General features: G+C 47.1%; 1 long non-coding RNA gene across 1 annotated transcript; it reads right to left on the bottom strand.

Moving 5' to 3' along the window:
• Positions 1–43,951: 43,951 nt before the first annotated feature.
• LOC144824932 (uncharacterized) lies at positions 43,952–110,793 on the bottom strand. The gene is made up of 3 exons (XR_013609187.1): positions 110,204–110,793; positions 58,555–58,627; positions 43,952–44,065 (listed from the first exon to the last, which is right to left on the bottom strand). It is a non-coding gene; the product is annotated as an uncharacterized LOC144824932 (long non-coding RNA).
• Between the last annotated feature and the right edge of the window lie 33,386 nt (positions 110,794–144,179).

Here is a 144,179-nt window from a genome sequence, read left to right as displayed (position 1 = left end):
TCTACAGACTTCCTTTGGAGAAGGTAACGCCTTTCCCCAAGCTTCACAAGCATGTCTTTGGGCTAAGAAGGTCACTTTACATCAGTTGAAAGTCCTGGTTGGCAGTGGCGGCAGGAACGGTACAGGGGTGGTGAGGGAGGGAGAATATGTTACTTAGCTGATCGCGACACCCCTCCTCCATCTCTCCCATGTTGTCTCTCCTCTGCTCTTCAGTCAGCACCCAGTCTCCCCTAATCAGGTCTGAGCGCCGCGGTTCGGCACTCAGACGGGGAATTGGAGCCTGGGCATTTTCAGTAAACAACAATAAGGGAGTTACACCTAGAGGATATACCCAATACTCAGTGGAGGCGGGTCTGTGTGTTAACCACAATCCAAATGAAGGACTTCCTTTGTCCTTTAGAAGACCCCTCACTCACCAACCTAGTTAGTGACATGCTTCATCATCGGGGTCCCACCCGGATAGCCGAATGCCATCCAGGTGTGCTGCGACACCTGATTACAGTGGAGCGGGATTTAATTTTTATGTGTGAAAAAGGAGGGAACTAAGTGTTATTAAAAATATTCGGTACTGCCCACTTACGTGATTTATTCTGGGGTGTAACGAATAATATTAAAAATTAAAAACAATAAGGCACCTGTTGCCCAATTAGGAAGGCTGACGGTGAAAAAACTATAATACAGGGTGTGTGATTAAAAAGGTCTACATGTTTCTACCTATGTGTAAAGTTAACAGGTTTTCGTCAGGACCATGGAGTACATAAGGGACGGTGTACGCACGCTAAGGCGCACCCTATCCTCGTATGTAACAAAAGGAGAGACTAAAAATGAATCTCCAAAGAGCTGTTTTCTTCTTTGATTTGTAGAAAAAGCCTGTGGAAAAAATGAGGGAAAAAGGGTTGTGGATAACGAACTAACATATATATAACACACATATAATACACGATAAATGATTTGTGATGTACATCATCGTTCATCAAAAATTTGATGTGAGGGACGTGTGAGGTAAGTCCCAGTACCGCGTCAACCAGCGAATTATATACCACGTGGTAGCGCACCCAATGTATCATGGATACAGAGATCGCTTAGTGTCGTAAAACACTTGTGGGCGTTAAACAATGCCACATATGCATTGTCTTGTATCAAGATGCATGCTTTCAGGTTCTATCACCCAGGAACAGAGGACTCACCTAGGTCTACCCAGACCATCTGTGGCAGCTTGGTGCCCATGCTTACCGGGCCTTGTGGCAGCCAGCTTAGCTCTCAGGGTCAGGCGTGCTTCTGATGGTGTGTTTATTGCATATTGTGACTTCTTTGAGTATGTAGGGACTTCGGACTGGTGGACATCAGTCATGGCATTCCTGGGACCACTCCTAGTGAGGAGAGGTCAGTGGCTTGCGCTAGGTGCAACACACCAGCATTATTCATTTTTGCAAAAATGTTAGAACACACTGAGGGGACAAAGTCTTTCTTGGTTCAGAGGGCCTTGAGGGGCTGGCAGCGCTTAGAGGGGGCAAAGTTGTATGCCGGATGCCCCATTGAATGGGCAACTTGGTTGCATTTCTGGGGTTCCGGGAAGCCATCTGTGGGTCACTGGGCGAGGTCTGCCTCTTTAGGGAAGCATTTACTCTCGCTTTTCATGGGGGCCTGAGGCTGAGGGTGAGTGAGTTGGTAGCCAAAAACAAGAAAGGTAGAGGAGGAGGATTACAACTAACAGACATTCAGTGATTGGAAGGGACTAGGGCTTTGGTGCTGAATTTTCCCTGCTCCAAGAAAGACCAGGTTTTTATACTTGACCACATATTGTTGCATAGCGCCCCAGGTAACAGATGCTGCCCAGCGGATAACCTGGACGCATTCCTAGCTTATAGGACTCAGGATGTTGGGGGTCTCTTACTTATCCACTCTGACGTGACTCCTCTGACAAGGTACCAGTTCTGCAGAATTCTTAACAGGGCCCTGAGGGCAGTTGGGTAAAACCCATCAGAGTTTGGGTCTCACCACTTTAGGATTGGTGCTGTCACTGCGGTGGCAGCAATGGGACTCTCTTGCTTGTCGGTGTGAAGGATTGGCAGGTGGTCTTCGGACTGCTACAAGCGCTATGTGATATTGCATATGTTGTAAAGACTGTGCCAGATCCCTGCCTCTCTTTCCTTTTCTCATGCTTATGCAGGTTGTGGGTGAAGAGTTGAGTGAGCGGCTGGTGCTTTCAGCGCCCCAGTCCATGCGGAGCTGATCGGAATTACAGATGTGTGGGTCTTAGGCCATTCTTATGTGAAGCACCCGAAGGAATCTTATTTTGTAGGTGGTTTTCCATCTAGGGCGTGGCAAGTTGGTTACCGCCTGTTCTTTTATGGTCTAGAGGGCTTGCAGCTGGCGCACTTGAGGTCCTCACCGGGCATAATGTTAACCAAAGGATGCACGCCCCCTGGCATCATCATACTACATCTGCGTGAGAACAATATGGTGCACATTGGCCGGAGGGAGCTGTTTGAACTATTTATCACTGAGATTGGTTGACTTGCTAAAAAATGTCCTCATGCTGTGTTGGCATGGTCTAACATCATCCCGAGATTGCATTGAAGAGATGGCAAATTGGTCAGGGCTTTGAATGACTCAGTGAAGCGAATAAACAAGAAGGTTAGTAAGTTGATCAGATTGCATAAGCTGTCATCCATACCCCATGGTTACATAAATGGTAAGCATCTTTTCTTGCAGGAAGGAGTTCACCTCTCAAGGATTGGTAATGAAATGTTTCTAGAGAACTTATTGGCCTGGCTAGTTCACCGTCCTTGGTATAGGTGCCTGAGTGGGGTGGGGGCCAGATAGTAGGGGAACTATGCTGGCCTGTAGCGGGTGAGGTCATGATTGGTGGGACAATTTGTCATACCCTTCCTTATGTAAGCATGACAGTGGGGTCATGGGGCCCTCCAAGGGGTGATGGCAGGGAGTTAAATCGAGGATCCAAGGGCATGGGGGTTGAGAGCAATAGCTGGCATCGGGTCCTTCTGGCCAGCCACCCATGCATGTGCAATGGGTGCGAAGCTGGCACTGGCCCTTGGGAGGGAGTAGTGATGGGTGTAGGGGGCGCTTGAGGTAGGTATCCTGGCAGGCAGGGTAGCTAACTGCACAGGTGCACTCTGGGAGGGGATACATGTGGGTGCTGTCCAGCCCTAAGGAGGGTCCCATCACAGGTCTGATGAACGAAAAGGTTGGGCGTGGACCCGGGGACACCATGGAGACCTGTCATGATCTCTCTTGAGTGCGTAAATTGTGTTACACAGAAACATATCTAGACAGTGGTAGAAAAATCTGATGTATTAGCGTCTCTGTTAAGACTAGGGATCAGCATATGTAAATAAAGCGGTGAATATTAAGGGTTACTGCGTATAAGTAATTTCAATGATGTTTTGTATGTTTTAATAATATACGGCCAGGGTTTACGAAAAGGTTGTGCATCTTTTTCTTTGAAAATCGGGCGAGTGATGGAAGGGGTTGGGTAATAGGATTTGTGGTTAGGGGAGGGAGGCCTTGGCGATACCAGGCCATATGACAAAGGCAAAGGACATATCAGGGGAGCAGCACGTATGGCGGTTCTTCCTGGGCTGGCATTGGCGGTCGGTGGTGCAATGCCTGCCGCACCTCAGTTAGGTGGGCAGTGATTGGAGGGTCACTAAGCTGTGACCCCCGGATGCACTTGGACTGCTTCCAGGTCACAAGCTTATTTTGCAAATTGGGCCCTGCCCATAAAAAGGGCCGAGAGGTGGCAAGCAGGTCTTTTCACTCCCGCTGGCTGCCTCACAAGGACTTTCCAATAGGATAAACTCTCTTTTGACTGGCCCCAATATCTCGGAATACCTCCTTCAGCCACACAAACATACAGTATACTGGGGATCTGTTTTGACACAGAAATCTAATTTGCCTATCAAGTCTATTCAGTGTTTAAATGTAAGAACTTACAGATGTCCGCGGATGATATTTTATTTTATTGTTCCGACCCTCAAACAACTTTACCTTCCTTCCTTAATCAAGTATCTGCTTTCTCTACCGTATCTGGATATAAACTTAATACGGACAAATGTGAAATACTCCCCCTGAACCCATTGTGCCACAAACATCTATTTGACACATCAGGCTTCTCCTGGCAACCCTCTAAGATTAAATATTTGGGTGTCTGGTTCGCCCCTCGCCTTTCTGATACCCTCAAATTTAATTTTGAATCTCTCTCTACTAAGATCACTACTTCTACCACACGTTGGAATCCTCTCTTTCTTTCCTGGTGGGGACGATTGGACTCCATAAAAATGATGTTAGCGCCTTTAGTTCTCTACACCATTTCTATGACTCCTATTCGCATTCCAAATCACTATTTTAAGTTAATAGATTCTCTTTTGCTAAAATTTTTATGGAAGGGGAAAAGATCTCGAATAGCTCTTTCTGTTTTGAAGAGGGATAAATCTATAGGAGGGGTCAAATTCCCCAATTTTAAAGCATATCATACTGCCTTTTCTTTAAAACAAGCCCTACGCTGGCTCTCTTCAGATCTTCCGTATTATCCTCCGCTTTGGCTCACGCTAGAAACATCCTTCCTTCATCCCTATGACTTCAACGAAGTTCTTTCCTTTTCCTCTAATGTCTCCTCTCTTCGATCTCCTATAATTTCTCGCACTCGCTCCCTTCTTCAGCCTTACTTATTATCCTCTTATCCTTCTACTTCTTCTATTCACATTCAACCTATATGGCATAATAAACATCTTCAAATTCGCAATCGTTCTCTCTATTGGAAATCTTGGCACTCTCGTGGTTTAAAATGGATTTCTCAACTTCTCTCTGATGCTGTTCCTCTCCCCTTTCACCTTCTTCAAGAACAATTTTCACTACCTTCCTCTTCTCGTAAACAATATTTATCGCTAATCCCATCCCTTCTCCAATATATCTCCGATCTTCCCAACACCAATTCTATTCCAATACCTCATCTTCCTATCTCCAATGCCCTTGACCACTCCCCTTCTGCTTCTTTTCTATATAAAACTCTACAATCATCGTCTGAACGTTCTAAATCTAAAGTTGAGTTGGCTTGGGAAGAAGACTTGTCCCAAAACTGGCTCCCTATTTTTTTGGATAAAATTTGGTCTAAAATTCACAAAACATCACGAGCTGCCAATACTACCCAAACTTTATTTTTTATTTATAATCGTACATTATATACTCCCTTTATTTTATCATCTTTCTCATCAGACACTCCTTCCACCTGTTGGTCCTGTTCTTGTCCTATAGCTGATTTGAAACACATGCTCTTTGAATGCCCTCCCATTCTACACTTCTGGCATTTAGTTTGGTCCCAAATCCAAAAACTTTTCAACATCACTCATCCCTTTTCCATCCTTCATATTTTTCTAGGTTCCCTTTCCCCTGATCTTCCTGGATCCCACCTTAATCTCAAGCTGATGGACCTCCTGATTGCCATAGCCTTTCATCATATTACATCACATTGGAAACAGGCTAATGATGTTTCCTTCACTGCATGGTGGAACGCAGTGTGTTTTAACCATCGCCTAGACACAAATTTTGTATCCCCTATTTCCCTAGCAATTCAACGTGACCTATTATGGATCCCCCTTACCGAATATCTATCCCAGATCTCCAGACCACCTCCCATTTCTCCATTACGCAATGTCGAAGTTCAAAAACCACCATGAATGTTTTGTCTTTTATATCTATAAGTTTATTGATACACGCTATGTTTTCTTATTGTTATTTCTCAGATTTATATTTTTACTGATTTTCCTCCTCCTCAATACTCTAGCATTTCTTTACTACATATTGTTCTTTTCATTTTTTATGCATAATTCCACTGTAATGTAAGAGAAAAGTTATGTTTTTATAACTTATGATTGTTTCTTCCTGTACTACTGCTTTTCTATTTTCATTCCTTAATAAAATTCAAACTTAAAAAAAAAAAAAAAAAAAAGAACTTACAGATGTCCATACTTTTCTAAATTCTACCAGTTCCCCAAAGTGACTGCCAGGTGTAGCTAACCAGGCTCCTGGCCATGGTGGGCGCTTGGGCTTCTGTAACATCATCTGAACTGGTCTTCCCAAGAAACTAATTACAAGATTACAAAGACTCCAAAACCAGGATGCAACATTGTGCAGATTTATCTTCGAATTTTCTATTTCACGCCCACCCTATAAGCTCTGCCCTGGCTTCCTGTAGAGGCCGAGATCCAATCCAAGGACCTCTGCACCATCCGAAACGTCTTCTGGGGAAAAGGCCCATAATATCCGCAGGAAATGTCTCAGCACTGCTCTCCAGCCAGGAACATCAGATCGCCTTCTGATCCATCAGGGTTCATTCAAGATATAAATGCAGAAGCATGCAATGGAGAGGGCAAGGCCCCCTTCTGTGGTATACCTTTACCACAGGTGTGTGAGGGCATTTGATTCTTGCAGGGTCATGCCCACTGTGTACACAACAGAATAGTCGTTGTCTCACAGACACTCATTCTTCTTCAGGAACTGCATACCCCACACACATATATACCGTTAACCCATTCTGAGGACCTCACTCGCCCACCTTTGATTCAGGAAACTCCTGGAGGCTCAAGTCTCAAATCATGGGTCATTATTGCATAATATCAGAATAGGTCTCTGTCCTTCATGTTGCCGAATCGGGACCTGGGAATTCGGGTTTGAGTCTCCTTATCCGCACAACATCCTGTGATTATTGGCAAATCTCTTAATCTCCCCATACCCATGGACAGCGCCTGGATACCCTCACGGGTGATAAGCTGCGCTATATAAATCTACAAACTTAAACTTATTAGACTCTAACTCTTCCTTGATTTCACAAATCTGTATATTAGCTCATTCCTCATCGAATTCTCTGAAATAATAAAAAAGGTAATGCTCAGCACTTTCTAAAACTCATACATAAATATAGAAATGAGACTCGCACTCACTACATACACACGAGCACGCACACACTATTTTCCATTGCCCCTTATGGTCGGTTGCACCAATTTCGCCCGTAGCCCCGTGTGTGCCGCTTGGGTGCCCTGCTCCCCTAAAAATCATTTCTTTGCCACCCACGTCGCAGCGCCGGTCCCTTTCACTGCTGGGGACCGGCTGCTGGGCCTTGCCCGGGACACTGAAGATGCGGTGAGTGGGGACAGAGGGGGTCAGCGCTGAGGAGCGCCTTGTTCCTGAAGTGGGGGGGCCACCACAGAAGCCTTTGTGCTGTGCCAGACACACATGGTTCACATTATAGCAGCCTTTCAATGCACGTCTGAAGGATTGGGGGGCTCATTCTGTCTGACTATCAAAGCATGTGTGCGATGCGAGGAGCAGACACCAATTAGCGCTGCCTTGAGGGGAGGCGGAGGGAGGGGGAGGGGGAAGAAAGAGTGTAACTGGCCAGAAAACACGGAGCTATTTAACCTTAATTAGGAGCGAGGTGAGGGCCTTTCCCCCCTCGCCTCCTGAAAAGGCCACGCTGCTCGGAATGCGCTCCCCGGGCAGGAGGGGGACAGTGGCCGCTTGTTAGAGTTTTAAAGACTGCGCAGGAGGCCGAGGCGCTGAGAGGCGTCGGATGCCACTTAAATGTGAGGACTGCTTATTGCAGCCTGCCATCCTGTCGGGGTGGCTGCTGGGCAGGCGGCCCTGCCAACTGGCAGTAAATTCCGTGAACGTATAAATGTAAGTGCTTTCTGGAGAGCGGTACAGCTTGTACATAAACCTATCCTTCTGTCCCTGCAAACTGACAAGGGGACTTTTTTTTGTAGTTGGCAAAATGAAACATTTTAGAAGGGCCTTAGACGGAAACTCGAAGCGCATTACAAAATGTATATCTGCAAAACAAATAATGACGGGGAGAGGGGGGTGGGACTCCTAGGTGTCTAGGGCGGGGGCAATTCTCAACTTTTTTGCCTAGGCCACCTGCTCTGTCATAGAGACACTCATGGACCTTATTTATGAGGCCCTTACGCCGCTGTTGCGTCTTTTTTTGTGACGGTGCGTTGGCGTAAAAAATGCCACGCAGCTCAATACTCATAAAGTGACGAATCTATGCAGATACGTAACTTCGTAAACCCCTGCGCTACATTATACCTGCGTCAGGTATAATGTATGCAGGGTGGGCGTTCCAATGCAGGAAAGCCAAGTAGAATTGATGCTGTGAAATCTATGAGATTTCACGGTGGCCACTTCTAGGGCGTTGAAGCAGGTGTAAGGAGTGACGCAGGGCTTTTCACACGCGGCTTGCCCCATGCGAAAAGACACATTGCTGGGGTTGTGTCTGTTTTCAGACACACTCCTGCAATGTGCCAATTTTACGCCTACAGATACGTCAGAAACACTGACGTATCTGTAAATCCTGCAACATGGAGCGCCGTCAGTGGTAGAAGTGGGAGGGATCGGAAGGGCACGGCGTGCCCCTACTTTTTAAATTTAACACAGTCCGTTCCCCTACTTCTGTATTTTAAAAATGCGTCCCAGGACGGCAGGAATGGTCCAAATTAAAAAAATATTGCATGATCGTGCAGCCCTGTGTGTTGCACATTAAGGAAGGCGTCTGCAGTTGGCACGACCTCCTCCCTCTTCCCCTCTGTGTCTTGGGGCATGGGCTTGCAAAGCAACACTGTGGGAGCAATCAATCATCACGCGAAAACGACAACCTTTACTGGCCCTGCTCTTAGAGTGTGATTTACACCTCACAGCGTCGGATTGGGCGATCAGTTGGGCATGGGGCGACGGGCCGGTGCTTCAGGGGCACCTATGGGCCGTTTTTTTAGCCTCTGTAAACTGGTACACTATACCTACTCTCTTCGCCAGGCCACTGTAAGGAGGCTTTCTCCCGACCCCCTGTAATTTGAGGCTGGGAGCTCGGTGTTGCTCTGCCCTTTGGGTCAGTCTGGTCTCAACCCCTGCTTCGTGGGGCCTGCCTGGCCAGAAGCAGTGTCATCCCCTGCCGGGCCATCACCTTCAGGTTATGGGGATAATGGGAAAGTGTGAATAGCCAGGGGCCTACATGGGGGAGGCTGAAAGAAGAGGTGATTTTATGGCCATTGTGCATTCTCACTTCAATTCATGGTGAGAATGCTGTAGTGTCTTTTAGGCCTTTGTTTAGGCCTTGTTGCTGAGTGCAGGGCTTAAATGACTGGATTAATCCTGAATCGCTGCACAAAATGTGTGCCTTGAAAAGTACACAAAGCCCACAGTGGAAAGGTGTCAGTGATGTAAACTAGCATTTACAACAATAGTTAAGTGAACACTGCAGTACATGCAGATGTCAGCGAGACGTAAAGCAAGTGCACAAGTGGTAAACCAGATGGGCTCCTGATTATAGGAGTAACTGACTAAAGCAGAATTAGATTATTATATCATGAACTGAGCGTCACCTGCAAATCGTAGATCTAATTATCAGAAGCTCCTATGCTGTCAGACAGGAAGGATGTTATGTAGCTACAGAAAGGGGTTCCTGAATCAGTGTGTTTTACAAGATATTTGATGCACACAAAAGAGGGGTGTTCCTTTCTTTATGGGTGTTGCCTGTGAAATGTCTGTGCAATTTGCACTTTGTGAAAAGTGGGCTACATTTTATTTTTAGTTGATTGTTATTTTTTTAGGATTGCGGGTCTCAGGAACGTGCAGGCATCTCTGCTTCATGCACAAGCACTTTTAACATGTGACATGTGCTGCCTGCTTTGGGGCCACTGCAATTATGCAGCAATGGAGGACAAAATGATGCTGCAGTGTTGGCTAAATTAAGCAGCAAAGAAAGGCTGCAGCGTAATGTGAGGTACATTTTCTGATACCTTTTTAGGTCGAGCGTAGCGAAGGGACCTCTAGTATACTTTAGTATACTTTGTAAATGGGACAGGGGAGGTGCACGCGCTTTCCGTCTCGGATCTCGGATTTGACCTCGTGAGCGCGCATGTGTGCGAGCGCGACTCTGCCATGCGCTTTGGAAAACGGAACCTAAGAGCCGCGCGACGTGAGCTGTCTACCGTAGAAGCTCACGCGCGCGGCTCTTAGGTTTCGTTTTGACTTTTTATCTGACCACTTAAAGCCCTGCTGTCTGTGCTTCTGTTCAGCGCCTTGTTTTAAGAATGTCCCCACTTACTTCCTATAATGCCCTTCAGAGCTCTGACAACCTGCCTCTCCTGCTCTCCTTGTTCCCTTGTGCCAGACGGCTTCTCACGGGGATACCGGTCCTGTCCCCAGGCCCAGAGCTTGGAATGCCCCCTTTCTTGCTGGGCCTGGCATCTGAAGGCAAGGAGCTCTTCATTGACGCATTTGTTTGTGTGCATTTCTTTTATCAGAACCTCTCTCAATCGCCGCCAGTAGGAAACCCCTGCGGGCTACCGACGTGCAGTAAAAAGCGCAGCCTTCGTGCTTCAGTGACACTTTGCAGAGCGTGCTAGTAAAAAGCTGTTAAAGTGGGTTAATATTTCGAATAAAGCGAAGGAAGGACAGGTGAAAAATTAGTCCTGCACATCCTTCTGAACTGCTGGAGACCTCAGGATTATTCCTAGAAGGGGCCCCTTTCTTATCTAAAAGGAGCCTTCCCAGCAGCACTGAATGACGAGGCACGCTGGCATGGACCAGAAGAAGTTCGGGAATTCCTGTCAGCCGAGTGCGGCATGGAGGCATGCGGCCTTTACAAAGCAGGCCTTATCTCACTCCTGTGTTAGCGAAAGTATAATGTAGCTGCAGTACTCCTACTCTGTCTCTGAGACCCTAGAGAAGGAGGAGGAGGCAGAGAGACTCCGTGTTTGGGTCCTGCCTACCAGACAGCACAAGCTGTCTGCTTGTAAAAGACCTATTGTGAACTGACAGTGGACTTACGACCTGACCATTGCTTTCAATTCGTTGTTCCATGTGTTGCTTCTTATTTGATATTTTTCCTTCGACTTCTTCTGTTTGTGCCTTCCATGGAGGTTTGTTCTTTACGATCCTTTTGATCGGCAGACTTTTATCCTTCCACTGCTCGCGTTTAGCAAACTACCATTTTCTTTTTCATTCAGCGCTTCATAATAGTATATGGGTTCTAGTTCTCTCCCTCACATGCTGCTTCCTTCCTCAAACACCGCCCCCTGCCCTGTATTACTTTCAAAATTCCCAGCTTGTCTGTAAAATCTGAAGAGTAGATTTTAGGGCTGTTTTTGTTTTATCACCTGCATTCCACAAATTGCATGAAAGCTCAAGCTTTGGCACACAAATTCTTGTATGGCACTGGGTAAACGGCTCCCACTCAGCTGTTGTATGAGGCCGAGAGTATACTTAGCGTGACTATTCTACGAGAGACCCATAAACCTGCTTCATGAGCTGCTGCAGAGAACTAAATGGTAGAATGTTGTGGAAAGTAAATTGGGGATTGGCGTAATTATTCTTTTTCATTCTGACACTGCCTTACTCTTTTTATATTCTGTTCAGCGTTTACTGAGTGAAAAGTATTGGGACGAAAATGCCCTTTATAAAGATTGCAAACCTTGAATTCAATGTACAGCTATGTGATACTGTAAGATATGTGTTTTATTTTCCTAAATTATTCATACGTGTTTTCTTTTTTTCTTTTTTTAACAATACTTTGCAGACAAACAATGGCAAAGCCAACAGCTCGGCACTTGCATTATAAATGTGAAACCTCTTGGCTTTGCAAATGTAGGTTTGGGTCTAGTGTTAGCCTAGACCTTTTGATTTAGTACAATTTATTATATAATATCCTTACTTAAATGTGGGTTCAGAAATCCCTTTTCATTCTTTAGTCTATTATTGTGTCAATCACATTTTTTTCCACCCACTAATGCATACAGCATGGGAGAAGGGTCAGTTCATTTCAGCCATTTGCTAACTGCGCTGTGAGTGACAACATTCTTCTCTTTCACAAAAGCACACCCGCTCGCAGACCATTTCCTACCTGTTCCAAGGACTACAGCTATGTGTGTTTTTTCAGCTCAAAAATACTTTTGCTTTTAGCCATTTATTTTTATTTTTGAGTGCTCATCCTATCCTAAAGCAATACATTTTACAAGAAACATGACAGCTAACTCCAGACCTATTGGTTTTGGCAGTGATCCTTTAGGTCTGATCTTTGACAGTACAGCTGTTAAACAGACCTTTTGGTAGCAATATTCACAGAGTGGGCTCTCGTTCCACCTCTGTCAACTAGTGGATTTTTGGGAGATCAGTCAATTGCTGTGAGACTTTCTCACTTATATCTTGTCTCAGTCCTGTAGAATATTCATCTCTTCGGCATTTCCTTGTGCCTATACCTAGGTGTTTACATTGAACTGCACGAGTGACTACTTTTCAACTGTCACCCTCTCTGACTGTGAACTGTGTGTTCTAATGTGTTAATTCTGCATGCCTTAGCACATTAGCCCAAGACCTTTTGCCAAAGCTTGCTGTCACTGCTGCGGATCACTGACATAATATCGATGTCACAAATATCGAGATACACAAATATCGAGTGAAAAATATCGAGTGACAAAATATCGACTCCCTATCTACAAACAGGTAAGTACCAAAATATCGACTCCAAAATATCGACTTACAAAAATATAGACTGTCAAAATATCGATTTTTTTAAATGTCTTAAAATTAAGTTAAAACTAATATAGTAATAAATATATTTAATATAAACTTAGAAATAATTATTTTAAAATTTTAATTTTAATAAATAATTTCTATAATTAAAAAAATTATATCACCAAAAATAATACATATATATATATATATATATATATATTTATATATATATATATATAAAAACATATTATTAAATAAACATATTATTAAATAAACATATATAACATTTTTAGCGTAGCATAGAAAATGGTTAAAATGTATTGTAACAACTATAGTGAGTTCAACATTAGCAAAAGTGTTGGATAGCGTAGAGGTAAAATTTACTATTCCCACTCCAGTGGGTGCAACAGTAGGGAAAGCGCTGGATAGCGTAGGGGTTAAAATTACTATTCCCACTCCAGGGATGTATGACGTTACAACGCATACTTTTACAACACCTACCATTACATCAAAACTTTTACAACACAAAAACGTTTACAACTCATACATTTACAACGCAAGATTTTACAACGCATATACCTTTACAACGCATACCATTACAACGTAAGTATTGGTAAGCATATAATATTTTTTTTAATATAAATTAATTTAAAATATTATAATATAATTTAATTTTAGTTAATTGTATTTAATTAATGTAATTTAAATGTAATTTTACTTTATTTTTACAAAGTACCCCTGTACCCCAAAAACCCTAAACTGACCCTGAACCCTAAAAATACCCCTTTACCCAAAAACTGAAAACTGACCCTGAACCCTACAAATACCCCTTTACCCAAAAAGTGAAAACTGACCCTGAACCCTAAAAATACCCCTTTACCCCAAAAACTGAAAACTGACCCTGAACCCTAAAAATACCCCTTTACCCAAAAACTGAAAACTGACCCTGAACCCTAAAAATACCCCTTTACCCCAGAAACTGAAAAATGACCCTGAACCCTAAAAATACCCCTTTACCCAAAAACTGAAAACTGACCCTGAACCCTAAATATACCCCTTTACCCCAAAAACTGAAAACAGACCCTGAACCCTAAAAATACCCCTTTACCCAAAAACTGAAAACTGACCCTGAACCCTACAAATACCCCTTTACCCAAAAACTGAAAACTGACCATGAACCCTAAAAATACCCCTTTACCCCAGAAACTGAAAACTGACCCTGAACCCTAAAAATACCCCTTAACCCAAAAACTGAAAACTGACCCTGAACCCTAAAAATACCCCTTTACCCAAATACTGAAAACTGACCCTGAACCCTAAAAATACCCCTTTACCCAAAAACCCAAACATATAACATTTTAAAAATAATTATATACTTAGCAATACTTACGTTGTAATGGTATGCGTTGTAAAGGTATCTGCGTTGTAAAAACATGCTTTGTAAATGTATGCGTTGTAAAAGTTTTTGCGTTGTAAAAGTTTCATTGTAATGGTAGTGCATAGTAAAAGTTGCGTTGTAAACGTTGCATACCCACTCCAGTGGGTGCAACATTAGGGAAAGTGTTGAATAGCGTAGGGGTTAAAATTACTATTCCAACTTCAGAGAGTGCAATAATAGGGAAAGTAAATACTTCACAAATAGATATAAATAACATAAATAGTAATACCAATTACAAATAAATAAAATATTGTACTTGTGTATAAAAAATATTACATATTTATTTATAAATACAAAATAAAATTATTTAATTATAAAAATTGCCTACTCATACTAATTAATTACCTATTAACAATAAATTAATTTACAATTTCAAAATTAATAAATTAATTTTAATTACCAATTATATTTTAATTAATTACCTATTAAAAATTAATTAACAATTAATTCAAAATAAATACCAATAATTTAAATGACATATTTAATTAATGAGAATTAAATTATTTCCCACCCTATTCCCCTATAAACCCACAACCCGCTACAGAAAATAAATGAATGAAATTAACATATTTATCAATTAATCAATTAAAATTATTTACCAATCATATTTTTATTAATTACCAATTATTATTTAATTAACAATGTATTACAAATAATTAAGAATAAATAAATTAACATATTTAATTAATTATAATTAAATTACTTCCCACCCTATTCCCCTATAAACCCACAACCCGCTACAGAAAATAATTTAATAAAATTAACATATTTATCAATTAATCAATTATAATTAATTACCAATTATATTTTAATTAATTACCAATTAATACATAATTAACAATTAATTATAAATAAATATCAATAAATAATTTAAAAAATGTAATTAATTATAATTAAATTACTTCCCACCCTATTCCCCTATAAACCCACAACCCGCTACACAAAAGAAATTACTAAAATTAAAATATTTATCAATTAATCAATTATAATTAATTACCAATTATATTTTAATTAATTACCAATTAATAATTAATTAACAATTAATTCTAAATAAATATCAATAAATAAATTAACATATTTAATTAATTATAATTAAATTACTTCCCACCCTATTCCCCTATAAACCCACAACCCGCTACAGAAAATAAATTACTAAAATTAAAATATTTATCAATTAATCAATTATAATTAATTACCAATTATATTTTAATTAATTACCAATTAATAATTAATTAACAATTAATTCTAAATAAATATCAATAAATAAATTAACATATTTAATTAAATATAATTAAATTACTTCCCACCCTATTCCCCTATAAACCCACAACCCGCTACAGACTTATATTACACAAAAAATAAAAATTAATATTAAATTACCTTAAATTCGATATTTTTGTTGGCTATATTATGTCTAGTGGATATTATGTCCATTCTATATTTTTGATTCGATATTATGTCCATTCTATTCGATATTAATTTTCTCTAGTCGATATTTTTGTTGTCTATATTATGTCTAGTCGATATTATGTCCATTCTATATTTTTTACTCGATATTCTGTCCAGTCGAAATAAAAGACTCGATATTATGACTGCCCACCCACTGCTGCATCCCAAAAACACCTGTAGCAAAGCACTTCAGTCAAGATTTGTACCCCGTACTTTAAGTGACCTGGGCACAACAGCACTAAAAGTGCTAGGAGCAGTCACTGCTACACAGAATGGTGGCATTGTGCCATCTCTGTGATTTTTCACTGTTTGTGGACGGTGCAAACTGTGTCCCTGACTTGGGCTCATGGGCGGTTTGGTAGTTCACAGAGGCATCTGTTCTATGCGGACTGTGACCTCTTAAGCAGGTGCTATAAACATGAATCAACCCCATACCTTCATGACTTCCATCTGACATTTGTGGGCTTGTATGGACAGTTCGTGTGTTGTGGGTGATTGTACTTGAGGGGGCCTAAAAAGGCAGGTCCTTACAACCTTCTACCGAATAGGTGCACATGGAAGGTGTGGAACAGGTTAGTGAGTTATGTGTTTTACTTTTTAGGTCGAGTGTAGCGAAGGGACCTCTAGTATACTTTAGTATACTTTGTAAATGGGACAGGGGAGGTGCACGCGCTTTCCCTCGCCGATTTGACCTCGTGGGCGCGCAAGCCCAGGCCGGCGCCATGCACATCCCCTGTTCCACTTTCACTGCAAGTCAGCCTCTCGCGTGCGCATGCATGCACACAGACACACACACGGCGCACACGCACTTACACAGACACGCAGGCACCCAGACAGGCAACCCCCTTCCCCCCCACAGTCACACACGCATACACACAGACTCCAAGACACATACACACACACACGCACGCACGCTCACACACAGCCCGCCGCCGCACGCGCGCGCACACACACATGCTGACAAAAATAATGTCCAAAACTCTGTCTGTCACTGGACGCACCTTGGAAGCAATGGTTGTTGGTGCTGCTTTGGGGCGGTTTGTAAAACCCACACGATTTTGGGCTCTTTAAAAACTTTAGGAATTTGTGCACTCGAATCCATTCAGGATCTAAAATCTGCCTAGTCTTACAGGTCGTTAATTCACCATGATTCTGGAGGTTTAAATTCTGCCCTGATGTCAGGTGCCTTTCTCAAGCTGCAGCCGGGGTGGGAAGGGGGCGTCATAGCCCAGGCCCCCCCACCCCCGCACAGTTAATGATATAGGTATTTGCGCAGCGGCGGAAGGTAAACACACAGCGCCATCCTTGAGACGGGCTTTATTCTGCTTTTACTGGGGCTCCGAGATGTGAACACAAATAAATGAGCCGCCCGGGGGCTCTCATTGTGTCCGGGTGGGGTGGAGAGCTGGGGGAGGCAGCGTTCCTCGTCGTCACTTCCTTTATAATCCTAATACGATCACCTCTGTGTTTACATGTGTGCTCCCAAACAGAAAACGCAGGGCCAAGAACTGGGGGTGTCCGGGATCCCACGGGGAGACAGGCTGGTCCTTTGACCGGAAGTGATGGACTGAAGAAACCATCTGCACACTTCGACCCCCCCCCCCCCTGCCAGAGGCGTGCGCCTCCATGGAAATTCGAGTTATACGGCATACAGGCTCAGCCTAAGAGAAAAGAGCTATCCATATAGGAGGTTATAGTGATTTTACTGACTCAGTCCTCCTGCATAACACCTATTCAGGTTTCACACATCTTGCAGGCGCAGGCCTGAGAGAGCTGAGTTATATGTAAAGATAAACTGGTGTTATTGACTAAGGAAGGCATCATATATTATTGTGACATAGCTACACTGGCCTTACACTGCGGAGCACCCCTTCAGGCTGCACGGGTCTCACAGGCTCAGACCCAGAGAATAGAGATATCGTTATGTTTACACCGGCCTTACACGGCCCTTACAGGCTTAGAACCAGAGAATAGAACTGTCTTTATGTTTACACAGGCCTTACACTGCAGAGCATCCCTTCAGACAGCACGGATCTCACAGGCTCAGACCCAGAGAATAGAGATATCGAGCGTAGCGAAGGGACCTCTAGTATACTTTAGTATACTTTGTAAATGGGACAGGGGAGGTGCACGCGCTTTCCCTCGCCGATTTCACCTCGTGGGCGCGCACGCCCAGGCCGGCGCCGTGCACATCCCCTGTCCCACTTTCACTGCAAGTCAGCCTCTCGCGCGCGCATGTAACTATTTTACAACTATAGCCCTCTCTGTCAGCACCTGCTAACTCACTGTGGCATTCAGATACGCCAAAACAGAGTTGTATTCAGACAGTTGCACTAAAGTAAATGAGCAACAAATATGTGCTGGCAGGTGATTCTCTCACCTCAGTGGCCCTTAAAACACACATGGTGACTATACATTGTCCTTAATGACCACACGCGGTACATAGGGGAGCTGCATGGGCTAGAGATACATTCAAAAGAGCTTGAGCTTCGATCTTGGGGTCCTAAGAGTGTAAATGTCCTGATCTCCTTTTTGGCAGTGTGTATTCCTGCATGCAGCTGTGGACATAGTAGGAGAGGTAAAGTGTGAATGGGTTTACATCTAGACCTCACATAGGGATACTCCATTCACTGTGTAGATTAGATTTTATAGGTCCCGAAGACTGGCCACTAGATCATTCCTTGACTGACAAAGGCTTGAAACATGTGGACTTAGATGATTATTTCTAGTGGACAGCGTCGTTATTTTTAATATAAGCAAGTGGACTCTGTCATTAAAATTATTTTTTGAGAGGACACCTTGTGCTATTGGCATTGTAAATGACAAAGCTATTAATTTAGCTATTTAAAAAAAAAAAAATTAATAAAAACTTTGCCATTTACAATACCAATAGCTCAAACTTTCCTAATGCGAGACCTATTGCATTGCAAATGCTTGTTTACACATCCAACAGTCTCTGTAAAGCTTTTGCCTCAATAATACCAGTTTAACATACAAGTGCAGCAGTGAGAACGGTGACCAGTTAACCTTTGTAAAGGGCTTTCTACTTGACAGCAACACAAGTCATGTGTTTTGATCCATTTGAGCTACATACAATTCGTTAGAACCATCAGATTATTCGGCCGATGATGTATTATGTGGATAATATGGCAGAGCTATAATTATGTGGAAAACATTTGCAAATTAGGATATTTTGCCATTCATGTTTGACTTTCCTCATGCAGGCTCTGTTGGGTAGTATTTCTAGACACCTAAAGTGCTTTTGGAGAGACAAAGGATGAAGGTGTCTAATATTGATTGCAGAGGATAGTAGTAACAAGGGGAGAAAATAACTGATTGAGACAATCTGAGGAATACTACCTATTTCAGACTCTACCACTGTTTGAGTCTCATCATTTCAGAATTGATGCATTTGCAATTCTCATTGCTAACTAACTTGAGTAGTAATTACACAAACTACTAATATAATAATTGTATCTCATTCATCTGATAATGCTAAAAGCATCTGCAAAACCAACAGGTTTGGTTTGTTTTAGGTGTATATATTCATTTTTGAGTATGATTTCTAGGTACAATAACAGGTAACCAGAAGGCATCTAATGTTGGCTTCATTACATGTTGCGTGAAGCACATAAAAAATGTAGGACTACAAGACCGAGGGGCACTGAATGATGTTCTCAACAGTGCTCCCCAACATGTGGGCCCTCCTGTCATAGAATTTACTCCCAAATTTTATGTTTACAAATGGTTAGGAAAAGGGAGAAGTGCTGATGAACGAACCCGCATGGCTCGGAGACAAACGGCACCTGGTTCCTCTTATAAGCGTATTTGGGGCATTCCGTGATTGAAAATGTATCCCACGTTGTAAATGTATTTTAATGTCATTAACTAATGTAGTAAACCTCAAATAAACGTGTATGCATTGGTTGTGGATGCCAAATATACTAAAAATCTGTATGTTTTGCTCTTTTTAGCCTCACCTCTGACTCCTCCCACTGACCCAATCCTCTGGTTATTACCGCCTCCTGATGCTCCACACACAGTTCCCTTACTTTTTTCCCCCCACTTCGACCACTGAGCGCCGTACAGTAAATACGGTGCATGCATGGTGTTGGAAGGATGCTGCACTAAAAAGTGTTCATCGCTGTTTCCCCACAGTGAAGCGACACTTCATAAATGAGGCCCATATGTGTTTAGGAAGTGTGGGGGAGGAGGACAAGGAGCTGCTTACTAAATGCCAGTGTGCACATCCTCTTCTAAATACCCTCACCTGGTGAGAAAAGTCAAAGAAGGACTAAATCTAAAATACTGTTCACATATAGCAGGTTGACTGACCTCTAAACACCAGCAATGTGCACACCAATGTCCCCTGGATTTGCAGATCCAAAAAGTAGGCTTTGTTTTTTCGTCTATTATCATAAGTCCTTAAGTTTCTCCGGTGCAGATTGTTATACCTCAGCCACTTCTTTTTAGGTGCGCCTTGGGAGCACAGATGTCCGCATGACCAATTGTAACGTATTATTTAAAACATACAAAGATTTGGCGTTAGATCCACCCAGAGACGTATTTCTCAGCCACATCATGACATTGGCTATGTGGCAAATTCTGCCTCCAATGTAGAGTTTATATTCCAATGTACACAGAAATATTTTACAATTGGATAGTGTACTGAATTATGACACATTACATTGTTTATCTCATAGACGTATTCAGTAAGCAACGTTTTTGTTTTGTCACTTCAGCAGACCTGTTGAATAAAATATCTTAGCCGCGACTCAAAATGCCTATTGGCTTTGCCAATGTTTGTCTTACCGATAGGAAAAGTAGGCACAAGCCTGACCCGAGCTGACAGTCTAGCCACAGATGAGCTAGAGAACTTCCCCATAGATCCCCAATCCCCAAAATGCAGTTTGGTGTACGCCAAAAACACAGCAAGAAGCATCTTTCCAATGAAAGCAAGCTACTCTAACACAGTACAAACATTTTTAAAACAATCCAAAAATGTTTGTTTATTCCTTTTAGTGAGTTTGCAGTCTAAATTACATGAAGAAGAACATGTAACAAGCATTGGCAAAGCTAAAGGGTCTTGCATTGGGGACCCATTGGTTTTGCCAATGCCTTTTGCCTGTGCTTTTTCCTGACACTGTGCAGCAGGATCGAAAATAAACAAATGAAAGATGAGATGACATAGCCACTCCTAGCAGTGATAGCATTCCACTGGTCATGCATGTGTGATACCATATGTGTGTGCCAGTGAACTAAGGCAGGCACCGTTTGCTTTAATTTTTTATTGACCAATGGCATACTCCACTTGGTAATAAAGTCAACCAATGGTAAGCAATCACTAGGCTGTAAACCCCTACAAATTCCTGGGGGCAGATTTATGAGGCCCTTGCGCCTCTTTGCGCCGCAATTGCGTCACTTAATGTGACGCAACGGCGGCGCAAACAATGCGCCCTATTTACAATGTGACGCATCTAGGAGATGCGTCACATTGGAAAGCCCTGCGCCATAAGGAGGCGTTCCTGCGCAGGGGGGGGGCGTTCCTGCGCAGGAATGCCTCCTAAAAGTGGCTGAGTGAAATCTATGAGATTTCACTCAGTCACTTTCTACGTCAATTCCTTACGCCTGCTTGAAGCAGGGGTAAGGGTGACGCACCATGCATTGAAGAGGTTGCCCCTGTGCAATGCAGGAGTCATGTCGCACTTGCGACATGACTCCTGCAATGCGCCGCCCGTACGCCGAGAGATGCGTCACGCATCTTCACTGCCTTGCACCATGGTGCGCCGCATTGTAAATGCGGCGCACCATGGGTGGCGGAGCAGTGGCGCACTGTGGCACACATTAATTGGCGCATCCCTGGGGATGCGCCAGTTAACATAAATCTGCCCCCTCGTAAGCCTACTGTAGGTTTTTTCAACCAGACAGTGTGTGCTGTCTGGTAGGCTCGACCTAAAAATGTTTATATCAGACTATAACATGTTCAGCTTTGCATAGAGAAAGAGGAGGCCCCTGTCACTCATTTCCAGGGGTGGCTAGCAACTGTTAAAATCAGTGGGGCTCGGCGCACCATAAACTCAGCAATATATTGCCTCCCTAGACGACGATGAGCAGGAAGGAAGGTGGTTTACTTCCTGCTTATGAATTCAACCAATCCGGGAACTCCAAGATTGGTTGGAGCAGGTTAACCCAGCGCTCATTTTGAGGTTGGGGGCATGTGCCTGCAATCCCTTGGTGTTTTACAGCACTGGGATTGTAGGCTTTAAAGTGCGCATGACAGATTGGCAGGCCAGCCAATATGTCATGCGCACTGGGCAGTCATTCTGCAGTACCCAAGTATCTTACTGCCCGCCCCATCATCACAATTGCCCTAGCAATGCAGGCAGCAAACAGAATAATAAATTGGTAATTACCATTTTATTATTCGTGTGTACCTGCTGCACTCAAAGCAGGGGGGGGCGATGCTCCTCCGCCTTAACGTAGGAGCCACCGCTGCGTCATTCTATAAACTTACATGAACATGTAGCCAGCGTGCTCTGATTTCCTTATACACAACATTTTTTTTTTCTTTTCAAAACCGTATTTATTAAGAGTTCACGCATGATTCAATACAGCCCTCCACAGTCAGGAGGAGACTGCCAACGACAGACACTGAAAAGGCATAACAGTGAACCCAGAGTTATAGAAACATACCCCAATCCCCTCCCAGACCACCCAACCCCAACAACGCCCTGCAACACCCCCCCTACTACCCACCCCTTATCCCACCCGAGCCCAGTGCACGTGTTCACAGCGTAGCAACATAAGATGAAAAACAAAGGTGGGGTCAGCCAACAGTCTAAGGTACGGGGTCCACATCCAGGGCCAGCACATCATCAATATCAGCGGGGGGGTCGAGGTGCAGACCCCTGTAGTCCGCCCATCTTTTCCAAATTTTGTAATGTTTCCGGGGACACCCTCTGGCTTCAAAAACAGGTAATTCCAGGCCCATAAGGAAGTCCAGTCCCGCTTTCCATGCACCAAGTGGGGGGGCACGAACGCTTTTCCAGGCCTGGGCCAGATCTCGCTTGGCCACCACTAGTCCCAACAGCAGCAAGTGACGTTTGTAAGCGTTACCCCCTACATTTTCCAGGATATGAAGGAGACCCAGCCTAGGGGTACGGGGCAGGTCCCACCCCAGCACCTCCGAAAGACAGTCCCAAACCCCCGCCCAGAATCTGGTCAGCCTCCCACAGGACCACACAGTATGGAGAAGCGTCCCTCTCTCATCTCCGCACCTCAGACACTCCGGGGCGGCTATAAGGCCCGCCCGCCACAGCCGTTCCCTAGTATAATAGGCCCTGTGGAGGTATTTGAACTGAATAAATCTAAGACGGACAGCTATAGCAGCTCCCCGGGGGGATTCAAGGGCCTCGCGCCAGTCATCATCATCCAAGGGGCCAATATCATTCTCCCAGGAGGCCTTCAACGACGAGAGAGAGGGGGAGCAGTGTGTAACCAAGGAGCGATAGATCTGAGAGACCTTTTTGTCGCCTAGGTCACCCATAAATAGTTTAGCCTCGATGGGACTGAAATCGGGGAGTTGCTCCAAGCCCACCAGACTCGGGCCAAGGGCATGGCGGAACTGGAGGTACCGGAAGAATTGGGACTTAGGCATATTGCATTCAGAACTAAGGTCCTGAAAGGACTTAAGCGTAGTACCAGAGAGAACGTGACCAAGGGACGAAATCCCGATCGCGTCCCAACCGCCAAACCTGGATAGGGAAGCCAGCGCCGGGAGCAGGCCATTACGCCACAACGGCGTCTCAGCCGTCAGTCTGCCCCACCACCCCACACGATGCAAAGCTTGCCGCCAGACCGCAAAGACCACCTGAGTGACCCTCGGCAATACCCTCCTCCGTCTGGCCGAGTACAGCAACGTGTGGAGCGTGGCACCGCCCATCAACGAGTGCTCCAGAGCATAAGCCGGATCACTACGGTCCCCATACCACCACTCATTGAGCACGAGGAGGTGGGAGGCCTGGTAATAAGACAGGAGGTCCGTGGACGGCAAGGCGCCACAGTATGTAGAAAGAAAGCAGGTACGTAGCGCGACCCGAGAGGCGCCCCCGGCCCACAAAAACCTACCCAGCACCGAGTTGACACTACGGAACCATTGTGGGTCGATTCTATAGGGATGATTCTGCAGTTGGTAGAGGAGCCGAGGCAGGGCGACCATCTTAAAAATTGCCGACCGACCATAGATGTTAAGGGGCATACGTGTCCAGGCCTTAACGTCCATCTGGACCCTATCCCACACCGGCCGAATGTTCCGATCCCACGCCACCGCGGCCGAGGCCGAGAGGAAGACGCCCAAGTATTTCATGCCCTCAACCACCACCCGTAGGGACGCAGCCCACGGGCATTGCACCGTGTCACTCCCCAACACCCACAGGGTCGACTTGCGTGGGTTAAGAAAAAGCCCCGACGCCAGACCAAACTCATGCATGATCTCAAGAACGCGAGGGCCCGTACGATGCAAATCAGTCATAAAGAAGAGCACATCATCCGCATATAAGGCAATGCGGTCCGAGTGGTCCGCCCCCCACACAAAGCCCCGATAAAGCGCGTCTTGGCGCACCCGGGCGGCCATAGGTTCCATAGCCAGCGCGAAGAGGTACGGGGAGAGGGGACATCCCTGTCGGGTGCCCCTGGCCACAGGAAACCGCGTGGAGACCGCCCCAGAAACACGTACCGATGCGGTGACATCCGTATAGAGCAGTTTTACATAGGAGACAAAAACCGGTCCCAAGTTCAGTAGTGGTAGGAGGGCAAAGAGATAGGTCCAGCTGACCGAGTCAAAGGCGCTATCGATGTCTGCCAACAACAGCGCCGCTTGATCCCCGGTGGTCCCGATCGCGTCCAGCGCGGCCTGAGCCCGCCGAATGTTGTGCCGCGTCGCCCGGTGTGGCATAAAGCCCGCCTGATCCGGGTGGACAAGGGTTGAGATATGCGGGAGTAGGCGGTTTGCAAGCGCCTTGGCCAGGAGTTTGGCTTCAAAATTAATAAGGGATATGGGACGGTACGACTCATGGCGCTCGGGAGGTCTGCCCGGCTTTTGAAAGACCACAATTTCGGCATGTCGCCAGTCCGGGGGGATGGTGCCACGCTCCGGCGCCTGTTCCAACGCCCGCCTGTAATGTGGCCCGAGCTGCAGGTGGAATGTCCGATAGAATTCGCTGGGGAACCCGCTCGGCCCCGGTGCTTTACCCGCGTTTAGTTGGCCCAGTGCGTCGCCTAATTCCTCCGCCGTCAGGGGGAGCTCCAGAGCGTCACGCACATCATCGGAGACCGCCTGCGGATGGACCGCTGCGAGGTATTCCTCAATGCCATCAGAGGAAAGGCTCTCCCGGGGGGCATACTGATGTTCATAATGGCGCGCAAAGCTCGCCGCAAGGATCACGGGGTCCGTAATCGCCACCCCTGCGTCGTCAACAAGCCCCGGCAAGGTGATTGGCTGCAGAGTCTGCTGACAAAGCCTATGGAGCATGGTGCAAGACTTGTCACCCCACTGATACACCCTACTACGCGTAGCCAGCCACGCCTGGCGTGCCTCATCTAATAAGACCGAGGAGTAAGACTGTTGCGCCTGTAAAAGCAGCCGCAGTGTCACATCATCGGCCGCCGCCCTGTGCCGCGCCTCCAGCGCCTCCACCTGCACCGCGGCAGCAGTAATACTGTTCTGGCGAGTCCGACGAGCCGTTGCGCACCAGGCTATATCCACACCCCTCAAGGCGGGCTTCATGGCCTCCCATACTGTGATTGCATCCATCCCCACCGTAAGGTTGTCCCGCCAGTAGTGGGCGATTGCACCGCGCAGATGCTGGGAGTAATCTGGTCGCTGCAGGTGCCACGTAGACATCCGCCACCGGAACGGCTGGCGCGCCTTACAGAGATCTATCTGCACCGCCACAGGGGAGTGGTCCGAGAGCCCGCGAGGCCGGATCGCCGCCCCCTGCACCCTGTCAAGGAAGGCCCCCGGTACAAACACACAATCGAGGCGCGAGAGAGAGCCATGCACAGCAGAGACATACGTGTATTCCCGCCTCCCCGCATGCAAATGTCTCCACACATCCACCCATCCAAGACCATCAATCATGGCACTCAGCCGAGTAGGGGAGGCTACAGTCTCGGCCCCTCGTCCCCTCTGTCTGTCTAAGGTCATGTCCACTACATCATTCCAGTCGCCTCCAATCACAGCCAGGGAACGGGGAAGCTCGGCCCATAAGGCAAACAGTCGCTCCGCAAGGGCCCACTGCAGCGGGGGAGGGGCATACACACAACCGAACACCACAGGCTCCACACCAACCCTACCCTGCACAAACACAAACCGGCCCTGAGGATCAAGCCACTGACGCTCATGAGTATAAGCCAGCTGTCTGTGAACAAGAATGGCCACGCCCCTCGATCCCCTAGTGAAGCCAGCATGAAACACCTGGTGGAAGCCAAACCTCTGCAGACTCAGTGCCTTAGTGCCCAACATGTGTGTTTCCTGAAGAAAGAGCACATCTGCCAAGTCCCTTTTCGCCCAGCGAAGCACAGCCCCCCGTTTGATCTTGTCTAGGAGCCCCCGGATATTCCAGCTCAGTACACGCATGGAAGTGCCAGGAGACACGAGCCGTGGAGCTTCAGCCATTGTCACGATGAGCCAGTTCCCGCCAACCCCAGTACCCGACCCAGGCCCACAACACCCCAGTTGCCAACATCATAAGAAACACGTGCACCCCCCAGAACACAGCCCTAAACCCCACTACCCCACTAACCCCGGCCCAACCCACAGGCAACCAAACACCCCAATACCCCCCACCCCCACCCCCATACCTCAATGAACGATGAAGTATCTGTCGCGGTATACGGTACTTCAGGCCCAAAACACAGCGCCCAAAGCCAGCCATACCAAGGGATCCCAACTAGTCCCCCCCCAAACTAACCAGACACACTCCCTGAACCACCCCCCAGTCCCAACAGGAGGAGGCAGCCCATAGTACAGGCCCCGAACCCCAACTAACATACAGTCAAGTCATAAACAAAGCACCATAGAAAAGTTCCAGACCAGGATGGCCCCGGTATTCGCCAAAAAAAGGAAGTCAATACTGCACCAGCCAATGTCCGTCCCACCGACCACAGCTCAGCATCCGCAACATAGATTGACATATGAAAGGCAACCAGCAGATAGTCTCTGTGAATGGTGATCAGGAGCCTCCTTCAGATTGATCCGTATCGGGCTGTGTGTCCCCCAAAAGAGGGTCCCGGGACAGGGACCTCCGCCGGGAGCGGGACTTGCGGTGACGTTTCCCTTGGCCTGATGGGTTGCTCCGGTCCTGAGACGAGCCACGCGAAGACCCAGAGTGCAGCCCTGGTTGGACATGAGGTCGAATTCTGACCGTCTCATCGGTCCAGTTGAAGACGGCCTCCGGCGTATCGAAAAAGAGGGTCTTGGAGTTGAAGATCACCCGGAGGCGGGCCGGGTAGAGCAGCGAGTATTGGATTTTCAAGCCACGCAGCTTGGCCTTGGCTTCCAGGAAGGAGTGCCTCTGCTGGTGGACTAGTTTGGTATAGTCCGGGAATATCATAATTTTATTATTGTCATAGAGCAGGGTGTCCTTAAGCCGAGCCTCCCGGAGAATGACGTCCCTGTCGTGGAAGTTAAGGAGCCTGGCGATGATCGGGCGAGGCCGCTCCCCGGCCGGCGGCTTCTGTGTCAAGGCGCGGTGAGCACGCTCCACCACGAAGCATCGCGACAGGGAGTCCGGGGGTAGCCAGCTCTCCAGCCACCGGGACAGAAAAATGTCCATGGGCCCATTCTCGCAGTCCTCCGGAAAGCCAACAAAGCGCAGGTTGTTCCGCCTCGCCCGCCCTTCGGCATCTTCCACACGAAGCACCAGGCCCCGTTGAGTCTGTTCCATGTCGGCAATCTTCTTCTTAAGGGCACCAACATCTCCCTCCACTGCTGTGACCCTGGTCTCGGTTTCAGTAATGCGGGCGACCGCATTACGAAGATCTTGCCGCAGCAGCATCACGTCGGCACCCACCGCGCCAATCTTCGCATCCAGCATGTCGCGGGACTGTGTAATGGCTGTCAGCAACGCCGCGTTGTCTGGTCCAGCAGTCTGGCCCCCTCCAGCCGCTCCAGCTCCTCCACCAGGGCCGGTGAACTTATCAATGGGTCCAGTCTTAGTGGCGGCCGAGCCCCGAGTCATGGCGGCCGCAGAGATGGCAGATCAGCAACACGCACCTGTAGCGAGGCCGCACCTCACGAGAGTCCACCAACCAGGCCTCGGCCGGGGCGTCCAGAGCACACCAGGCCACACAGGATCCTCACGCCACCGGCCCACAGATCGGGTAGGCCCCCAGGTAACGCCGCCTCACCAGGGCGTAGTAGGTCGTCCCCGCGCCCACTGGCACGGCGCAGATACGGGCCACTCTATCCCAGTCCACGAGTCTTCCGGCCGCCGCCCCGGCGACCACAGGGGCAGGGAAGGGCAAGTATCCGGGCCAGGCGCCCGACTGACACCTCAGCCCCCGGGGGCTCCACCCCGGTCGAAGGATCTGGGCCGGCGACTCCGGGCGGGGACCACCAAACTCGAGGTCCCGGCTCCACCAAGGCCAGGCAGGCCGCAGGTCTTCCGAGGCCCCTCCAGGCACTGGCCCCCACCGCAGATATGGCGAGGAAAGGCAGGGGACTCCGCAGCTGGTCGCCGGCAGCAGGCAGCCCCAGATCACGGCCAAAGAGCAGCGCCTCAGGCCCCGGATCAAGTCCACCGGTCCGGGCCCACCAAAAGTGAGGCCCCGGCCCGGTCAACCGGCCCCAGGCCGTCCACCGCTCCAAACTGCCTCACCGCAAGAAAGAGCACTGCGCGTCTGTCCTGGCACCGGTCAATGGATCTGGGCCGGTGACTCCGGGTGGGGACCACCAGACTCGAGGTCCCGGCTCCACCAAGGCTAGGTAGGCCGCAGGAGCAGGGAAGGGCATGCATCCGGGCCAGGTGCCCGACCGACACCCCAGCCCCCGGGGGCTCCCACCCGGTCGAAGGATCTGGGCCGACGACTCCGGGTGGGGACCACCAAACTCGAGGTCCCGGCCCCACCAAGGCCAGGTAGGCCGCAGGTCTTCCGAGGCCCCTCCAGGCACCGGCCCCACCGCTGATGTGGCGAGGAGAGGCAGGGGGTCCCGCAGCAGGTCGCCGGCAGCCAGCAGCCCAGGATTGTGGCCAAAGGGTAGCGCCGCAGGCCCCGGATCGAGACCTCCAGTCCGGGTGTGCCAAAATTGAGGCCCGGCTCGCTCAACCGGCACCAGGCCGCCCACTGCTCCGAGCCGCCCCACCGCCGAGAGAGGTCTCAGCGCGTCCTTTCCGGCACCGGATGACTCCCTGCGTCGTCCGCCACCGTTGCCCCAGATGTGGTGCACAATTCGGGTCCGGGGGCCAGGAGAAATTACAGGATAATTATCGGGCCGGCGGGAGCTCTAGCAAGCCACGTCCGCCATGATCGCCCGCTAAGCCACGCCCCCTATACACAACATTTTAATATGGAGAACAAGCACAGGTGTATTTTTAAAACCAAATATTTTTTGAGCACTTAATTTGTGCAGGTGGTGGGCACTGGCAATCATATTTGGGGTCCTGGATTTATTTTTCACCATCCGAATTTGGTCCAGAGCAAGAGAGGGAAAGGCTGAAAAACAGCAATAAGTAGAAAGATAGGTAAACACTGACAAAGGGTGAAAGGGAAGATGAAAAAGAACACTCAGGAGATAGATAAACAGGACGTGTAGGGAGGTGGAAAAATCAGACAGGAGGAAGATTCAAGACTTGGGGGGGATATATTGCATAAGATGTTATACTGTGTTTGCATCACAAAAGTGACACAAATCGACACAAAGTAATTTTTTACCTATTTACTTTCCATCGCTAAATCTGTGAACCGCTGGAAAATCGCTTGAAAGTGATGCTAAGCAGTGCGCTGCTGCTTTGCATTTCTTAGCGCCAAGAGGGCGCTCCTTGGGTGGTGCTCGGGCGTTCTCAATCAACCACCCAGAGTTTTTGATGCAAAACCCTCTTTAATTAAAAATGTTTATAGCGTTTTGCGGCTAAAAGCTTTTCCCTTTGCAAATTGGTGCAATGAAGGAGAAATGCTTTAATTTCTCCTTTCTTTTCCGGCTTTGTATGTGTGCTGCACTGTACAGCACACAACAAAGTGGGAAAAGGTTTAAAGTTAGTCTAAGCATAGTATTTTGTACTGGAAAGGTATCCTTCCAGTACACAACCTATGCTAGACTCATTGCATTATGCATGGTGCAAAAGTGTGTCTGTGGCAGCACATTTCTGCACAGGTGCTAGGAAGAGGGGAGGAGAGTGCCATATATTTGCAAATGTGGCGCTCTCTTGCTCTCTCCTTCTCAAGCAGAGCAGCACAGCATTTGCAGCTGCTGCACTGTACTGCATGATGAGTCAGTAAATGTGGGCCTTGGTATCCTTGGTATATGCCAACACTGTTTTTCACTAGTACTGTCAGAGGGCTCCTAAAAGAAATTTGGGCCAATGCACTTTTTCCCCAAATGGAGCACTGAGTTTTCTGGAGTGCTTTATTTTAATTTAACTAGAAATCTTTTGCGATTGAATCATATTCAGATTATCTAAGAAGAATTATTTTTCAGTCCTGGGTATATATTTAATGTGATTTGTACATTGTGCAATAGTCTAACATAATATTTTTTAAGCGCACTATCACCCAGGGTCTCCTGGTAAGGATTAGTCTGCAAAATCATGGTACACGGGTTAAAAGATTGCTGAATAGAGAATTTCAACACTTGGTGGCAAGGAATGAGAAACACTGGCATCCGGCATGGCAGAGTTTGTTCTTGTGGAAAGACAGAAGGTGGAATGAGGAGGATTTAAGAGAATGCAAGGACATGCTGTGGCTTAATTTCTGTTAAAGATACTGGGGTGAAATTGGTGAACGGCCCAATGGACAAGGCATAGTCCTTTGAACCTGATTTGGCTGAGAATAGAGAGCCAATATAAACAAGCACTAAAAACCAATAGGTCTCTCCTTTACAAGAGTTATTGGCTTTGCCAATGTATTTTTAGTCACGTAGTACAACTGTGTGGCAGCTGATCAGCGTGGCTTAAAGTTAGGGGTGTGGCTTAGAGTAGAGTGGTGTAGAGAAGATTACTGTACAGGAGATCGCCGTAGAGTGGCATGGAGTAGAGTGAAGCAGAATGGAGCACCATAGTGTAGTGTGGCTTAGAGTAGAGTGGCTTAGATTAGAGTAGTGTAGAATGAATTGGTTCAGTGGAGTTCAGGGGCGTAGAGTGGAGTGGCGTAGAGTGGCATAGACCGCAATAGAGTAGAGTGGAGTAGAGTATATTGGCATAAACTAGAGGGGTGTAGAGAAGAGTGGAGTGGTGTGGAGTGGCGTAGAGTATAGTGGCGTAAAGTGGAGTGGCATGTAGTGGTGTAGAGTAGCATAGAGCGGAGTGGAGTGGCATAGATTAGAGTGGCATAGAGTAGAGTGGAGTAGCATGGAGTGGAGTAGAGTATCATGGAATGCCGTGGTATTGAGTTGAGTAGCAAAGTGTGGAGGCACATACAATGGGGTAGCATAGTTTGGAGTGGCTTAGAGTAGCATGCCATGGAGTAGAGTGGCCTAAAGTGTAGTGGCATAGAGTGGGGTGGCGTAGTGGCTAGGACTTGTGTAGAATGGTGTTAGGTGCCATAGAGTGGTGTAGAGTGGCAAAGAGTAGAGTGATGTGGAGTGGAGTAGAGTGGCAGGGATTGGCGTTGAGTGGTTTAGAATGGTGCGCAGTGGCTTAGAGTGCCATAGAATGGACTGGCATAGAGTACGCTGAAGTGGCCTAGAGTGTCATAGAGTGGAGTGGTGTAGGGCAGATTTCTGTTGAGTGGAGTTGCGTAGAGTGAAATGGAGTGGCACAGAGTGGAGTGCCATAGGGTACATTGGTGTAGAGTGGAGTGGCACAGAGTGGAATGGAGTGGCATAGAGTAGAGTGGTGTAGAGTGAAGTGGTGTAGAGTGGAGTGGCATAGAGTAGAGTAGAGTGGCATAGAGTAGGAAGGCATAGCGTGGAGTGGTGTACAGTAGATAACTGTAGAATAGAGCAGTGTAGAGTGGAGCTCCTTAGAATGGTGTGCGTAAAGTGGTGTAGAGCGTTGTAGAGTGGAGTGGCCTAGAGAGCAGTGGCATATAGTGGAGAGGACTGGCACGACTCAAGTGTGGCATTGTGTGGAGTGGCGTAGAGTGGCATTGCTTGGAGTGGAGTTACGTGGAGTGATGTAAAGTAAGGTGGGGTGGAGGAGCATAGAGTAGAGTGGTATAGAGTAAAGTGGCGTGGAGTAGCATAGAATGGAGTGGCACAAAGTGGAGTAGAGAGGTGTATAGGAGAGTGGAGTGGAGTGGAGAATAGTAGAGTGGCAGAGATAAAGTGGCGTGGAATGTCATAGAGTGGCATGGATTAGAGTGGTGTGTCGTAGAATGGCCTGGATTGGAGTGGTGTAGAGGAGGGTGGCGTAGAATGGAGTGTCTTGGAGTGGTATAGAGTGGAGTGGCTTAAAGGGAATAGCGCAGAGTAGAGTGCTGTAGAGTAGAGCAGTTGTGGGTGTAAGTAACTTAAACAAAGAACCAAACCCTGTGCCATAGCTTTGGCTGTCATATGTGATCTGCTCTGAAGGCAGTTCGAATTCAGTGACCCTAAAATCTACCAAGCTCCAGTTGCTATGAATTACTGCAGCACATGTGTGACCTCCTCTCATTTCTCTGGCCCACTGTGTTATGTTGTATTACATATTTATTTAGCCCTGGCTCTATATGTGGTATTATTTCACCCAAGTGAAAAAAGGATGGCAGTGTTTGCACTACACAGACTTTCCTCCAGGCTCCGTCAATGTCACATGAGTAACTGTTTGATGTTCCCGGTGTAGAGTGCTTCAAGGCCAATTCCAGGCCCATCTCTAACTGTCTGAATGCAAGAAGAAAGAAGCTGACTGAGACAAAGAAGGCTTCAAGCTTACATTTTGTACATTCACAGAAAAATCAGAATAATAAAAACCCATTTGTTAGAACACTAACATTGAAAAGCTGTTTAGTGTGGAAGCAAATGAATGAAACCGGATTCACAATAATAGAAAAAAGAACAGTTCCAAAACACGTATTTTGATTTTGTTGAAGAAACTTTATGTTCTTAATGGGAGACTAAAAGTGTAGACCTCATAGGATGATCTGGTTAGACAATATAGTTCTAATGTTTTGATGGAAAGAAAATGTAAGGAGGAAAAGATGAAAATAGGCATGGTGAAAATAGCATCGAGTGGAGAATTTGGATACACAAGAGGGCTCTCACAAAAAATAGTGGAACACAGGAGCTACACGTTGAAATGAAGATGAGGAGAAACGGAATGTGAAAGGGGAAAAGGAGTGGAAAGAAGGACCAATAGCTCGATAGGGCCAGACTGGTCATTCTGACAGGCTGGCTTTTTCCCAGTGGACTGCAGCCTAGGGTCTCCTGAGTCCTTTCAGAGTTGGATGGGCTACCGTGAAATAACCACGAAAGCCTCATTCCAGTCACATTGTGGAGCTGGCTTGACAGAACTCATTTTGGTTTCTATTCCGGCGCTTGGGCTTGAGCATAGTCCCGCAACAGCAATTTAAAAATGTGAAATGTCCTCCTGGTTTAGACCTTGTGATGGGAAAGAATGTGAAAAAAAGTGTCTGAAAAAGTATAGTGTTTATCTGTGCAAACCATGTTGAAAAACCAGAGGGGGGAACTGAGTTTAACGATTAAAAGCATTCCTGGCATTTAACCTGTATTAAAAACCACTGAAAATTCAATTTGGACAAAAAAAAGATTAATTAAATGGCTTCTACCAAATGCTAAATGCCACATAGTTACTATGGAACAGTTAATGGCAGCCTTTCAGAAAATGTTGATAATGCCGTTTAGGTGAAATGATTTCTCAAAAATTATATTAAACAATTATTTTTCTTTGATCAAGTTCAGCCACACAGGTGGGCAAAAAGTACCACATCTCTAACCCCCATTGCATTCTTGAGCCACCACTGCCTGACAAGTGTTAGATAAGTAGGCCCAGACAAGAAATATGCTAAACTCCAGTTGTTCTTCCTATCACTGGGATACGGATAAAAAGACATCTGCCCCCTGATATGATGTCAATTTCAAGGTGATTTTAAAAAGAGCCTTGAGTATAAAGAAAACACGGAGAATTGCATTGTGGGTCACTCTAGGAAACATCACTGTACAAAAAAGTCTTCAGCTGGAGAGGAATCAGATGGAGTGAAGCTGAATAGTGGTGTTTCTCGGACTAGATCGGATTACTCCCTAAGGGTCGGCATGAGTCATTAGAGAAACTTGGAAGTTTAGAGGGGAAAATATGAAAGACTAAACCTCTAAATGCTCGTGATATATTTCCTCTTCAAAATGATAACATCAAACTTGGCCACTTATCTCGTGCAGTATTAACCCTGATGTTCCTACAGCTCTTACCACGTTTGTATATCTTTCCTCTACGTGTTCTTCTGATAATCCAGTTCGACCATCACTTTCTGTTTTTGATGTGTCCCATGATCCTGGTGCCCACAAAAAAAAAATTCTGGGGCTTATTTATGAGCCCTTTGTGACACCTTTGCGCTGTCGTTGCGTCACTTTTTACATAGTGTCGCATCTAGGAAGATGTGTCACCTTGTAAACCCTTGCACCACATTATACCTGTGTCAGATAAAATCTATGCAGGGTGGGCGTTTCCCACCAAGAAAGCCTGGTAGAAGTGGCACAGTAAAATCTATCAGATTTCGCTACTCCACTTCTTGGACGCCACTGCGTCAAAACCTTACGCCTGCCTCATAGCTGGCATAAGGGTGATGTAGTGCAATGTTTATAGAACTCCTCCATGCATTGCTGGAGTTGCGTCATGCTTACAACAGAACTCCAGTAATGCGTGAGTTTTGCGTCATCAGATTTGTCAGGATTTCTGACGCATCTGGCACTCCTTGAGACATGGAGAGCCGTGCAGTAAATACGGCGCATCCATGGCGTCGCAAGCAGGGCGCAGTGAAAAGTGTTGCAGCGCTGTTTTATTGCAGAGATGCAACCCTTTTCATAAATGAGGCCCTCTATTAACAGTAGGATAAGAAATGTTTTTCTATATTTTTTCTTTACTTTAATTCTAGTTATCTACATTTTTCTGCTCCTGGTTTGATTATCTGTATACAGACAAACGTTTAGAAATCAAATATGCCATCTCCTGGCACATAATACAGTCTGAGAGTTCTAGTCCTGATTTCCCTCAGTTGAAGCCAATGAGCTGAAGTGCCAAGTAGCAGTGGCGGTAAATGGAAAGAAAAAGTTTGGAGAACGTTTTTTTCTTGTTCCTTCTGTTAGTTGGTAGGCCTACAAGTCCCACATTACAAAAATGCAAAAAAGAAACCAGACACTGGTAACTGCATTACACCAGGCATATTAAAAATTGTTTGAACCATCATTGATTCGTCACTATTATCTGGGAAAATCAATATGGAGGAAACCTTTTGAGATACTTCTCACCCAGCTGGAAGAATGTACCACAGTTTGGGCCATTTATATTGGATTGGGACTTTTTAATAACACTTCCTGACTGGTGTGCTCACCCCTTCTAGCGCTACCTCCCCTTGAGGGTCCGGACGATTTTGGGGCTGTTTAGACCGGGGGCTCGGGCAGAGCTAGTGCAGCCGCCATCTTGGGCAGGGTTTCCTCCCTTGAAGCGAGAGGAGAAAAGTATAAAAACAGCAGAAGGACCACTTTCGTGAGAACACTGCATTGGATGCCTGAGGCTTGAGCCGGGCAGACACTTTTATTGCACTCTTAGCCTGTTATTTTAAATTACGTTTTCTGTGTTGCACTGCCCTTTGTGTCCTCTCCCCCCTGCACTAAGCGCGCTGATTTTCGCGACGCTGGCGTCTTTGCCGATTTTCGGGTAAAGACCCAATTTTTAATAACACTTCCTGACTGGTGTGCTCACCCCTTCTAGCGCTACCTCCCCTTGAGGGTCCGGCCGATTTTGGGGCTGTTTAAACCGGGGGCTCAGGCAGAGCTGGTGCGGCCGCCATCTTGGGCAGGGTTTCCTCCCTTGAAGCGAGAGGAGAAAAGTATAAAAACAGCAGAAGGACCACTTTCGTGAGAACACTGCATTGGATGCCTGAGGCTTGAGCCGGGCAGACACTTTTATTGCACTCTTAGCCTGTTATTTTAAATGACGTTTTCTGTGTTGCACTGCCCTTTGTGTCCTCTCCCCCCTGCATTAAGCGCGCTGATTTTTGCGACGCTGGCGTCTTTGCCGATTTTCGGGTAAAGACCTAATTTTTAATAACACTTCCTGACTGGTGTGCTCACCCCTTCTAGCGCTACCTCCCCTTGAGGGTCCGGCCGATTTTGGGGCTGTTTAGACCAGGGGCTCGGGCAGAGCTAGTGCGGCCGCCATCTTGGGCAGGGTTTCCTCCCTTGAAGCGAGAGGAGAAAAGTATAAAAATAAACGGCTATGACTCCGCGCAGCGGACGCGTTCAGCGGATGCGCCGTATTCGCGCCGGAGTCAAGCCAGAGTCAAGCCAGAGTCAAGCCAGAGTCCAGCCCGTCTGCGCCCGTCTGCGCCCGTCTGCGCCCGTCCGCGACAGACCGGGGCGCGGGGCGACTCCTCTAAGTCCTCTGATTCCACTTGATGTCCCGGAACCGGTAAGGCACCTTGCTCAATACACGAAACAGGAGCTTCTTGTGATACGGTCCAAATCTGCCACTGGCTGTGATCATAACTACCCAGCCGATAGTCTCCCTATCAAATGTGGCTTTTGTAACCACACTTTTTCATCACCTAAAAGCGAGGGGCTTCCCTTAGCAAAATCCAACATGCTATTACTCAACTGTAGGTCGATGAAAAAACATAAATTAGAAATTTACGATCTAATTACTAGCAGTAAGCCCGAAGTGCTATTTCTAACTGAGACGTGGTTGGATGAGGAGTCTGCCCCAGAAGCATTGGAAGCTACCCCCCCTGGCTACAGTCTACTACGTCTAGACAGACACAAACAAAGAGGGGGAGGGATCGCCCTCATTCATAAAACAGAGTTAGAATGCACTCTAATAAAAGCCGATATTTTACATAGCGAAAGCGGCTTATTTTCCATCAAATTTGGACCGAGAAATATAATTTTCGGCCTGTTGATATATCGTCCTCCTGGAGTAGCTGGACAATTCGAAAGTCATCTTCTTGATTACATCACGCAACCAGCCCTCCGTTATAAAAAGTTTATAATTTTAGGTGATTTAAACCTCCATTTTGAGGATAGGGAGTGCAAAGAGGCACAGGAGGTAGCCACGGCATTGGCGTCGCTGGGACTGAATCTTCAATCTACTGCCCCATCACACCAACATGGCCATCTCTTGGACCCCATCTTTGCCAATTGGGAAGGCATTACTACCTTCCCTTCGGTAAAAATAATCTGGTCTGACCACTTTATCATTCCGTTCCTGGTAGTTAATACACTCACAGAAAATATAATTTTTAAGCCCTCATCCCATAAACGTAGAAATTGGAAGAAGTTCGATCAAGTAGCTTTTAGACTTGCTCTCCAAAAAAATCCTCCGTTGCATTGTAACTCTCTTCAAGAAACTTACGAAAGTTATGAAGAGTGGCTCTCTAATGCCCTGGATGAGATAGCCCCATGGACATCTAAGCCCCCCGCTAGGCAGTCTAAAACCGCTCCATGGTTTTCTGAAAAATTAAAACTAGCCAAAGCCAGATGTAAAACTCTAGAGCGTAACTGGAGAAAACATTACAACCTCGAGGATAAAATGTTATATAAGACTGAACTCCATAAATATCATAAATTAGTGAGATCGGAAAAAAGATGCCATCTCAAAAATAGAATAGACTCAGCTGATAATCCTACCAAAGAACTGTTTTCAATCTATAGGGAACTCACCATTCCTACGAGATTAGAAGCCCAGGACACGTATTCGAAAGAACTATGTGACTCCATTGCTGACTTTTTTGTTAATAAAATTGACAAAATCCATGACACCTTCACAAAAGATGAGTCCAGTTCTAGCGAATCGGCTGAAGCCAATAACAGCAACACGGGGACCCCTGATCTCACGTGTTTCATCACTCCTGAGAAACAAGAGCTTCTCAGCATTGTGAACAGCATACAATCCGGCTCTTCGAGTGATGTATGCCCACTGACTCGCTGCAGAGGCGTCATGGAATCCACTGTTATTGACTACATCAGTCGTATCGTATCACTGTCCTTCGAGGAATGTAAGGTACTAGATGCCTGGAAAACAGCCCAAGTAATCCCCCTTAAAAAAAGGCTAACATCCACATCTCCCAATTCCAGAATCTTCGCCCCATATCCCTCCTCCCTTTTTGTGCCAAGATTGTGGAAAAAGTAGTGAATAAGCAGCTCATGAGTCATCTAAAAGATCATTTGCTCCTACACCCCACTCAATCAGGGTTTAGAGCCGGATACTCTACTGAGTCAGCCCTACTTTTTTCCACTGAGAGTCTTAGGCGCATAGTGGATGGAGGAGAGACAGCAGCGTTGGTACTATTAGATCTTAGTGCAGCCTTTGACACCGTGCTGCACTCAACGCTGCTGTCTCGGCTATCTGGAATGGGAGTCAAGGGGTCGGCCCTTGCGTGGCTGGAGTCTTTCTTGGCCAACAGAAACTTTCAGTTGCACTGCCCCCCCTTTAAGTCTTCTCCCAGAAAAGCAAGCCATGGGGTTCCTCAGGGCTCCAGTCTGAGCCCCACCTTGTTTAATATCTATATGGAACCCCTGGCTCGCATAGTGGAGACTTATGGGGTGGGCATTGTCAGCTACGCTGACGACACCCAATTGGTGTTCAAACTTACGCCCGACCACAGAGAAGAGGCCACCAATTTCTCCAACTGCCTCTCCTCCGTGGCAGCTTGGATGAATAACAACTGTCGTCGCCTTAATGGCGACAAAACTGAGTTATTGGTGGTAGGCAAATCTTCTTCCGCTTGGTCCCACATGTGGTGGCCTGCGGAATTGGGCAGCCTGCCCTGCCCTGTGGCATCGGTGAGGAACCTGGGCATTACATTGGATTCTAAATTGTCTTATAATCCTCATGTGAACAAGGTTGCAGCAAGATGCTTCAGCATATTGAGAGTCCTTCGAAAGGTATTAGACCTTCTCCCCTTGGACTCAAGAAAGACCATAGTCCATGCCCTAGTCACCCCCCATCTGGACTATGGGAACGCCTTGCTACTGGGGTTGAGTAAAAAGGGCACTTACCAACTCCAGTCCGCTCAAAATGCCGCAGCGCGCCTTGTGCTTAAGCTCCCTCGAAGAGCCTCAGGGAGACTGGCCTTGTCCAGACTCCATTGGCTCCCCATCAAGGAGCGAAATAAATTCAAGGCCCTATGCTTTGCCCATCGCATAGCCCACGGCACCGGCCCAGGATATCTGCAAGGTTTACTCACCATACATCGCCCTACCAGGAACCTTAGATCTGCTGGTACGATGGTGTTTAACATCCCTAAGATAACTAGAGCGAAAATGGGTGGCTCCTCTTTCAGATACTTGGCTGCCAAGGGCTGGAATGAACTCCCTCTTGAGATGCGGATGGAACCCTCTGAAATGAGATTTCGAGGAAAATTAAAAACCCTCCTCTTTCCTCGCATCTGATTTTTCCATTTCCCCTTCCTTTTCCGTTTCTCCTGTGTTCATTCCTCTTAGCTTCTTTGCGGTTTTCAGCGCGGGGACACTCTGTTCCTGAGTAACCAGGCGCTTTATAAATGGCTTCTATTCTATTCTATTCTATTCTATACTTCTATGGTGTAATTTCACACCTGGATTTAACTCCAGGATGAAAAAGCTCCTCAGGATTACCTGCAGCTTCCTATGGAATGGAAAATAGCCCTGGAATTCGAAGTTTCTGCATTAATGCCTGCATGGCATTCCTGCATTCCAGGCTCTTTTCAAAGGACTAATTCCAGTGCTTAATTGGTAAAAAAACAAAGTGCCAGGGCTCTCGTTAGGAGGCCTCTGCTGCTTGCACCGCATCTTGCCTCTAGTATGCTGCAGATGATAGTAAGAACACAGCTACTAACCACCACACTGCTGCAAGTGAGATAATGTTGACTTTTTCAAGCCCACAAAGCTATAAGAATGGCATGGGCGGCAGGCAGTGGTGGCTCCTCCGCTAAGGCGGAGGAGTGTCGCCTCACTGCTCTTTAAGCAGTGCAAAATAAAAACTAAAATGATAATAACAAGAAGTTATTATCATTTTATTTTTCTTTGCTTCAGCCAGGTCGGGCAGGGCAAGGCTGTCTCCCTGCAGAGTGAGCAGGAGTGGTTTGTACTCCCTCCCTATGTGCGCATGACGGCCCTCTTGGGCTGGCGAATCCATCATGCGCACTTGGCATGCTCTCCATTAGTTTGTGTTGCACAGCCCTGAGGAGAACATGCCCAGCCTCCCGAGGCATTGCCTGAGGAGACAGACAGCCCACTCAGATCAAGCATGACACTGCCCAGTCAGCATCGTTATTGGCTTGGAGAGTCCGGAAGCCTGGGTGCTTCCGGTGCTGCCATCAGACAGAGGAGAGGCATGCAGCAGCAGGAGAGGCGTGCGGCGGCAGAGTAGGTATGTTTTTTTGGGGGGTTTTTCACCCGCGACCCCCAGCACCCCCGTTCAGAGGCAGCTTCCACTGGCGGCAGATAATGGTAATTTTTTGTGTATATAGAATTCTTAATTGAATTAAAAATTAACTGTTGTTGTGGTCATCTCTGAATTAGCTATTATTATTATTATTATTTTGAGTCTTATAGGGCGCAACTTAGCCCAAGGGCATCAAGGCGCCAAGCATGAGAATGTGGGGAAGACAAACATACAGCGGAAGTCTTTAAACACAAGGAACAAGCATACAACAGAAATCTTTAAGCACCAAGAGGAGAATCTACGGATATGAGTCCCGAAAGAGCCAGGTTTTCAGTTGTTTACGGAACAAACCCGGCAGAGGTTGGGAAGCCAGTTCAGGAGGAAGGGAGTTCCAAAGTCGGGGCGCCAGGGTGGAAAAGGCTCTACCTCCCCATCTGGCCTTTTTGAATCTCGGAGTCATAAAAAGGTTTTTAGAAGAGGATCAAAGCACTCTACTTGGGTGATAAGGCTGAAGAAGGGAACTGATACCTTCAGAACCATAGCCATGGAAGGCCCCGTGAGCAAGACAGAGAAGTTTAAAGGAAATTCTGGCCTGAACAGGAAGCCAGTGAAGGGTCTTTCCGGGCCTGAGAAATCGAAGCAAGCCGGGGAAGGTCCAAGACCATCCTAGCTGCCGCGTTCTGGACCATTTGAAGGCGGTGAACCGCCGATTTATTGATACCTCCATATAAAGCATTGCAGTAGTCTAGTCTCGAAGAGACCAGAGCCACTGTTGCTTGTTTCTGGGCCGCCAGAGAGAGATAGGGTGCAATTTTTCTGAGGATCCTGATGATACCACAACAGGTAGACACAGTCCTACTGACTTGAAGGTCAAAGGAGAGAGTGGTATCAAATAGGACCCCCAGATTTCTGGCCCAGTTGGAGGGGACCGGACAGTCTCCAAGAGACGACGGCCACCATTCGTTAGACCATAGGTCCTGCCTCCTTTCAAAGATCAGAACCTCCGTTTTGTCTCCGTTCAGTTTGAGGAACATTCGAATCATCCACTGGGAGACTGCTTCCATACATGATCTAAACTTGGAGGCAGACTCAGCCACTGACTGGGAAAGGGAGACCAGGATTTGGGTGTCGTCAGCGTATGACAACACCTCGAAGCCAAAAGATCTTACAACAGAGGCCAAAGGGGTCACATAGATGTTGAACAACAGGGGACTCAAGGCAGATCCCTGTGGGACCCCACATTGCAGAGGCCTCGAGGCTGACAGAAATTCACCCAACATAACTTGTTGCTCCCTTTGGTGAAGGAAGGAAGACAGGAGTTTGAGTGCCTGACCACCCACCCCTATCTCCACCAGCCTGGAAACCAGGACCGAGGGAGACTGGGTATCAAAAGCCGCTGTGAGATCGAGAAGGACCAAAAGAGTGGTATGGCCTCTGTCAACTTCCGACCGGATGTTGTTAGCCACGACAGTGAGGGCGGATTCTGTGCTATGAGCACTACGAAATCCATGTTGGGAGATATCTAGGAGGTTGGAGTCTTTCACAAAGGTGGTAAGATGGCAGTTTAAATGGGCCTCCAGTATCTTGGCGGAGCCCGGCAGAAAGGAGATAGGACGGAAATTATTTAGGACTCCAGGGTCCAAGGAGGCCTTTTTCAAAAGCGGTTTAACCACCGCCAGTTTCCATACGGCGGGAAAAATTCCCTCAGTAATAGCCTGGTTCATCACTTCAAGGAGGGGGGGACCAATCACCTTCCTACATGATTTCAAGATTTTTAGGGGACATGGGTCGAGAGGGGTGCCTTACTTGATGTTATCTAGTAGCTGATTTAAGCCTTCATAGGTGAGAAGAGGGAAATCCAAAAGACTAGATGCTGGATTCACCGCCGGGGTGACAGGCTTAAAAGCGGAGGACAGAGGGGCACTGATGTCCAATTCAACATTGAGGATTTCGAGGGATGCATAGATATCGGTGATTTTAGTATGAAAAAAAGATGAAATGTTATCGCAAAGCTCCTGAGATTCTATGCTAGACAGCACCTCCTTGTGGCAGACTATCACAAGCTCCGGTGTTGATAAGTAAGTGCTGGTGCTGAGTACCGGACACCACAGGATCAAATTAAGCACTGACTAATGCCTTCAGTTAAAAAAAAATGTTAATGAAAACATTACATTCCCTGTTGAGAATGTTTCTAGTTTCCTTATTTTAATGCTGAAATGCCAACTATCTTAGCCTCCATGATGATGTGTGTTAAAGAAACAAATTTAGATGTGTGTATGAATTTAAATATATATATGTATATCATAAGCGATGTTATCAATTGGGTCATTTAGCATATTCTATCATTTGCAAGCTCATTAGCAATGCATGACAAGAGCATGCATTAATTTACTTAAACATAAGTGTTGAATGTCAATGTTTTTTAGACTTTGTTTTTTTACCATAACGCCACTTTAAGTGCTTTTTATCACTGAATTCCCTAGGTTAAAAAAAGAAAATGGATGTTAAGGTCTGATAATAAAAGGAAACCATAACTTCACTTTGACCTTTTTGTTTTCAGAGTATTTCCTTTTTTTAATCATATACCACATCAAACTGTCTTTACCTCCAATCTTCTATTTACAGGCAACTGCCACTGTGCACGGCCTTCAACCTATGACCTGACACTGTGCTCAACCTGCTGCATGCAGCCTTTGGCTATGACCAGTTGGGGTGGCAGCAAGGCCCATATTTCTTAGCCTCAGCATGGATTGGCCTAGGGCCAGGCCCTTCGCCGGTCGCCTTTCCCACTGCACGGTGTCTGCCGCTTTGCTGCAGGATCTGGCTTATTGTCACGTTCTGCACCCATTTCGTTGTGGGCATCCAACCATCGTAGGCTTTTTTTCCAATTTTTTAGGTTTTTTGTGTCATTCATGGGATTCGCAAACATTTACTGGCTCATGGACCCATGTCTGTGGGGGAGCAATAGCCTTGTTTATGATTTTACAAGCCACAAATAGGTCAACATGGGCCTATGAATCTTGCTGTGGCTTTGTGGTCCCTTGCCCACAAAGCTTGTGCCAGGTTTGTAGATTCCTGCCATGATTTACAGATCACAGTGACTGCATGGGGGTCATGAACCCACAAACACTGTGGCATAATCAGCATTTTTTTTAAACACAGGGGCCTTTGTGCTTATCATTCCCCCTAATATGCACTCTTTCTTTTTTTCTCACTAATTTTGAGGATATGTGAACTAACTGTCCGTGATTAGTAATGACAGTTGCAGCATTTGTCATCAAAGTTGCAGCCAGCCAATCATATTGTTTCAGGTCCACAAATATTTGTTGATTAGGGAACCTCAAATGAACAACAATCAGATTTTAAAATTTTTCAAATTGTCACATTTTTGCTACATGGAGGTCCCCGAATCCAGGCCTTGGAACTCCGTGAATTAATAGTCCTGATATCGCTAAAATGTAACTTTTTCATGCTCAGACCCGGATTCTTTTTAAACATTCATTTCTGGAAAACCACAGAAGGGGTTTACACGTATAGTTCTACTTTCATGCCAAGTTTGTTTTAATTCCACTTGGACGTTTTTTTCTGCATTGAGAAGCAAATAATACTTTGAAAAAAAACGGGAAACATCACTTTTTAACCCAACTTTTTGGCTCACACTTGAGGGATCACCACAAAACAGAACACAAGGTGGATTAACTTGTTTCTTGTAAAGTTTTGTGCAAATTAATACATAGCACAATGCCAAATGTATTAGCAAAACCAAAAAATGCATTTTCAATGAAAAACTAACCATAACTAAAGAGGTGTTTTTGCTATCACTTTAGTACATACATTCTGCATCATCATTCACATCTCTTCCATGGAATCTCTTCCTCAGGGTTTTCACTCAGAGTCCAAATTGCATGTTACCGAGGAGCCGCTGCTGCAAATAGATGATCAAAACATTTGAGTATATTGTTTTAAAGAGTACTATACTTATTGTACGACCAAGAATAAAATATGCAATGAACATCAAATGCCCATCTATCTATTCACTTACATGCTTACAATTAACATTGTTGTATTGCTTATTGTATTGCAGTTGCATGTATATAGTGCTTACCTCTGAGGTGATGAAGCGGTTTCACAAAGAGGACCATGCTACTTTGGGACCTATGGTTAGTTTATATTCTATCAATGTTTTCTATTTTTTTGTTTTGAAGAGTACTAAATTATAAACTTTATGTGCATTACAAAAACTTGTTTATTATTATGCAGCTCTAAAAATAAACACATGCAACAAAATATACATTTTAGCATAACATATCAAGAGCCATAGAGGCTGAGTCCCCAAAATGGAAGGGGCAGGTGACTGGCATCAGGCAAAGCTTGCCCACCAAGGACCCAACAAGGTTGTCCCCTTCTCCAGCCTTAGAAATTCAGCAGCCTCCCCTGTGTTGTGTGGGAACTGGAAACAGTAACAAACAAAAATGGTTCTTGGAGACCAATTACTTTGTGTTTCTTCCTCTCCCTTATTAGCAGGTCACAGTAATTGTAACGCATTTGAAATATTTCACAGGGTCACAGCTGGTAGGTGTTCAGAGCCCCCTAAGGAAGCCAATGGAGTAATTTAGAGCTTGGAGGACAAGGCACTCATTCGTAAACATGATGCAGTACCCTACTGGCCAAACCCTTGGTCCATCTGCCTCATTTAGATATAAGTAGGCCGTAACTATTATGTCAACGAAGTCCCAGTTGGCTCTGTGTTAATTTTCAAATGTCCAAGCAAAGTAGTTGAGTTAACAAAGTTTATCTAACATAAAGAAGGAGCCATTAGTTACACTTGTAAAGGGCACATCACTGCATTCCCTAACATGAAAACATACCGATAAACAACAGCAAAACCCCTATGAATAACAGAAGCCTAAGACACCACACTCCGTCGACGAAATCCTTTCTCTCACAGCCTGACCTATTGGAGGAAGGACCAGTGGCAACTCGCCGAGGAAGTGCTGCAGAGCGGTGGGGCAGGGCGGGGAGGGCTAGGACAGGGGAGGGGTGGTTGACTTGGACATACGACGGAATGGAGTAAAATAAGTAAATAAATAAAACTATTTACCTTGCACTCGCTGCATCACCAACTCGGCAATGCAGCAAACGCAAGGTAAATAGTTTTATTTATTTGTTTACTTACTTTACTCCGTTCTGTCATATGTCTGAGGCCACTACCCCCCACCCTGCACCTCCCTCGCCCTACCTCCTGGCAGCACTCCCTCGGCGAGCCGCCACTGGGAAGGACTTTACACAATCTTCCCTATTTCGGGCAGATGATGTAAATGCCTTTCTTTTGTTTATCTGTAACTGCCAGAAAGAACCAGCGGGTGAGAACCAGATAAAAAATGACACCCCCACACCCTGGGAAGAAACTACCAGAGTTTGAGGGTCATTATTTTTTGTTTTTTTAAAAAACAAACTCCTATTTTGGAATTCTGTTTTTGAAAAACAAAAACGATGGGAGGAGGAAGTGGGTGGGAGAACAAGACATGAAGCAAGAGACCGCTAGAGAGGAAACGAGAGATGGATGATTGTGAGAGGTCGAAGAGGAGTGAGGGGGGGTAGGGGCAGGTGAAAGGGAAGAAAAGAAATAAGATAGAAGCTGAGAGCAGATAGTGGGGGACTATTGGCTTTGTCAATGGTTGTTCGTTACATAAAGGTAAATAAGCAGCAACTGTGACTTCGTTCTGACATAATGAGACTGTGAAGTTGCATCAAAGGCAGTGAAGGGGGCGCTGCTGCAGAGTTAAGTTGTTTTTTTCACCCTGATTGTGAGGGCAAAAAGGGAGAGCCCGATAGGGAACCGTGCTCAGCACCGGCAGGACCCGGCACACTTAACCCCTTCCACACTCATGACGAGCTGGGCTCGTCATGAGGTAGCCTCCTGCTACGCTCATGACGAGCCCAGCTCGTCATGTAACATGTGTTTTTGTTGATTCCAGCACACAGCGGGAAAATGCATAGCATCGATGTGGTTAAAGCCCTGCATCCCGGGCTGAAAATAGGCTATGTGAAAAGCGATTTGTATAAACCTGCAAAACAAGAAGCTGCCACCATAACATCCGCCACAAAGGAAGCAGAGGAAACTGAAACAGGAGGTAAACGATGAAGTACCCGAAGGAAAACTTCTGCTTTAATGTTCTGAAGTGCAAACAGGGCTCGAGGCTACTGGCAACAAGAATATATATGGAGATAAAAAAAAGAGTAGAAGGTGACAATGTGGGACCGATGGGAGGAGTAAGAGGGTGGGAGAACAAGACTTGAAGCAAGAGACAGCTAGAGAGGAAATGACAGATGGACGATTGTGAGAGGTCGGAGAGGAGTGAGATGGGGGTAGGGGCAGGTGAAAGGGAAGAAAAGAAATAAGATAGAAGCTGAGAGCAGATAGCGGGAAGGGGACAGGGTTGGAAGATTTCGAGGAAAGAGAGGCATGTTGGGAAACAGAAAATGTGAACATGCTCTCGGCATTGATTGAATAGAAGTACAGGTGCACCATAGATTAGGAAAGTGCTGAAACAACACAATTATTGAAAAAGCACAAATAGTGATGTCCAGAGGTCTGGTTTGTTTTGAATGATTTATTTGTCAACAGAAGGAAAACGAACAGCCGACGCGTTTCGTCCCGGATGGGACTTCTTCAGGGCAAGAATCGTATATCAACTCCTTGGTGGTGAATGGAAGCCAGAGGGTTGCAGTCCGTTTCGTAGTCTCTGACCAAAGACTAAATAAAAATGCAAATTTTAGAATATATAGGATACAGAGGTCTTTAGGTGATTTCAATCCTACAAGGTCGTTGTCCAGCTGGGCTAGGAAATACACTAAAACAAGCTATCAACGATGAAGTCAAATTCAATTTCAAACCGAATACAAGTAGGTATGAGTAGGATGCACCAATCATGGAGTGTGCACCTAAATCTGAGAATGTCCAATGGAACCTTGAAATCTATAGTAGTAATGTATTAAAAGATCTCTCCTTACTTCTCCACCAAGATTCGCAGAGAAAGTGAAAGCCGGAAATGGAAGCCCAGACGTGGTATCCCCTCAGTCCGTATAGCGCCTGAGGGGATACCACCTGCTCTCGGCATTGCATGGCGGGGGAGCGGTTTAGACACTTTAGGGAGGCAGCGCTGCTCATCAAAACAAGCTCTGGTGTTGCATGGAGGGGGCGGGGGAGCGCATTCCTCTGAAGTCTGATGGGGGGGCGGGGGAGCGGCTTGCTTTGAAGTCACAGACAAATGGTGTATGGAGTGCGATGTGCGATGTGACTGGTGATGTGCACACGCCTGGCTCACATGAACTGTGCCTAATCCGCAGTTTGGGGAGACTTTTCGGAAGCCTTACTAGAATCTCGTCGAACAATGCTTACACATTGTTTCAGTGAGACCTAAAAAGGGGCTTGCAAAACACTTTTGGGCACAAAACATTTCCCATAGACTTTGTACTCACAAGTAGTGCAAAAACAGCTGGACGGATTTGAATGAAATTTGGCTGGATTACACATTATGGTGCGCAGATGATTATTTTGGGCACTACAAGTAATCAGAGTAAGTATGTTTTTAAGTTATTAGGTATTTTAACTAAATGATATCTGTAGTTGTGGTATATTTGTGCATTTTGATGGTATTTTGTGGTAGTTCAGCGGTGCATAGCAATACCAAGTCATTGTGTGATTGACTAATGACTGCTTTTACAAAAGTTAAAGGCACGTGTTAGACCTGTCTGGCTTCTTGCGTAGTCCCTCCAATTTATTATTTATTTTGTCCCCTTTTTGCCCCTCATACCTTTAATAATTTTTGTCCACTAACTTTTTCTAGGTGTTGGTCAAGGGGATAGGTGTTCTTTTTCCCCCTCATAGTTTTTCACCTCAGGCCCAGAGGCCTGTTCTGATAGGAAAATAGTTGGGACCACAAAATGGTGGCTACCAACTGCCCTAACTGCCAAACCCAGAACTTGCCCATAGACTAGTATAGGGCGTTCCAGAACCTTCTGGTCCCTTCTGGACTCCTGAGGGTCAGCCTATAAAAGGCGGAATGCTGGTCAGCCATTTTGTCTAACCAAAGAGAGTCAGCTGGAGGACAGGCTGTAGCAGAAGGTGGGGGTAGGACAGTCAGAGGGTTAACCTACTGATTCACCCCCCTTCCTCCCTTGGGTTATGTGACCTGTCCCCGCTTCATGGGATTCCTGGGGACCCTGGGCGCCTGACCAACCTCTAGTGGAGAGATAGGGGTGTGAGAAGGAAAAGGAGACTGTGGCGCTGTGGAGCGCAGTCCTCTGCCCAGTGGAGGAGACTCTGAAAGAAGAACCCTCATCCCCTGATACCAACCTCAAACCAGTACTGAGTGGTAAAAGGACTTTGTTAGGGTTAGGAAGTGGGAGCTGATAAGAGAAGAGATCCAGCGCTGTTTCCTACCCTCCTGGGTATTGGGGAAGGCTTGTGTCCTTGTGTCCCGGAAGGTCCTGGCCGGACGTGCAGTCGGCAAATCCCCTGATTTCCTTGTGACCTGACGAGGGGTGAGGGGTGCCGGTTTCCCTGAGGCAGCACCGCCTCAGCGGTGTGCGGAACCCCGGGGGCCCTGGTCGCGTTGCTGTAGTAGCGCTACTGTGGAAGAGGAGAAGGTGGGCAGTCTCTGTCAGAAGGCGCCATCGCGCATGCCCCGAACCGTAAAGCTATCCGTAGAAGGAGGGGCCGGGAAGTGAGCAGGCCTGCGTAGGAGACGCTTCTGGCGTCAGGTGATCGGGACCGACTCCCGCCTGGCATCACTAATCTCCCGCATCTGCGCAGTTGACCCGCTGGGAGTGTGACGCCCAGACCGGCGGGAAGAAGACGACGAGTGAGCAGGTATCGGCGCTTCTCCGCTCCTAGTACCTCTTTCCCTGCTGGAGCTCCAACACGGAGGAGCGGCGCTGAGCGGTGGGGAAGGAGCGGAAGCCTGACGCGAGTATATGCGAAATTGGTGTTGTTGCCCCGCGCCAGCACCGAGCTAAACAGCTGGTTGGGGGAACTCAGCAGATTCGACAGTTGCCGGCTGTCAGCCCAGATACCGGAGGACGTTGGCAGTGCCGCTTCCCGAGACAGTAAGGAGAGAGGGGGTGAAGGGAGAAGCTGAGCTCTCCGAGGATTAAGCACCTCAGGGAATAGAGGAGTGAGAGTCAAGCAAAGGTCTTTCCCTTCTGAGGAGAACCAGTCTCAGTACATGTGAGAAGTGTCCTAGCTCACTGTTATTTCGCAAATTACTGTGACTAAGTGGGTGAGGAAGAGTTCCTCATAGGAGCTGCAGGTGCTCATGTAAAGGCTTAAGAAAACCTCTCATTAAATGTGTACCCTTTGAGTGGATAGAGGTGGTAAGGGAGGTAAAGGTTCAAATACTATAGAGAAGACAAAGCCAGTAAAGTTTAGAAACTGATGTAATGAAATGTACTATTGTTGTGGTTTATTAATGCACGCTGACACTGCTGAAAATAATACTACTGAGAGAAAGTTAGCATTTCTGAACGTAGCATTTCTGACTTGATGACATCTGAATTTATTGAGTTGTAATTTTTCCACAGACAGAAAAGTAATATTAATTCTCCTGATCAAATGTGTAATTCTCAATTGTGAATTCTAGAACTAAGAGAGCAAAGATATTATTTTTATAAACAAGTGCTTATTTTTCCAACATTGGTGTAGCGTCCTTTTTATGTGTTATTGCGTGGATTTACTGCTGGGTGGTTTGCAACCTTCACACTTGTGCCTCTAGGATTGCATGTCTTACCCTAGGCCAGGCTACCCTAGGTGACCTGACATCCCAGGTTCCAACAGATTGGTGTCTAGCGGTGGGATCCTGACTGTGGTTGCAGCTACTCAGTAGTAATTAAACGCAATACACTAGCCTACACCAGGAGTTTTCTCCTAGCGGCCCTCCTAATTTGTCCTTTTGTTTTTCCAAATTTGTTCCTGGTGGTGGGGTGGAGGTGGCTTTAGGTTGCCCTTGCAACTCTAATTTCCTTGTGTGTATAACTTGGTATTGCCTATTGTAAAATGGAGTTTGCATTAGAAAACCTAGATACCTATTCTGTGGCTCAGCTGAAAGATTTCTGCCAGAAAATGGGGGTATTTTTTAAGCATAGTGCCAAGAAGGGGGAACTCCAGACCAGTCTAAGGGCTTGGGTGGAGGCACACAAAGAAGGGAAGGAGGAGGAAGAAGGGGCAGACCGGGACCCGGTTGTGGAGATAAATGGATTATTCCACTCGGAGGGGGAAAACCTACTCCCAGGACCAGGGTCCTACTCCAGGAAAGGCAGTAGTGTCTCCGGGGGAAGCTTAACCGAAGCAGAGCTCGCTGACAGGAGGGAAAAGAGGCAATTAAAATGGGAGTTGGCTAAGCTGGAGCAGGAGAAGGAAGAGAAGAGGATGGTTCATGAGTTCAGGTTGAAAGAGTTGGAACTCCAGGCCCTGCAAAGGGGGCCCTCTCCTGTAATAAATGGTGGCAGCGAATCCAAAGAAACAGCTAGGGAGTCCAGACCCTATTTGCCAAAAGACCTTATTGCTAGCTTTAGTCAGGGAGATGACATAGCCAAGTGGTTGGCTGCCTATGAGGTCTCCTTAAGAGCCCATGGGGTGCAGGAGAAGCACTGGGGGGGTGGTTTGTATAGATACATGCCTCCTGCTGGTCGGGACACATTGCTGGCCCTGGAACCAGAGGAGCAAACCAACTACCCCATCATGAAGCTAGCATTAGTAAGGAAGTTTGGGCTTACCCCAGAAAGGTACCGTCAGAAGTTCAGGGGGAGCCACAAGTTGGGTACCCAGAACTGGGTGGACTTCCTTGACTACGCACGTAAGGCATTGGAGGGCTGGGTCAAGGGCAGTGAGGTGAAGGACTATGAGGGGTTGTATGATCTATTTTTGAAAGAGCACCTCCTCGAGAAATGTTTTCCCGAGCTGCGCCAACACCTGGTGGACAGCAAGCTGACCAATCACCGGAAGCTTGCAGAGGAGGCGGACATCTGGGCAAGTAGCCGGGTGTCCTCAAAGGGGACTGGGGCGGATTCCCAAAAGGCCGGACAGGGCGCCCCCCAGAAGAAGGAGGGAGGAGATAAAAAGAAGGAGTTCTCTAAAGGTCCCCAAAACAATTTCCAAGGAAAGGGAACAGGTTTCACCCCTAAGGTAAACCCGCCCAGAAACCCTAATCCTGGCCAAAGCCAGCAGCCAAGGGTTCTCCATTGTTTTGAGTGTGGTGGTGTTGGACATTATAAGGGAGATGTCAGATGCCCAAAGAGACCACCCCCTCCCACCGGAGAAAAACCACCGGGAGTAGCTAGTGTAGCGCTCGGGGAGGAGTTGCCCTTAGATAAGGGGGGTGAGTGGGCGGGTGTCACCTTAGTGTCCCTGGGAGAGCGGGAGATGGTTCCAAAGATCCAGGTGCCCCCAAATACTACAAAGTATGGGCAATGGGTCACCATCAATGGCCAGAGAGGGGAGGCTCTGAGAGATACAGGAGCCAGTATGACTATGGTGAGAAGTCAACTGGTGTCTCCAGAGCAGGTGGTTCCCAATGTACTCCACCCCGCCGCGATGGCTGACGGCAGACTGGGCCACTATCCAGTGGCTGAGGTTCCCTTTGAGTGGGAGGGGGTTGCAGGTTCACTTCGTGTTGCCGTAAGCCCTGCCGTGCCAGTTGATTGTCTGCTGGGGAATGACATGGAGCACAACACTTGGAGAGAGGTGGAATACCGGACGCACACTGCGATGCTGGGTACACCTGACTGGGCCTGTGTGAGCACACGGTCTGCGACTGCCCGGAGAGGGAGTTCGCCTGGGTTGGAGCCTGGAACAATGGCCCAACCCGCTGCCAAAAAGGGACAGACCCGGAGGCAGGAAGAGCCTGCTTCAGCTTCCACGCCCCATGTGACAGATCGGCCACCTGCGGTGGTGGACCAGGAGTCCGTGGAGGGGGAGGTAGACTCTCTGGAGGATTAACCCATCCCTGCTGAGTGGCATGTGGAAGGAGGACCTACCAGAGAGGAATTCTGTAAGGGGCAGAGGGAGTGCCCTACCCTTGAGGGATTGAGGCGTCAGGCTGAAGTCCAGGCAGCAGGTGATGCTACGGGACACCACCATATTTACTGGGAGGATGGACTCCTCTACAGTGAACCCAAGGTACCCTTACCTGGCTCATCAAGGGCTTTGGTAGTCCCGCAGCAATAGCGAGCCTTTCTGCTGGAATTGGCTCATGCAATACCCTTGGCAGGACACTTAGGCCAGGACAAGACCTTTGCCCGGCTTGTCCTCCACTTCTACTGGCCTCAGATGAAAGTGGCGTCCAACACTTACTGTCGGACATGTGTATCCTGCCAAGCCAGTGGGAAAACAGGGGTGAAGCTGAAGGCTCCCCTGGAACCACTTCCAGTCATTAGCACCCCCTTTGAAAGGGTGGGCATCGACATTGTAGGGCCATTGGATCCACCAACAACAGCTGGTCACAGGTTTATCCTGGTTCTGGTGGATCATGCCACACGGTATCCAGAGGCCATTCCTCTGAGAACTGTCACTGCACCTGTGGTGGCTAGGGCCCTGATGGGGATCTTTACCCGAGTGGGATTCCCCAAGGAAGTTGTGTCCGACAGGGGGACCAACTTTATGTCAGCTTACATGCGGGCGATTTGGAAGGAGTGTGGAGTGACTTACCGGTTCACCACTCCTTATTACCCCCAGTCGAACGGACTGGTAGAAAGGTTCAATAAGACCCTGAAGGGCATGATAAGAAGTCTGCCTGAGAGCCTACGGAGGAAATGGGACGTCCTCCTGCCCTGTTTGCTGTTTTCCTACCGAGAAGTGCCGCAGAAGGGAGTGGGCTTCAGCCCTTTTGAACTGTTGTACGGGCACCCTGTGCGTGGACCTCTCAGCCTGGTGAAGGATGGATGGGAAAAGTCTCCCAGAAAGCCTCCTCAGGATGTGGTGAGCTACATGCTGGCCTTCCGGAGCCAAATGGCAAAGTTGTGGAAGCAAGCTTCCGACAACTTGGAGGCCAGCCAGGCAGTAATGAAGGAATGGTACGATCACAATGCTCACCCGGTGGAGTTGGAGCCTGGCCAGAAAGTGTGGGTGATGGAACCTGGAGAGCTAAGTGCCCTCCAGGATCGCTGGGCAGGCCCATTTGAAGTGTTGGAAAAGAAGGGTAAGGCCACTTACTTGGTGGATCTTAAGACCCCTCGACAGCCCCTACGGGTGCTGCATGCCAATCGCCTCAAACCCCACCATGAGAGGCCAGAGGTCATCCTGATGATGGTGACTGATGGTGCCGAGGAAGCAGAAAGCGAGCCTCTCCCTGATCTCTTCTCGTCTAAAGAGAAGGATGGGTCGGTGGAGGGAGTGATTCTCTCCCCCTCCCTAACTCCTGAGCAGCGAGAGGATTGCCGCCAGGTATTGGAGCAGTACTCTTCGTTGTTCTCCCTTGTCCCGGGAAGAACCCACCTGTGTACTCATGATGTGGACACAGGAGACAGCCCACCAGTGAAGTCAAAGACCTACCGGCTGTCAGACAAGGTGAAGGCTAGCATCCATGGAGAGGTTGCCAAGATGCTAGAGCTAGGAGTGATAGAACCTTCCAACAGCCCTTGGTCCAGTCCGGTGGTGCTAGTGCCAAAAGCCGCCCCACCAGGCACCACACCAGAACTGAGGTTCTGTGTGGATTACCGAGGACTGAACTCAGTTACAAAGACTGATGCTCATCCGTTCCCTAGGGCGGATGAGTTAATTGACCGGCTAGGAGCTGCCCAATACCTAAGTACCTTTGACCTCACTTCAGGGTACTGGCAGATCTCCTTGACAGATGGAGCAAAGGAAATGTCTGCCTTCTCCACGCCTGAGGGACACTTCCAATTTTGTGTGATGCCCTTTGGGCTCAAAAATGCCCCTGCCACATTTCAGCGGCTGGTGAATCAGGTCCTCTCTGGAATGGAGAGTTTCTCTGCTGCCTACCTGGATGACATTGCTGTCTTCAGTAGCAGTTGGGAGGACCATTTGCAACATTTGCAAGCAGTTCTCCAGGCCCTGAAACAAGCTGGATTGACCATCAAAGCCAGCAAATGCCAGATTGGGCAAGGGTCGGTTGTGTACCTTGGACACTTGGTGGGTAGGGGGTCAGTGCAGCCCCTGCAGGCAAAGATTGAGGCAATCATGGCCTGGGAACCCCCCAAGACACAGACTGAGGTCCAAGCTTTCCTGGGCCTCACAGGCTACTACCGTCGCTTTGTGAAGGGGTATGGCACTATAGTAGCGCCCCTCACAGAGCTCACCTCAAAGAAACAACCTCGACGGGTAGTTTGGACGAAGGCTTGTCAGCAAGCCTTTGAAAAGTTGAAGCAGGCAATGTGTGCAGCACCGGTCCTGAGGGCCCCAGACTTCTCCAAGGAGTTCATTGTCCAGACAGATGCATCAGAACATGGCATTGGGGCAGTGTTATCGCAACTAAATGAAGAGGGCCTGGATCAGCCTGTAGTCTTCTTATCCAGGAGACTGCTTCCCCGGGAACAGAAGTGGAGTGCAATTGAGAGGGAAGCTTTTGCGGTGGTGTGGGCTCTGAAGAAGCTGCGGCCATACCTCTTTGGCTCGCACTTCCTGGTTCAGACTGACCACCGACCCCTTCGTTGGCCGATACAAATGAAGGGGGAAAATCCCAAGCTGTTGAGGTGGTCCATCTCCCTACAGGGAATGGACTTCCGGGTGGAACATCGGCCTGGAGTGGACCACGCCAATGCAGACGGTCTCTCCAGGTATTTCCGCCTTAGTGATGAGGACTCCCAAGGGGTTGGGTAGTTCTCCCCACTTTCAGCTGGGGGGACGCGTGTTAGACCTGTCTGGCTTCTTGCGTAGTCCCTCCAATTTATTATTTATTTTGTCCCCTTTTTGCCCCTCATACCTTTAATAATTTTTGTCCACTAACTTTTTCTAGGTGTTGGTCAAGGGGATAGGTGTTCTTTTTCCCCCTCATAGTTTTTCACCTCAGGCCCAGAGGCCTGTTCTGATAGGAAAATAGTTGGGACCACAAAATGGTGGCTACCAACTGCCCTAACTGCCAAACCCAGAACTTGCCCATAGACTAGTATAGGGCGTTCCAGAACCTTCTGGTCCCTTCTGGACTCCTGAGGGTCAGCCTATAAAAGGCGGAATGCTGGTCAGCCATTTTGTCTAACCAGAGAGAGTCATCTGGAGGACAGGCTGTAGCAGAAGGTGGGGGTAGGACAGTCAGAGGGTTAACCTACTGATTCACCACCCTTCCTCCCTTGGGTTATGTGACCTGTCCCCGCTTCATGGGATTCCTGGGGACCCTGGGCGCCTGACCAACCTCTAGTGGAGAGATAGGGGTGTGAGAAGGAAAAGGAGACTGTGGCGCTGTGGAGCGCAGTCCTCTGCCCAGTGGAGGAGACTCTGAAAGAAGAACCCTCATCCCCTGATACCAACCTCAAACCAGTACTGAGTGGTAAAAGGACTTTGTTAGGGTTAGGAAGTGGGAGCTGATAAGAGAAGAGATCCAGCGCTGTTTCCTACCCTCCTGGGTATTGGGGAAGGCTTGTGCCCTTGTGTCCCGGAAGGTCCTGGCCGGAAGTGCAGTCGGCAAATCCCCTGATTTCCTTGTGACCTGACGAGGGGTGAGGGGTGCCGGTTTCCCTGAGGCAGCGCCGCCTCAGCGGTGTGCGGAACCCTGGGGGCCCTGGTCGCGTTGCTGTAGTAGCGCTACTGTGGAAGAGGAGAAGGTGGGCAGTCTCTGTCAGAAGGCGCCATCGCGCATGCCCCGAACCGTAAAGCTATCCGTAGAAGGAGGGGCCGGGAAGTGAGCAGGCCTGCGTAGGAGACGCTTCTGGCGTCAGGTGATCGGGACCGACTCCCGCCTGGCATCACTAATCTCCCGCATCTGCGCAGTTGACCCGCTGGGAGTGTGACGCCCAGACCGGCGGGAAGAAGACGTCGAGTGAGCAGGTATCGGCGCTTCTCCGCTCCTTGTACCTCTTTCCCTGCTGGAGCTCCAACACGGAGGAGCGGCGCTGAGCGGTGGGGAAGGAGCGGAAGCCTGACGCGAGTATCTGCGAAATTGGTGTTGTTGCCCCGCGCCAGCACCGAGCTAAGCAGCTGGTTGGGGGAACTCAGCAGATTCGACAGTTGCCGGCTGTCAGCCCAGATACCGGAGGACGTTGGCAGTGCCGCTTCCCGAGACAGTAAGGAGAGAGGGGGTGAAGGGAGAAGCTGAGCTCGCCGAGGATTAAGCACCTCAGGGAATAGAGGAGTGAGAGTCAAGCAAAGGTCTTTCCCTTCTGAGGAGAACCAGTCTCAGTACATGTGAGAAGTGCCCTAGCTCACTGTTATTTCGCAAATTACTGTGACTAAGTGGGTGAGGAAGAGTTCCTCATAGGAGCTGCAGGTGCTCATGTAAAGGCTTAAGAAAACCTCTCATTAAATGTGTACCCTTTGAGTGGATAGAGGTGGTAAGGGAGGTAAAGGTTCAAATACTATAGAGAAGACAAAGCCAGTAAAGTTTAGAAACTGATGTAATGAAATGTACTATTGTTGTGGTTTATTAATGCACGCTGACACTGCTGAAAATAATACTACTGAGAGAAAGTTAGCATTTCTGAACGTAGCATTTCTGACTTGATGACATCTGAATTTATTGAGTTGTAATTTTTCCACAGACAGAAAAGTAATATTAATTCTCCTGATCAAATGTGTAATTCTCAATTGTGAATTCTAGAACTAAGAGAGCAAAGATATTATTTTTATAAACAAGTGCTTATTTTTCCAACATTGGTGTAGCGTCCTTTTTATGTGTTATTGTGTGGATTTACTGCTGGGTGGTTTGCAACCTTCACACTTGTGCCTCTAGGATTGCATGTCTTACCCTAGGCCAGGCTACCCTAGGTGACCTGACATCCCAGGTTCCAACAGCACCCATGTTGCTTTTGGGTACACTTTGGCTGTGTTCTGTGTTACGCCTTCAGATATAGGTAAGCATTAGGTTTGATATTCTTCCCCTACCAATTACCACTTTATTAAAACGGTAATAGGTATGCAAAAATAATTATACGTTTTTAGATATATTTTCAAAAAAAGCATAGTGTACTGTGGTACAAATATAATGGAATACACTAGGGGGCATATTTACAAGCCCCAGAGCATCACTTTTTTTGACGCTTCCGTTGCCTGTGCCAGTCACCATATTTATAAGGTGGCTCTTAGCGACTTAACGTGGCTTAACGCCACCATGTAAATATCCACCTTACTGCTGCAGTCTGCCACAGTAAAGGGGCGGGCAATGAGTGTTGCAGTGGGTGTTCTACCGCAACACCTATTGCTTTTTTATTTACAAAGCTAGGGAAGCTCCAAAAGCTAAGGCCAGGTAATACCGGGTCTTAAAATGGCGATACAAAGTGAAATAATTAATTTCTCCTCGTGTTTTTGCTCTTTCTGCAGCACACATAGAAAAAGCAAATCACCATTATTGATTTTTTATGTGCAGAAATGTGTCCCTTCCTGCACATAAACAATCGCTCCTGCAGCGCAGGCACCTTTGCAACTTGGCGCAAGGGTGCCTGCTCTGCTGCTAGGCAGCTTTTTTTAGCACCAGCACTAGGGGAAATGCAGGGGTGCACCGTATTTTTGTAAATGTGGAGCATGCCTGCATTTTGAAAATGTCCGAGCGAGACATTGCCAAATTTGGCTTAACACAGTGCTTCAGCAGTTTCTCGTAAATATCCCCCTCAGTGTACTACAGTCTATTTTCTATATTGAACATATTTAAATATGCAAAGAAAATCAATGCAGAACCACAGTATGAGGAAAGAACATCAATGAAAACAACAGAAGTGCAACATCGGAAAGGTGCTCCATGGGAACAAAGAGGAGTCAGAACAAAGGACAATAATGGCAGGAACAAATACAAATGTAATTAATTTATCAAACAGAATATTGACAGATGAGGAACTGAATGTTTTTAATTTTGGGTTATCCTTCTGTTCCAGCAGGGATTTTGATTAGCTTCAGACTAGATTGACCTCTTCACATTTGTTTGGAAACGTAAATTAAATTAAATATTCAATCACAAAACAGAACACAATATGGTTGCAAAAAATATTTCTAACATAGATCTCTCCCTAAGAATCAGTGATTTGGACTTACTTGTGACATTACAGGAAATAGAACAAGCAGCAGTGAACCTTACTAGATAGGTTATGATAAATGTCCCTCAAGTGACTTTAAACCCAAATCTCGCTTTCATGATGTAGTCACAAACGACCTTTAAAAACTTGAGAAGAGACAAATCCAAAGGGAAAAATATTTTGACATGGCCCCAGAAGTTGTCAATAAGAAATATAGCCTCTGATGAAAATAATTTTACTTACCCTGCAGACAAAGGAGGTGAAATCATTATAATGCTGAAAGAGATGGTCTTCAATAAAGTTCTGAGACAGTTATCTGTCAAGAAAAACGATATACCCATTATTAAGGAGATGCATTTGAGCACTATTGAAGAATATTGGGACTTGCTTAATAAATGGAAAGATCAGGGCGAAATTGAATAGGAAGAATTTTGCTATCTGAAATGCGAAAATTCTCATATACAAGTGCTATATCTACTACTTAAGATACACAAAGACCAAAAATACCCCCCAGAGGCACCAATTGTATTCCATCAGAAGCCTTCTTGAGATCACCATCAAATGTGTAGACTTTTTTCTAAGACCTTTTGTATCAACATTACCATCATATGAACAAGACACAAAGGTTTTCCTTAGGAATATAGAAGAGATACCGTGGGGGGAGGATTTTCTGTTAATTACATATGAGCTTTCAACATGACATAGGTATAAACTAGACCAATATCTTTATATGCTCATACCGTTATGATCATTTTTATGATCAGATACGTTTTCAACAATAATATCTTCCTGTGTAATGACATACTACAAAAGCCATGGTGTGGAACCGCACTAGGCACCAGTTTTGCTCCCAGATTTGCGAATCTCACGCTGGACTGGCATGAGGAACACCTGTCCATGGCCCTTGAGTTCACAGAAGATATGGGGAAGGTGGTCTTGTGGCCAAGGTACATTGACTATTTATTGGTAATATGGTGTGGGTCAGCGCTGACAGCTAGAAACATTTAAAAAAATTAAACGACTATTTAAATTTGAAGTTCATGTGTAACATAAGTAACATTGAAACAGTATTTTTGGATGTAGAGGCTTTGGTGAAGTACAATAAGGAAGCACAGTCACTATCACAAAAGCACAGCCAGCAACAGCTAACTGCATGCCGATAGCAGTCATCCTGAAAACCTTAAGAGGACCTTCTCTTATGGTGAAATATTACAGAGTAGGAGAAAATGTTGCTCCAAGAAAGACTTTGAAAATTAATCTCAAAGCATGTTCAAGAGATCCCTTCAAAGGGGGTACCCTTCATGGGTACTAGATCGAGTCAGGAAAAGGGTAAACTTCCAAGTTAACACCTTCTTTGGTAGGAATAAGGTTAAAATCATCCAACCAGCACAGTAGGACACCCACATGATAACTACATTTTGCAAAATATCACATAAAATGAAAAACATTCTGAAAAAGAATTGGACATTTCTTGCTAGTGACAGCAACATAGCAAATCATATTTCCACACACCCTAGGATTACATTCCACAAGAGGAGATCATTGTGTAACTGGCTAGTACACAGTGTTGAGGAACATGAAAAGGGCATTGAGTTGGTTCTCAACGTTTTTTTCTAATTGTGTCAAGTGTAAAGCCTCAAACAAGAAAAAATGGTGCATCCAGCTGACTACTTCCTGAAGGCAGGGAGTCAGAGATAGATGACTATCTCTGATAGGAGTAGAAATACAATACTTCTTTGTGGATATGTTCCTTTCATTATATTTTGTCTCTTGCATTTATCGCTGGCGGTCTTTATTTTACTCTAAAATGGTGCTCCCTGTAGACACGGTGTTGTCCCTTGTTTATGTCTGCTAGACATCAGACTATTCAACATTCCTGTTTTGTTTTGACATCATGTGCCCAAGGATCCTTACAGCTGAAACGCATCATGGGAAATAAACTGGACCTTCTGCAACATTTGTCCTGAGTACACGTGGTTCCTTTGAACAAGATGTTCCAGGATTTTTTGTTATAAATTTCAGCTGAGTACTACTCTCAGCAAACATGTGACACTGCCATAGGGTCCGGCATCCATGTACACAGTTGTTTGTTAGTATTGCGTCATACCTATAAATTACTGCACTACTTTAAAAATGGTTGTAAAAATGCACAGTTCTTATCCCGTTCGATGCTGAGAGATGGCCAGACCGTCCCACGTGACGGTGGGCGTGTGCAGAGGACGGCCGGGGGCTGTCCAAACCCCGCCCACTGATTAAAATGCCCATACGGCGGCGCAATTCGCGCCGCGGTCAACGGGTTAAATTGCTGTAAAAATGTATAGGAATGTATAAATACATTTCTCTACCTATTGCTTCTTCAATAAAGTGGTAATAGGTAGTGGACAACAATAACATCTACAATTTACCTATATTGAAGATCGTAACCCAGAACACAGTGAACCCCAGAATGCCGCCAAACTGTGCTAGAAACTACATGGATGTGTTTTACCTTTGGATGTTTTTTACATTTGGTAAACACAGACATTAGCCAATCACATATTGACTTCTAATCTGCATGTACTGCGGTATACTGTGAACTTACCACAGTATACCGTGCACAATATATATCAAAGGTTTGTAAAACTTATAACTGCACTCTACGCTATTCTATTGTTCGCCACTACATTGTACGGCACTCCACTCTATGCCAGTCCACTCAACATCACTATCCTCTACACCACTCCTCTCTGTGCCACTCTAATATATGCCACTCCACTCTATGCTAATCCACTGTATGCCAGTCCATTCTGCCACACTCCACTCTACACCACTGCACTGTTCACCACTCCCCTGCATGCTATCTCACTGTATGCCGCTCCACTGTATGACACTCCAGTCTGCACCGCTAAAGTGTATGTCAGTACACTGTACATCAATTCACTGGACACTACTCCACTGTACGCAACTCCACTATGCAACACTCCACTCTATGCTATCCCACTCTATGCAACTCCAGTATATGCCACTCCATTCAGCGCCACTCTACTATATGCTATTCCTTTGTACGCCATTCTGCTGTACACCACTCCACTGTACGCAACTCTACTCTACCTCACTCCACTCTATGCCACTCCGCTTCATACCACCCATTCTGCACCACTCCTCTCTAGGCCACTGTAGTCTATGCAACTGGGATGTGTGCCACTCTATTCTATGCTATTCCACTTTATGTAACTGAACTCTCACCACTCCATTTTTGCTATTCTACTCTATGCTACTCCACTCTACTCTACTCCACTCCACTGTACGCTATTCCACTGTACGCCGTCTGCTATAGGCTATTCTACCCCATGCCTCTTTACTTTACTCTAGTCTATTGTACAGACCCCCCAGGATATAGCGGCATGGATTAGCAAATTTAGCGGCACAAAAATGGAAATTTAGCGGCACAAATATGGAAATTTAGCGGCAATTTAGCGGCATTTTATTTGGCAGTTTTTCCTACAACAAACACAGATTTCTTCGTTTTTCTAGTTGTTTAACAACATGAAGCTATGTATTTTTGGTTTATTTACAATGTAGACACTTTGTTTGGCTTCAAGGCTGCATATAGGACATAAACTAATGAATAAATGCCCCAAAAGCAATCCGCCCAGGGCCCGCCGCAGAAAAGGGCCCTCTCTCAGTATAATGTTAGGTTTGTGAATAGGGGAAAAACAAACCATCAAACAAATATATACATTCATGCTTAACCTATCTATTTAATGAAGGTAGTCAATCCACAACGAGCACTGACCCAACTAAAGCATTTTAATTGCTTGTTAATAAATCTAAAATTTTATAGTTTTTTTTTATACATTGTGCTTTAAAAACAATCCAACTTTACTTATCTATACACCCCAAAACTGGTTCATTTAGAGAAAACAACTGCGATCATAAATACAGAATGATCCAACAACCACCCCATTTTCACTGACCCTCATTCATACAGGTCACCTCCTCTTATGCTCGCTCAAAACAAACATAACTCAGGGTCAGCCTAAAAGAAAATCTTGGCCTTCTGCCACCCACCGTCAACACCCTCTGTGTCTCATGTCCTCCTTCCTTCCCAAAGCTGTGCTCTCTGCTCTCTTCGGGGCAGAGGGTCAATGCTGCACTGACAGGCTCTCAGAGAGTCCTATCTGAGCAGCCTGGAATTCCTTTGACAAAGCAACAGTGGGAAGCAGCCTTTGTTTACCTCTATTGCTATGTCAAGGCAGCGACTAACTTGATTTGGAATCTGTTATTCACGCCAGTGGCTATCAGTGATGGCCATGCTAAAACCCCTTAATGGCAACGACCCAGCTATAATGCTGTGTGCTCTGTATTTCCCTTCTCCCCCCCCAAAAAAAAAATCCCAGTCTCGCCCCCTCCTTGAAGAATTTTTATGGGCCTGCCAGAAATAAAATCGCATATCTGGTGTCTCCATTATCCATCTCTCCCACTAATGCTGTTTTTGGGGATGTAGGATAGGTCTGTGATGTTCTGTATTGGCCCTCCTCCCTTCCCTAAACAGGTTCCTGGGCCTGGCTGCAGGTTCTGGCAGCAGTGCTGTCTTTCTCACACATGCTGTTGGCTCTTAGAGCCAGAGGTGGCGATGAAGGCGCTGTGGCATCAAGCCAGGGCATTACCAACTTATGTCACATTGTCATCAGCCATAAGCCTTTATCTTCTAAGGTGGCATCTGTGAAAGCCATATGCAACAGAATAATGTGCAGACTTGAACCGCACAGTCCTTGATGGGCTGACTTTGAAACCAAATGCTTTGAGTTACAACATCTGCTCATCTTTCACCAGCGGGGGTCAAGGGGTCAGAGCTGGTCAGGTTATATTGTTGCCATAACCGAGACCTTGTAAACTCAATGGACTGATGGGAAACTGAATGCATCAGCAACAACTCAGAACTTTCCACACGTGAACTCTCAGGCCAAGCACAAGATGACAGCTAAATGCTCGCACTTTGACATCTCCCGTTATCAGTACGGCGCAGGGTTGAGTCTCAGCAGGGCAACTGGGTAATAGCACCTGATAATTATAGCGCTTAGAAACAGCATGCGCTTGTTGAGTGACACCCTTCAGAGAGACACAATTTTTATTTTAGTCCGCTGTCACATTGGATGCACAGCTTGCCCTCTCTAGGCTCCCACGTTTATGAGTGTCAACCTCTTGTGAGACTGTCGCTGGTGAGAACTTGTGGCCTGTGGCACATATGCAGCGCTACACCCAGTTCAGCCAGATGTTTACCTCTGGGTGCCCCTTAGCATGAGGCATGAACGGGGTTTAAAGGAGTTCATACTGATGCATGATTCCCCCATCGCAGTGTCCACCCGAGATGGTTTCAGTGTAGCCCACGCATGTGACGTGTGCCCCACGCCTGTGAGGTCCGGTGTGACATGTGCCCCAGCATGTGGTATGGAATCCTGCACTTGACCAATGCATCAATAACTTTACTGGCCAAAGAACGAAAACAGCTGCCAGTTCACTATTTAGTGGTTTATAGAAGACAATTGCCCTAGGGCAGATGCGGTAATACTATAATATTCATTTGAAAGAAACTGTATCCGAGACCCGAGTACATCAAGGGTGAACGGCAGTATCCATAGTGTTGTATCGTGCACTTGATAGTAATGTGAAATCACGGCGCAACTAGTATAGTGGAACCCCATGTCACATCTTATGCTTGTGAATTCAATAACCTAGATGTCATGGTCAGGGACATTTTAAGGATTTGTGGGCCCTGTTCGGATGAACTTAAAATTATGATCTGGTTTCAGTTCTTTTATACCTCCTTTGGCCTGGTCGCTCACATTTGTCTACATTCTAAACGTGTTTTATCTAATACTCAGGGATAGTGCTGTGTGCTTTCAATATTTCAATATATAATATATCCTCGTGTCCGCTGCCGCTTCTCTCTCCCCCTGGTCTCCTTCCTGCTCTCCGCTCTCCTCCTCTCGTCGCCCCTCGCCGCTGCTGGATGCTGGATCTTGTGAATGGGATTGATTGGCGGCTCACGGAAACGGCGGATTTCGCGGGCGTTTGTGTAAATATCGCGGCATTTGCACGGATCAGCCGATTTCGCGATTGTTTTGCAAATCGCGAAATCGCGATAAGCTGGAGGGTCTGATTGTATGTCATTATAATACACCTCATTGCACTGTTCACCGCTCCACTATACAGTACTGCACTTTACACTACTCGGGGAACATCCATTACGACGCGGTTGTTACACCGCGCTACCATTACATCGCGGGCAATACTATGCAAGACGTTACCACGACTTGCGCTGGAGGGCGCTCTAGGCTAAGGAATAGTAGATTTACTATTCCAACACCTTCCCTACTGAACGTAGACTGGTGATGCAATAGTACATTTTACTATTCCTAAGTCCAGCACCCTACAGCACAAGTCGTGGTAACGACTTGCGTTGTAAAGCCCGCGTTGTAATGGTAGTGCGGTGTAACAACCGAGTTGTATTGACATACAACCCACTATTCCAATGTATGCTATTACACTTTACCACACTTCGTTCTGCATCAGTCCACTCTTTGACACTCCACTGTTTGTTTTTCTATTGTACACCGATCCACTCTACCCCTCTACACTGTACAAAATTTCACTCCACACTATTCCACTCTAAACCACTCTGCTCCACAGCACTCCGCTCAACTCCACTTTATGCCACTCCACTCTACCCCACTTCACTGTACGGCACTCCCATGCATGTTATTCCAGTGTACGGTACTCCACTGTACCCCACCCCACTGTATGCCACTCCACTGTAACCACTCCACTGTCTTCTACTTCACTGTACACCACTGCACTCCAAGGCAATCCACTGTACACTATTCCAAAGTATGCCACTACAGTGTATGCCACTACAGTATACGCTACTCCATTGTATGCCACTCCTCTCTTCACTATTTCACTGTGCGCAATTTCTCTGAATGCTTCTCTACTGTATGCTATTCCATTCTACGCTACTCTACTCTATTCTATTTCACTCTGTGCCACTCCGCTATACGCTATTCCACTATACATTATTCCATTCTATGCCACCCCACTCCACGCAATTCTACTGTTTGCCACTATAATGTCCCTCACCCCACTGTAAGCCAGTCCTCTGTAGACCACTGCATTCTACGCTACTACAGTGTAAGCTATTACACTCTACCACACTTCATTCTATGCCACTCCACTCTTTCCCACTCCACTGTAGGCTATTCTACTTTAAGCCAGCACACACTATACCACTGCACTGTGCAGAACTTCACTATATGGTATTCCACTGTATGCCACTCTACTCTATGCCACTCTTCTCTATGCCACTCCACTGCATCCAGCTCCATTCTATACCACACCAGTATACACTATTCTACTTTACGGAGCTCACTTTATGCCCCTCAACAATATGCTATTCAACTCTATGCCACTCCACTCTGTGCCACTACACTGTATTCTACTGTATGCCACTACATTGTACCTCACTCCACTTTATGCCACTCCACTCTACACCAATGCACTCTATGGTACTTCACTGCATGATATTACACTCTACCCCTCTCCATTCTACACCACTCCACTCTTCGCCACTTCACTGTATGGTATTCTACTGCAAGCCACTCCACTCTACAACATTCCACTGTACGCTATTCCACTCAACACCATTATACTGTATGCCAGTCCACTCAACGCCACTCCACTGTATCCCAATCCACTCCAATTTATGCCACTCCACTGTACAGCAATCCACTTTAAGCAACTACACTCTACACCACTCAACTCTATACTATTCAACTCTATGGCACTCCACTTTACCCTCACTCCACTGTACTCCACTCCACTATACGCTATTCCACTGTACGCTACTTCACTGTACCCCACTACACTCTATGCCACTCCACTGTATGCCATTCCACTGTACCCGAACTCCAATGTACACCACTCTACTGTACGCTATTCCACTGTATGCTCCTTCACTCTACCCCACTACACTCTATGCCACTCCTCAGTATGCCACTGCACTGTATGTCACAGCACTGTGTGCTATTCTAAACAGTGCCACTCTAGTCTACATCACTTCAGTGTATGCCACCCCACAGCATGCCACTCCACTGTACTCTACTCCACTGCACAGTAATTCAGTGTATGGTAGTGTACTGTATGCTATTCCACTGCATGCCACTCCACTCTACGCTACTCCCCTGTACGCTACTCCAGTGTACGCTAATCCAATGTAAGCCACTCCACTTTACTGCCTTCCACTACAGTCTATGACACACCACTGTAGTCTACTCCACTTTACACCAATCTATTCTATACTTTTCTACTTTATGCAACTCCACTCTAGCCACTCCACTCTATGCTATTTCACTCTACCGTACTCTACTGTATGCCACTTCGATGTAAGCCACTACAGTGTATGCCACTCGACTGCATACAACTTCAATGTATGCTATTACACTCCACTGCATAGCACTGTATGCCACCCCAATCTATGCTATTCCACTATATGCCAGTCGGCTCTATGCCATTCCACTATAAGCTATTCCAATTTATGATACGCCAATGTACGCTAGTCCACTGTATCCCACTCCACTGTATACTATTCCAGTCTACTCAACTCCACTGTACACCAATCCGGTCAATGATACTCATTATATTCAACTCCACTATATGGTACTCCTCTCTTTGCCACTCCAGTCTATGCCACTCCACTGTATGCTATTCCTTTGGATGCCTCTCCACTCTATGACACTCCACTGTACACTATTCCACTTTAGGTCACCTAACTGTACACCTCAACAGCACTCAATGCCACTACACTCTACAACACTACATGCCACTCTACTGTAGCACTCTCTACCTCACTGTAGTCTACTCTACCTCACTCCAATGTATAACACTGTACTCCACCCTATGCAACTACACTCTGCTCCACTCCACGACAGTTTCACACACTCTACAACATGGAATACCACTCCACTGTATGACATGTGACTCCGCTCTATAATACTTTACTCCACTGTATTGTAAACCAAAGCACTGTACTACACTCTACAGCACTGTACTATACGAGACATCACTTCACCTACACTATGTGACAATTTAGCCCACTGTATGACATTTCAATGTATGCTGCTCCACTCTACAACATTCTACTACACTATGCTAGTGTACAACACCCTGCTACACTGTATGCTCCTACACTGCACTGTAGAACATTCTACTCCTCTCTATGCCAATCTATGATCCTCTACTCAACTCTATGCCACTCGTGGACAAACCAGTTCATGACACTCGACTCCAGCATAGGACAGTCAATGATACTCCACTTAACCACACTCAACTGTACAGTGCAACACACCACTACACTCTACAAATGCTGAGAATTATGTCATTGGAATGTGGCAGGCATAAGGGGGAAGCTTGATTGCCCACCTTGGCTAGAGCTTATTGCTCAAACTGAGATATGCATTCTCCAAGAAACCTGGAGTTTGACCCCCACGTTCATTCCAGGGTTTATGATTTTTCATAGACCTGCAACACCATCCAAACATGGCCGATCGTCAGGAGGGCTGCTCATACTTGTAAGTCTCACATTAAATTAAGATGCAAAAGAGTTGGCTATTAATAGCCCAGATATTCTTGGGATTAGGTTAACCAATGGCAAGGGTAAGACGGCCGATATATACAATGTATATATATAGGAGCACTAGAGGTGGTAGTTCTCCTACCCTCCAGGTCCTGGATAATTTACTGGAAGCCAGGCATGAAAGTCATCCACTAATAGTTGGTGGTGACTTCAACGTACCTTTTGAGCTACTCGACTGGGCTGAGGCCAATGATGTGAAAGAGGAGGACAAAGTTTGTAGGGTACCCCCTCTGGAGCTCACTCCGATTAAAAAATGGTCGCAAGCTGCACTCCAGTTGAATGCGATATCCCTAGAATATAGCTAAGGGCCACTAATGGTAGAACCATTTCAGACAGAGGAGGAGTAATGGCCTTCACTGGACCAAATGGGTCAAGTAGGTTTGACTACTTACTAGTGGATTTGACACTTTGGCCCTTGGTGCAGGACATGGTCATAGTCCCGTCCTGTGATAGTGATCATAACCCCCTTATTCTGTCTATTGATAACCCCTGGGATGACATTGGGAGAGAGTCCCCAATACCATTAAGTACAAAGACGCTAATCCCCACAAAGGATAAGCGCCGACTTAAATGGCTTGTGGTTCTGGTGGATGAAACAAAGATCCAACCGATCAAGGACGCTTTAACTAAGCATTTAGCGACTCTAACACCAGCGACCATGGATTCGCCTATACAGAGCAGCTGCAGTACCCTCCACAGGGAATTCTTTGATCGCCTGGCCTGCTTTTATCATTGCCTGATTAACAAGACTAGGGGCCAGATGTAGGTAGGCCTTTACAGGTCAGTAACGGCCGAAAATCGGTATTTTCGGCCTTTACCGACCGGTATTGAGCGATCGGTATGTAGGTGATAGAAAATAGGCCGAATCGGTAAATTTACCGAATCGGTAAACTTACCGATCGGTAAAAAACCGAATCGGAAAAATTACCGATCGGTAAACTTACCGATCGGTAAATTTACCGATCGGTACACTTACCGATCGGTAAAATACCGAATCGGTAATTAAGAATAGCTAAAATTGAAGATTGAGATGTAGGGAGGCCCTGAAAAACCGATTTTGCTCCAAAATCGGTATTTAAGAGTCGGTATTTACCATGGATTCAAATCAGGTGGTAACCAGGTGCAGCCCATAAAAATGGACCCAAAATGCAATTCTGTTTGCACAATGGCGGCATTTTATGTCATTGCAAGACGGCTACGGCTACAGGAGGAAGGAGAGAGGGAATGGCAGAGACAGGAGCAGGTTTACAGGCAGAGGGTGACCCTGTTCATGCTCACAGAGGAAGAGATACTACAAAGGTACCGGTTGGCTCCAGACACCATCTTGGAGCTCATCAGGGACCTAAAACCACTGTTGCAGCACCCCACCCCAAGGGCACATGCAATTCCACCCCATGTACAGGTGCTGTGCAGCATCCACCTGCTGGCATCAGGGAGCTACCAGAGCGTGGTAGCTGCGGTGGGAGGGGTGACCCAGAGCAGCCTCTCAAGGTTTTTTCACAATTTCCTTGACGCCATGTTGCATAGGATGGAGCATTACATTTCTTTTCCATCCACCCATGCTGAACTTGTTCAAACCAAATCTGACTTCTACCAGATGGCAAGATTTCCCCATATCATCGGATGCATTGATGGCACGCACATCCCCGTTTGTCCCCCTGCTGCCACAGAATACATTTACCGAAATAGGAAGTCAAGCCACACCATCAACGTGCAGGTGATTTGCAATGCAAAGAACGTCATCACAGACCTTGTAGCAAAATTCCCAGGAAGTACCCACGACTCCTATATATTTCAAAACAGTGGCATCTATGCACGCCTGACTGCAGGGGAATTTGGTGAAGGCTACCTCCTAGGTAAGAGACAGCGTGCGACACCTATTACACCTATTTCAATAAGCAGTACATGTATGCATGTGAGTAAATTATTCCCTTTTCATTTTAGGAGACAGTGCATATGCCCTCCGCTCCTTCATACTCACCCCCTACCTCAACCCCTCAACCCCCAGCCAAAGGAGATACAACCGGGCACACAAGAGCACACGCAATGTTGTTGAGAGAACATTTGGTATCTGGAAAAGCAGGTTTAGATGCTTGCACAAGAGCGGAGATGCAAGGCAGTATACCCCCATCACCTGCTGTAAGATCATTGCTGCCTGTGCTATGTTGCACAATCTGGCTGTTAAGAAGGGGACTGAGGTGGAGTTATCTGACTATGAGGATCACGACGACAACATTGCTGTGCCTGAAAGACAACCTGCTGGAGTGTCAACACCAAGTGATGGCAGATACAGACGTGATGAAATTACACACAACTATTTCTGAGTAAGTGAAGACACTGAGCTATGCTGAAAGCACACGCTTATGTTTAATTATATTTTGTCAAGATATGTTAAAGAACAAAAGTGCAACAGTAAGCATTTGACAGGAACGCTCACAGTGAGCAAACACACTCAGACTGGTGTTGAATCCACCCACCGTAGTTGTATATTGTCACTAGGCAGGTTGAAATGGCACAAATGTGCAAATAAAACTTTATTAACTATGAATCAAATGTCCAATGGCAGTAGGCCATAGTTACAACTGTTCATTTTCGGCCACGCTTTGCACTGGCAGGTGTCTGTGGCTCAGCCTGTTCACTGGGCGTTTGGCCTGTAGCCTCACCCTGTCGCCTGCTGCTCCTCCTTGGCTCTACGCCATGGTGGCTAGCTGTGCTGCTCCTACTGGTGCTAGCTTCAGTGTCCGGCACATCAATAGCAGAACTTTGTGCACTTTGTGCATTGAGTAGGACCTCCAGCACCCCGGTCATTCCAGCTATGCCCCTTGTCAACTGGTTGCTATTATGAGTCAGGACTTCCTGACTATTGATGCTACGCCTGCATAGCAGGGATGTGGCTGTTGCCAGGCGGTGTATGGATTTCTCAGTTCTCTCCACGCGCTGCTTGTCCCTGCACCTTGAAGCAATTTCAGAGTCAAGTTTTGTGCACAGTTGCTGTATGCCTGTTGCCATGCTCTTGTTCACTTCCACCAGCTCTTTTATGCCCTTGCCAATTTCCTGCATGTTGATGTTCAGGTTTCGCATTTGTCTTTGACAGGCCATGATGCCCTTGCCCTGCATCCTCTGAATCCTGACCATGGATCCCTCCAGGCCTTGGAACACACTGGACCCCTCCCCACGTGCACCTACACCCCTTCCTTGGACTGTGCGCCTTCTAGTGGTACTTGGTACAGGCTCTGTGCTGGGCTGCAGTGTGGCAGTGATGTCAGCTTGAGACAAGTTCTGTGAGTCTTCACCCACCATTTCATCAGCACCTGTCTCCATTTCCAGCAGTGGGGAAACGACATGCCTCCTGCTAGGGTGTGCAACAGGTGTTACTACTGCAAGGGATGCAGGCATTTCTGGTGATGAGACCAATAGTGGTGACTGTGAAGGAATTGGGGAGCCCTGCATTTCTTCACTGATGTCAGTTTCTTGGGAGGGTGGCTGCCCACTCGGAACACCTGTGTCCTGGGATGCACTGGGCCCTGGCTCCTGACTGTCATCCCTCTCGGGTGCCGTGCCTTCTGCCTCCTCAGACTGCCTTCTGGATGTGTGACCTGTGGACATATGAGCACATATCAGCTAGTTGCAAATGTGTCACAGCCACTACAATTAAACATATTACATTGTACTTTGTACATGCTGCCTGCCCTTCATTTTGTCAGCATTCATTTAAATAACTTGTTGGTTACAGTGCTGTGTGACATGGTCTTTCAATCACTGACTACGTGTACCATGATGCATTGCTACTGTTTTGCACAGACACCCTGGAACTGGGGTAACTTAGCTGCAAGGGGTGAGGGATGGATGGGGGTGGGAGGGGGATTGCTGTACATGCATCTTACCTTTTTGTTTTTGCAGATTGCGCCGAGCTGTCCACTTCTCCCAGTCCATGGACACTTTCAGCCTCCAGGGTTGTGGCTACCAGCTCCTCCAGGTCGGTGAGGGGGGTGCAGTGTTCTTTCCTCCACCTGTTTTCTGTGACTGTTTGTGGCGGTCAGCCAATTTTTTCTTTGTGAGGCTCCTTAGGTCATAGAACCTCTTTTTTAAGTCTTCTGTGACTCTGGTGGTCACTCCCACTGCATTAACTTTATCTAAGATTTCCAGCCATATTTTCCTTTTTGTTGATTCTGGCACAGTAAGGGACTGCTTTCCAAAAAGTCTGTGGTGTACCTTTACCACCTCCTCAACAAGGACCTGTAGCTCCATACTACTGAATTTCAGCTTTCTTTTTCTGTCCGCCTGCTCAGTGTCCCTGCTGCTTTCCATGTTAAAGTTTTCAAAAAGTCACAAGCTCTGTCTGCTGCTGCTGCTGCTGCTGCTCCCAGTCTCTCTGCTCCAACTGCCTTCCCAGAACCTTCTAATTAGTCGCAGCTGCCTGTGTAGCCACTTCCTGGTAGGAAGGGGGAGGGTGGTTGCACCTGATTGGCTGTTGTGTTAAGTTTCACTTTTGTTTGCTGTCCGATTCGGAAAATACCTTTTGGCCCATAGGAATGCATTGGAAATACCGATCGGTAAATAACGATTCGGTAAATACCGATTCGGTATTTACCGAAACTCAGATACCGATTTTTACCGATTCGGTAAAAAATAACGATTTTTCCTCTACATCTCGATTACCGATTTTTAAATACCGAATCGGTAAAATTCGGTATTTAAGAATCGGTAAATTCAAATTACCTACATCTGACCCTAGGTTATCCCAGGGAAGGCCCCTGGAAAGACATTCATGGTATAATAAAGAGTGCAGGGCCCTGAGCGGGAGACTGAATGTTGCTATCAAGAAGAGCCAGCAAGTATTCGCAAAGCTAGGAATGAATATAAACAGGCGCAGGGCAAATCCATAAACAGAATGGGATGAGAAGAGATGAGAAGAGTTAGGAGAGGCCATTGGGCATCCTGACAGTCGGATGTTTTGGTTCCTTGTCTCTAAAAGTAACTTCAAATGCACACCTCCCTAGGCAAACAACATTCCGGCCGTAGAATGGCATAAACATTTTAGTGAGTTAAATTCCGGTGGTTACACCAATGACAGTTCCCAGATGCTTCACGATATAGGTGTTCCAACATGTACCCTTACATTTACTAGGGAGGAGATAATGCACTACTTAGATGCCATCATCCCTGAAAAAGCCCCTGGTCTTGATGGTATCCCTGGCAACCTCTTTCGTGCTGATAGGGATAGCTGGGCAACCTACTTCATGAAACTGGCCAATGATATTGCTGGTGGGGGAGTATTCCGGACACATGGAAGGGGGCAGACGTAATACCCGTTTTTAGGTCTCGGCTAGAATAGTCTGCGCACATGCGCAGTCTCGCTGGCGAGATTTTATGTTTCTTAGTAGCGAGGGTAAACCCCGCCCCTCTTCTCCATTGGCTGGCTTCCTAAACAGCGGCCAGCCATTGGAGAAGAGGTTTTAGTGATGTAATTTTTTCCAGCTAAGCCCCGTCTTTTTCGGATTGAGGGGCGTGTTTTTTAACGTTCTTTCTCATTCTTCTCCATTGGCTGGAATGCCCGTTGTTTACATTCCAGCCAATGGAGAAGAGGGAAGAAAGAAAAACACGCCCCCCAATCGCAAAAGGACGGGGCTTTCGTGTTTACCCTCTTTCGTATTCCATCTCTTCCTCATCACGAGCAGTGTTTTCCATGCTTGTTTATTTAATAACATGTATCTGTGTCAGGAGCATACTTTCCCCGGCCAGGCCCTCGATGGAGACGTGGCACAGCCTTTCTGCCAGTTGGGGGCAGGTCGCTTCGCTTCCCGGTGCAGTGGAGGGCCTTCGTTATATTAATAAATGGTATGGGGGTTGTGGACCATCTTGGGCCCAACTTTTGCTTCGCCCCCTCCCCCCTCCCTTGTGCAGGCTCGTTGCCTCACGCCACAAGTTGCCGAGCTTCCGGGCAGACTGCATAGGCCTGCTGCTAGGGCCCATGTGCGCAGGTTTCTCCACTACTGGGTGCACCGAGGGTGCCAGAACAGCTGGGGTGGTCCTGGTTGCCCCTGGTCACGGGGGCACTGCCGAGGTGAGGAAGGAGCCCAGAGCCACGCTGCCGGTTGGTGTCCGACCTTGGCTGAGACGATGAGCGTTCGGGTCAGGGGCAACGGTGACTACCGTGCAGGACATCGGCCCCCAAAGGATTTCGGGCCGCCAACCTGGACACCAACGTGGAGGAGCTCTGGGTGGAAGGTAAGATGTGACCCTTGTTTTTCTAGCAACTCTCCTCCTTGACATAGCCGTGCTCCCCCCTAACACTCAGCAGGCAGCTTCAGTGGGCTCCGGGCCTACAAAGGACCTCCATGCACTCGGAAGGAGTTGATTGGCAGCTGAGGTTACTTATACACTCATGAACGTGAAGCCCCAAGTGTGGCTTGGCTAACTGTAGACATTACCCAATAATGTCAGCCTCCCAGAGCCAAAACAATGTCCAGGTAAACGTTTTTTTTTTATCGTGCCTCCCCCTTACGCCCCTCTGAAAATTAATTTGTATTAGCACATTGGAAAGCTGGGAGGTTATTTGAAACCTTGGTTTGGGAGAGGATGACTGACTGTAGGCAGAAGCCATGGGCTGTAGTAATCTTGCTCTTTTCAATGTAAAACCTTGTGCTCACATTGGGTGGCTTGTTCTTGTAACCTTGCTGGCACTGGCTATACGTGTCCTTTAAGCCTTCTCACTCATTACAGGACTTGGCCTGTGGCTTGAACCTATAACTCGGACAGAATGCATTTGACATCGGTTTTGTTGTTGACTGTGAGCTACGCTATATAGTTGTGTGTGTGTATGTATGTGTGTGTGTGTGGCTCTGTGTGTGTGTGTGTGTGTGGTTCTGTGTTTGTGTGTGTGGCTGTGTGTGTGTGTGTGGCTCTGTATGTGTGTGGCTCTGTGTGCAGGTGTGTGTGGCTCTTTGTATGTGTGTGTGTGTGGCCGTATGTGTGTGTGTGGCTGTGTGTGTGTGTCTGGCTCTGTGTGTGTGGCTCTGTGTGTGTGTGTGTGTGTGCAGCTCAGTTTATAATACCCTACTCAAACTATTCTAAAAACTATATCTACAAAATACTACTCACTCATTACTACTCACTATAACACTCTGTATTATAACTATTCAATACTCTACTACACTTTACTAACTACTCAATCTACTACTACTACTGTAAGCTACTCACACATTACTCAATCTCTACTACTCTCTATTACTCTCAATTCATACTCTACTACTAACTCAACTAATCACACTCTAACACACCCTCTAACTACTCTCTACTACATACATGTCACACTCCTCACTACTCACTAAATTAAACTATCCACAATTTTATACTCACTCTCTACTACTCTACTACTCTCTACTACACTCCAATACTAAAAAGTACTAACTAACTACTGCTCTCTAATATATACTCTATTTTAAAAGTCATTCGCTACTCACTCTACTAAATACATATACAACTCCATATACTATCTATAATTCACTACACTACATCTATTTCTATCTAGTACTTTTCATTACTCACTACTACTCTGTCTCTACTACTCACTAAATCCTACACGCTCTCTACACACTATCTACTACTCACTCTATACTACTCTCCACTAATCTACACTACTCACTAACTACTATTGCCTACAACTCACTCCTACTCTACTCTATACAAGTACACTCTCTATTAATCAACTAGTCACTCTCTACTAGCTATTAATAACTGCTAATACTCTCTACTACTCTCTAATGCTTACCTATTGCCATTGTAAATGACAATACCATATATTTATTGGTTTAAAAAAAAATTGAAAACAATAACATTTGCAATGCCAATAGCTCTAACTTTAACAAAGACAAGACCATTGCATTGTAAATGCTTGTTAAGAAAGGGGATAGGTCAAAGCTCACACACATTAACCTCAGACCTTACTGGGGATGGGAACTAGAGGCACGGGGCCTAGGGACTAACCAGCCTCCAATCTAATATGTATACACAAAAATAGGCTGTCCCTAGTGTGGGTTCCTACACTTTCCTACAGAGTTATATTGAGGTGCAGCACCAGTGGGGGCATCTCATAAAAAGTTTCTGACTGGCATCACACTCTGCCCGGTGTCATGCTTCATCATCGGCTGTCCTCGCCCTCTAAAAACTTTGTTTGATAGAGGGCGGGCATACACCTGGAGACAGGGATGCACTTCTAAAGCTAAGTGGTGGCTGTTTGAAAGTGAAAGGTGATCTACAAAACAATACATTTGTCATTAGACTGTGTTTATTCAATGTGCAAATGTATGGTATTAATATAGGTGAGCGGTGATCCGGGACGCTATTCTCCCTTCACTGTGTTAAGTGTAGTCAACATATTTCTGCTTTCGTGACCCTGAAGAGTACGTAGCATTCGTCAGGACCAAAGGGTTTCTAACTATGGGCACTGCCTTTGTGCATCTAGTGCAAGAAGGGCCTACCACTCAAGGGACGGGGGCTAGTGGAGTCGAACTACCCGTCTGATGTAGTAGCAATGTCAGTGATTCTGTAGGAAAAAAGGGCAAACAAAAAAAGGACATACAAACCAAATGTGTAAGTATATATACAAGTGGCAAACTTTGCCATCGAAGCCAAGTCACACCTATTGCGCGCGTGGTGTGATCTTTATGAGACACATGGCAAGTATACGTGTCATCACACAACCAATGAAAAGATGAAAAGATGGCGCTCCATATCTTACCCTAGAATACTATTCTATTTACTCCATGGGAGGGCGAGGGTGGAAGGGCCTACTGTGACTTTCTGTAAAAGAGGAGGCACAGCGGGAGAGGGTCTATTTGTGTATCCACAAGGCTGTGATACAACAGGTCAACAAACAGTATAATGCAGTAAAAAAGTTGTATGCCCAGTGTGGGCAAGATGCACACAACCGTTCAGCAGAAGGTGAATCAAAAGTTTCACTCCCACAACCATACAGACAGTCATACTCTTACTGTCTGAATCCAGCACTTCCAGCTGTTGTCTCTAAAGGTGTCCTCTCGGTCTCCCCGTCGTTGTAGAATGTAGGCAAACCGGAGGGTTTAAATACTGTGGTCAAGTGGTTAATTAATTGCCAAGTACGCGCTAATCGGAAGCGCGTGGAGTATTTCCTGTGTCCCGTTCGGGCCGGGTCTGGACACCTGTTGTCGGACATGTCTAATTCCACTCGCTCATATTGGGTGAAAGAGGAGTTCTCTCTGCCAAGTAGCTTGTGAAACCAAGGTGCGCACGCGATACTAAGTATAAAGTACACTTGGACGGATTGTGGCGACCACGTGGTTCTGAATACATGGCTGCGTGCTAGTATCTAATAGCTAGCTTCACACACTAGGAGCATAACTCAACGATGCGGGATATGCGCTGTAGTCAATATCCCGGCTGGTTCTGAGTAAATAGCTGCACATGCACCGGGGTAGATGTGCCTGCTTCGCGCTTGCGCGCTAGTATCTAAGAGTTAGCATCACACACTAAGAGTATAACTTATCAATGTGGGATATGCGCTGTAGTCAATATCCTGGTTGAGTACACGCTCGTCGCTCCTTCTACAGTTAAGGTCACATTAGTAAATGGGAATGCATCGCTATTATGTCTCATTGACTGTGCATGAATGTGGTGGATTACTGTCCTAGCGTTGAGTTGGTGTATAGTCATGAAGTATACCCATCGGACATTCCTTTGACAGTTTATTGGTTATGAAGGAGGCTGGGTGCACTGCTCTATAGTTTAAGTTGCATGTCCCGTGTTTGAACCAGTATCCTTGATCTGCGAGTATACACAGTAAGAAATGTCTAGCCCTATACTAGTATGCTGAGCACCACCCGAGTGTTTGACAATACAATGGTAGCTGCTTTCTACCCCGTGGTTATACTTTAACCAATATTTGTGTAGACTGCCCACGTGTGGTCTTTTTCTGTTATGGTCCCAGAGCCCTTACTGTAATGGTAGACAACTGCATGAGTCACTGATGAATATGTACCATTGGGTGTGGCCTGGTCACCTTGCCATCTGTAACCATGGTATTTCATCATTAAGGCCTTGCTCCCATGTATGTAACCTGTACACCCACTTTTGTTCCCGGATGTGTAGTTGTCTGCCAATGTTGTTTTTTTGTTTTTTCATTACCTCTAGGATGACCCACCGTAGATCCGAATCACTATGGTTCTTTTCGGTGAAGTGTTTTGTCAGTTTTGTATTTGTTTTCCTGCACCGATGGTGCTGCGGTGTTCGCTGACCCTTGTTTTCACCTTTCTTGTCGTCATACCGACGTACCTCAAATTGCATGGACAGGTCAATAGATAAATTACATTTTCCGTATTGCAATTACTGAAGTCATTTAGTCTCCAGGGATGGTCCGTGCCAATGTCAACTTCCTTAGTAGTGGTAGTCAGGCGGCAGCACACGCAGCTGCTGTACGGATAGTGGCCTGTTGGTTTCGATTGGCTCCATAGGGTCATCTGGTTGTCATTGTAAAGGTTGGGGATCTTTGAGTGAGCAAGGTCATCCCTCAAGTTTCTACTCTGTTTAAAAAGCGAAGAGTGGGGGTTCCCACTTTTAATTTCCGCTCATCAAGATTTCCCATTTCTTCTTAACAATGTTCTGCACTCTATTTGAAACAGGAGTGTACTTAGTTACGCATACCAATGGTCTGTTTGTTCCTTCGGTATGGTCTCCAGAAGGGCTTCCTGATTATTGTTCTTCGCCCTCTTCTTCGCTCGTTTGATCATTCGGCTCGGGTAGTGTCTCTCCAGGAGTTTGTTTTCTAGTTGTTCTGCCTGTGCCTGAAAAGTGTCCACCTGCCAGCAGTTCCTCCGTACTCTGAGAAATTGTCTGACTGGCAGATTTTCACGGAGAGCCCTCAGGTGGTAGCTCTCATAGAGGAAAAGTCTATTTCTGTCTGTTGGTTTAATGTGTACTTTGGTGGAGATTCCTTTCATCGTCAGGGTTATGTCCAGATCCAGAAAAACCATATGTTTTTTTTCAATGGTGTGAGTAAATCTTAGGTGGGGGTCTTTACTGTTGACCCACTCCACAAACTGCATGGCTTCATCTGTTGTGCCCTTCCAGATGATCAGGACATCATGTTCTTATCTGAGTTGTAAAAGGATTGGCAGGATTAAACATGTAGTTCTTTTGAAATTGGTGGACATACAGGCACATCATGCTTGGCTCAGAAGTGCTGCTCATGGACGTGCCCTTCACCTGATGGTATAGTGTGTCCTCAAATTCGAAAAAGTTCTTAGTGAGGGCTATTTCTGCGCACTCCATGATGAAATGAGAAGGTGTAATGTATGTCCATTCTTGGTCCTGAAGGATTTGTTTCATCGCTACTGCTGTCGCTCCTTTCCTCCCCTGGGCTGTAGGCCCAATTCTGGGGTGTAGGTCTGAAGCGTGATTGGCGTTTTGGTGCTGGAATCCTTCAGGACCAAGAATGGACATACATAACACCTACTCATTTCATCATGGAGTGCTCAGAAATAGCCCTCAATGAGAACTTTTTCGAATTTGAGGATACACTATACCAACAGATGAAGGGCACGTCCATGGGCAGCACTTTTGCGCCGAGCATGGCATGCCTGTACGTCCACCAATTTTAAGAGGACTACATTTTCAATCCTGCAATCCTTTTACAACTCAGATGAGAACATGGAAGCGGTATATAGATGATGTCCTGATCATCTGGAAGGGCACAACATATGAAACCATGCAGTTTGTGGAGTGGGTCAACAGTAAAGACCCCCACCTAAGATTTACTCACACCATTGAAAAAAAACATGCGTTTTTTCTGGATCTGGACATAACCCTGACGACAGAAAGAATCTCCACCAAAGTACACATTAAACCAACAGACAGAAATAATCTTCTCCTCTAAGAGCTACCACCCGAGGACTCTCCGTGAAAATCTGCCAGTCGGACAATTTCTCAGAGTACTGAGGAACTGCTCGGAGGTGGACACTTTTCAGGCACAGGTAGAACATCTAGAAAACAAACTCCTGGAAAGACACTACCCGAGCCGAATGATCAAATGAGCGAAGAAGAGGGCGAAGAACAATAATCGGGAAGCCCTTCTGGAGACCATACCAAAGGAACAACTGGACTGTTTGGTATGCGTAACTACGTTCGCGATGAGCGTGTACTACAGCGAATATCCCGCATTGATAAGTTATACTCCTAGTGTGTGATGCTAACTCTTAGATACTAGCGCGCAAGCGCGAAGCAGGAACATCTACCCCAACGCATGTGCAGCTATTTACTCAGAACCAGCCAGGAAATTGACTACAGCACATATCCTGCATCGTTGAGTTATGCTTCTAGTGTGTGAAGCTAACTATTAGATACTAGCGCACAAGCGCGAAGCAGGAACCTCTACCCCCGCGCATATGCAGCCATGTATTCAGAACCATGTGGTCGCCACGATCTGTCCAAGTGTACTCTACACTTAGTAGCGCGTGCGCACCTTGGTTTCACAAGCTACTGGGTGGAGAGAGCTCCTCTTTCATCCAATGCGAGCGAGTGGAATTAGACACGCCCCACAGCAGGCGTCCAGACCCGGCCCGAACGAGACACAGGATGTACTCCACGCGCTTCCGATTAGCGCGTACTTGGCAATTAATTAACCACTTGACCATAGTATTTAAACCCTCTGGTTTGCCTCCATTCTACAACGACGGGGAAACCGAGAGAATGCCTTTAGAGACAATGACCGGAAGTGCTGAATTCAGACAGTAAGAGTATGAGCGTCTGTATGGTTGTGGGGGTGAAAATTTTGATTCACCTTCTGCTGAAAGGTTGTGTGCATCTTATCCACACTGGGCATACAACTTTTTTACTGCATTTTACTGTTTGTTGGCCTGTTGTATCACAGCCTTGTGGATACACAAATAGACACTCACCCGCTGTGCCTCTCCTTTTACAGAAAGTCACAGTAGGCCCTTCCACCCTTGCCCTCCCATGGAGTAAATAGAATAGTATTCTAGGGTAAGATATGGAGCGCCATCTTTTCATCTTTTTATTGGTTGTGCGATGACACGTATACTTGCCACATATCTCATAAAGACCACACGTGCAATAGGTGCGACTTGGCTTGGATGGCAAAGTTTGCCACTTGTATGTATACTTACACGCTTGGTTTGTATGTCCTTTTTTGTTTCCCCTTTTTTCCTACGGAATCACTGACATTGGTACTACACCAGACGGGTAGTTTGACTCCACTAGCCCCAGTCCCTTGAGTGGCAGGCCCTTCCTGCACTACATGCAGAAAGGCAGTGCCCATAGTTAGAAACCCTTTGGCCCTGACGAATTCTACGTACCCTTCTCGGACATGAAAGCAGAAACATGTTGACCACACTTAACACGGTGAAGGGAGAATAGTGTCCCGGATCACCGTTCACCTATTTAATACCATACATTTGCACATTGAATAAACACAGTCTAATGACAAATGTAATCGTTTAGACGTATGGCCGCCCTCTATCAAATAAAGTTTTTAGAGGGCGAGGACAGCCGATGATGAAGCATGACACCAGGCGGTGTGTGAGGCCAGTCCGAAATCTTTTATGAAATGCCCCCACTGGTGCTGCACCTCAATATAACTCTGTAGGAAACGGTAGGAACCCACACTAGGGAAAGCCCATTTTTGTATATACATAGGTCACAGCTCGCCAACTACCGTCCAATTAGACTGATAGATTGTACACAAAAGGTCTTCTGCCGTTCGCTCCTTGCTAAAATTCACACCTGGATGGATGAGAATGACATTCTCTCTCTGCTCCAGGTTGGCTTTCGGCAGAAGACCGGCACCATCGATCAGGCGTTTGGCCTTGTTTTGCTGTGTTGGAAGGTAGTGGTGCTAAATAAAGGCAGCTTATAGCTTGCCTTTAAACCCCCCCAAAACAGCTTCCGACCTAGTCCCCAGGGAATTACTTTGGCAAGTCCTTCGGGACATGGGAATGCCTATGGAAATTCTAGAACCACTAATCAGGCTGCATGGGGACAATTTTGCTTGTGTGAGGTAGGGAAACCAGGGCCAAACCACCAAGCCATTCAAGATCCGTGGGGTGTAAGCCAAGGGTGTGTCTTGGCTCCCACCCTCTTTTCCCTATATGTAAACCAGGTGGCCGACCTCTTGTGTTCCATTCCGCCCGACACTCCCTCGTTGGCAAATCACAAAACAGCTACATTATTGTTTGCGGATGATGCCCTTTTGGTGTCCAAAACCCCAAGGGTCTACAAAAACTTCTAAATAATTTTAAGGCCTTTTGTGATATGAGGGGTTTGGTCATCAACACTACTTAAACTAAGTTGATGATGCAAAATCCCCACAAATCCTTTAAAGCTAACTTGGTCATAGACAATGTCCTGCTCGAACTTGTTGGTTCATTTGATTTGATTACTTGGGTATCAAGCTGTCCAAGGGAATGGCTTGGAAGAAACACCTAGAGAAGGTGTCCTTGAAATGTTCCCAGTTAACTGGGGCCTTGCGGCAGGAGCACTGCCTTTCTTATACTAAGCCTGTAGCCCCCGCACTCAAGCTGTATAGCTACAAGGTAATGAGTAGTGTGCTTTATTGGGCAGAATAGTGGGGTTCTATAAATGTAAACACCCTTTCAACAGTGAAAAACAAGTTCCTTAGGAGCTTGGTATCACTCCCCCAAATCACTCCCCTTCTCCCCTTGAAATTTGACCTGGGTGTCAAGTCTATTAATGACCAGGTGAGCTTACGCACACTGCTCTTTTGGAATAGACTGGTCACTACCCTGACCTGGCTCCCTACGCCGCTGCTTTCACCAATGTTTCTGCCTTTGACAAAAACCATAAAATAGGGTGGATTAAACACTTACAGGCAGATTCATTAACCAAAATTGCGATCGCAATAGCTGCAAATTAGCTATTGCGATCGCAATTTAATGAACTGCAATTCATGATACGAAAAATGAACAATTTGCGAAATCGCAAATTAAATCACAGAATCAAGGTGGAACCCCCTTACCGAATCGGAATTCGCGAGATTCCAATGAAACTGCGATTTACTTTGCGAATTCGCTAAATAATCGCAAACCAAATTCATCAAAAATCGCAAATTGCGAAAAACCCAAAATCGCTATTTGCGAGGCGCAATTTAAGGAGAACCCAAACCAGGTGGTAACCATGAAGTCCATAAAAAAAAATCCTAAACTACCCACAGGTGCGGCCCTGACCAAACACACTTAAGGAGACACAGTAGGAGCATGAGGACATTCACAATGCCAGGACTCTACATGGTGTTTAGGCGGCGAAGGCTCCAGGCTGCAGCAAGGAACAGACGCAGGGTCCAGGAGCGAATTTTCCGCCAGCGGATCACACTTCTGGGCCAAACTTATGAGCAAATCTACTCAAAGTACCGGCTGAATGGGGCAATGATTACAAAGCTCATCCGGAACTTTGACCCCCTAATGCAGCACCCAACAAGGAGGACCAATGCCGTGCCCACCCATGTCCAGGTCTTGTGCAGCCTGCACCTCCTAGCCTCAAGAAGCTCCCAGGGGATCGTTGCCGTTGCAGCGGGATCTCCCAGAGCACCATGTCACGCTGCCTAAACAGTTTCCTGGAGGCCATGCTGACCCGGCTACACCATTACATCAAATTACCGACCACCCAACAGGACTTGAATCAAACCAAGCTTGATTTTTACAACATTGCGCAATTCCCCCATGTCATTGGATGCATTGACTGTACCCACATCCACATCTGCCCACCAGCACAAACAGAATTCATGTACCGGAACCGCAAGTGCTACCACTCACTGAATATCCAGATGGTGTGCAATGCTAAGACAATCATCACGGACATAGTGGCACAATACCCGGGAAGCACACATGACTCCTTCATATTCCGGCACAGCGGCATGCACACACGACTGGCCAGGGGAGACTTTGGCGAAGGACACCTTCTAGGTAAGTACACATGCCAACAAACAGTACATCGTGACCATGTAGCTGCGCATAATAGGCACTCACCCTCTGCTCCTTTCATTCAGGTGACAGCGCCTACGGTCTCCGTGAGTACCTCCTCACCCCATACCTCAACCCTGCCACACCACAGCAACGGCGTTACAATGTTGCACACATCCGCACAAAAAATTGCATTGAGCGGACATTTGGGCTTTTGGAGAGCCGATTCCGCATACTACACAAGACTGGTGGGGCCCTCAAATACCAGCCTGAAGTCTGCTGCCGCATCGTGGCCGTGTGTGCAATACTCCACAACATTGCTACCAAGCGGAGGATACCTGTAGAGATCTCTGGCAGTGAGTCAGACGGGGACAACCGCCCACCTGCACATGTGCATCATGCACGGGGGAGAATCCTGCTGAAGGACACAGGCGCCGCAACCAAATCACAATGAACTGTTTTTAGTGCACCCACTCCCCTCACCCAACACTTCACTCATGCATGACAAATCAAATAATGACATGAGTCAGATGAACTTGTGCATATTAAACCTTATTGTTTTTTTCACAATAATGTAGTCATATTAATTTTACATTGCATGAGAGCTGTATTAACTCATACATCCCCATGTTTGTGAAGAGGGCATGCTTGTATCATCAGCATGGCCCTGCAGGTACATTGGGAAGAGTCAGTGGCGCCTCCGGGCGGACGCTCCCAGTCGCCTTTCGACTTCCTCCACTTCAGCATTAGCCCGTGAGGCTGCAGTGGGCCTGGTGTTGCGGCGGGGTACCGTCACCAGCGGCAATGACAGGCTGCTGTGGCTGGAATTGACCTCACTGGCATCATCCCCCCCACTAGCTTGTCCATGGCCAGTCGCCTGCAGACCCTGCACTGCATTGGTGACTTGCTCCAGTGCCCTAGCGACGTCCTGGCAGCACTGCACCATTTGAATCTGCATCGCTAGGGAGCGACGCGATTGTTGGGAGGTGGCATTCCCGATAATGTGATTGGAGCATGTGTAAGCTGACAGGCGGGTCAGCAGCTGGCGGTGGCGGCGGCGGCGGCGGTTGACATCCAGCTGGGACAACAGGACCTAGGTGTTTTCTTGGACAGCAGCGGTCATGATTTGAATGCTGTCAGTGAGCTGTCCCACATTACGTGCAGTCTTGTGCAGCTGCAGGTGGATGGCAGCCAAGTGACGTGCCTGCTTCTGATGGACTCGGAGCATGCGACGTTCAATGGACAGGCCAGGATCCCGGATGTTTCCCTCCCTTGCCAGCGCGTGTTGTTGTGTCTCGCTGCTCCCTCACCAGTCCACTGGACTGTGATCGCACAGTGTCTGTGCGCCTTGTCAGCCTCCGGGCTGCAACTGTTGTGGCCTGTGCCACTGCCATGGGTGTTACACCGGCTGGTTGTGGCGCGCATGTGGCTGCAGGGGTGGCACTGTCCACAGGCGCTGGTGGTGGTACTACTGCTGCTGGTGCTGCCTGTGATGGTCCTGGTTGGTGTGAAGGATGGCCCTCTCCCTCGGTGTCCTCGGGATTGTCGTCAATGTGTAGGGCCTCACTGTCCGAGCTGGGTTGTTCTGTGCCACCTGTGATGTAAATGGGACCGTGATTAATGACATGTTTCATGCACATGGGAGGTTGCTACATGCATGTAGGCTAGCATTCCCTGACTGGCGTTAGGAATGACTCTCACTTGACAGGTCTGGCTGTATGGGGCTATCTGGAAATTGTGGTCACACTACAAGTCCCACAATGCAATTGGGCATTTCTGGTGTGCATGGCCTGCATGACTGGGGTTTTCTAATGGTTAGCTCTGGATTCATGGCCATTGTCATTGGACAGGGTCGCAGTCGCATGGCACTTACCTTGGGATTGTTGGGTGGGTCGGGAGGAGTCCAGCCGGGTGACCCCCACGCATGCTTGGGGATTCAGGGTGACCTCCACAAGGTCCTCCAGTGGGGTGTTGGGTGGTACAGTGGGCTCCTCCTCCGGTTGCAATTCGCTCCCCCAACCTCTCTGCAATTCTTTCTTTTGCACACCCTCTGAGGTCATACCACCTCTTTTTGAGTACGTCAATGGAGCGCTGGGTCACTCCCACTGCATTGACCTTAGCGCGGATGCGCAGCCAAACGCGCCTCTTGTCCGCCTCAGGCACCCTCCTTGAGTCCTTACCGAAGAGCCGGTCATGGTCCTTGGTGACTCCCTCAATTAAATATTCTAGTTCCTGCTCGGAAAATGGAAGTGCTGCTTCCACTTTCAGGCTCAGTGAGCAGAATGAGGCAGGAAACTGCCTACTTCCTGGTTGTGATGTCATCATTGTGCTCAAAATGCGACTTCCCGTTTTTGCGATCTCGCAATTCGCGAGATCGCAATTAGCGATTTCGGTAATTGCGAGATCGCAATTTCAACACGGAAACAGGGCGATTCTGCAATTTTTTTGCGATTTAGGCAAAATCACAAACAGCAATTGCGGCCGATTGCGATTCGCTTATTTTGATCGCTTTTCTACATGAATCCCATTCTGTGAATTCTAAATTGCGATTCGGTAATTTTCGCAATTTGGAATTCGCAGAATGTGGCTTTCATGAATCTGGGGGATAATTAACATCCGGGCAGGCATAGGCGTGCCTAAGGAGCTTGATAGTCTCCCGCCCACATACTCTAGGGATCAATTAAAAACTCAGTATTGGGCATGGGTAGAACAGAAGAATTTCCTGAAAATCCATCATGGCTGCTTAACTGATGTATTTACTGACATAAAATCCGTTACCCAACTAGAATGCTATCTTGATTTTATTAAAGTGTCGGCAGACAGGAAATTGTACACCCAGTTCAGACATGGTTTTCTACCCATTAACGCCTTCACGAATTCCTGGTTGACAAATAAATCACAGCCCAAGGGCTATCCCTCCTGCCCTTGCCCTCAGGAAAGAAATCATTATGATCAGTCCAGTCCGGGGTGTATTTTACACTAGTACTTTGGCTTGTAAATAATTGGCTTTTATGTCACTATTTTAAGCTTTTATATTCTTTTTATTGGCCCTTTGGGGTACGAATTTTAAAATGGCTGTTGTTGCGTAATCGGGCCGCACCCACCAGCAAGTGAGATATAAATAACTTCTATTAATGCACTAGCACTTTAGCTGTGTTCCGATAGACAAACTCACTAAATATTTAGATTTGTTTAGCTTTGCTCCCTTTCTGTGCTTGTACATTTACATCAAGAACTTGTAAGTTTTATTCTTTTCTTTTTCTTTATTTCAAAGAGTCTGCATATGGAGCATTTTATAGTACCTTTTACCTTGTATACTATTAACCACGATTCATGTGTTTGTCTCTTTTATGGTACTGTAAAACCGAAATAAAGACTTTGATGATGATGATGATCAGTAAAAGCAACCCCTGACACAGTGCCATCCACGCCAAGGCTTTGTCCCTTACTGTCTCGTCGTGGATGGCACTGTGCTGATGGGATATAAATATGATAAATGCATGATATTGGCCTAGTATATACAATATAACCTTATAACCGCACGTTAGCATTACACTGTATTATTGTACTATTGTATTTGTAAATGATTCACTCTTATACCGCTTAAACCTATTGATGTGACTAGGAGCCATGTAGTTTCGTTTCTCTGTCTCGAGTACTGTTTCCCTGAAATCAAGTGATTAAGCTTTCTGCATGAAACCATGATGGCAGACTTAGCTGTCTGCCCCACTCGCTAGTTTGTAGCTCAGGGAAACCCAAGGTCACACCTGCCCTCCTTGTGGGATGCGCACATTCTAGCAGAGCCCGTTCTTGCACTCCCCGAGCTACAGATAGAAAGGGAGGCACCTTACTGACCTGCCCCCGGAATAGCATAAGCTTAGCTACTAGCAATCAATTGTGCCTTCTATGGGTCTTCCTACTGGCTCACTGACAAGTTGTATCTTTCCTAGTAAGGTGACATTGTGGGTTGTGCGAAACGTATATATGCTTGGTATCAATTGTATGTAGTCAGTCTCCTCTGCGCACCTCCGAGGGTTGTGTAGACTGAGGCTCCCCTGTCAGGGTTCGTATTTGCTGAATAAACAATTGAACTTTCTCCATTGCCGAATGACATATTATAAATGAATAAGGTAAATGGGCTATTGGTGAGTATGGTCCATTAGTGTAAATATTTTGATTCCTTCAGTTGGCGACTCCGCCGGGACTCCGCGATAGGGTCGTCCCCTCCTGTAAACAGGAGTAGAGGGACAAGGAGGAGTTCTGGCTGAGTGGGTGGACAGAAAGAGGATCCCGATTTGAGACACCCGCTTGTGGTACGAAAACAAGTAATTCCACTCTCGAGCCCAGTATCCCTCCCAGCTGCTGAAGACCCTACACCGGAGTCCTACGGGCTTAACCCGAGAGACAAACAGACTGTGCCGGTCTGTTTAGGAGTCGGCAGTGGAGAATTCGCAATCGACCTGAGTGTACCAGGTGAGTGAATTTTGATTGTATTAGAGGAAGAACACTTGGATGAAGTGTTTCTTTGGTAGCGGTTAACTGCTTTTGGTGGTGGCCGGGGAAGCCGGACCACATTCGGAGTCTGGGGGTCTGACGCTGTGGCGAAGTGGCTGTGCGGGCAGATACCTCACAGACTTGTTTGGTGAAAATTTGAGACAACACCTGGTGCCTTAGCGGTGTACGGAGTTACTCGCTCGGCCGAATCCTCTTCGGGAAAGCCCTGGGAGCAACTGGGTAAGCTAGGGTTCTGAGCTACCATGCCCAGATGCCCGGCCCAACCAGAACAGGACCAAGGGATGGCCTGTAAGAGGGTTCGTGGTTCGCCTATCAGGTGATCTCAGAACAGTCTGGTGACTGTCTCTTTTTGTGGTTGAATTTTGTTGGTCCGGAATTCTTTTGAATCGGTTCCCCGAACAGGAGTCGACGGGCTCTGTTCGTTTTTGAAGACGTCATTTGCATAGAATAAGTAATTGCCTTGCGACACTTTACAGCACTTTATTGCGAGAAAAATAGAAGAATACGAGAGTGTGAGTGGTGAGAAGGACGCGTCCGAATGTGAATGGTTTCTGGAATATGTGAGTAGAATTGTGTGAATATTATTATCATGCCTTGTTTTAGTAAAATATGTTTTGGGTGCTGCTGCCGGCGAGGTACGCGGCTGGAAGAAAGACAGCCTGCCCCTCCCGAAGGCAGTCCCAGTTTTGATATGTATGTGAAACACGATCTTCAACCGATTTTGTTTAACACTCTTTGGCATAAGTATACTAAAGACAATTCTGATTTGCAATGGCCTCTAACGGGGTCATTTGACGAGAAAAAGATTAACTACATCCAGAATAAACTATTTATGAAGAAAAGCCGCCAGTCGATGTTTGATTCCTTGAACCTATGTTTGAAGGAGGCAAAACGACGATGGATGAGAGAAGAGAAATTGGGAAAGCTTAAACAGGACAGACAGTCACCCAGAAAGCTATAGCTTATGATAAAGGGAAGGTGGAAGAGAACATTGTACAAATGGATAGGCATTCCGTTTAGAGACGGACAGAAGTTATGTGGCTCGACCTGATACTGGAGACGAATTAGAGGACTTATTAGAAGCCCGACACCCCCTCCTTATGCCCCCCAGGGCTTATACCCCGCCGTGCCTTTTGTACGAGCAGACCAACTTGGAGCAGCATCGGCCATTGGAGCACCGGTGGGAACTGTTGCCACGGCCCCTGCTGACGGATCAGTACGGAGTGGGTTACTCCCCCTTCCCACTCTTCGACAAACTACCTCACCCTTGATATCTTTACAGCCGGATGCGGCTGTCCCCTCCTCGTCACACCCTGCATTTCTATCCCCTCCGATTCAGACTGCTATAGATCCCCGATATACGACTTGCCTAGACACCACGCCCAAGCGCCTCAGACCTGACTTGAGTGATCAACGCGTCTATACTAGGTCACTGCTGGGTGTGGAAGAAAGGAGAGCCATAGTAGTTCAGGCATCCCAGTGGATACGAAATGCCATTTACACCTTGGAAAACATTTGGAGCACCATGAAAGATTTTGAGCCCGTTGCACAGCAACTGGCTTTGGAGAACATGGCGATCCGACTAATTTCACTGTGGGAACAGTGTTTTGAAGAGGGACTCCCTCCTCAAAGAAAGCGTGATATAAGAGATCGAGCTCATAAATTCCAATTACAGGCTGATGAGGTATATCAGAATGTAGAAACGCTTGTACATTATCGTGAACGAATGCACCGAAAGTGTGCTGATTGGGGAGCACAGCACCCCATGAGAGAGGTGCACCCCCTCTTTTATCCCGAAGTACCTGAATTAAGGGATGCTAATAACGTAGTAACTAGGGCTCGTGTGGATGCCAGGCTTCAGGAACAATGGGTTTATACCCCTTGGAAACGAAGCGAGGTCCTCACTTTAAAAGCTCAGCTCCCCGACCCCCATAAAAATCCCACTGCTTATATAAGGAATTAACTGAAGCTGCTAATTCTGCTATTATGACGATACCCGACATTGAGCTATTTTTTGGTCTTTTGATCCCGGTAGACATTTGGAGACAGATACATGACACGGACCATGGTCCCGAATTAGGAGGGACGTGGGAACAACTAAAAGCCTGGGACAAGGAGCGAAAGCCTGGAGAGAAACCTAGAGACAAAGTATTGGCAGTCCCAGATAAAATTATTACTTACATGCAGACTCTCCTCCCTCCTAGAAAAGTTGACTGGGACAATTTAACAGCCTGTAAGCAGAAGAAAGATGAAAGTGTGTCGGATTTCTTTACCAGATTTGAGAAGGTTTTTATAGATTTTAGTGGGCAGGATCTATCCACGGAAGGTGGGATACGGTTGTTTGTAAATAGGTTTGTTACAAATTTGCTCCCCGAAGTTATGTCCCGTCTCCAGGCAGCCGACGTACATGGACTACGGCTGCCCCGTCAGTAATTCTCAGTATGGCCCAATATTATGAGCATCGAGAAAATGAAAGCAAAGATAAGTCAGAAAAGAAGACTAAGGACTTAAAGACTAGAGTTCTGTTGCAGCAGGTTAGTAGAGGGCAGAATACAGGACGGGGAGTACGTGGTTCATTCCAGAGGGGTGCAATGACGGGCAGAGGTAGAGGAGGTCCCCCGAATATTGGGATAAATCAATGCTCATATTGCAAACAGGAAGGGCACTGGAGGGCGGATTGCCCTCTGTTGCTAACAAGAAATGGTCCTAACAGAGGACGAGGAAGGGGCCGAGGGAATATTGACCGAAATAGCATGCGACGAGAGGAAATGCAACATGAGGGTTCTCGGAAAAATTATTTCGATGCCCCCCAAAACAGACAGTACTACAACGAGACCTATAGGGATGAAGGGTATGACGGACTGGATTATGCATGAGACAGCCAAGGACAGAGCGGGGCCGCTTTTCAGTACCAATTTGCCACGGAGGGACCTTATGTACAAGGGGAACTGTTGGGAACATCGGGAAAATTCCTAGTGGATACTGGGGCAATGAATAGCTCAGTTGCCCATGCGCTGGTCCCAGGGGCTGCTCTGTCTGGCCAAAATAACGTTTCAGTGGGATTCTCTGGAATACCGGTGGTAAGCCCCGTTTCTAAGCCTCTGCCTTTTACTATAGGCCCCATTTCTATGCATTCGCCTTTTCTTTTAACTTCAAATTGTGGAGAGAATCTTTTGTTCCTCGATATTTTGAAGAAGTTAAATGCAAGGATTTATTGTTCCTCTGATGGTGTCTACTTGACCATGCAAAAGCCATCCTTGCAAATGGCTCAATTATTTGTGAAAAATGAGAACCTTCCCCCTGAGTTTTGTACAATTCCTCGGACACTGTGGGCTACGGGAGACACTGATGTTGGTCTGTTAAGAATAGCCCCTGTGTCAATAACCTTGAAACCTAATGCCCAGCTGCCCCGCATTCCTCAGTATAAAATTTCACCAGAAGGTGAACAGGCCTTGTTGCTCATTATCCGTGACCTCATTCAGAGATGAGTAGTAGAGGAAACAGCTGCTAATGTTTGTAACAGCCCGATTTTACCGATTTTGAAGAAAATACCAATCGATGGTGCCCCGGATTATAAAAACACCTATCGTTTTGTGATTGACCTTCGAGAGGTTAACAAGATTGTGGTCCCACAATATCCAGTGGTACCGGACATTACTGCGATTCTGACCATGATTCCCCCCACGGCTCGATATTTTTCAGTTATTGACTTAAAAAATGCTTTTTTAGCATCCCTATTCACCCTGATAGCAGACATATCTTCGGATTCTCATTACCTGTCCGAAGCTTTAGATTTACGCGTGCACCTCAGGGCTATACAGAGAGTCCTAGCATTTACAGCCAAGCCTTGAAAGCTGTTCTTGATGAATTAATTTTACCAGCAGGGAATACGATCATCCAGTATGTGGATGACATTTTGGTGGCCTCCGATACGGAGGAAGGTTGTAAAGAAGCCACGGTTAAATTGTTAAAACATTTGGCTGAAAAGGGTAATAAAGTGTCCCTTTCTATATTTCAATATTGTCGACAGGAAGTGACCTACCTCTGCCACTTACTGTCGAAAGCGGGGAGACGATTGACTCCTGAACGGAGATCTGTGATAACTAACATGTCTGTACCTCGTACTCAACGTGATGTTCGTGCTTTTCTTGGCATAACCTCTTACTGTCGCCAGTGGATTCCTAACTATTCACTCCACTCTAAACCCTTGTTGTATTGAACAACCAAAGATATGCATGAACCCTTACCCTGGACGGATGAATGTCAAGAAGCCTTTGATTCTTTAAAGTCTGCTCTTTGTTCTGCACCTGTCTTGGGTACTCCAGATTACCGAAAGCCTTTTTCACTTTATGTGCACGAGGTGGACGGTTGTTCGCTTTCAGTGTTAACACAGGGTTTTGGCGGAAAGCAAAGACCCTGCGCCTTCTTTTCATCAGTATTGGATATAGTTGCACGAGCCCTCCCGAGTTGCCTGAGGGCCACTGCAGCAGTAGCGGTGGCCATCCGACAATCGGAGGGAATAGTCCTGAATACGGACCTCACAGTCATGGTACCGCATGCTGTGGATATCCTTTTGAATCGAACTAAGACCCAGCACCATACGAGTGCTCGATTGACAGGGTATGAGTTAACCTTGTTTGCACCCCATATTACAATTAAAAGATGTGCTACACTGAACCCAGCCACATTATTGCCTCTCCCTTCAAATGACGGAAAGGACGACGTCCATGATTGTATATTTAGAACTGAAGAAGAAACGAAGGGGCGTGTAGACCTCACTCACACCCCTTTACTAGAACCCCAGGGGGAGTTGTATGTAGATGGCTCTTGTTTTAAGTTCCCGGATGGCACTGCGACAGCTGCGTATGCTGTTACGACATTGAAAACTGTGGTAGAAACTGCAAGGATTTCCCATCACTCAGCCCAGGCAGCTGAACTGATAGCTTTGTTAAGAGCATGTGAATTGAGTAAAGGGCTGAGGGTGAACATTTTTACGGACAGCCAATACGCCTTTGGCGTGGCCCATAGCTTTGGGAGGCTTTGGAGAGAGAGGGGTTTCTTTACCACACATGGTCAGAAAATTCAGCATGGCCCCTTAATTGACCGATTGTTATTTGCTCTAACGTTACCAGAGAAAGTGGCCATCATCAAGTGTAGTGCCCATAAAAAAGTCGTTGATTCCACTGGGAAGGGAAACGCTTTTGCTGATTCAGTAGCGAAAGAAACAGCCCTGACTAGAATAAACCCCATGTTCCCTAGCACATCGGCCCGGTGGGTGGCAGAGACATCCCTTTTTGACAATACCATTGAAAGTGTGAGAGAATTACAAAAAGAAGCAACAGTAGATGAAGTACAGAGATGGGAACAGGAAGTGGGGAAATTAGATAAGAATGAATGTTGGATAGATCGGTCTGAGAAACAGCGGTGGTTGCTACCTAATGCTTTCGTATATGCTGTAGTGACCATGGCCCATGGGCCGGCCCACATTGGAGCGAAAGGTATTTGTGCGGTGTTAGACCCGGTATGGACCAACCCAAACATTCCCAAAACCGCAGCACATATAGTAAAGTACTGCTCTGTGTGTTTATTTCATAATCCTGGGGCTAGAGAATCTGTTTCAAGTGGAAATTTTGCCTCACCGTCTTTGCCTTTTGAGGTAATACAAATTGATTACATTCAGATGGAAAGAGTGAATAATTTGAAGTATGTATTGGTGGTGGTATGTGCTTTCAGTAAATGGGTCGAAGCCTATCCCACCAAAGAAGCTACTGCAGTTGCAACTGCTAAAGCCCTGATTAAAGAGTACTTCCCCCGATATTGTTTACCCCGGGTCATCTGGTCGGACAACGGACCTCATTTTAATGCCCTCCTAGTAAAAAGTGTTTGTGATGGACTGCAAATAAAACAAAAGTTCCATGCCGCCAGACATCCCCAGTCAGCGGGTCTGGTCGAGAAATATAATGGCACTCTGAAATTGAAGATGGCTAAAATCTGTGCAAGTACTGGGCTAAAGTGGCCCGATGCCCTCCCATTTGCATTACTGTCCCTAAGGACAACCCCCTCACACTAGAACTGGATTGTCTCCATACGAGGTGATCTTTGGTTGCCCCGCCAATGTGTGGGGAGTCCCCAGACCCCAATCCTTTAGGGATATTGATTATCCTTTGATGACAGACTACCTGTATGCTTTGACTAAAGATTTGCGTTCCATTCATCAACAGGTATCGAACACATTGCAGCCACTACCGGAGGGTCCTGGACATCGACTGGAGCCTGGCCAGTGGGTGCTGGTGAAGAATTATCAACGGAAATCGCGTTTGGAACCGAGGTGGTCGGACCCTTACCAAATCCTCTTGGCAATGAGGACGGCGGTGAAAGTGCATGGAAGAAAGCACTGGATCCACGTCACTCATCTGAAACGCCTGCTGCTGCCTTTGCCATTTGATCTGAGGAATCGAGAAGGAATTCCGAGTCAGGAAGGAGAGCTGAATCAAAGCTTTGTGCCTTTTTCAGACGCCCGAGAAATAGGGCAATCGAGTGAGGTGTTGCCCACCGTGGAAAGTGCGACAGCTCGACCAGCAGAGGCTGTTGTTCCCAGGGCACCACAGGTTTCGAATGCATCAGATGTTCTTGCAACAGAATTGTTTTCTGACCAGGAACAACCTGGCCATTGTAAATACGACCTGCGGCCCCGAAAACAGTGTGGTACCCCAGCTTCCAATGGTAGGAGCTAGACAGAGACTTGAGTTGAGGAACATCGGATAAGAATTACTAGGGTACTGAGCGAGACACTGGACTGAACTTGTTGAGAGCTTGGAACATTGTGTTAAATAAGCTCTGTTCAGAAAGAAAGACTGAGTTAAGGGCCGCGGTTGTACTACTGGGATACAAAAGTTGGTTCTTTTGATGAACGATAGGAGTCTACCTGTGAGACTCTAACGGACACAGGGAGAAGATCCCTTAGTGGGAATAAGAACCCTCTGGTGGTGTGCGTGCTTTGTGGATACAAAGATTAGATTTGGACTTATAGAGAGGGACCGAGTTAGATTTTGGACTTATAGAGAGCACGTTTCCTTTTGCCCGATTTGTGATGGAGGATGAACGACCACTTGCCCCTCAACGATATATTGATACTTTGCAATCATTTTCAGGATGGCCCACCAGAGTGAAGGTGGCATTCGTTGCTTTTATTGTTATAATCACAGTAATTTTAATGTGTGTATTTGTGTATTTAGAATTTCAACACCCTGTACATACTTTGTTAGGAACTACCCCTCCTCCAGAGGAACACCTCTTTTATTCCTTACCTCCACATAAGGCCAGACACAGAGAAACCTATTCGAAGAATGTTTTTATTGAAATGCTACATCAGACCCATAGTACAACGAATAAGACGAATTGTTGGGTCTGTGGGTTACTCCCGTCAGTAATGCATCAGCACGAATTGTTTATTTCTCTACCCTTGTCAGGTTTTAAAGTCTTTATTTCGATTAAAAAAAAATCATAAAAGACAAATATTGACAGGCGTTACTTAATTATAAATACATAATCTTTAGGTTCTTAAAAACTAGTATTAAATAACATGAAAGACAATCCTGAGGGAAAATTACTGAAATGACAACACAAAAGAGAAAAAAAGAGAAAGCTTGCAAATAAGTTCCAAACATCGTTTTGTAACATAAACAAAGAAGGACAATCCGATTTTGTGGTGCTAAGTGGGACATAGGGGAGCATTTACATGATCAGTAGGCTCAACAAAAATCTGATCAGAAAAAAAGTAAATCACAGCAATCACAATGGATATGCTAGGGTCTCGACCTTATTATCCAGGCCCACCCCAGGTATTTAGCCAGGCACACTGAAATGACCTCTGAGGTATTGGTTATCAATACACTAATGGCCTCATCAGATTTTCTTATGGGCAAGCGCTGGAACAGTGGTTTTAGCCATTTGGCTCTAGGTGCCACATATCTAGGGCATGCAAACAGAAAATGACCTACTGTTTCCTTGTGGCCGGGGCACCATCTACAATGATCCGTAGTACTCGTTGACCAACTTTTCGTAAATGTATTCAATGGCAGAGCACCCACCCGGAACTGATGGTAGAGTTTCCTGTCCAATGTTTTGGAGATTGTATCCCAATATTGTTCACGGGATGGGTCCAGCTTGAAGGACAGGAACCTACCCGTGAGATTGGTGGAGCTTGAAGCGTTGACTCTAGTCCGACGAGTCGTGGCCCAGTACAGTTCTTTAAAAGCTGGTTTAGATGGAAAGGTGCTGGTAGCGGGAGATGTCCAAAGCTGCTCTAGCCCCATGTCCATCAAAGTAGATTTTACCATTTTGAACCATAGGATTTTTCCTGAGCCCCCAAGTGACCTAACTTCGGCTGCCTCCTTAGCAAATGAGGTAAGTTCAGGGGTTGTCCACAAACGCCTCCAGAAAGCAACCAATCTAAATCTGGCCATCTCGTTGATCGGAGGACAACCCATGTCCAGACAGAGAGGGATAGAGGGGGATGACGGTGGCAGGCCCACCAGGTTACGCAAAAATTTGCATTGTATTTTAAACAAACCTGTGAGGTCCATGTAACCCCACAGATCTGCACCATATAAAATTGCTGGATTGATTTTGGCATCATAGATCTTAAGCGCCGGGGAAACCCGCTTGGTAATGGATCTTTTTTGTTCGCTAAGTAGACAGCCGGTGAGACGGGCAAGCTTTAAATGTTGTGCACCGACTTGGGCTTTCCATCTCAAGCGGCTGTCCAAGGTGACCCCCAAGTATATCATGTTCTCCACTTGATCCAGTTTAACACCACCCATGCTGACTGTGCACCGGACAGGATGGTTCTTTGTTAGAACCATGAACTTGGTTTTCCCGACATTCACCTTGAGGTCGTTGATGGCACAGAACTCCTCAAAGCGGTCCAGCGCCCGCTGTAGACCGCAACGTGTTCGGGAGAGGAGAAGGGTGTCATCCGCGAAGATCAGCATCGGGAATCGCTGTCCTGCAAGCATCGGGGCGTCCGTCGGAGTGTCCTTAAAGAATTTGACCACTTGGTCAATAAACAATAAAAAAAGGGTTGGTGCAAGGACACACCCCTGGCGGACACCTCGGGTTACTGGAAAGTGTTCCGTCACTTGACCCTGGCCTCCCCATCTCACCCTTGCAAAATTGTCCTCATGCAGTTTGATTATTAGGACAAGTAACTCCTCAGGCATTCCCAGACTCCTCAGGACTCCCCACAGTTTGTCCCTCGGGACTAGATGGAACGCGGACTTCAGATCGATGAACGCTGCGTAGATGGTACCGCCGCCAAGCTGAACCACCTTCCAGTAGATCAGACAAAATCTGAACACCTGGTCGATGGTGCTCGTTCCCGATCTGAAGCCCGCCTGCATTGGAGTGGAGAAGTGTGGCTCAGGGGTTAGAGGCAGCAGACCCGGAAGCTGAGATCGGTCCTGGACCAGGGTTCAATTCCCCGCCTCGGCGGGTCTTGGGCTCAAAAATTCCACGGACTCGATAATTCTCGTTCTGGTGCCTACTCGACTCACGGGTTCACATTCTGCGACTCTGGGCAATAGCTTGCTTAATCTCCACTACGGCCCCTCGCGGCGGGATGCCTGGCTTTCACCTTGTGGATACCCTGCTGGGGTTATCTCACAGCAGAATACCAGGACGGGTTCCCAAGGCAAGCGCCTTGATGCCTTCGGGTGATACGTGCGCTATATAAATCGCAATACATTTACATTTACATTTACATTGGAGATAGTATGTCCTCTAGTTCGATCCATCCTTGGACCCTACCCAGGATCATACGTGCAATGAGTTTTTGGATTGAGTCGATGAGACTGATCGGGCGGTAGTTACCAGGATTGGACCTACTGCCCTTTTTGTAGATGGGTAATATCTCAGCCCCCTTCCAGGATTTGGGTATATTTGCACCAGCAGCTATGGAATTGGCCACCTCAGTGATGTAGGGCATCCACAGAGTGGGGTTGGTTTTAAACAGGTCTGCTGGTATAAGATCCATGCCCGGTGCTTTCCCTCGCATGGTAAGGCTTAAGGCCAGCTCGACCTCTTTTTCCGAGAAGATAATAATCTCGGTTTGCATGGGTGGGAGTGGTACCATCGCCAAGGGGCTTGGGGGGTTGGGATTCTCGGCACAGAACTGGGTCGAATAAAATGTTACCCATTCCGCAGGGGACACGTGGTTAGCAGGGATGCGTGCATCCGGATCCTTCCCCCACTTGACTATTTCCCAGAATTTAATAGGGTTGTTTGATGTGGAAGCCTCCAAAAGATCCGACCAATGCTTGTCCTCCCACTCCCGTTTAGCTTCCCGCTGCGCTTTCCTATAGCTTGATCTAGCCTCCTTCACTAAACCCATGATCCGAGACTTGACTGCTCTGATGAGTTGGGTATGGTTGGGCTTCCCTACATTTACTATTATACCATTTCTTGGGGCAGATGGGTATATTAGGGTTACCCTGGAGGCGTGGTTGTGAGAGCAGGGATTTGAGGTCATCAAAGCAACGGTCATGGAGGTTTATGATGTTGTTAGCCGTTTCGGAATTGTCCCCCAACTGATCATGTGTCAACATCTCATTATAGGTGTTGCTAACCTTTGCGTTGACCTTATCCCTTAATGTGACATCCTCCACAATTTTGGACCATTTTAGTCTCTTCCTATCATTGGTTAAGAAGACGTCCCCAGTCTGTGTGGTGCCGGGATTCTCTGATCTCACAAGACCTGGTATCCTTATTTTTAGGGACAGGGGGTTGTGGTCACTTTCTGGGCGGGAAAGTACTGCCATATCCACCAGCAGAGGCCAGTCTCCTAGTTTTAACAGGATATAATCAATACGGCTTTTCCTTAACCCGTTATCGAATGTAAAATTCGCTTCCTGGTCTGATTTTGCACGGCCATTAACGGCCCGAAGACCCCTGCTGAGACAAAGAGCCGTCCAATACACCGCTGCCTCAGTAGTAACTACTGGTTTGATGGTCCCCTGAGTCAGGTAATGGCTCAAAGGTACAGTTTAGGTCTCCTGCTAGGAGGGTGGCATGGTCACTGTCTAGGCTAGCCAGAACGGTGTCCAATGTTTCCAACAGGGGGGGGGGGGGCGGCCTCCTGGCAATCTTCGGGCGTATATATTAATCAGGATCAGTTCCCGACAACCAGACTTACTCAATTTAATGATAAGGAGGTCAGGGTCTTGTACTATGAGTTCTGTGGAATAGTAACCCAGGGATTGTTTCACCCAAATCAGTAAGCCCCCTGAGGCTCTCCCTTTGGCACTTCTAATTGCAGGTTTAAAGAAGTTTATATATCCCTGCCTAAATGTTGGTTCAGTTGCCCAGGTTTCCTGGAGTAGGATAATATCGTATTTATCCATAAGCTCCAGCCAGTCGTCAGAATGGATGCGACTTTTAACCCCCGCAACATTCCAGGACACAAGAGTTAGTAGGTCTGGGGCGTGGACCACAGAGGGTACCACCGAATCCAGGACTGCTAGGGTGCCCTGACAAGTCTCAACGACCCACCCATTTTCGATGCACCCAGTGGTGCTCTGATTTTCTCCTGACTCCAAGGAGACTTCCACTTCCCTCAATGGTAATATAGGAATTCCTACTGTTGTTGGGGCCCCCATTTGCTCTTCCTCTGTGGTTACAAGCTGCGGGGTCTTATCGCACGGCCTAACTGCCAGAGACCCAGGGTTTACTATGGGTTCGGTTATGCAAGACCGAGATTGAAGTCAATCATTGGCCTCAAGATCGGATAATGGACCAAAATGATTGAAAAGAAGTGGGAAATGCGAGGGTTGTGGAGTCCTCATCGTGGGATAGTTCCTGATGGAAGGTTGGCCATGTCTGGATCCCGATAAGATAGTACTCTGCCTATGTGGATAAAAATATGATAGGCCCAGCGTCTGAACATCCCCCTGTCTGGCAAACCTTGCTTTTCTGCTGATCATATCCACCACCCAGGGGTCCTTAAACGAAATTAAGATACAGTCACCCTCCAGGTCTTTTATGCCATGGCCCACCCAGTCAACCCTTCTTACGTACAAAATTTCAGTTGGCAAAGAAGGGGGTAGCGGTCGATTTTTGTTTAGCCAAAAGGTCACCTTATTGCGCAGGTCGCCGAAAGTCTCCCTCTTTCCAGGTTGGAGGGGGGCTACACCAGTCAAAACTATTGTATATAATGCAGCCTCAATAGGGAGGTCGGCCCGTGGGGTGATGTGCCTAGATTGTTTTTCTACCAAAGGTTTGACGGTGTTATGGTGATGGTTAGCTAAAGGCCCTTGGGGAGGACGCCGGGAAGTATTTGAGCTTGGTTGAGCCAGGGAGGGTGGTTTGGTTGGGCGGGGTCTAGCAGGGTTTAGGCTGTCCGATTTATCCATGGGCTTCGTCTTATGCATGTGTTGGGACGAGACCTCAGATGCTTTGTTTGATGTAATCTTAGGATCGCCACCCCTTGTTGGTCTGTTTGTTGCTGCCCCTGGGATTTTATTGTTAAGAGAAGTGGGAATGTTTGTTTGCTTTGGGGCTAAGTTTATGGGTTTAACCCCCCCTTGGCTCGGGCCGGATTGAGATAATAGTAGGGCTGAGTTCGTATTTACTGCTGCCTCCAGGGTGTCTATTTTTAAAGTCATTAACCTGGTCCGCTCCAGAACAGGTAGTAAGAGATTTTTCATCAAGGCCTCAATTTTTACCAACAGCGATTCATCACTGTTTTGACAGGTAGGACATGGGTCGGAGGATCCTAAAGAGGTGAGGGAGGGACATAAAACATTGGGAAATGCACTGGGACGTTGTTTGTCACTAAGATGACCCATAGCTGGTAGTGTGGGATTGCCGATGGGATTACCGGTGGTGTCTTTTATTTTTAGTTTAGGCATTTTGCGTTCTCTCCCCCCCATATGGCTCATGTCGTGTTTTCTCTTCCTTGTTACCATATCAATGCCTACAGAATCTATGTGGGTCAGTCTAGTAGGAACAGACCTTGGAGAGTCAGGAAGTGAGTGGGGGCTATCTGAGGTGTATTCTGACTCAAAGCTAACCTGGGATGCAGTTTCCCTACTTGCCTCATGGTCATCCAGGTGATGTTCAACATTGACCGGTGTATGTACAAGAGGATCAACCCCCTCACTATCCATATGGACTAAGGCCTCAGTGGTATCTGAGTAGATACAGTTGTAAGCTGCATGTACTTGTGCCACGGGGCTGGGGATCGTAGCCAACCCACCCAATGAAGAGCGCTTTCCACTGATTAAGTCAAGGGAAAGACGTTTTTCTACCATAGCAATTTCTTTTTCAAGTATTCCTGTGGCACGGGTAATAAAAGCATCCAATGGCCCCGATACCACACCTTTGGGTGTTTGGACTTGGACTATACGTGTTTTACCTGAGCGTAAGGACATGATTTCTAATTGGCACCAACAGTGGAAGTGGCTACTAGACACACTATTTACACAAAATGTTTATGATAACATATAAAACCTCGCAGTCAATAAAAATGTTTCTTAAGTCCAGGCACTCGGGGATTAAAAATAGGTTGATAGAGGTTGACTGTTTCGCCTACCTTGGGTGTGTCACAAAACCAAAATAGGGGTTATGGGCCGGGGCCGTCCTCTGCCGTCCTCGAACGGCCTCAAACGGCCCGCTCTTAGCCCGGTCTTCGCCCGCTTCTTCGTCCGCGCGCATCCCGCGTTCGCGTTCAGGGCGGAGTTAAAATAGAGGAGGGGAGGTCAGGGGGAGGAGGGGGCGGGAAGAGGAACCAGGTGCGCGCGGTGGACGGCGCAAGCACTTCTGGTCCTCGCAGTCCCGCTCCCTAAGCAGATGGCCTTAGTAGCATTCCCCCGGCGATGGTGACCGAGCTGATGTGCTCCCAGGTCACGGAGAAGGATTCTCTATTGGCTCCGCTTCACAAAATGCCCCAGATACGGCCACAAACAAAGTCCACGCTCTTTCAGTTCACGAGCGGCACCCGCGCCAGCGGGGGCCGCGAGAAGTTTTCAAGCCTGCTGGGAGGTCAGGGGGAGGAGGGGGCGGGAAGAGGAACCAGGTGCGCGCGGGGGACGGCGCAAGCACTTCTGGTCCTCGCAGTCCCGCTCCCTAAGCAGATGGCCTTAGTAGCACTCCCCCGGCGATGGTGACCGAGCTGATGTGCTCCCAGGTCACGGAGAAGGATTCTCTATTGGCTCCGCTTCACAAAATGCCCCAGATACGGCCACAAACAAAGTCCACGCTCTTTCAGTTCACGAGTGGCACCCGCGCCAGCGGGGCCGCGAGAAGTTTTCAAGCCTGCTGGGAGGTCAGGGGGAGGAGGGGGCGGGAAGAGGAACCAGGTGCGCGCGGTGGACGGCGCAAGCACTTCTGGTCCTCGCAGTCCCGCTCCCTAAGCAGATGGCCTTAGTAGCACTCCCCCGGCGATGGTGACCGAGCTGATGTGCTCCCAGGTCATGGAGAAGAATTCTCTATTGGCTCCGCTTCACAAAATACCCCAGATACGGCCACAAGCAAAGTCCACGCTCTTTCAGTTCACGAGCGGCTCCCGCGCCAGCGGGGGCCGCGAGAAGTTTTCAAGCCTGCTGGGAGGTCAGGGGGAGGAGGGGGCGGGAAGAGGAACCAGGTGCGCGCGGTGGACAGCGCAAGCACTTCTGGTCCTCGCAGTCCCGCTCCCTAAGCAGATGGCCTTAGTAGCACTCCCCCGGCGATGGTGACCGAGCTGATGTGCTCCCAGGTCACGGAGAAGGATTCTCTATTGGCTCCGCTTCACAAAATGCCCCAGATACGGCCACAAACAAAGTCCACGCTCTTTCAGTTCACGAGCGGCTCCCGCGCCAGCGTGGGCCGCGAGAAGTTTTCAAGCCTGCTGGGAGGTCAGGGGGAGGAGGGGGCGGGAAGAGCAACCAGGTGCGCGCGGTGGACGGCGCAAGCACTTCTGGTCCTCGCAGTCCCGCTCCCTAAGCAGATGGCCTTAGTAGCACTCCCCCGGCGATGGTGACCGAGCTGATGTGCTCCCAGGTCACGGAGAAGGATTCTCTATTGGCTCCGCTTCACAAAATGCCCCAGATACGGCCACAAACAAAGTCCACGCTCTTTCAGTTCACGAGCGGCGCCCGCGCCAGCGGGGGCCGCGAGAAGTTTTCAAGCCTGCTGGGAGGTCAGGGGGAGGAGGGGGCGGGAAGAGGAACCAGGTGCGCGCGGTGGACGGCGCAAGCACTTCTGGTCCTCGCAGTCCCGCTCCCTAAGCAGATGGCCTTAGTAGCACTCCCCCGGCGATGGTGACCGAGCTGATGTGCTCCCAGGTCACGGAGAAGAATTCTCTATTGGCTCCGCTTCACAAAATACCCCAGATACGGCCACAAACAAAGTCCACGCTCTTTCAGTTCACGAGCGGCTCCCGCGCCAGCGGGGGCCGCGAGAAGTTTTCAAGCCTGCTGGGAGGTCAGGGGGAGGAGGGGGCGGGAAGAGGAACCAGGTGCGCGCGGTGGACGGCGCAAGCACTTCTGGTCCTCGCAGTCCCGCTCCCTAAGCAGATGGCCTTAGTAGCACTCCCCCGGCGATGGTGACCGAGCTGATGTGCTCCCAGGTCACGGAGAAGGATTCTCTATTGGCTCCGCTTCACAAAATGCCCCAGATACGGCCACAAACAAAGTCCACGCTCTTTCAGTTCACGAGCGGCTCCCGCGCCAGCGGGGGCCGCGAGAAGTTTTCAAGCCTGCTGGGAGGTCAGGGGGAGGAGGGGGCGGGAAGAGGAACCAGGTGCGCGCGGTGGACGGCGCAAGCACTTCTGGTCCTCGCAGTCCCGCTCCCTAAGCAGATGGCCTTAGTAGCACTCCCCCGGCGATGGTGACCGAGCTGATGTGCTCCCAGGTCACGGAGAAGAATTCTCTATTGGCTCCGCTTCACAAAATACCCCAGATACGGCCACAAACAAAGTCCACGCTCTTTCAGTTCACGAGCGGCACCCGCGCCAGCGGGGGCCGTGAGAAGTTTTCAAGCCTGCTGGGAGGTCAGGGGGAGGAGGGGGCGGGAAGAGGAACCAGGTGCGCGCGGTGGACGGCGCAAGCACTTCTGGTCCTCGCAGTCCCGCTCCCTAAGCAGATGGCCTTAGTAGCACTCCCCCGGCGATGGTGACCGAGCTGATGTGCTCCCAGGTCACGGAGAAGGATTCTCTATTGGCTCCGCTTCACAAAATGCCCCAGATACGGCCACAAACAAAGTCCACGCTCTTTCAGTTCACGAGCGGCACCCTACCCTTGTCACACTTAGCTAGCTGTGAAGCCTGGTTCCAATTATTGTCATTGATGTATTCTCACTAAGTGGCCGAACCTAAGATATATACCGAAAAAGACTATGAGGCCAATTTGAAGTATATAGAACAGCACCAAGGATTTGATGCTGAAGGGAATGGAGGAGAGGTATCCTTAGACCCAAATGCTTGCATGAATGTATACACTGAATATAAAAATGCTACTTGGTTACAAGAGGAAATGCAGGATTTCGAACTTTTCAACTCCACTATGTATTTTCAGCACTTTAAAGAGCGAAATGTCACCACCGACAGAGCTATGCCAATTCCCATTATAAATGGTACTTCCCCCTTTTGTATACAGGGACGAGGTCATATTAAGGTAGGAAGCAGTAGATGTAAATACACTTACACCTTGCAGACATATAGTACTCCTCCCATGATTACTCCTCCCAACGTATATTTTGTGTGCGGTGAAAATGCATATACATGGCTTCCCCGGGGATGGGCAGGGCGGTGTTACCTCTCATTCCTATACCCCCCAGTTTATATTGCCCCATCTGATTATCATAAGACGCATCAATTAGTTAAAAGAGAGATAGAATCTAACCGGAGTATCAGGATAGTGGAAAATGTGGTTCAGGCCACCACTGGGATTCTAACCAATATTACTGTTGAGCTTCAGGCGACGAGGCTTGTTTCGCTTCAGAACCGGATGGTTCTTGACGTCATCCTCGCAGATAGAGGTGGAGCCTGCCGCCTGATCGGCAGCTCTTGTTGTGTTTTCATCCCAGATTCAGTCCCAACCATACATCTTGCAATTCAGAAGTTACACCGATTAGCCAGTGAAGCACATGTCGACAATGGTACTTGGTCCCTTAGTGGATAGTTCTGGGGTCTTCTAGCTACCTGGGGTTGGAAGATATTTATGATTCTTGCTGGAGCCTTTGGAGTCATATTTACTTGCTGTCTGTGTCTCCATTGTGGCCCGGCTTGCTGCTCTTTTTGTGCAGCTAGAATAACGTCTGCCTTGACTATCTCTCGTCAGGATAAAGTCGAGAAACAAATGATTCAGAAGGAAGTTTCAGATCTTATGCAGATCGATGAGGGAGTGTTTGTAGAATGAATCCAGTTATATTGGCTATAATAGGCCAAAAGGGCCGTCTGATGGGATATAAATATGATAAATGCATGATATTGGCCTAGTATATACAATATAACCTTATAACCGCACATTAGCATTACACTGTATTATTGTATTATTGTATTTGTGAATGATTTACTCTTGTACCGCTTAAACCTATTGATGTGACTAGGAGCCATGTAGTTTCGTTTCTCTGTCTCAAGTACTGTTTCCCTGAAATCACGTGATTAAGCTTTCTGCATGAAACCATGATGGCAGACTTAGCTGTCTGCCCCACTCGCTAGTTTGTAGCTCAGGGAAACCCAAGGTCACACCTGCCCTCCTTGTGGGATGCGCACATTCTAGCAGAGCCCATTCTTGTACTCCCCGAGCTACAGATAGAAAGGGAGGCACCTTACTGACCTGCCCCCGGAATAGCATAAGTTTAGCTACTGGCAATCAATTGTGCCTTATATGGGTCTTCCTGCTGGCTTACTGACAAGTTGTATCTTTCCTAGTAAGGTGACATTGTGGGTTGTGCGAAACGTATATATGCTTGGTATCAATTGTATGTAGTCAGTCTCCTCTGCGCACCTCCGAGGGTTGTGGAGACTGAGGCTCTCCTGTCAGGGTTCGTATTTGCTGAATAAACGATTGAACTTTCTCCATTGCCGACTGACTTATTATTCATGAATAGGGTAAATGGGCTATTGGTGAGTATGGTCCATTAGTGTAAATATTTTGATTCCTTCAGTGCTAATCCTATGCTTAATGGCTTTGATAGAAAAAACAGACATTTGAGGTAAGCTGACCTAGAGTGTCGCTGGTATTGTGTGTACTCAATTCAGGAGCTGCTTTCAACCTAAACTTGAGAACTACCCAGAGTTCTCTGCTTCTTTTTTGCATAATGTATGCGTCACTCTATGCCTGAAAGGGTATTGTTTTGACTTATACTGGGTGCTCCCTTGTGTCTGGACAAAGCTATACCTCTCTGAAGAGCTCAAAGTAGAGTGAAACACTGTGCTTTTACTCATTTCAGGTTGACTTGGTTGGTATTTACCAATTCAAAGCTGTAATATTGTGCCCAGAGTGGTAATTGGCTATTGTCATTTTACAGCTCGGCATGGACAGCACTGTGCTAGTCCTATGCTTAAAGACTTTGCTGTAGAAATGGCAAAATACTTTGTCCCTTTCTATCTCGGCGTGGATGGCACTGTGTTAATCCTATGCTTAAAGACTTTGATAGAAAAGCAGACATTTGAAGAGAGCAGATCTAGAGTGTTGCTGGTGTTGAAAGTGCTCTATGCTGGAGCTGCTTTCTACCTAAACTTGAGAACTACCCGGAGTTCTCTGCATTGTTTTTTCCATAATTTATGCATCACTCTATGCCTGAAAGGATATTGTTTTGATATATACATATATTTTAGTTCCCGCTAGAGGAAACCAAAATCTCTTGGTACTGTTAGAATCCCCAACATAGGGGGGTAAGGGACACAAATTTGGTATTGATATCTTTTATGTGTAAAAAAATGACGAAGGCCTAAACACATATTTACCAAATACTTTAAAAAAAGGAGGTCAGCGCTGTGGGTATGGAAGAAAGTCAAGTAGTTTATGATTTTTTTGTTGGAGAAATCAACTTGACAATGATTAATGCATGTAGTAATCATCACATGTGTCACAGTTTCACTGGTAAAACTACTGTCTCAGTACGATTACCCTTGGACACCATTCTTTGTAGGAAGACCTCTGCTCTATATGTCATTGCTACTGCACATTTTAGAATTGCATAGACATTTGGGGCTTTGTTTGGAATTTAGAGGGAACTGAAAATCCCCCAGTTCTGAAGGAACCTCTTAAATATGGAGTAGAAAACACTGGACAAATCTCCTGCATGATAATTGTTAGAAATGGCATTCCTGGATGGCTGAGGTATGCTCCCAGGCCAAGCAGGTACCACCACACTAGTCAGGGAAAGCTAGATACACACTAAAATAGAACCTGTGCTCACCCTCTGGTAGCTTGGCACAGAGCAGTCAGGGGTATCTAAAGACACTCTGTAACAAAATGAATACGCTAAAAAAATACTCACCACAGGTTTAGAAAAAAAGAGGATATTTATCTGAGAAAAATATGACCAAACGACAAAAATCCAATCAATAGAAGTTGAGATATGAATTAATAAAGAAGATATGTAAAATGAGTGCTTCAGGGTTACTAGCGGTCAAAAGGTTACTTGAGGTCGCCAAGGACCAGTGCAAATCCAAAGTTCCGACCGACCACGATCGATGGCAGTCCGGCACAAGACCCAGATGGGCCCCACTGAAGAAATACCTTGGATGGAGCTTTTGTCGAAGTAGAATTCTATTGCGTAGTTGTCGAGACATGCAAAGGGGGTCCTGCGTCATAGTCAGGGCTCCATTAAAGTGAAGGCAATGTGTCGTCGTCGAGCCACGCAGAGCATCCTTGTCAAGCCGTGCAGGCTGTGGAACCAGTGTGGTCGGGTAGCCTCTGCGTCAGTGTTGAAGGGCGATGCTGCGGAATTTCTCACACAATCAATGCAAATGAGTTGTTTTTTTAGGAAAGCAGCTACAGAACCCACTTCTGAGGCCCAGAACCTGAAGGGTCACGTCAGGCAAGGGTAGAAGCCACAGAAGGTAGAGTCTAGCAGCACCAGCAGAATTGTTGGAAGTCTTTTGTGTCCTTGAACTTTCAAAAAACAGAAGGCAAGCGAGCAAGCCCTTGGAGATCACTTAGAGAGAAGGCAGAGTCCTTCCAGCAGAGTCAGGGAGCAGCAGGCAGCAGGGCAACAAGCAGAAAATCAGTCCTTCAAGAAAAGCAGTCCAGTTGAGTCCTTTAAGCAGCACAGGAGTTCTCTGACAGAAGTTCAGTTCAAGTTCCAGAATTTCGGACGTGAGAAATCTAGTACTTATACTCAAAAGTGCCATTGATGTACGGGGTGACTTCAAAAGTTCTCTCTGAGGTGCACAAGTATCCCTTTAAAACCCATTCCTGTCTACCATGTAAACCCTGGAAGATTAATCAGCTCTTGTGTGTGGACAGGACACTACCTATTGAAGTGTAAGTGTCAGCCCCTCCCATTACTCCCTGCCCAGGAAGACCCATCAGAATGCAGGTGAGTGCTCAGAATTCAAATAAGTGTTGTTCTTTGTTTGTGGCTGGCTAAAGGGAATGCACAAATCTAAAGCGTAGATTCAAAAGAATTGTCTTTTACGATAATTTTAAGAAGGGATACAAGCAATACAGGTAAAAACTGATCCCATATGCTCGGATATCAACATGCACAAAGAGACATTGCTTCTCTATGATAAAAGTTTCAGACAGTCAGAAAACAATAAGGGATAATATTAAAGCAATTATCTTGCACCTCCAGTCAGTCAGATCCCTCCCGTGCAAAACACGTTATTGGATTTAGAGAACAGAAATTGGCAATGCAATTTGTGTATATTTAATGTCCCAGAAAATATTGAAGGCCAAAATTGTCGGCTATATTTAGACTCTATGCTGCCAAAAATTCTCAACATTAAATAAAGGCTGGGCGCAGCTTGCGGAGTTTCACTCCGTGGAATTCCACGGAGTCACTGGAAAACTCAGTGGTTTTCTGTGGTGTTCTATAGGTGGAGTATTGCTCGGCCACCCCTTAATAAGCAATACTGCAGATGTCATTCGGGCCCTAAGGAAACCACAGCAGTCACGCTTTTGCCCTTCTCTTGAAAAGCTTTCTTAGGGGGATTTTCTATTCAGCTTTAAAACGCAGAGAGTTGGTGCTGAATGCCTACATATCAGCTTGGAGTTCGCGCCACACAAGAAAGTTCATTAAGATTTAACACACAGTAATGCACAAGACATAAGACACATGAGTGCGTGCAAGAAGAAATACAGTACGGCAAATTAGTAGACAGTTTGCAGCCATGCTACTTCTCTGGCGTTCTACTTCTGACAGGGCTAGAATGTTTTTTAATTAATTAGGGCATGCAAAAGTTACAAGTAGAGTCAGAAAAAAGGCCATAGATGTGATTTAGCAAAATTTCACTACAAAAAGCCTTAAACGTGGTTACTAGTCTGGCAGCATCGGTATAGTTTATCACCTGACATTTTAGTCTTAATTGCGTTATAGTACTACAAGCACCAGAATGTAAAACAAATAAGGTGAACTATTCAGAAAGAGACTCTTCATTTTCAAGTTCAGAATCACAAATAACCAGCAGCATTCAAGAAAGCCTGACACTAAGGGGAAACGTTGCCACTGACCTTTGCCATCCCTAGCTAGGCATTGTAGCTGCAAATAGCCACCCTCCCACTAATGTACTTAAACAATAACCTTATGATTTTACCTGGCTGTGTACATTTTCTTTCCCGGTCTCTCTGCAAAGTAAGTCTTCTTTCTTAGCACTATGTTGTTATAGACTCTAACAGTGAGACATGCATCCGTGTATAGAAGGAACTGGATTGCTGAGCCCAGGAGCCAGCCCCAGCCCCAGCACTCAGCTGCTCCCATAGGAAACGTGTGTATTTCCCTGTAAACACCACTCAGGAGGAGGTGAACGATGCACAAATAAATCTTGCACGTCGGACTGTGATCTTCAGACAGAGGCACTTGCTCTTTCTAGTCCAGCTAGGGAAGACGAGGAACCTGTCGTGCAGAAGACGGGGCTGGTAATTGGCTCTGCCCGTACCATTCACAGTAGCAGCATGCTTTCAGCACAGGGGCCACTCTTCTTTGTAGGGTTTATCCTTGGCGTGTTCTCGAGTTTAACGTGTACATAAACTCCACAAAGTGCTTGTGTTCTCTCTGAGACTGGGACAGCTCTCTGCTGAGTTAGAGGTGCCGGGAGAAGACCTCAGTCCAAGAAGGAAACAATGGGATGTGGCAGACACTCAGTGGCCAGGCGGCCACAGTGGCTGTGCAGCCAGTTGTACTATCAGTAACACCTGGTGTGACAGGCAAAGGAGTAAAGTCCAGATGAATCATCGTAATCTCTTACTAGCAGGCGGAGCAGCAGTTTGCTCCAGTTAGTCACACAAATCCCCATGACACAATGACCGTCTCCTGTTGCCCATTGGCCAATGGATGCGGGAAGGAGTGTTGAGTCCTGTGGGAAGGGCCATAGCAGCCAGGGGGCAGCACACTGCGATTTCATGTATCTTGCCTGTAGTCAAGAGCTACTTATGCAGATGAAACCAGTCATACCGTTCTGTATCTTACAGCACAGATTTAAGTGTCGCCAAGGACCACGCTGATATCCTGAATCTGAAAATGCTGCATTACGTTACAGATATAATGATTGCAGACACATTATGTTGTGAAATTAGGGGTGAGCGCTCTGATAAACTCTGCTCCACCGGCAGTAGGTGAAGTTTTTTAGCCAAACTCCATGGTCCAAGCGGAGCGCGGAGTGGGAACATCTTCGTGAAGTCTGCCAGCAGAGGGTAGTTTGCTGCCCATCTCTACATTAAATTTTCAGAAACGTTTGAAACAGACAAGGCTCATCATAACCCTTCTCATCACAAACCACATCAATCAAAGCCCACACAGATCATCTTCAAAGTTCTACGACATAATCATCTTCTCCTAATCAGAAAAGCTGCACAAGACCTTCCAACTCTGCTGCTAGAAGGTAACAAAGTGTACATCCGTCAAGACTTTGCCAAAGAAACTGTGAAACTTCACTGACAATTCTCAAATTTAAGACCTAGACTGAAAGATTCAGGATATCAATATGGTCTTTTGGACCACTTCCACAATGCGTGAAATGATGTTTCCAAATCTTTTTCCTCTCCTGCGGACCTGATCACTCATCTAGATGACCATGATTCTATTGCAATGGATTAGTTATCTTCAGTTTGTGTTGGATAGTCTAGCTCCTCACAGTTTATATTACATTTATATATATATATATATATATAATGGCGGGTTTACAGTTGTGTTCTATCTTGCTTCGTACCTCTGACTCTACCTATCTACATATTATGAGGTCTTTGGGTATGACCTCTGTATGTTATGTGTGTTATGTTTGTCTAGTTTTTGTGGGCTACTTCTCTGATCCTAATTCTATGTTGTTTCTTCTTTTTACTATTTCTCCTATATTAATATGGACTCAGTAGAAACTAAAATTTGTTTCCCTCAATGTTAAAGGTCTATGGCATCCAGTCAAAATGAATAAAATATTAGAATAATAGGAATTTGTTTTCTTCAAGAAAACAATACTAAGGATAAAACTTAAATTTCTGTGTCCAAAGGATTGGTGGATACTATTGTTTCATTCCCAGCTTTAGGACTCAAGAATGGTGTGCAGTGGGGCACAAGAGAGCTCACTACAAGATGGAGGCTTTCTAAAATACTCTGAGGGCTGGAGCTTCAATTCGTCAGCATCTGCTACATGACATAGTCTGCATGTACCAGCAAGCAGGGGAGGATCCCTACTGTGAAGTTACTGAGCTCCAGTGGGTGGCTGGAGGCAGTAAACGCTGCAACATGACCCACTCATTTCCCGCTGGAGGAGCTGGTAACTGAGCAGAAGTGTGAGCGAGCAGAGAGTAGACTGCCGGCCCGCCCAGCCCCATGTTCAGCCTCTGTCCGGCATAACGCACTGAGGAACACCCAGACTTGGACTGCATCACCAGTCTGGGAATACTGCCCACCACGAGCTGTGGACAGTAGGTTACATGTTACTCTGCCCCTTCTGCAACTATGTGAGGGTGGCCTGCTGCAGCCTGGTTGACACAATTGCATCAGGTACAGGTAGGGGACCTCTTGAAGGATCTATGGCCAGTGGGGGGGGACGCTGGGGACAAGCTGTGAGGCCCCTGTTGAAATGTCTTGATAGAATAGATGCTCTATGGTTGTGAGCTGGAACAGGGGCCCAGGGTGCGTGTGTTCCCACTCCCTGTCTGACGGGTACCACTAAGTACGGATCTGTTCGCCTAGAATTCCGGACAGTGAGAATGGCTCAGTCAGCCTGAACCATTGGACCTGGAACACTGTGCTCTGTGGCCCATAGCACACTACCACTATTTCAATATCAATGGGCCCTCTAAAGGCCCATGGATAAAAACGTTTTAAGCCCAGATATTTGCAATCTTCCCTGCTGGTAACAGTAAAGTCTATCCTGCTACTGACTGGTGACCACATCTCTGTGGAAGTCATCTCATCATGGGTACTTCAGATAACCAGTCCTGCTTCAATTTCAAGGCCAGCAAGATCCATAAACAATTGCTGTAACTAGCTTTACAGGATGAGGCGGGGGAACCAGTTGGAGATGATCCACCTTGAGACTGCCTCGCTATTGCGAGAGATAAGGACCAGCTTTTGTACAATAGATTTCAAATTAGACTCTCTCAACAGCCAGCATGTACATACAGATATGGCCAAGCAAAGTATCTCGGAAGCTGAAGACTATGTGACACAACATAATGCAATGCTGAAAGAAATGGCATCCGAAATAGAACAAATAATAAAAAAAAAAGAATGAAGACTTAAAAGAGTGCTAAATAACAACAAGAGAGGAAGGGAGACAGAGACACTTCTACTCCCCTCGGAAGTAAATACTCAAAAACAACAAAGGAGCGTCAGGTAAAGAAGAGGAATGACTCCTAATATGAAGCAACACAACGTGAAATTTCTTATGTTGTTTGAAACAAAAACCTGATAGGTTTTATTGAAAGCCCTCACTCACCGACCTGGTCGGTGACATGCTTCATCATCGGGCCCACCAGGAATGGCCGAATGCCACCCCGGTGTGCTGCAACGCCAGAATTACTGCGGAGCTGGTATCGTGATTGTGAAGTGATAAATAAAATGGCCAATTGAGTCGAAAAAAATGATTTTATTAGTTTCGCCAAGTGGTCAGGTTAAAAAAGGTGTGAAGGATAACGGACACAAATTAAAGGTCCACTGTTATCCCGGTGAAAAGTGCGGTCAACATGTTTCAGCCTATGTGACACATTCTATCAGGCATTCATCAGGACCAGTGTGTGTGAGTATTTACAGTGGTGTGTGTAGTGGCCTCGGTGGTATGAGCGCGCTAAGGCCCACCCTACCAGAGTACTGTTATGTTAAAAAACGCAATTATGCAAGTTATGTACATCAAATTCCCTTAGGAATGGAACCGAGTTTATTAAGAGTGCTCTGTTTACAGCACATCATGGGTCTCGGGGGGAGGGTGATAGCTATTAGGCACACCGCCCTCGAAGCTAGGCACCCGCTCGGTACCTAGAAACGCCCACGTCAGCCGGACCCCGAGGAACGATCGGGGTCCGGTGGGCCTTAGCGCGCTCATACCACCGAGGCCACTACACACACCACTGTAAATACTCACACACACTGGTCCTGATGAATGCCTGATAGAATGTGTCACATAGGCTGAAACATGTTGACCGCACTTTTCACCGGGATAACAGTGGACCTTTAATTTGTGTCCGTTATCCTTCCATTTCCATTTTATGATGGTCTCTTCTTGAATGCACTGGTCCCTTTCTCACTGGAAGCAGATACCTATTGCATGATTATTACATCTCTGGTCCCCTAGGCAAGAAGCCACTAAACCTCACAGCTTTCCATGAATGCACATAAGTATACTGCTTGCTCAGCGTGGTTGTACAGGGTTGTTGGGGGTAATTCACAGGGTGATTGGGGCCTGATATGTGTGTGTATGTGGGGGTATTTACTAATTAAACTGGCATGCACAGCTTTCACAGTTGCGTCCACTTCAGCTTCAAAAGAACCGCGACCCACCACCGCCCACAACAGATCCCTCGCAGGAACTGGAACAAGATCACCGCCGACCAGCTCACCACCTCCCTCAGCCAGAACCCGCCCGCCAGTACCACAGACCCCAGCGAAGCAGCCATCAACCTCACGCAATGGATCACCAACTGCGCAAACGATCTCGCACCACTGAAGACCCCCCAGCAGAAAGCCCCCTGGTTTACCGACGAACTCAAGAACTCCAAGAAGAACTGCCGCACCCTCGACAAAGCCTGGCGCAACGACCAGACCACAGACAACTGGACCGCCCTCAAGCACGCCACCCGCAAACACCACCAGCTGGTCTACACGACCAAGAAGACAGCATTCAAAGAACGACTCGACAACAACGCCCACAACAGCAAGGAACTCTTCAGCATCGTCAAAGAGCTCTCCAACCCCAGCGCTGGAAACAACGACATCACTCCCTCGCAAGACCTCTGCGACTCACTCGCCTCATTCTTCCACCGCAAGATCGCTGAAATACACAACAGCTTCGGCGCTCCAACCACGTACCCCACCACCATACCATCGCCCCCCACGACCACCCTCAGCGCCAGGACCCCGGTCAGCACCAAAGACACCACCCGCACGATGAACAGCATCCACTCCGGATCGCCAACCGACCCCTGCCCCCCACCATGTCAAGGCCGACTCCATCATCGCACCCCAACTCAGAGACATCATCAACGCCTCCTTCAAAACCGCCACCTTCCCGGAAAGCTGGAAGCACGCTGAGCTCAGCGCCCTCCTGAAGAAACCGACAGCGGACCCCACCGACCTCAAGATCTTCCGCCCCATCTTGCTCCTCCCCTTTCCTGCCAAAGTCATCGAGAAGACCGTCAACAGACAGCTTGCCGCCTTCCTCGAGACGAACGGATCCCTCGACCACTAACAGTCCGGCTTCCGAGCCAACCACAGCACCGAGACCGCCCTCATCGCAGCCACTGACGACATCAGATCCCTGCTCGACAGCGGAGAAACAGCGGCCCTCATCCTCCTGGACCTCTCCGCGGCATTAGACACCGTCTGCCACCGCACCCTAGTGCAGCACCTCAGCAACACCGGTATCCAAGAGAAGGCTCTGGAGTGGATCCTCTCGTTCCTCGCCGGGAAAACCCAGAGAGTCCACCTCCCCCCGTTCAGATCCGAGGTCACCAAAGTCATCTGCGGCATACCACAAGGATCCTCCCTCAGCCCCATCCTCTTCAACGTATACATGAGCCCCCTCGCAGCCATCGCACGCCAACACAACCTCAACATCATCTCCTACGCCGACGACACCCAGCTCATCCTCTCCCTCACCAACGACCCAGCCTCTGCCAGAACCAGCCTACACGAAGGGATGAAAGACGTCGCCGAGTGTATGAAGAACAGCGGCCTGAAACTGAACTCAGATAAGACGGAAGTCCTCATCCTGGGATCATCTCCCTCCGCCTGGAACGACTCCTGGTAGCCCCCTGGACTGGGCTCCACTCCCAAGCCAACGGACCACGCACGTAACCTGGGCTTCATCTTGGACTCCTCCCTCTCGATGACCAGATGAGTTAACACCGTATCGTCATCATGCTTCAACACCCTGCGCATGCTCCGAAAGATCTTCCGATGGATCCCCACTGAAACCAGGAAGACGGTCACCCAGACACTCGTCACCAGCCGGCTGGACTACGGGAACACCCTCTACGCCGGCACCACAGCCAAACTGCAAAAAAGACTCCAACGCATCCAGAACGCCTCCGCCCGACTCATCCTGGACATCCCCCGACACAGCCACATCTCCGGCCACCTGAGAGACCTGCACTGGCTCCCCGTCAGCAAGAGGATCACGTTCAGACTCCTCACCCACGCACACAAGGCCCTCCACGACCTGGGCCCCAAGTACCTCAACGACCGCCTGACCTTCTACACGCCCACCCGCCAGCTACGGTCGACCAACCACGCCCTCGCCGCCGTTCCACGCATCCGCCGAGCCACCGCCGGTGGAAGATCCTTCTCCTACCTGGCAGCCAAGACATGGAACTCCCTCCCCATCCACCTCCGGCTAACCCAGGACCATCTCTCCTTCAGGAAGCAACTCAAGACCTGGCTCTTCGAGCAGTGACGGCTCCCCCTCCCCCAACGCCTTGAGACCCTTCCGGGTGAGTAGTGCGCTATACAAATGCCATGATTGATTGATTGATTAGTGTTACCAGGCTTTTCTCCAATCGCCACTCTATTATACCAACAACATCACACTTTAGAACCTGCTAGGTACCTTGACCCTTTTCCTGTTGGACTCCAAGTGTCATTGAAATGTCTTTCATGGAACGTTAAAGGGCTCTGCAATCCTCTTAAATGCTAGCAAGTCCTAGTGTTTCTTGCGAGACACCTGATTCCTATTGCGTTGTTACACATTTAGCCCTGCAGCGGTATCAGCATTTCAACAAATCATTGGGAGACCACCCCTACTTTGCATCATATTCCACATATTCCAGAGGGATGGCTATTTTAATTAATAGATTGGCCAACTCTAACCATTTGCATACAGTTGCAGACACAGACAGATGGTACAAACTAGTACAAGGTCTCTTTGATACCACACATGTCACCTTGGTAAATTCCTTTGCCCCAAACACAGACGACCTGAAGATCTTTGCCCATCTCATTTCCTGCATCCATATGCAGGATTCACGATGAGTAGGGGACAATAATGTCGTACTAGACCCAATAAAGGATTGCAATAAGGGCCTGTCTCGAAACTACAATAAGGCAGAAGAGACTATAGTCAACATTTTATGTGACAATAACCTAGTAGACTTATGGAGGGAGATCCACCCTCAAAGTAGAGAGTACACGTTCTACTCCTCGGTAAATGACTCCTCCTCTAGACTAGATGTCTGGTTTAGTACCAAAGACGTATTGGGACGTACTTTTGCCATTCAACGTCTCCTCCATACATTGTCAGATCACTTATCAGTGCTCCTAGCCTACCCTCGCAGAACACTGCCATGGCACTTACAACTGGCAAACCTGCTGGATAAGGTTTTCTTGCACAACATACGCACAGCCACAAACAATTAATTTAAAGAGAATAAAGACTCTGTCTTCACCCTGTGGGAGGCGTATTAAGCCGGGGCCATAGATTGCTAAAAGTAGGAGTATTCTGAGGTCCATATGGGGTGACCTGTCAAAATTAGAGGCAGAGATCAAAACATTAGCAAGGCAGTTCAATGGATGGTAGGGGGCAGCAATACTGGAACCATTACACACAAAGTTCCTGGACTACACCAGAACGGCAGAAAGGAAAATATGATTCTGCAGTTAATATAAAAGAGCACACATCTATGGTGAGGGGGGAGCACCCAGGCCACACCCTAGCATCCTTTTTAAAACCTAAATGGATTGCAAAGAATGTTTTGAGGGTTGCCACCGCTGAGGGTCACATTGTACATGGCTCAAGCGAGATGCTGGAGACCTGATCTGTCTTTTATAAACACCTATTTGCCTCTGGGTTATTGGAGTCTATGCGAGACATTCATGCATTTCTCAATGATGTTCACTTGGCATGACTGGTCCCTAATCAGTGCAAAGTGGTATGCCAGTCGATTACAACCGAGGAGATATGGAGAGTAACTACATACCTGGGGGGGGGCGTGGCTTGCCGAGCTACGGAATGGACGCTTAGTGGGCGAGCTCTGTCATCCTAAATATAATCCTGTAGAAATCCAGATATTCGGGGGTAAGCGGTCCAGCCGGAGTGCACCCTGAATGTAGAGTAGTACTTGTGGTACACAGCGGTGCTGAGATCTCACACATTCCATCCCCCAGAAGAGTAGATACACGCCTGTGGAGTACGGCCAGGGAGCCAGCGCAGACTCTGACGATGTGAAGGTCTAGGTCTAGGTCCAAATCGAGGTTGTGGGTTCGGTGGAAACAAAGGCCCCACCGGGTGACACTGGAGAGCGGCGGCAGACCTGTGGGCCCCTCGGTGGAGGTGTCGGAGATAGCGGAGGCTGGGGCAGGACTGTGGCAATACCCTGCCGCGTAGCGCTGTGGCCTGTGGGTGTGGTGACGGTCATCGGGCGCTCCGGGACGCGCAGGCATCATCTTGAGCGGGGAGTGACCGGAGCTGGATTCTGAATCAGCCCTGATTGTGGTGTACACCTCCCGGTGGCACTGGCGGTTGGATAATGACCCGGATGCCTTATAGGTAGGAGTCAAGGAGCGCTTGTGTTGTATGTCGGCTCCGTGGTGAGGCCCTTGTATTGTCATCCAGAAGCATGTGGACAGTTCGTGGTCTGCGGTGGCTGCGGGGCTGTCTTGGTCATAGTGGCACCTTTCTGAGCCTGTACGAACTCTTCTATGGACTGTCGCCCACACAACACCCCTGCACAAGTGGTGGGATGCTCTTGAGAGATCAGCAGCATTAATTTCTCATTAAATTACCTGGAGACTGGTGGCGCTGCAATTGAGGAGCTCCACTGAGGTGGACAGGTCATGCGCTCTAGTGGGGTGTAGGAGTGGTCTTCAGCTGGACTCTGCTCTGTTGCTCCTGTCTAGGTGACCCGTGGATCAGCGATAGCGTCGCGTGTGGCAGGTGCGGTTGTGGAGACCAGGTAGCTGCTGCGGTGCACTTACACAGAGCCGATATGGGTAAACTGGACGCCAAACAACTAAAGATAAACTTTGAGCAAAGGATAGCGACCCGGCTGACTGAGTCTGAGCCAGAGACAGGTGTGGGAGGTTCTGTTGAAAATCAGTTGGAGGATCAGGGGGAAGACACGCGCACGCTCATGCTTGTGATGCGCTCAAGCCTCCGTACCATCAACGCAAAGCTGGACACGCTGACGACCCAAATGGAATCCGTCAGACTGAATTCCATGAATTTCAGGTAGAAACGAAAGAACAGCTGTCGCAGATGGACAGACTACTGGGTATAATTCGCATGAAGAATGGGGATTTGGAGGCGCGGTTGCGCAGAAATAATGTACGCATTACTAGCATACCGGAGACCATGGCCATTGTTAAAAGGGAGCCATTCATAACGGACCTGTTGCGAGCCCTTTTTGAGGCCAACCTTTCACCAGTCTTTGCGGTGCAGAGAGCGCACTGTGCTTTGGGACCTACACCTCCGGTCAGGGCCACTCCCCGGCCAATTTTGGCAAGAATCCTAAATTACCAGGACCGGGATCTCATTTTGAGGCAGTCGCGTGTGATGGGGAACATGACGCACAAAGGGAACCAGATATCCTTTTATCCGGACTTCACACCGGCAGTCCAGGCAGCGAGACGGGAATTTCTACCAGCCAAGAAAATCCTTATGCAGTTGCAAATCTCTATATCCTGCTAAGCTGAAGGTGTCACACAACGATTCCTCTCATTTCTTCACTGACGACAAGTCTGCACTCAAAGTCTCAAAACAAATAGGGGAGAAGAAAGCGTGAAAAGTTCCTGGGCTGGAGTTATCTGCAGGCAACCAGCTAAGTGACAATGACTGAGGGCATTTGGGTTTTATAGATGGGACATACGTGCTTCATATTATCCTAATGTATTGTTTTTTGTCTCAAGATGTTTGTATTTTGGATTGCGGTCCTCTTCCCTTTGTTATGGGTTGGCTCCTGCAGGTTGCAGCTAACATCTCTATACTCACACTTCAATTGGACATGGAGTCGGATTGGTTGGAGGGCAAAATTATGTTATATGTTCTGGAACTGAGACACGTCGCCTTCAGGTGGGAGTTATGGAGATTGGGTTGGTAGGGCGGTACAGCTATACCATGCTAGTACTTGGTGATTAGGCACTGCTGTGTGTTCTATTTTTTTCAGTTCGGCTGTAGACCTACCTCCCTGCAGTTTCTTGGCCGCCCTGCCTAGGTAGGGTGTGTACGCCGGCAATTTCGCACCCCCATGGGAAATTTCCTATCTGATGCTTGTTCACATGTTTGTTCTTGGATGGGTATCTTTTAACCTGTTTGGGGGGGTTGTAGTTTGTGGTGGGTGGTGGGTTGAGTGGGTTGTTGTTTGTTTCGATCATGTACCAGATCAATGTTGGATCCATTGCACAGGCGAAAATATGGGGATGAAGTGGAAACCTAGCAATTGCGACTACATGTTCATTGCAATATCACAATCACGCTAAAAGCGTGAGTTTTCTCACATGGAACATTAGAGGTTTGAACGATGGAACATATGCCTACTGCAGGAGACCCACCTTAATGTGAGGCGCTCTCCGAAACTCAAGCACAACAAATGGGGGCATGTATACTCCTTGATATACTCCAACTATGCCCGAGGGGTGGCAATATTGATTAAGCGGGGACTGGACTGGAGGGAGCGGGAGGAGCACTTAGATCCGGGGGCAGGTTTATTTTATTGTTTGGGACGCTTGGGGGTGTGGACATTGTGCTGATAGCTCTTTATGGTCCAAATGTGGACTCCCCTGCTTTTTTCAAGATATCTGGGCTAGGGTTAGGTTGATGGGGAGTAGTAAGATTCCATGGGGAGGGGACATTAACGCAGTGCTAGACGATGGACTGGACAGGCACGGGACAGCGCGTACATTGCATCCTGGGTCGAGTGCAGCTTTACACACTATCCTTGAGGATGGTGATCTTTGTGATGTATTGAGATTGCGGAATCCCCTGACTAGAGAAGGCACCTGTTTTTCTGAACATCACAGAGTTTGGTCTCGGTTGGACTTTTGGCTGACTTCCAATTAGGTGGCCAGTTGGGTCATAGATGTGGCACAGTTGCCGCGCACCTTATCGGACCACGCCCCGTGCTTTCTACGGCTACCTCTCCCTGGTTCAGTGCCATGTGTGTTTTCATGGCGACCCCCTCCACATTCCCTATTGGACGATGCATTTAAAGAAGAAATACGTACAGATATAACTGTCTATTTTGCAAATAATATTGGCTCTCTGGATACAGAGGCCTCACTGTGGGAGGCATTCAAGGTGGTCATCAGAGGCCAATGTATCGCTCAACAGGCCGGGGTGTTGAAGGCCATTAGGGGCACGCTTACTTCCCTGGAATCCCAAATTAGAGAACTTGAAGCACAATTTTATGCGTCGGATAATTCTGAACCCCTGGCTCTCTTAAAAACCAAACTATTGGAGTTCGCCGAGGAAGCACAAGAAGAGGTGAAGTTTCTTGGGAAGCATTCGTAGGCACGCAGATATGGGGAGGGCAATAGACTGGGGAGAACACTTGTTGGTATGATTCGTACCCCACGGTCCGCGGCATATATCCCCAAGATCACCGACCCGCACGGAAACACAGTTAGAGGACAAATGGATATTCTCAGGGAGTTCTCCACATTCTACTCTTCGTTATATATGGCCACTCAGGATAGCTGTCCGGAGGGCATGAATGAATTCCTAGATTCCCTGGCACTGGTCTGGTTTAACAATGACTACAGGAGGGGGAGGAGCCAAGCTGGCGACCGAGATGGCTGCGTAGACGCTCGGCTCCGTGAGCCTTCTCACCCCGCGCATACATCCTGGCAACTATCCTGAGCCATAACGGCATATTTAAGTAGGCGAAGGACGCCTTTCACTGACCGTTTGCTCCTGAGGCTTTTCCGTGCGGCAGGCCCGTGGAAATGTCCCCGACTGTTTAGCGGCCTTCACGGAGCTGAGCCCGGGGTGTCGAGTGAGGGAGGTGGCCGACCGGGACTGCGACAACAGCGGCCTCTGGTGGGGGCGAGGAGCCGGCCGGAGGGCGCCGGAGATCTGATGGGCCGATGACGACAGTGCCGACCCAGTCCATCTTGTGGAGTGCCTTGTGGGATGTGCGGTGAAGCAGGGTCGAGGGGACTGCATGATCCTTGGCCCCCCTTCCAGTGTTGTGTCCGGGCAGGACCAATGACTTTTCCCGTAATCGGCGGGCGGCTCCCAGGGAGCGGCGGAGATTTTGTTTAGCCTTTTGGTGACCCTTCGCTGGGAAGCCTGCCTTGACTTTCGAGATCCTCGTGGTGACTCCTGTTGCGCCCTGGTGTGGGGCCCGGTCCCGAGGTGAAGTGGAGAAAGACGAGGCCGGATCAGCTAAGATGGCGGACGGCGCCCTCTGACGCAGACCACATCCAGGCAGCGAAGCCGCTGTGAGAGAGAGTCCTGGGGTCTGGCGATACGAGAAAGAACCCACGTTCAGAGATATATTGGCTGCGTTAACAACCCTGCATACGACCCTGATCCGGGACGCTCGGGATCTGGGAAGGAGGATGGCCGCCATTGTTGTCCCACCGTTCCACACGGGCATAGTTCGATCTCATGGAGGCGCCGATGGGCCCGACTCTGCGTCAGTGATGAGTGCTCCAGCTACGCCTAGGATCGTGGAGACGCTGCGAGACCCGGTTCATGAGATTCCTTTGGACAGATCTGTTGTACATGTGAGTGCCTCGTCGGGGCACTGCTCTGTTCGGCGGCAGGGGAAACAACGTCAGTCTATGGTTTGGGCTGCCCTGGTGGCGTCTCTGCGCTTTCCGGATGGTGTGGCTCTCTTTCCTTGGCTGGTGAGACTGTGTTCGGACTGGAGGATGCTTCCGGAGTCGATACTGACAGTGACGGATTTCCACCATTCATACTCGGCTGGGTTCAGGTGGCTGAAGTCCCATGGAATAACAGCGCTGTCCGATCCGCCCGGATTGTTTGGACCCTCCACTCTGCTTTATATGCTGGCTGATCAGTGGACGTATGTTGGTACTACTGATAGGAAGGGCCTGGGTTGAGACCGACTAGTTCATTGTGACACTTATTGTTGGCTGACTGTGATTTGGGGGACACTCGGCGGGCATGTTCTTGCTTGTGCTATCGGTGATTAATGTCTTCCGTGTCTATTCTGATCTTGCTGTTGGGACGTTTATTGTGCGCGGTGGTGGGGGGGGGGGCGGGTGGCCAGATCGATGGCCCTTCCCCACGTTTTTTCTCTTTTCTTCTCTTTTCCTTTTTCTATATTTCGGGTCTCTCATTTAGGGCGACAGGCACGCTGTTGGGGGGGTAGGCCGTGGCCTTCTGCAGGGGTGCTGGGTGGGGGGTAGGGGGATGGGATCTGCTAATTTGTCTTTTCTTTGGTTCTATTGCCCTTTGTCTTTCTTCCTTTTTGGTGTCGTCGTTTTCATGTCTCCTACAGTATGTTTCGTCTTGAGGGGTGGGGTGCAGCTGCTCCGTAATGTGTTTGTTTTTACACCTATCCTGACTCGGGTGCCTTACCCCCAATGTTTCAAACGTATTAGTACTATTTGCAGATTTCCTGTCTCATGCTTGCTACTGTAGGACCATGTATGACCGTATGGCATTGATTCTGAGTTTTTCTTTATTGTAAAATGAACCTTCTCACATCCTGAATCTCGTACAGTGCGCTTGAATTCAAGTTCTCTCCTGGACACTATTTCGACCCTCATTTTCGGGCTGCTGTATTTTTCTACATTGATTTGCTGTACTTACGACTTTACTAGCGGCCGGCCGAGGTGGTTGTAGGCCCATACTTGTATTTACTTGAAGTGCCAATAAAGGTTCTCAAAAAAAAAACAATGACTACAGGGAATTCTACAATTCTACAAAGCATATGTGGAGGAGCTGGCGCCTCACCTACTGGCGATGTATGAGGAGGCTCAGGAGTCAGGCATTTTGCCCCCAACCATGCGGGAAGTGATCATTATTACTTTGTTAAAACCAGGAAAACCCGACACAGAGTTAGATTCATACAGACCGCTGTCGTTGATCAACGTTGATGTCAACATTTTAGCAAAATTAATAGCAAACAAATTGCAGCCTCTGCTCCCCTGCATTGCCCTTCCTTACCAGTCGGCGTTCATTCCTGGCAGGTCTACTTCTCATAACCTTCGTACCCTCTTCTCGGTAATACACTACCTACACCCGGATGTGCAGGCCTTGGCAGTCTTTCTCGATGCCACCAAGGCCTTCGATACACTGGAGTGGCCTTACCTCTTTGCGATATTGGGTCGCATGGGGCTCAGTCCCCAGTTCATTGGCCTAATCCGTTTATTATACACTCAGTCCTCTGCTAGGATAAGGGTCAATGGGCTCCTGTCTGACCTGTTCCCAATCTCACGCGGTACGAGACAGGGGTGCCCCTTGTCGCCCTTACTTTTCGCGGTGGCAATGGAGCCTCTGGCCGCACGGATAAGGCAGCATCACACGGCCAGAGGAATTGCTTTTAGTACCAGAAGCCCACTCATCTCACTGTATGCGGAGTACGTCACTCTTTATCTCACAGACCCTTAGTTAAATTTCAATCCCCTGCTTAGAGAATTCATTAAATTTGGAGGGCTATCAGGTATATCCATCAATTGCGCGAAATCAGTCATATTCCCCCTGACAGACAACACGAGTGTCACGGCTACCGAGTTTCCGCTATAGTGGGAAACCAAGAAGTTTAAGTATTTGGGCATATGGATTAGCCTTGATTTGCAGGAGTTATGGAGACTGAATTATGGTTGTGCTATTGCCTGGCTGGAGGACAAGGTGGCGATATGGTCGAGGCTACCGTTGTCACTGGCCGGAAAGATTGCCCTGGCTCATCCTCACGCAAGCCTTTTTTTAAACGATACACTCCCTTTTGATATCGCTGGTGTGGGATGGAGGACAAGCCAGAGTGTTGTGGGAGTTATTGACATTACCCTTGACGCAGGGGGGATTGGGGCTCCAGATATGAAGCTATGTACTAGATTCATCAAAGACCCGTTTTGTGAGTCTTTAATAGCGATTCATGAGGAATCGCTATTACAGACTCGCAAAACGGGATTCATGTAGGAATCGCAATATTTATTGTGATTCCTACAGCTTCCTTATTTGCGATTAGCAAATTGCTAATCGCAAATAAGGAATAACTCGCAAATAAGGATGCGAATTCAAGGGTGCCAGGGGTGTCCAAAGGACACCCTGTAGCACCCCATAAATGCAAATTTACACAGGTGTCGCGCACACACATGTCCAAAGGACATGTGTGTGTGTAACATGCAATTGAGAAAAATGCACTAAAGTGCTTTTTTCTATTTTTTCGCTATTTACCACGAAGTCAGACTTCATGGTAAATAGCGACCAAAAATTACGAATTCGCAATTGAAAAATGGTTAATGAATTGCATTTAAGGAATCTCAAATAGAGATTTCTTAAATGCAATTCCTCGCAAATATGCGATTTCGCTAATAGCGAATTTTGCATTTGGGATGATGAATCCCAAATGCAAAAATTGCACTCGCAAAGGGCCAGATTCTCAGAATCTGGCCCTTTGCGAGCGCAATTTAGCTTGATGAATCTGGCTGTATATACCTTATGTGCGCAGGCACCGTTTTTATACTACTGGGTTCACCCTACACAGTTCCAACCGCATGTTGCAGTCGAATCTGACGCTGTTAAGCCTGTACCTCTAAAAGTAGCACTGTATCAGTCATATAGACGTCCACGAGAGGACATTGACACTACTGAAATACTACGCTGGGCGTAGGATGGGCTGAGAAGACGGGCAGGCGCTAGGATACTGTATGCCTCCTCTATACCAATAGCGCAGAACCCAATGCTACCCGGTGCCAAAGACGGTATGAGCAAAACGATGGCTCAGAAACTGACATTTCACACGTTTGTGGACTTATACCCTAACAGTATGTTCAGGGAACCCCCAGCCGAGATTGAGTGTCAGGGTGTTCATTTGCTGACATGTTTCTATATCAAAAATTGCGCTCTGCTTGCCATGTCTTACATGAAGACTTCCTGGTCCTCCCGCCAATTCTCACGGCCCTGGAAAATCTGCTGCACTCCCCTTCACAACGCAAGCAAATCACACGCCTTTATACACACATGCAGGCGGATGCTCTGATACTACGGCCCAGCGCGTTGCAGGGGTGGAATGCTGAACTAACCCTCGCACTCACAGAGGAACAATGGGCTTACTGTTGTCGTCAACTTACTGAGCTGTCCCCTAATTACAAGCTGTCGTCAACTTACTGAGCTGGCCCCAATTACAAGATTTGGTTGGTCCATTTCAAATCCCTCCACAGGTATTACAGAACACCGATAGGTTTACATCGTTTGGGCTCAGGGAAGATGAGTGTTGCTGGCGATGCGGATAAACCCCTGCCTCCTTTTTACAAATAGCCTGGGACTGCTCCGCTCTTGGCTCGTTTTGGTCCACGGTCTTCACATTCATCAATCAGATTATAGGTTTGTCCATTTCGCCGACCCCTCTGAGGGGTCTGCTGTGCTACGTCAAAGATACACCAGTGAAAACACATAAACTTCATGCACTTTTTTTACTATTCGCTAAACTTCAGGTGGGCGTGCACTGGGGAAAGTGTAGGGTACCCTTGGTTAAAGATTGGATAAAAGATGTGACATATGGTAAGTACCAACTGAGTGTCTTCTGGGAGTTGATCCCAGCCGCCTCGAGGCCACGTGACATTTGGGAAACATTTCTTGATTGGGCTAGGGAACGGGGAGGGGGTGCTGGAACTGTCACGCCAAATGTGGTCTCGGAGGAGAACCAGACATAAATCAATGGTGACTTCAGATATGTCTAATGTGGTGGGGGTTGGGTGGGGCCTAGGCTGCGTCCATTTTCTTATAATATGGTTAACCTCATGTAAGATGTGAAATGTCAAGTTATCTGTCATGTGCCTGGGATGTTCTGCTTCATCAGTAGTCTGTTCTGTTTTTTTTTTCTTTTGGTAATACTGTTAAATATGTGCGAAGAATTGGTCCTAGCTGGCTACAACATGTGTATTGGTCTGTTGTATTGCTTGTACGGTACATTGTTTTCTCTGAATGAAATGTTAATAAAAAACTTTTGTGAAAAACTTTATACCTAAAGAATGGAAGTGCTCCTGGACATAACGGCCGAATTTTATTAAACTTGTGTAAAGGAGTTGAATTAAACACCACTAAAGCTGTATGAGGATGCATTTCATAGTGGCAGCCTTCCCACATCTATGGCAGAGGCTGGCGTAATAACGCTTCTAAAACCTGGTAAACCAGTAAACATCTGCAGCTCATATCGCCTTCTGTCCCTTATTAATGTGGACAGTACAATATTAACAAACTATTAGCAACAAAAACCTTTAATGCCTGCCATGGTGTGCCCAAATCAGTCAAAGTTTATCCCAGGCCGCTCCACGTCAGACAAACTGGAAACATTCTTCTCAGTCACTCACCAGTTAGACCTCATGTTGAAGGAGGTAGCAGCATTTTTATACCCCGGAAAGGTTTTGGATTCTATCGAATGGCCATTTCTCCTTGTAGTATTAGAGAGAAAAGGCATGGGTATGCCTTTCCTGCAATGGGTAATACTTATATATAGCTCCCAAAAGGCCGGAGTAATGGTTAATAATTTATTATCAGCATCACAGGAGGTCGACAGAGGGACAAGGTAGGGCTGACCACTATCCCCGCTTCTATTTGCCATAGTGATGGAGCCCTTGGCTTGTCTACTCAGAGACGGATACCATCCCTGGGGAATTGGTTTCGGTAAATAGGGTGAACTGCTGTCAATGTATGCCAAAGACATACTGCTACTGATCAAAACACCAGCCCGCAATCTACTCCTGATCATCAGAGAGACTGTAGCCTACAGATGATGGTTGTGGATCCAAATAAACTGGAGTAAATTCATAATGATGCCGCTCACGGAGGCTGCAGCGCAGTCGGAGCTTGAGTTTCCACTGCAATGGTCCATGGACCCCTGTACACTACTTGGGCATAATACAAAACAGGGACATAGATACGATTATTAAAGCTAACTATGGGGTAATATTATCCACAATCACTGACTTAGTAGAGAAATGGATCCAACTTCCCCACACTGTAGAAGGCAGAACTGCCCCCATGACAATGGTGAATCTGCCAGAATTGTTGTCGCTATTCCACAATATTCCTATCCCTTGCAGAGAGTCTTCTTCACTCAGTTTACATCCATCATGATCACTCTAGCATGGGCAGGGAAACCACCATGCATTGGCTGGTCCAACCTGCAGAAACCACATGATCAAGGGCTACTTGGTGACCAAATGTTGAATTCTACTATTTGGTGGCACAGGCCTACTTCACTCACCACTGGATACATAATATACGTAAGGCCCCACATGTGGACTTCAAGGGTGGGATGGCAGACCCTGCCCCCTCATAGGCCAAAATATACTGTAGACCGAGATGACCAGATTGCGAGATCGACAAGGTAAGCTACGCGGGATGGGCTCTAGCATCGCTTGCAGAATTATAGGCTAAGCAGGCTAGATATCGACTCACTCAGACATCACTCACTTTCGGCCTATCTCACATATCACTTTGCCAGCCAAACTGGTAGAGAAAAGCATAAATGCACAACTAAGCACATATTTACGCGAAGCACAAGTATTGTATCCAACGCAATACAGGTTCAGAGAGTGACACAGTACTGAGTCCGCTCTTTAAAAATCCACAGAAGAAATTAGGGCCTTACTTGACCAGGGAGACAAAGCTGCAATGATTATGCTGGACTTGTCAGAGGTCTTTGACATGGTCCATCATGACCTGCTAATGGACTGCTTGTGGGAGTGTGGAATCCAAGGTAAAGCATGGGAACTCCTGAAGTCCTTCCTTTCGGGCAGAATGCAAACAGTGTCACTCGGCACATTCTGCTCCAAACCCTTCTCACTGCCCTGCGGAGTTCCGCAGGGTTCCTCACTTAGACCCACACTTTTAATGTTAATGTGTCCTTGCTGGCCCCCTTAATCAAATCCTTTGGATTTGCTCTTACATCGTATGCGGACGACACTAAGATTGTGGTGTCCCTGCTACCTGGGCAAGAGACGGGGACTGCAAAACGATTTCATGACTGCATGGAAGCAGTGGGTAAATGGATGTCCCAAAATTGTTTAAAACTCAATTCTGGTAAGACAGAAGTCATTCTGTTTGGCAATAACCCCAAGCTCTGGACCCCAAGTTGGTGGCCAGATTCGATAGGTGTGCTCCCGATTCCCACGAGGAAAGTAAAAAATGTGGGTGTCCTGATTGATGACAAACTCAGTTTCGAGGACCAAGTCAATTCAGTGTTCTCGGCTACTACATTTGCTCTTAGAACATGCAAGAAAATCTTGTAGTTTCTACCTAAGGAAAATCAACGTACAGTAGTGACGGCATTATCTATGTCGAGGCTGGACTATTGTAACAGCCTTTACCTTAACATTCAGGAGCAATTACTGCATAGACTCCAACTTCTACAAAACTCGCCCGCCAGACGGCTTACAGGGACAGCTAAATATGCTTCTGTCTCGGGGATATCAGAAGACTTCACTGGCTACCCGTCAAGATACGAGTGCAGTTCAAATCACTCTGTACGGTTTACAAAGCTCTTCAGGGTACCGGGCCAGTGCATCTGAAGCAGCAGTTTCAGTGGTATGTCCCCAATAGACCACTTCGCTCTCTGGGAGCAAAATTGGTAACAGTCCCCATCTCTAAAAAAGCCAGTTGGGGAGGTAGGAGTTTTTTGGCAGGTGCAGTCAAGGCATGTAACGCCCTCCCATTCCATCTTAGAAATAGTTCTGATCTACTGGCATTCAGGAAAGCCCTAAAATCGTGGCTTTTTGGCATTTAATCTTGGGCTCTTCATCTAAGTCTCTTTGGGTGGCTTGTAGACAGCGCCAGGACACCTTCGGGTAGCAGTTTGTGCTTTAAAAATGCCAATAACATAACATAACATCGCACATTACCAATACGCTCACACAGACCCCAACATTGCACTATTTCCAGTATCACGGTACAAGAGGCTTAGGCTGATGGGGAACTTATTCCAAAACATCCATAACCCTTGACTACTTTCAATCCCAGACACCCACTGAGGCGATTGGCAGACTGGGATACTATCACCTGAAACATACTCTAAAACAACTGCTCCATTCATTCCCAGAGGCCCCAGCGACTTGAACTATTCAAGCCTACTAGCAAACGTATTACCAAAGCATTTGATCACTCATATGTACAATATTATCATGAGCTCTAACTCTGAGCTGGACCTGAATGCCCGGTGACTGTAGATCTTGCAAACTACAGAAAAGCAGTGAGACTCTGCTGTGCACAGTCTAAGGAGATCTCCTCCAATGTGTTGTATAGGTTGCTATACCTCAGATATCTCTAATAGGCATACTATTCCCCCATTAGTATGGTTATCTGCCAGCCCCAGCTCTGCCATGCAAGTAGATTTTTTCAACTTAGTGTGGGGCTGTCTGTCAATAGCCGAATTTTGGTCACAAGTGATACTGGCATAGAGTGCAATGACATATGCAGTGATATCATTATCACAATGGTGGCCCTGCTGGGTTATGTGCTCAATGCACAGAAACATTACAGTAAATTGCTGGAGATGGAGACTTTTGTTCTGTCGACGTAGGTTGGCAATGACATACCTCATTTCAAGTTCTGTCGAAAGGACATGTTAATGTGTAACAACTTTCTGAGCTATATACAGAGACTGTACCGCTGGCATAGACACCGTTGGACTTCTGGGAATACATGGCTGACCTAGGTACAAGCAACTAAGCTGAATAGATATCAGAATTTATGGTTTGATTAATAATTTTAGAGAAGGGAACTAAACTCCCTGAAATAGTAGACTGAAGGTGGATTTCGCAACAACATGTATGGTTGGAAATCGGGTGCAGTGAGGAGGCTCGTTGAATAATATGAACTTTGTTACAATTTCAATTTCTTTGAAGTGCTAATGATTGCTGTCTTGCAATTGGACTGCTGTCCGAGTTGTTCTATAAAAGTAAACCATAATAAATAAAACCAAAATGGTGTGGCCATTCTTTTCTCATGAAACTCTCACAAACAAGTGTTAAATCATCATCATGACTCAGATGGCAGATTTGCATATACTCAAATCAAAATCAGCAACTATACCGGCAATTTAGTCTCCCTTTATTCTCCTCAATGGATGACCCTCTTTTTTTGAAAACTGTCACTACTAAAATCATAATACTCGATAATGTCCCTATCATCATAGGAAGATACTTTAATCTTATCCGAGAACCCCTTTAGGTAGATTGGCTACATCCAAATTTAGACATAATAAATCCTTCCATATATTCAAATCCTTTTTCGCTAACACACAAAACGGATTGATTTTTGAAGACTAGCTAACTCTACAGGCAATGAATTTACATTTTTCTCTAACACGGATTCTACGCTTTCTATACTTGACTATTTACTCACTTCAAGACATTTATTTACTATGAATACAAATCCTAAAATTGAACATATCTCCAATTCAGACCATGCTTTAATTTCTTTCTTTCTTATCCTACAGGATATTTGTTGCCAAAAACTAGATGGAGAATGAATACTGAATTAGAGCGACATGTGCAAAAAATGTTCAGATTTGCAATAACGGTCGCAAAGGGGTTTGTACCGCAAAAATGGCTGTCTGCGATGTACAAAAGCCATTTTATGATGCAACTATTTTGCGAGTCTGTAAAAATTTTAAACTGCGTATTCAAATACCAATTCACAAATATGAAATCAATATTTGCAACTTGAAAACGGTATATTCAACTTAAATAGCAAATAGTTGCAAAATGGAGCTTTTGCACATGCAATTTAGCATGAATTTTGAATAGGTGGGTAATGGGTTGAGAGTATATAAACTGGCGCAGAATGCATCAGGGTTTACTACAATGGATGCTCTTTACCTTATTGCATGGAGGATGTGAATACTGGCTGTTCATGGGAGGAGGAGGCGGACACAAGAGTGGATTTATAAAGTCATGCAGACACTCTTTCAACAAACTGAGGAAGAAATATATGAGAAATACAAGCTAAGTAGCGCTGTCACATTGGAGATTATTTCACTCTTACACCCAGGAGCATGCACAGGAATGCAATTCCTACTCATGTAGAAGTGTTGTGCTCATTACACCTATTAGCCTCTTGCAATTACCAGGGAACATCCACACAGGGCTTATGGAATGCCTTCCCAGGCAGAGAAGGGCAGTGATTTATGCTGTCTTGCCTTACTCCAGATATATGGAGCCACTTAGGGCCACACAAAGTGGCTTGCATGGTTTCATAAATCACATGTAAGGTTTGCTTCGCTCTTGCACCACGATGCATGGTGGGAGAGCGATGCAAACCGTCTCATAAATAGGTTCCTTAGGTCTTATATTTGAAAATTCCATCAAAACTACGATTGAGTCAAACTAAAGACAAACATCATAAATGGTCATCTCTTCGCTTGAACTGGTGGGGTCGAGTGGATGCACTTAAATGGTTATAGTTCCCCAAATATTATATGCTTTATCTATCTTACCCATTTCATTCTCGCCCAGCTTTTTTAAGAATGTATATAAATTAATAAATTAAATACTTTGTAACAATGAGCCTGCACATTAGCATTAAACTTTGCAAGTTCCCAAAAGAGATGTGGGATTTGGCTTGCCTGTTTTTAAGAAATACCCCAAGTAATTTTTCATATCTTAAAGTTCATTAAGGTTTCAACAAACAGACATTATACCATCTTCTACATGGTTATCTATAGAACGTTCTCTATTATATCCCTTTCTTATTCCTGTTTTTTTAACTATGGCAAACACAAAGGGGCTGATCACTAAGGTAAACTTACACTTTTGTGAAGTTTGCCTCTTTTCGGTACTCACAATGATAAACTTAGACCAAAAGTCTAACTTTACTACTTTTCAGTATTCACAAAGGTAAACTTCGACCACAAATCTAACTGTACTTCTCTTCAGTATTCACAAAGGTAAACTTAGTCCAAAATTCTAACTTTACTAGTACTAATTTACCTTTGTGAATACCGAAAAGAAGTAAATTTACACATTTGGTCCGAGTTTACCTTTGTTAATATCGAAAAGTAGTAAATGTACACAAAAGTGTATTGGGCCAAATAATTTGTAAACTTTCACCTATCCATAATGCCACTAAACATGCCCTATCATCCATTGACAAGCACGTTTTGGCCAATAAGAGGTCTTCTAAAAGGTCTCACTTTGGAATAATCCAAAATTGAAATATAAAAAACATATTTCTGTTTGGAATTCTTGGATTACTGAAGGAATTGTTTACATCAGTGATATTTGCCAAGCAGATATGTTTTACTCCTTTAATGAGTTGTAGGGTAAATTCTATCTTCTCCAATTTGATCGTTTGAAATGAGAACTCCTGTCTAACTCTATTCTTAATGCTAATTCTAATTCAATACCATCAGCTAAAGTGTCTTGTATGGAATTATGTATACACTTCTTTAGTCATTCAGGACACTTGGGGCCTGATTTATATATTGGCGGAGAGCGTACTCCGTCGCAATGGCGACGGAGTTCCCTCCCCGTCAACATAGTAGTCAGTTCGCCAAATTTCATTGATGGCGAAACGTACGCCACGGCGGAAACTACTGTGCATGAGCTGTGGCCAAACCTCTCTGATGGCCAGGGCCGACTGACTACCGGGCAGTTTGGAATGCTCACGAGCTGGGGGCTTATTTCACTGCAGTGGGGGCTGATTTCTTTCATGGAGGCCTGCGTGTGCTTCGAAATAATTAAAGCAAAACGAATTTTGTTTGGCACACGCAGGTCTCCGTGAACGAAATCAGCCCCCAGCTCAGCAGCATTCCAAACTGCCCGGTAGCCACTCCGGCCCTGTCCGGCCCTGCTGATGGCAGTGGGGAGTAAGAGCCGTCAGAGAGATGGCTACATGTCCATCCACCCAATTTAGAGGAGGGGGTACATGGATTTTTACTGTTTCTTACCGCCAGGTAAAACATTGTTGTAAGGAACAGTAAAAACATTATAATGCTCCCCCTGCAACGGGAGAAGACTCCCATGGTGGGAGGAGCATTGCTTGTTTTCTTGTTTTTTTAAAAAAATACTGTTTCGGAATTTTCTTTTTGAAAAGAAAAAAAAGAAACTCTTTACTACAGGGCTGCATCTTTCCAACGGAGCCCCGTAGCAAACAGTAACATACATTGGCAGGAACTGCCGAGATGGTTGCTCCTGCCAATACCTTTATAAATAACCACCTGCTTGGCGGTCATTTATGAATGGCGGCCTGTCCACCATGGGAGCGGAGGCATTCTCTCAGTGGACCCATAGGTCATCCGTCATGAACTAAATCTGCTCCATAGTGTCTAAAGTCTATAAAAAATATCATAACTAGTACCCCCTTTTTATCAATCAAATGGCCAAATGGAACCCTGCCTTAGAGGCTCCACTGTCATCAGATCAATGAAAATCTGTTTGACTGCGAAAAAATGCTAGCTTTCCCCCAGCTTTCTTTCATAAATTAATTAGTCTCTTTTATACAGTTGTTTCTGGTCTCTAGCTAAAATGTTTAAAGCAAATTTACTTAACTCATCAAATTGTTGGCATTGTAAGCATCCACTGTGTTCTATAACACAGATGCTCTATGATTGTTCTATCATTTTCCATTTCTGCAAGAAAGTCTGGAAAAGCATTGAAAAAGTTTCTAATTGTCAACTCCGGTTATTGTTCCCTATTATTATTTGTAAATCTCATTATCTTCTCCATCCACTTTCCCCTGATGATCGTAAACTATTCGATTTTCCTATTTCTACAGCTGTAAAACCAGCCATCTAAATTTGGAAAGATGCTAATTAATTATTTGTTTATTTTGAGTAGGACTGGATAATATTTTTAAGACATCGATACTCTTCATTATTATCTCCACATATTTTCCTCTGCTTGCATCCAATATGTGATATCCTCTTGACTCCTATAGCAGCACTGCTTCCAATGCATAATACTGTTCAGACTGTTCTGCTCGCATTTGAATGATAGTAACCCTGATTATGTGCTTTATTTTATCTTGGATTACTACTCACTGTGGAGAAGTGTGGCTCAGGGGTTAGAGGCAGCAGACTCGGAAGCTGAGATCGGTCCTGGACCAGGGTTCAATTCCCCGCCTCTGTGGGTCTTGGGCTAAAAATTCCACGGACTCGATAATTCTCGCCCCGGTGCCTCCTCTACTCATGGGTTCACACTCTGCGACTCTGGGCAACAGCTTGCTTAATCTCCACAACGGCCCCTCGTGGCGGGATGCCTGACTTTCACCTTGTGGATACCCTGCTATCTCACAGGGGAATATCAGGAAGGGTTCCCTAAGCAAGCGCCGGGACACCCACTGCGGGTAGCTGTGCGCTATATAAGCACAACTACATTTACATTTACATTACATTTACATGCATTTCTCTAATATGCTTATGTCATTTATTGGTGATATATTGATATATTGTAAAAGTATGGAATGTATTCCTTACAGTTATGGTACTATTTTCCGTATGTATTTAATTATCGTTTGATTATAATCAATAACCAGATTTGGAACAAAAAAGACGCCTGTTGCTATTTAGAGCAAAGCAGTTACTTCTGAGTCAATGATGCAAATCTATTCATCAATTGTTTTTTTATTGTAAACCTCTTCATCCATCGATTTTATTGGGCATGATTCTCAAATGTCTTCAAGAACCCAAGTTTCGCTAAAGCATGTATAAATTGCCATGCGTGATCTGTGACCCTAGCATGAATGCATGTACTGGTATTTGTACAGTTCAAACATATCTTAAGAGCATATGTAGTTTGTGCACATGAAGTGGCAGTCTCCCTTTTGAATTACACAATTACATTACACATATTTAAAATTGCATTTCACCTAGGTAAATTTTTAGGCACAGACGGCCACATGTATCACGCATTTTTTGTCTTCGCAGACGGGCCGATTCGCAAAGTTGGCCCGTTTGCGAACGCAAAAAATGCTTTTCAGATATAGCAAACCTTATTTTGCGCTTCGGTAAACTTACCGAATCGCAAATTGGGTTTGTGATTCGTTATTAGGAAGAGGCGTGCTTAGGGCGTCCCTTCCTAATCCTGAATTGCATCGATATGTATGAATGTCTTGCAGCTGAAAGGCGGTCGCAAAACATTTGTATTTTACCTCTTACTTCAAGTAGATGGTAGCCCATTCGCAAATGGGAAGGGGTCCCCATGGGCCCCCTTTACCTTTGTGAATGTTTGTAAAAGTATTTTTTAAGAGCAGGCAGGGGTCCCACGGACCACTGCCTGTTCTTAAAAAGTTAAAAGAAAACTTAAAATTTTCTTTTTGTAAGGCATTTCGTTTCCTTCAGGGAAAACAGGCTGCTTTACAAAAAAAATGCTTTACTTAAAAGTAATCATAGACATGGTGGTCTGCTGATCTCAGCAGGCCACAATCCCTGTGATTTTTGAGATTGCTAACGGGTTGCAAATTGCGGCCTACCTCATTAATATTCATGAGGTGGGTCATTTGCGACCGATTAGGAATCGCAGAAAATGTTCAAAACACTTTCATACATGCTGTTTTGCAATTCGCAATTATGAAATCGCAAAAAAGGGTTATTGATACATCTGGCCCTAAGTGATTTACCCAGAATCACACAATTATCAGTGAAGTGCTGAGACCCGTATTAAAACCCAAGTTCCAGGTTCAAAACACTGCAGCCTCACGGCTAGAACACATCTCCTCCCTACATCAATATCTATAGACATTTGCCCATGAAGGTATAACTTGCTGCTGTATGAAACCAGCAAACTCTGCAGACTTTCTGGAGACCCAAAAAAAAATGAGTTGTCGATCTTTTCACAAGTATCTAGTGAGCTGGTGAAAAAGCTTGTTCAAGATACTAAATATGGATCACCTTCTGATCCGTGTCCCTCTGCAGTTCTCAAGGACATAACAGGGGAGGTAAGCCCTATTTTAACCAATATTTTTAACAATCTGTTATTAACACGGACATTTCCAACAACCTGGAAAGATGCAATTATCTTCCCTTTGTTAAAAAAAAGCTAATTTGGATCATTCCATTACTAGCAACTATCGCCCTATCGCTAGGCTCCCTTTTCCTGCCAAAGTAGTAGAGAAAATAATGAACAACCAACTTACCCAGTTCATTCAGGATAATGAGTTACTTTATCCCTGCCAATTTGGATTCCGTGCAGGGTACAGTACTGAGACAGCCCTTATCAAGGCCACCGAGGAGATCAGAGCAGTGATGGATAAGGGTGGCGCCGCTGTTCTGATTCTCCTCGATCTATCAGCGGCCTTTGATACTGTGCACCATGGTACCTTGCTTATGCGCCTTGAACACATAGGGATCAAGGACCAGGCCCTTGCTTTACTATCATCTTTTTAGATGAACAGGAAGCAGACAGTGTCCCTTGACCATTATCAGGATACTCCCTATGTATTGCCATGTGGGGTTCCACAAGGCTCATCGCTCAGTCCCTCGTTGTTCAATGTTTATGTCTCTGAACTTGCTCTATTAATACAGCAGTTCGGTTTTAATTTGACATCTTATGCCGACGATATGCAGATTGTTGTCGCGGCATATAAAAAAACCTTGTCCCCGGCACTGCAGTTTCAGCATTGCATGAGGGAAATTAGTCTTTGGATGGGAAGTCATTGTTTAAAACTGAACTCGGATAAAACCGAAGTGGTAATCTTCGGTAATCTCCAACCTAAATGGGATGGACTGTGGTGGCCAGCCGAATTAGGACAGACCCCTGAACCAGTAAAAAAGGCCAAAAACCTCGGAGTGCTGATAGACAACAATCTTACGTATGCACAACAAACTAATGCAACAGTCTCAGCCTCTTTTTACTTATTGAAGAAACTCAAGAAGGTCTTGCCATACATTCCTGATGACCTTAGGAAAACAATTGTGACTACCTTGGTGCTGTCCAAGTTAGACTACTGTAACAGTGTATACATTGGATTACAGAAGCAACACCTAAGGAAACTTCAGATTGTGCAGAATGCTGCGACAAGGCTCTTATTGAATATACCAAGGCATCAATCTGTTAAAGAAGAGATCAGGAAGCTCCATTGGCTGCCTCTGGTGCAACACGTCAAATCAAGGTACTCTGTCACGCCTATAAAACTCTGAATGGGACAGGACAGGTAGCTTTGAAACAGCTCTTTTCGTGGCATCACCCAGGCAGACCACTAAGGTCCACAAATGCCAGACTTATGTCGATACCTAGAATTTGAACGGGAAACATCCTTTACAACGCAACTTTTACTCCGCACTACCATTACGACGCAGCTATTACAACGCAAGTCGTTACAATGAATTGCGCTGGAGGGCGCTGTAGGATAGGGAATAGTTTAATTTTCTATCCAACACCTTCCCTACTATCCACGGGGACTGGAGTTGGAATAGAAAATTAAACTATTCCACTATCCAGCGCCCCCCAAAGCAAGTCGTTGTAACGACTTGCGTTGTAAAAACTGCGTTGTAATGGCATGCGGAGTAAAAGCATGCGTTGTGATGACATACATCCATTTGAACTGCGAGTTGGGGAGGGCGGAGCACTCCCTATTGTGCTTCTAAACTCTGGAATATACTTCCTGCTGACATGAGAGATGCTAACTCTCTCCTCTCCTTTAGGAAAAAGATAAAAACTTGGCTGTTTTCAAGATAATCTCCCAATCCTCCATGTCTAAATGTCTTACTCTAACTCAGCGCCAAGACATCCCAGGGTATTCGTGCTCTTTAAAAGTCTCTTTAACAGTAACATTAACATTAACATTAACATTAACATTAACATTAACATCTATGATTAGGTTTAGAGATAGGAGAATATGCCTCCTTTTCATGCATGCCTTCACTCTGCATGCAATTACAATGCATACCATTACCCCGCAAGTCAGATCAACGACTTGCGGAGGGGGGTGCTGGATGTTGGAATAGTATAATTTACTATTCCAACTCCAGTCTGTGCGGACAGTAGGGAAGGTATTGGATTTTAAATCCAACACCTTCTCCCCGCTCTGCAAGTCGTTGTTTCGGCTTGTGGAGTAATGGTATGCATTGCTACAACGCGGTCGTTGTAATGACCGTGTTCTATTTGCATGCGGGGTGACAGCTTCGTTGTGAGGGCTGTTTACCGGGATAGGAATATGTGCATTACCTGAAGAGGGACAATAGGGTTGTTCCTGGGAATCTGATGAATTTGCACGAAGTTGCAACTTTAAGGATATTTCCAAACCTTTCCAATGGATTAGTGTACCTACACTACAAGCTGGCCGTATCGGAAATGTGCAAATATACACATCATAGACATATGCCTATATGCAGGGGAATTGGAGTTATTCAATTTTGTGGCTGCAACATTTTCATCAGAATTAAGCACTTCTGCACTTCTGGGCGCTTTACCTGATTTTTAAAACTTCCTCATTCTCTGCTGACCTAAGAGCAGCCCTTCGTCACGCTGATTGCTAGCGGTTGACGCCATCACTTAGCTTTTAATTCACTCCTCCCGCCCTGTTGCTCCTCCCACCTCCCGCGTCACGTGCCTATTTAGGCCACGCCCCTTTTTCTTTCTGGGTGAACAGACGAGCAGCCCTGTGGCAGAGGGCTCGCGCGCGCTGGGCGCTTCACCTGATTTTTAAAACTTCCTCATTCTCTGCTGACCTAAGAGCAGCCCTTCGTCACGCTGATTGCTAGCGGTTGACGCCATCACTTAGCTTTTAATTCACTCCTCCCGCCCTGTTGCTCCTCCCACCTCCCGCGTCACGTGCCTATTTAGGCCACGCCCCTTTTTTCTTTCTGGGTGAACAGACGAGCAGCCCTGTGGCAGAGGGCTCGCGCGCGCTGGGCGCTTTACCTGATTTTTAAAACTTCCTCATTCTCTGCTGACCTAAGAGCAGCCCTTCGTCACGCTGATTGCTAGCGGTTGACGCCATCACTTAGCTTTTAATTCACTCCTCCCGCCCTGTTGCTCCTCCCACCTCCCGCGTCACGTGCCTATTTAGGCCACGCCCCTTTTTCTTTCTGGGTGAACAGACGAGCAGCCCTGTGGCAGAGGGCTCGCGCGCGCTGGGCGCTTTACCTGATTTTTAAAACTTCCTCATTCTCTGCTGACCTAAGAGCAGCCCTTCGTCACGCTGATTGCTAGCGGTTGACGCCATCACTTAGCTTTTAATTCACTCCTCCCGCCCTGTTGCTCCTCCCACGTCACGTGCCTATTTAGGCCACGCCCCTTTTTCTTTCTGGGTGAACAGACGAGCAGCCCTGTGGCAGAGGGCTCGCGCGCGCTGGGCGCTTTACCTGATTTTTAAAACTTCCTCATTCTCTGCTGACCTAAGAGCAGCCCTTCGTCACGCTGATTGCTAGCGGTTGACGCCATCACTTAGCTTTTAATTCACTCCTCCCGCCCTGTTGCTCCTCCCACGTCACGTGCCTATTTAGGCCACGCCCCTTTTTCTTTCTGGGTGAACAGACGAGCAGCCCTGTGGCAGAGGGCTCGCGCGCACTGGGCGCTTTACCTGATTTTTAAAACTTCCTCATTCTCTGCTGACCTAAGAGCAGCCCTTCGTCACGCTGATTGCTAGCGGTTGACGCCATCACTTAGCTTTTAATTCACTCCTCCCGCCCTGTTGCTCCTCCCACGTCACGTGCCTATTTAGGCCACGCCCCTTTTTCTTTCTGGGTGAACAGACGAGCAGCCCTGTGGCAGAGGGCTCGCGCGCGCTGGCGCTTTACCTGATTTTTAAAACCTTCTCACTCTCTGCTGACCTAAGAGCAGCCCTTCGTCACGCTGATTGCTAGCGGTTGACGCCATCACTTAGCTTTTAATTCACTCCTCCCGCCCTGTTGCTCCTCCCACCTCCCGCGTCACGTGCCTATTTAGGCCACGCCCCTTTTTCTTTCTGGGTGAACAGACGAGCAGCCCTGTGGCAGAGGGCTCGCGCGCGCTGGGCGCTTTACCTGATTTTTAAAACTTCCTCATTCTCTGCTGACCTAAGAGCAGCCCTTCGTCACGCTGATTGCTAGCGGTTGACGCCATCACTTAGCTTTTAATTCACTCCTCCCGCCGTGTTGCTCCTCCCACCTCCCGCGTCACGTGCCTATTTAAACGTCCCCTATGCGGCCGCGCAGCGGACGAGCGCAGCGGGCGCGCCGGCGTCGCGCCGGAGCCGCACCAGAGTCAAGCCTGTCTGCGCCCGTCCGCGACCGGCCGGACCCAGGGGCCAGGGATGCTGCCACTGCTATCTCCTATTCATCCCCCGCCCTCTTGCACCTTCGAGCCGCCGCCTGCCCCCTATCGTTTGACACTTGGACACGGATCACTTCACTCGGTATTGCTGGTGACCTACCCCCCTACCTGGGCCCGCTCACTCCCTCCACCTCTCCTACTATCCCTGAGTCACAGATCCGCCTACTGTATCTCAATACTCGTTCTCTTGTCAGGCATCAAATTGACATCTTCCATCTACTTATGACTGAAAGGCCTGATGTTCTTTTGCTCTCTGAGACCTGGCTCACGGATGACTCTCTCCCAGATATCTTGGCAGCGCTACCCCCTGACTACTGTCTGCTTAATACCAACCGCCACGGGGGCCGCCCTGGAGGGGGGGTCGCAGCGGTAATACGTAAGGACATCCACGTTATCGCTCCCACTTCTATGACTCTCCCTGATGTGGATAACCTGGTTTTTAGTCTCGGGACCGAGGCGGGTGCAGTTACCTTTATGGTACTCTACCGCCCCCCCCAGTCCATGCCCTCCTTTCCTGCATCGTTTATTGAACAGCTCGCCAGCCTTGCTATTTCTTCCCCACGTATAGTTATCGCTGGGGATTTTAACTACTGGTTTCAGCATAAGGACGCCGGTCCCCATGCCTTTGAACTGTTTGAAAGCCTCTCGAGCCTGACCTTCAGCCAATTAGTCACCTCTCCTACTCATAGTGGTGGTCACATACTTGACCATATCTGGGTCCATGGGGTGAAGCCCTCCCATCCGCTTACCACGCCCTGTGTGTGGTCTGACCACTGCCTTATTGACACCACCATTTCCGTGGTGGGTCAGATTAGGATCCCCCCGCGGGAGGGTGGGATGGCCCGCAAGTGGAAGACCGTTGATCCTTCCAAACTGTTAACCCATCTGTCTCACACACGTCCCCCCACCCTCAATAACCTTGACATCAACGAGCTAGATGGCCAAGTCTCCAACTGGCTCATATCAGCCAGCGACACCTTTGCCCCACTAATCAAGTTCCCTCGATCCCGCCACAGCAACTCACATAAATGGTATAATCCATATCTCAAAACCTTACAGCTGGAGCTTCGCCGATCTGAACGCAGATGGAGAAGAGACTATGGCCCGCCAAGCAGAGCCACTTATGTGGCAGCTCGCAATAAGTATAGATCCGCTATCTCTGCAGCCAAGAAAGCCTATGTCTCTGAGAGAATTTTACGTGCCCCCTGCAAGTCGAAGGAGATTTTCAGAGTTCTGGACGAATTTACTTCTGACTCCAGAACGCTCCTGTCCCAGGCCCCGACTCAGGAATCCTGTAACGCACTTAGCACTTTTTTTCTACAAAAGATTGTTCTGATTAAGGACACTATCCCAGTCTCCTCACTGGGCGCTGACTTCGGTACTCCCCCTCACAATGCCCTTTCTTTCACTCAGCTTCCTCCATTAGACCCTACCTCCCTAGCCAGCTTGGCCACTCGTATCAAGTCTGGTTCTCCTGATGACCACTGTCCACCTTCTATACTGTGTGACATCTGCCATTCCCTACCTGACTGTATCCTCCCTTTGCTTAACTCTTCTCTCCTCTCCGGGACGGTACCCAGCTCCTTCAAGGAGGCCGTTCTAGTGCCTCTGTTGAAGAAGCCTGGAGCTGATCCTGCCGTCCCGGCGAACTATCGCCCCATCTCTCTCTTACCTTTTCTTTCTAAAATCTTAGAGGCCCATGTCACTGCCTGCCTCTCGAGGTTCATCGAGAGTTCCACCTTTCTCGAGGCCAAACAGGCCGGTTTCCGTCCTGGCCATTCTACAGAGACTGTGATCCTGGCGGTTCTGGATACCTTGAGAGGTGGAGCCGACAAGGGTACCTCCCAGGCCTTGGTACTATTAGATCTATCGGCCGCCTTCGACACGGTGGACCATAACATCCTTCTCCACCGTGTCGAACAGGCCGGCATCCAGGGCCTGGCGCTGGCATGGGTTAAATCATTCCTCACTGGGAGATCCCAGTCTCTCAGCCTAGGCACATTTAGGGCACCTAGGGAATACCTGCCTTGTGGGGTCCCCCAGGGCTCCTCTCTATCCCCTCTTCTCTTTAATCTTTATCTTCGCCCCCTTCTTTTTTCTTTGAGGCAGTGGGACGTCACCGTCTTTAACTACGCGGACGACCTACAACTCATTTTCTCTCTAAACTCTCCCTCTGCTATTCCCACCTTCCAGGCAGTTATGTCCCATATCTTTCAGTGGATGTGTCAGAACCAGCTGAAATTGAACCCAGGAAAGACGGAGCTCCTCCTGCCGGGTAAGAGCTCCGTACACTGGGGTCCACACTTCTGGCCGGCAGAGCTTGGCTCCCCCCCCACCCCGGTAGCCTCGGTGAAAAGCCTTGGGGTCACCATTGACGCTGGGCTCTCTCTCGGGCAGCAGGTGGGGACGGTGGTTTCCTCCTGCATGTTCCAGCTACGCAGGATTAGGAAGGTGGCTTACCTCCTCACCCCCGATACCCTGCTACAAGTCATCATGGCCCTCGTCCTCTCCCGCCTGGACTTTTCGAACTCCATCTATTA

Source organism: Lissotriton helveticus, chromosome 3_1 (genome assembly GCF_964261635.1).
Source record: "Lissotriton helveticus chromosome 3_1, aLisHel1.1, whole genome shotgun sequence".
NCBI lineage: Eukaryota > Metazoa > Chordata > Amphibia > Caudata > Salamandridae > Lissotriton > Lissotriton helveticus.
Note: the sequence above shows the minus strand (reverse complement) of the source record. Positions and strands in the feature narration are given on the sequence as shown.